This window comes from Mus caroli, unplaced genomic scaffold (assembly GCF_978045245.1).
Source record: "Mus caroli unplaced genomic scaffold, Mus_caroli_1 scaffold_14, whole genome shotgun sequence".
Taxonomy (NCBI): Eukaryota; Metazoa; Chordata; class Mammalia; order Rodentia; family Muridae; genus Mus; species Mus caroli.
The window spans coordinates 109,318,542-109,419,639 of NW_028227269.1; the positions used below are offsets into that span (position 1 = coordinate 109,318,542).

Below are 101,098 nucleotides of genomic sequence, written 5' to 3' on the forward strand. Positions count from 1 at the left end.
AGGGGAGGAGACAGCAGACACCCACTTGGTACACGTGGGCAAGGTGCATGGGAAAGGTGGGGACGCTCAGGGACATCACAGGCCACGCCTCTTCCTCAGCCCACCCTGCTCCTGGGCCTGTGACCTGTGACTAGCTAGGGGCAAGCACCCGGGGGTGGGCTGCCTTGGGGGAGGGGAGATCCACTCAGCTTTCCCTACGGTTTCTTGAGCATGCAGGCAAGATTGGACCTCTTGACGTGTTCCCAAAAGAGAGGAGAAAAAAGTGATCCCTGGTTTGCATTGCGTTTGAGGTGGGGCATGCCCCAAATTCAAGGCTGCTCTGTGTGAGCTGGGAGGAAGGCTCCTTAAAGCAAAGCTTTGCTGGGAACAGGCACGGCTCACAGGCTCTGACTGCTTCTCTGGAACTCATGGCTGCTGGAAACTTGTCCTCTCCCCACCTTGGAGCTCTCCCCAGGTAAGAATGATGTGTGTCCGCTAAGGTAGCGGTCTGGGGTGGCATAGACAGCTAGACTGTCTGGGGTTGACAGCTATGACTTTGCAAATGCTCCATCTATACTGTCCCTTCTCCAGCACACGCTGTGTCTCCATTGTGTGTGTGTGTGTGTGTGTGTGTGTGTGTTCTTCGGGCCTTGCAGAGGACACTGGACTCTGGGGAAGAATATGGCAGAAACGCTTGGCTGTGGGGCTGCATGTGGGGCTGTGCGTGGGCTCGGCAGTAGGTAGTAGGCTTGCCTCAGCACACGAGAAGTTCAGGCTCCATTCTCAGCACTGCAAGTCAGTCCGCAGAGAAAATATCGTTCTAGCCTCCAAAGGGGGTTGAGGGCTTTCCCAGCCTGTTCCTCTAAGATGGACTGGGAGGCTCCTGTGAATTCCCAAGGGCCCAGGGCCAGGAAGCTGCTGTCAGTAACACCGGGAGGCAAAGGAGGCTCTGCCTGCCAGGGTGGGCAGCTAGAGGCCCGGCCCCGCTGGGTCTGGGCAGCAGCTCTTTCTGCCCGCTATCCAAGCTCAGCTTTCTCTAATTGAGGAGGAATCTTCGTTCCCTTCGCGCTGCCTGCTTGGGGTGCTGGCCCATGCCCACTCCTGTTTCTGGTTTCCAGTTGCTGTGGTGTGTCCAGGCTAAGGAAAAAGCACTCAGAATTCTCTCGATTATGGGTCTGTGCACTGAATTATTTACTAAGTGCTTATCGAGCTCACAGATCACACACTTGAAAGGGGTGTGTGAAGGGGTGTGTGAAGGGGTGTGTGAAGGGGGTGTGAAAGGGGGGTGTGAAGGGGGTGTGAAAGGGGGATGTGAAGGGGGTGAAGGGGTGTGTGAAGGGGGTGTGAAAGGGGGGATGTGAAGGGGGGTGAAGGCCATGTTTACTCCAGGGATTCAGGTGAATGGTGGTTAAGTCACTAACTTTATAGTCATACCAGACAAAACTTACAAATTGTCTTCCTCTCCTTTCCTTCTCTTTAACTAAAAAAAATTATTTTTAGAGATAATTGTATTATTTTACCCTTTCCTGTCTTCCCTCAAACCCCCATCCCTCCCCTTTTCAAATTCATAGCCTCTTTTTAATTATTTTTGCACATATATGTGTGGCGTTGTGTGTGTCTATGAGCACATTCCTAAATACATAAATACAGCCTGCTCAGTCTTTATAGTGATATTTGCATATGTGGTATGCTCTTCTCTGTGAGGGCTATGTCTCCCTCCTACAGTCAGCAAACCATAGTTCCCATAGGACTTTGTCTAGGAGTGAGGCTTTTTTTTTTTAATGTCTTTATTTATTTATTATAGGTAAGTACACTGTGGCTGTCTTCAGAGACACCAGAAGAGGGCACGAGATCTCACTGCAGATGGTTGTGAACCACCATGTGGTTGCTGGGATTTGAACTCGGGATCTTCAGAAGAGCAGTCAGTGCTCTTAACCACTGAGCCATCTCTCTTGAGCTCCCAAACACGCCCCCATGCACACACACACACACCCATTAACATGTCTATTGGTGGAGATCATTACAGAAAACCACAGCCAATCAAATTGCAGAATTATGGAACCAAGGCCAACTGACAAGTCTACGACACAACTCCTGTACCCAAGGCTCAGGAATCACTGGGAAAGATGGGAAGGTTCGGGGAGTTGGCTGTGAGATTGTGTTCCCAAGAAATGCCGGAAGCTGCACTGACAGAGTCTCACCAACATGGCTGCCTAACAGGGACCACTCCCGCTCCTTTCATGGTAGATGATGAGAAACAAGGAGACACAGGTCCATGGTGGTAAAGTTTCCAGAAGACCCTCTGGAGAAGGAGACAATATGCTCCTTTTGCGTACAAGTGGATGACCCACTAGCTTTAGAAGGGAACAATTGATATTTTTTTTTTTTTTTTTTTTTTTTTTTTTTTTTTTTTTTTTTTGTGGTTTTTCGAGACAGGGTTTCTCTGTGTAGCTCTGGCTGTCCTGGAACTCACTTTGTAGACCAAGCTGGCCTCGAACTCAGAAATCCGCCTGCCTCTGCCTCCCGAGTGCTGGGATTAAAGGCGTGCGCCACCACGCCCGGCTTGATATTTTTTTGCACATGGGCTTCACATAAATATAAACCGGAGGATAGAAGAAGTGTCCTCTACTGGTGGTGGCGGCCAACGCCTTTAATCCCAGCACGTGGGAGGCAAAGGCAGAGGCTGGATCTCTGAGTCAGCCTGATTTACAGAGTGAGTTCCAGGATAGCCAGGGCTACACAGAGAAACCCTGTTTTGAAAAACAAAAACGCAAAAAAAAAAAAAACCAAAAAAACAAAACAAAAAACCAAAAAAAAAAAAAAAAAAAAACACCCACAACCAAAACAACAAAATAAAACAACAACAACAAAAAACCAAACAAAAAACCCCAAAACAAACCAAAAGTGGGCTGTAATGGGAAATGCAGAGTGTGTAAAGCCATCGGGTTGGAATCCCGCTGCTGCCCCCGTTGCCGACCATGGGCTGAGCACTCAATGAACTGGCTCCTGCCGGATGAAGCTCTAGAGGCTGTTGGCTGTCCTATCAATCTTGACTTCTGCCCAGTGTCAATAAAGGAAAGACCTTCAGGAAAGACCCCAGAGGCAGCAGAGGCAGCAGCAGGTGTAGCCGAGACCACTCACTACTGCAGGAGGTTCTGAGCTCCTGGGCTGACACCCGGGTTCTGGCTCTCCAAGGTGAAGTGTGTGTAGCATCTGGTTTCCCTGTTCCTGGTGCTGCTGATCTACCTCAGCACCTTGACCTGCGCCTGGCCCAGTCACTGTGGAGACTACTGTCATCCTGATGTCCAGCATCCTCCTCAAAGGTGCGCACTGGCTGCGCCATGACCCTCTGCTTTGATGATCCTTGGCAGTATGGCCGCTTCTTAGTCTCAATTAGACCCTCCTGCTGCACTGGGGGTGGCGTTGAGGAGTCACCCTCTTTGACTCCTCTGTATGGGTGCTACTTATTGCAGGCTCAAACTGTGGTTTCGAGGTTGTGTGTGAGGTATGACAGGAAGGTGGATAGGAACAGCCCGGTTCTGGTGAAAACTTTCAAGAGTAGCAACAGCCCAAATTCGGGTCCTGCATGTGTCTAAGGGACCCATGGGCACTGCATGCAACCTGTTTTTGGTGGGTGACACCAGGCTCAGGACCAAGCCACAGGTGTATAGCCTGCACAGTCAGGAGCTGTCTCCCCCAAAGCCTTCATACGGCTAATTCAGGACCAGACAGGAGTGTGATGGGCATAGGAGGGACGCTGTGTTCGAAAGCTAATAGAGCTGGCAGCTGTGACTGGCGATGGGCTGGTGCTCCAGTTCCTATGGGATTTCTGTAAACCATTAACACTTGAACATTTCTTACTTGGCAGGTGGGTGGCTGGATTCCAGAATAAGGCAGATCCCAAATTCTGGACTCATAAGACTCCGGCCCCTTGGCATTTGTCTGGCAGCCGCTGTCCTGAAGCTGTTGGCATCCTGTGTCTAGCTCCTGCTCTGTGAATTCTCATCACTGGAAATGTCTTAGCCTTGCGTTTTGAGATCATCGTGTGGAGGGAGCAGAGCAGGCCTCGTTGTGTGCTGAGGGAACTCGGTGAATGGGGCACTGGTCCCTCTGGGCTCATGTGGCTTTACTGTTTTAAGGAGTGATGGTGAGATCAAATGTCTTGGTAGCCATGAAGACCTGGATTGTAGCCCTTGTAGGGAAGGACAAGAGCGGGATGCAGGCCCAAGAGAGACTCAAGGAGGGGACCATGGACCGGCAGGGACTGAGCCATGGGCAAGCACACACTCCACTGTTCTCCCTGGGACAGACTAGACTGACCCGCCGCTTCTGTTGTTATCAGGCTGCAGCTGCCCAGGGTGGACCAGGGTCTGTGGGTAGGAGGAGCAGCCCTGACCCCGTCCTCCTGGCTTTCTGACTCGACCTCACTGCATATGGTCCCAAGATTCCTCCAAATCAACGCTGAGCGGACTTCCCAAACTCAGGACAGAGTTTCTCTCCCTCTCTCTCCACCCCTACACCTAATTAGATACACATGCGCACACACACCCCTACACCTAATAAGACACCCCACAACACCCCTACACCTTGGCTTTCTTCTGTGGGGAGGCATGTTTCCAAGCCCCCTGGGACATTTCCCTTGCAGATGGAGGACTCTGACCCACCTGCGTTCAGAGCCTTCTCTTTATCAGAGAAGAAACAAAAGTCTGAGAACTGAGATTTCCAGGCTGTCTGCCTCCATTTGCAGATACACAGATTGACTGTGGGTAGAGTCTGCTTCCGAGGGTAGCCAGGGAGTCTCGGGTTAGACACTGGCAAAGGCAGGTGCTTCTGTCAGTTTGTGGGTGTTCCCTGCCACTTGCTTGTGAATAGTGCATTTAAAGACTCTCAAAGAAAACTCTGCTGTCTCTTGTCAATCCCTATTGTCATTGTGGGCCATCCCTGGGCTGGTGGTCCTGGGTTCTATAGGAAAGCTAGCTGAGGAAGCCAACCAGTATGCAGCCCCCCTCCGTGGCCTTTGCATCAGCTTCTGTCTCCGGGTTTCTGCCCTATTTGAGTCCCTGACTTCCTTCAATAATGAACAGTGCTCTGGAAGCGTAAGCCAGAGAAACCCTTTCTTCCCCTGGGAACTTGCTTTTGGTCAGTGTTTATTGCAACAGTAATCTTAACTAAGACAAGCAAGAAGATGGGTACAGGGTCTGCACAGTTACACACGGCTTGTAAAGGATCTAGAAAGTCCAATGCGCTGACGGCAAACCTCTGTTTAATTAATGCAGTTATTGGTCTACTTTTCATAACAGGTATAAAGCCTGGCTTAAAAATAATCCAAGTCTATTGAGGTCTTAGATTTTTGGCTAAGCTTTATCTAAATACTGCTCAGCAGTAAAAAGCACTGGCATAAGTGCCCATCTGGGTGCCCAGTGGCCACACCTGGAGGCCCTGCCACTGTGGTCAGAGGAGTTAAAAGGGAGACTCACCCTTTCCCTTGGAGGTCAGGGTCCTCTAGGGGACTTTGGGGTGTGACTGGGGGATCACCTGTTCTCTTGTTTATGAAGGTTTTGGAGACGCCACCTGGTGAGTGCTTCTTCGTGTCCGATTTACAAACACGAGAGTCAGCAGAGAATTTCCTCCATGCTTCCAAGAGAAGCCACTGCCAAGCAAGGGCTTTGACTTATTTATCCTCATGGAGGTGGAACAACTGTCAAAGCCAAGCCAGAAGAGCCAGAGGTTCCTCTCAAAACTCCTGAGCCCTAAGGACCAGAGCCCCGGAGGCGTGGACAGTAAGGAGTAGGTAATCATCTGGTCACCCACAAGGTCCTGAAGCTCAACAGGAAAGCAGGACTGGAGACGGACACGGTGGTCCTTGTGTCTCCTTTCTGTCCTACTCTTCCTAGACAGGGTCACACCCTGGCTGGTCTGGAACTTGCTAAGTAGAGCAGGCTGGCTTCAAACTCACAGAGCTCCTCGCCTCTCTGCTTCCTGGGTGCTGGCTGGTGTGTTTCTTTAGTCAAAGGTCACACTCCTGAGTACGGACGGTATTCCCTAGACATTAGGCTTAAAGCCACATCAGACAGCTTTTAGGCAACTATTTCTTAACTCATTATCTTGATGAGAAAAATGCTGCCCAGATGTGGGACATCATGAGTTTGGCTTGATTCCACACGGCAATGCCTAACTGTAGCCTAGAGAGGCCCACGGTTTAAACCTAAAGGGGGAAAAAAACCAAATGATGGTCAGATTTTTTTCGAAAAGCCACCTGGAAGGGACCTCACACTGATTCTAGCCACTCCACCAGCGGGCCAAGTTCCTGAAAGCCGATTCTGGGTTCATCATTCTCAAGTGCAGCCTTGGGGACCAAACTTTGCTTTCTCAGGGTCTGAAAGAGGCTCTAGAACTGGTCAGTTGGACTGTCACTAGGACTTACAGTGCCCACTTGTGATTTGAGTAGGTATGGCCCCCATAGACTCGTGTGTGTGTGTGTGTGTGTGTGTATGTGTGTGTGTAAGAGAGTGTGTGTGAGTGGCCAGTAGGGAGTGATACTAGTAGGAGTGGCCTTGTTGGAGGACGTGTGTCACCGTAGAGGCAGGCTCTAAGGTCTCATGCTCAAGCAAGGCCTGGTACAGCAGTCTCCTGCAGATCAAGGTGTAGAACTCTCGGCTCCCTCTCAAACACACCATGCCTGCCTGCACTCTGCCATGCTCCCTGCCATGACAGTAATGGACTGAATTCTGAAACTGGAAGCCAGCCCCAATTAAATGTTGTCCTTTAAAAGCGTTGCCATGGTCATGTTATCTCTTCACAGCAAGAAACCCTAAGATGCCACTTTTATCTGGACTGTCCTTGGCTCAGGATCTAACAGGAGAAAATGGACACCTAGGCCAGTTAGTCTTATACACTTAGGGGTGATGTTGGAGGGCAAGGCTCCACATGAGCTCTGAATGGACCCAATCCATCATCTCAGGATGTACCTCAGGATGTGTGACTACAGCCCACAGAAGTGGCCCCAGGAGCTTGCTTCATAAGAGTCCCCTCTTGCTTGGACTAATATTCCCTAGCACAAAGCAGCCACAGTGGCCATGTCTCCTCCTCTGACAGAAGCAGTCACAGTGGTCATGTCTCCTCCTCTGACAGCAGCAGCCACACTGGCCATGCCTCCTCCTCTGACAGAAGCTGCCACAGTGGCCATGCCTCCTCCTCTGACAGCAGCAGCCACAGTGGCCATGCCTCCTCCTCTGACAGCAGCAGCCACAGTGGCCATGCCTCCTCCTCTGACAGCAGCAGCCACAGTGGCCATGCCTCCTCCTCTGACAGCAGCAGCCACAGTGGCCATGCCTCCTCCTCTGACAGCAGCTGGTGTTGAAGGAGAGTTAGAAGGACACAGACAGATAAGGAAGTGCCATGGGCTCCCTGGGATGACCTGGAACACTGGAAGCCATGGGGTTAAGCACTAAACAGGATCAGCAGGGGAATCTTAGAGAACACCCAAGCCAGAGACGTCTCAGCTCTTAGGGCCAGTCCTAGAAGGGTTATCACGGCTGTGATCAAACACTATGACCAAATAATGGTCATAATGTCCTCAGCCCGGCCTGAAGCTGGGGCCCAGGGCAGACTTGAGTGCCAGCAGCGTCACACAAGGTAGGGAGTAAACGGTGTATCTGGCCTATGTTCCCACAGCCCTGTTCATCATTGAAGGAAGTCAGCCCAGTCAGGAACTCAAGCTGGCCAGGAACCTGGAGGCAGAGGCTGATGCAGAGGCCGCGGAGGACTGAGTGCTGCTTGCTGACTTGTTTCCCAGGACCACGCCCAGCGCTGGCCCCGACCATTCCAAAGCTGCTCTCTTTGATTTTCTCTGTGGTTTGGTCACCTGTTCTCCCAAATGTTTTTGTTTTCTGAATTATGTAGGCCCAGCTGTCCTGGAACTCAAGAGACCCACCTGCCTCTGCCAAGATTAAAGGTGTGCACTGCCATCCAGCTCCCTCCATGTTTTAACTCTTGGTCTAACGTTTTGTCTGTGGCAGAGAAGGAGCTCACTGAACCCCGACCGACGGCCCCAGCGCCCCTCCGGGAGTTGCTCAGTGCCCTGGCCGTCCTCACTGACCTGCCATACTGGAGCCCTCAGTGAGTAGCAGGAACCCAGCTCACCTCAGCCTCAGCTGTCCTCAGGAAAGCTGACTCCCGGGGTATGGGGGGTATGGGGGGCAGGTCCTGCTGGCCAGGCCTTGGTGTGCATGTGGCCCGGTGGCCCCGTGGTTAGCCTTACTGGCTTGTGCACTCTGCTGGGCTCTCAGACATGCCGTCCTTCCCGTACCTGGCCCCACCTTTCCTTTAGTGCTGCTTCTGTTCAGACGGAGACACCAGCTCCTCTTTCTGCAGTGGCTTCTTAGTGGGACCTGCAAGCCTGGCAAAGCACCTGGGCAGACTCGCCTGTCAGGGCAGAGGTGCCATGGCTATGTCCCCTTAGCATCTTAGAGGAAGGCATAATGGACGACATCATTACCAGACAAACCGCTGACAAGTTTAAAACTGCTGCCTTCTGCTTTATTGACAGGTAAATTGTTCAAAAATGTTCTCACAATAATTACAAAGACTCAGACTTACATTAAAAAAGTAAAAACCAGAACCCCCAGCAGGTGCCTGCCCCGGCACAGAGCCGGGGAGGGTGGGTGGGGCAGGCAGCAGGTGCTGGGTGTGACACGCAGGCTTGGCCTGCTGTGCCACCACCCTCAGTGCCAACTCGGCCAAGTGCTCACCCTGAATTGTGTCACCAAGCACGCCAACGGGGAAGGGAGGCCTGTCCAAGATGAGGACAAGACATGTCTGCTGCCACAGTTAATCGCCAGCCTTCACGGGCAGGGCCACTGACCTGGTCACTCAGCCCAGGACACAGGAAGGGATGAGGTTCAACACTCGTGGCACTCCCGGGCCTGGTGCTGCTGATGTGCAGGAGTGTTGGGCGATTCTGTGACACAGAGGCTCCATGCAGGGTAAGGGGATGTCACAGGGCCTGGGGCATGGCTCCCCAGGCTCCGGTTGCCTCTGAACTCAGCAGGCCATGGACCTGTCTTCCCCACCGTGTGCTGGCCTGTGGCAGGCTGCAGACACACAGGGAGCCAGCGCACAGCTGCCTTCACAGCAGGAGGGGCATCTCATGGCTGTGGCCCAGAATGGACGGACACAGGGACACAGGCGGCCGGTCAGCAGCTGCCTGTGTCAGGGTTAAGTGGATGAAAAGGCCACCAACTACCCTCTGCCTTCTGTGGCACTGGGATGGCGCACTTTAGTCTTTGTAGGGTTGAGACATTTTCAGGAGAGAGGGAGGGTCTTGAGGCCATACCCCAGCATCTGCTGAGGAAGCCGGTGGACGTGGGCCTGGGTGGTCCTGGGGGGAGGGGTGAGTGGTGGTCCTTCATGTGCAAACGGAACAGTGTTGCCTCGCGGCTGTGCAGACGAACACATCTGGTCGATTGCCACCAACAATGTGGCACAAAACTGATCATTATAATAAAGATTATTTTATCTATCTACAAACTGATTCTACATTTCCTTGGACAACACTGGAGAGTCAGCTCAGTCTTGGCACTGATGCTGGGGCCATTTGGGCTCCCTGGCCCCACGGTGCTATGCTGGAGGCCTCAGGCGTCACAGGCTGGCTGGTCCAGGCCTTCCATAGGGAGCTGGCTCCGATGGGGCGAGTTGGGGCTTGGGGGCCCGCTAGGGTTGGAGCTATTGGATGGAGTTGAGTGTTTGGTGGAATCAGAGTCAGGCTGCCAATGCAAAGAGAGAGTGTGAGTCCAGGCGATGCTCTTGTCCCTTGCGTGTGCATGCGCTGTATACACAGCCTCTGCAAGGCCCTTTAGGTGGCAGGTGGTCACATCAGGCTGATGTGACCCGGGTCTGTCAGGCACCACCACAGACACAGCAGGGCGTGGAACCCACGCCCACACCACGCCTACGGTAGGGCTTACTCCTGAAGGAAGAGGAACTCAAGGCCATCTTCAACTACATAGTAAGCCGGAGGCCAGCTTGGGCTACATGAAACCCCTTCAGAGAACAGAGAGGTTGAGAAGGAGAGGTGCCTCTGGTAGAACCTGGCTCAACTCTAAAGGAAATCCTTACCCCTTGGTGGGATGTATGCATGGTGACCCCACAACCTCGATCACACTGTTGCGGGAGGGTGGGGGGGGAGAGAGCCCTGGGCTGCCCAGTGCTACTGCAGTCTCTGTGCTGAGGCCATTATATCCCAGGTGTGCAGCGCTACAGAGGGGCTAAGGGCTGCACTCTCATCTATACGGTGCCTTCGCTGTTCCAGTTCTTAACCAGCTGGCCCCGGGGTGACAGGTACGAAGTGCTCTCCCCACATCAGAGGCACTGTCTCCACTTTGCAGGCCCTGTGTGGCCATAGACTTCTGGGGGACATATGGTTGGGTAACACATACCTCTTTGTCAAAATCCTGGTCGGGGTCGGACATGCTCCTCAGAGGCACAGGCACTCCAGGCTCGGACCCACCTACACACAAGGACACCTTTGACCTCAGGGAGAGGCCCAGAGGATCATGGTGAATGCAGTCGCTGCCCCAGCACCTATCCCTCCTTGGTACCTGACGATGGCCATGAGACATAGGGCTTGCTCCTGGACGGCGGCGGCCGAGGGAGGCCTGCTGGGGCAGGGCCCTGCTTCTCCTCCTGGACGGTGGGTGCAGCGCTCTGGGGGAAGAGAGCAGCGTATGAGACTGGCATATGAATGTAGACAGAACCACAGTGGGGCCACCACAGTGGATGGCATTGAACAGGCCAGCTGCAGGCCCTGGATATGGCTGACAATGGAAAGTGGCTATGTTCATACCACCAATACCTCTGAGCTAAGAACCAGCCATGCCAACTGTAGAAAAACCCTACGGAAAATGCACTGTTTAAAATAAGATAAAACTGTTATCTCACACCAAGGAGCTGGAAACCCTTTCTTGACAACTGTTTCCTAAAGGGAACACAGGGTAGGCTATTCATATAGACACCCATCTCAGGATCAGGAATGGCCCAGCAGCAATGCAGAGGTTTCCCAGGTCAGCATGGCACAGTGAGGCAGGGCAGGCAGCCAGACCCCACCTGTGCCTGCCCACGCCCACACCCACTGAGCCCCATGCCCATCACCTGGCTGAGTCCCACACCCACGGCCCGGCTGGGTACGTACCAGAGGCAGGTCCATGAGCACCTGCATGCCATCCCCAGGGCCCATGTGAGCCACGTGGTTGAAGTTGGTTGGGTTGGATATCATTTTGGATCGCAGTTCCGGGTCTCTGAGCATCTCTCTGCAGGAAGGAAACATTTGAGACTCAGGAGACATCCCAAGGCTCTAAGCAGCCCTTCCTTCACGGCATACTCACGCGGGCCCATGCTCACCGCCGCTGCTGTAGCCGCTCTTCCTCGGGAACCTTGAAGACAAAACGCCGTTTGCTCCGTGTCCTCAGCATCTGCTTCTTGCTGTTGTCCGAGGTGTCGGGCACATTGAGGACTGTTCCTGTAGGGGAGCAGTCATTATGGCCACTGCACAGAAGGGCAGCCATGCATGCCGCGACTCACAGATCAGCAGGCCAGTGGTACAGATGGCCTGTGTCCGTCTGAAGGCCACCTCCTCCCACCCCCTACCTGTGGGGAAGCTCACCTGAGAACTTGTTTTTGAAGTAGATGAGGCGTGGGGGCTCACAGCCCAGCAGGTTGAGGCTGCCATCAGAGTTCAGAGGTCTTATCTGTGTAGGAGCAGAGAGGACCCATCATGTGTGGCACCAGGAAATGAGGGACAGCTGTCATTGGCAGGGCCACCATGCTGTCTTACCCTCCGCAGGCCGATGGTCTGAACCCACTCCATGGTGCGCACGTCGAAGACATCCACCCCGTACTCGCTGTACACTGTGACATGGGTGGCGCTGCAACCTGGTGCAGACGAAGCAGACAAGTAAGCATGGAGCCCAGTCCTCGCCCGCCCTTGGGCCACCGCGGCACGGGCGAGCGGGTGGAGGTGCATAGCACTGCCTGTGGGGGCTCCCGTGCCAGAAGTCATCTTTATGTCAAAGTCGCATGTGTCTTAATTGTACAGAGGCACCCACTGCTTCTACAGCCAGGGTGTATTTCCCACACCACAGCAAGAGGAAGTCGATTTAAAAAGCATTTTCTCAGCTCAGCTCTCTCCTAACGCCTGTTCAGTCCAGGCAGGGACCGCCTGTTCTACATGCCCAAGCAAACACCCTAATGTCTTCCTCATTTTTCCTTTCTTTTACGTGCATGAATGTTTGATCTGCATGTCTGACTATGCATCATGTGCGTGCAGTGCCTGAGAAGACTTAGTAAGAGGGTGCTGGACCCCTAGAACTGTAGTTACAGATGCTGAGAGCTGCCACACGGGTGCTGGGAACTAAATCCCAGCTCCTGGCACAGCAGCCTTAACCACTGAGCCACCTCTCTAGTCCCAAAAGCCATCTAAGGTGATAGAGAGAACCCCAGTTTCTGGGTGATTATTTTTCAGACCTATACTAGCCTACTGCTCTGCTCTGCCCATGATCTTGCTACGCACATTTCACACTAGGGACATTGGGATGATCCTGTAGGGCACAGTGGGCCCCATTCTAGTGATCTATTCTGAACACACTATCAAATGAGGAAAGGCATCTTGTGATGGTGCCCTCTCCTCTCCCAGCTCTTAGGAAATGCTGTCTGTCATTGTTATGACAACTGATCTGGCACATTGCAGACACACACCCATGGCCCTCTGCCCCTGAGCACGCGAGGCTGAAGGAGACACCCTCAAGTTTAGGACACAGCAGAGCCCATGTCCACTTTCCCTCAGCTACACTGCTGCAGGTGGCCGGGCCACTACCAGGAGCCGGGGGCGTTCTCATCTATGGAAGGGCAGAGTAAGGAGTAGACAGCTGGAGCCCAGGCGAAGCCGGCTGGGCACCTCAGCACCACAGCACACATGACACCACCAGCACTGACCGAGGGTGTATGACTCCAACCAGCCTGAGTCAGCCCAGGCAGGACAAGATGCTGGAACTGGACACCAAATTATCCAACAGTGGTGTTTCTGACACGGGGTGGGGGTGGGTGTCCTGTTTTTGAATGCCATGTGCCGAGGCTGGCCCTCAGTTACCTCTGAGATGAAAACTCTCCACATGGGGACTCTGGAACAAGTGCTCTTACTTGCTGGATAAATGGGGGCCCCACTTGTGATTTGTCAACAAAGGACAAAGTTCAAACGGAACGTCTGAATAAACACACTACAGATGCACTGGAGGATATGTGCTTTGGAGACGGCTAGACCCGCAGGCTATGGAGCCTCTGAACCTCTGCCTCTCAAGGCAGGACTAGGAGGCACTGCGGACTCTGACGGGGCTGCCCGTGGGAGTGGAGGAGAGGACACTGGGCGTCCACGCCAGCTATTTGTACCAAGGGTTGTTAGCGACGCCGCACTTAGGGACGTGTCCGTTCCAATTCCAAACTGGGAAGGAAAATGAGATTCTGGAAGTTAGGAGTGCACAGCTTAGAGCGCTGCACTGGCTGCCTGCAAGGAGCAGGACAGGTTATCGCCTATCTCCAAGGCTGTCCTTCCTGCTGGCACTGCCCGGGCCTGCTGCCCTAGCTTCCCCGGTGAGGGAGAAGGGTTTGAGGACCACTGCAGCACACAGACTGAGTTGTCGTCAGCCCTGTCACCCCTGGGCATCTCCCTTGGCCAGAGAGAGCATCATGGAGGCAGCCTAAGATGTTGCCAGTTGTCCACCATTATGGGAGCATGAAGCCACCTCCTATCCCAGCAACCCCACAGGCTCCAGGTCAAACCAGTCTGTGCTTTGCTGGCTTGCCCTCCTTGCTGCTTGCTACTGCCCTCCAGTTCCATGAGGGCCGGATGGAACGAACGGCTTAAGGCCTTCAAAAGTAATGGAGTGGCAGGGTGGCCCAGCAGTGCTGCGGAGCCCAGACACCAGAGGCATCTAGTTCTCCCAGCCTCTCAACTGCTCAAGCTAAGAAAGGTGTCCCAGCCCCTGGACAGTACCCGCTCACAAAAGCACCTTATAGACCAACAGGCTCCAGCCTACCAGGGACAGGACCCCGACACTGAAGTTAAGTCTCCTAGTAGCCAAGTCCCCGTGACTTTATTCTGCCCTGCGAATTCTACTAGGGGAATGCTTTTTATTTTTTTTTTATTTTTTATTTTTTTTTTTTTTTTGGTTTTTCGAGACAGGGTTTCTCTGTATAGCCCTGGCTGTCCTGGAACTCACTTTGTAGACCAGGCTGGCCTCGAACTCAGAAATCCGCCTGCCTCTGCCTCCCGAGTGCTGGGATTAAAGGCGTGCGCCACCACGCCCGGCCTTTTTTTTTTTTTTTTTTTTTTTTTTTGGTTTTTTTTTTTTTTGGTTTTTCGAGACAGGGTTTCTCTGTATAGCCCTGGCTGTCCTGGAACTCACTTTGTAGACCAGGCTGGCCTCGAACTCAGAAATCCGCCTGCCTCTGCCTCCCGAGTGCTGGGATTAAAGGCGTGCGCCACCACGCCCGGCCTGGGAATGCTTTTTAAAAGAAGATGCAAGGTCCCTTCCCCATCCACTCTGCTGTTCTGCCCTGGAGGGCACCTGTTGTCAGACATATGAGGAACGAGCAGGGCACTGAGGAGTGAGGCTGGCCCACACCACAGGCCCCAACTCTGCTGCAGCCCAGAGCTAGCCTGCACGCACCCTCTCGCTGAGCAGACACCCTCTCATCCTGCCCCTTAACTCTTGGCTCAGGGACTGAGAGACAAACCAAAGCAAACAGAACATGCCGGCTGTCCGTGTGAGCAGCAGCAACAGTGATATGGCAACAGAAAACATATACATACTACAGGCGACAGGAGCCGCAGGCCACATGAGCTCCTGCATGCGTGACCTCCGACCTTGAGGGTCCACGTACAGTCCCATGTGGCTGAAGCAAAGCAGGTACTCCTCGCTTTTGAGCTCCACAGCACAGAGGGCATCGAAAGACTGCTGTGAGAGGAACGCGAGCGAGGGGTCAGTGGGATTTACCAGGTCGAGAGGCGGCCCGTCCCCCTGGATGCTCAACAGAGAGAACCCAGAGGGGTAGCCAACACAGAGCCTGTCCTTGAACACGGCCATCCACTGCACGTGTCCCGGAGCCGCCAGCTCACTGAACTTCCTGTGGAAAGGCTTAGCTCTCTGGATCTCGTAGCAAAGGATCAGTCGCTTCACAGCGACAAACAGGCAGGTGGACGAGCTCTTCCTTAGCGTCCCTGTCGCTATGAGCTGGCAGCCCTTTGTTTCCGGGAGCTTGATGTCAAAGTTACTCGCTTCTGCCCCGTCGAAGGAGGACCAGGGGTAGAGGTGCACATGGTGGTTCCGGCCACAGAGGAGGATGGCGATCTTCTCCTTGGGCGCCAGCTCGATCTGGTACACCTTCTTGCAGTCAGCAGCGCGGACGATCACTGTGGCCAGAGAATGCAGGCTTTGGCTGACAGGGTCCTCTCGTCCCCCCAACAACCCTCACATCACAGTCAGCCCCAGGGCCAGTGTCGCAAATGCCCCTAACGGACACAGCGGTACGTTTGTCTCAGCTTCCTGACAACCCTGGTCCAGCTGCTGCCTGTCCGATGCTCTGTGCCTGGGTTCGGCTGGACACTCACAACACAGTAAGGCTGGGAGCTGATGCTGGGATTCCCTGATCTCATGGCCACTCAAACTAGGACACTAGCTGGCTTAGGATCTCTGCCGCCCTCCCTGATCTGGAGTCTGAAAGGCTCAGCTGCCCATATGCTCTGGCCACTGCAGGCTGTGACCTACTCTTATTCAACAGGGCGGGCTACGGAGTGAGAAAGACGGGAGAGCCTCTTTTCTGGTTGGCAGAGAGGGACATGAACTCTGCACTGCTGGGTTCCCCTGAGCGGCCGGGTTCCCGGGGACCTGCGCACGTCCTGTCCTCTGCACAAACTCAACAGAGGCTTGGGTGTGGTGCTGTGCATCTTTAACCCCAGCACCCAGGAAGTAGAGGCAGGCAGATCTCTGTGATTTCCAGGATGGCCAGGGCTGTGTTAGGTTCAAAAGCAACTAAGCAAACAAACAAACAAAAATTCAATATCGAAGGCCAGCCAGATGGCTCTGTGGGTAAAGGGGTCTGCTGCCAAGCCGGAAACCCTGAGTTTGAGCTCCAGGATGTAGCCACCAATTGCCTGTCACAGTCTTTTCCTTACCTCTATACTCTACAACCTCTATTAGATAAGCAAATAAATTCATGTTAAAAAAAATAGCTGGGGACTGGAGAGATGGCTCAGCGGTTAAGAGCACTGCCTGCTCTTCCAGAGGTCCTGAGTTCAGTTCCCAGCAACCACATGGTGGCTCACAACCATCTGTAATGGGATCCAATGCCCTCTTCTGGGGTGTCTGAAGAGAGCAACAATGTACTCACGTAAAAAAACAAAAACAAAACAAAACAAAACAAAAAAACCCAAATATACAAAATATATTATATAAAAAAAATTAGCTGGGTAAGGTGGGCCATGCCTTTAATCCCAGCACTCGGAAGGCAGAGGCAGGAGTTTGAGGCCAGCACAGTCTCCAGACTCCTGATGCCCAGGCACTTGAATACGCTGCGTGCCTGCCACGTCAACCGAGAACTTTCTCTACTTCTTGCCTAGGACTTTCATAACGCCCTCTGACTATGTACCAGGATGTTCCTTCTCCACAGCCCTGAAGGAGGACACTCTATGCCACACTCGCATGAACCCACTGAACCCTCTGAGGCAGCCAGGCCGGACTCACCGTCTCGGGTGAGCTCAATGACGTAGAGCCCTTCTTCCAGGCCGACCGCAATCCTGTCTCCATCTGGGGAAACAACATGTGGGTACCGTGAGCCAGGACCTGCTTCTTCATACAGGAGAAGCTGTCTACACGCTCAGGAGGATGGGACCACACGGGCATGCATGGAACCTGAACCCCCACCCAGCTCAGGCCCTGTAGACATACCCACGATAGCAGCAGCCAGGACGGCCTTGATGAGCGGCAGCGAGCTGTCGTAGGCCTCCTGTGCAACGTGCACTACCTGGCTCTTCAGCCGGTTCTTGTGCAAGATAGCCTGCAGCCCTTCGAGGATCCCTACCCACTTCCTCTTTTCATTCTCGTTCTCGGTCAGGATGAGCAGTGAGCTGGTCTTAGAAGGTGAACCTAAGAGAGAGGCCGTCACCTTCATGAGAAAAACAAAACAGACAAAATCATGAGCTGCCAGCCAGGTCAGAGCAGGGACTGTGCTGGAACCGCCTAGAACCGCCTAGCTCCAGAGGTCACAAACAGGGTAAGTTTAGAGACTCTTGTCAATGTCCCTGAGTTGTCCCAGAGACCACCCATCTCTTTAACTGCCAGCCAGGCTGCTGGCAGGGCAGCTGACAGGGAGGGACAGGGCTGCAAACATAGACATCCCGGCCCTTCCTGGCCAGATTTCAATTAATTCTGCTCTTGTCAAAAGTATTGTGTAAATGCTTTAAAAGCTTTTAAAAACTGCTTTCTTGGCTGGGTGTGGTGGCACACAACTTTGATCCCAGCACTCAGGAGGCAGAGGCAGGCAGATCTCTGTGAGTTCAAAGCCAGGCTGGTCTGGGCAAGCTTGTTACACAGAGAAACCCCCATCTTAGAAACTGGTGGCACATGCTTTTGACCCCAGCACCCAGGAGCCAGAGGCGACAGGATCTGTTGAAGTTCCGCAACAGCTCCAATAGAGACCCTGACTCAATTTTTTTTTTTTTGCTTTTGTTAATAGCTTTAATCTGATTATGATGTGGACGACTCTTGGGGTGGAGATGGCTTGGTGGTTAAGAGCACTGACTGCTCTTCCAGAGGTCCTGAGTTCAAATCCCAACAACCACAGGGGGGCTCACAAACATCTGTAACAAGACCTGATTCCCTCTTCTGGTGTCTGAAGACAGCTACAGTGTACTCACATATAATAAATAAAAAAAGATGAGGACTCTCAGGGCATGCTCAAGGAAGAAGGGGTCTCCAGTAAGTGGTCACTAGGACCATTAGGAACCCGGGAGACCCCTCAGCTATAGGAGGAACATCACTGAGCACAGAATGGCGGTGATTTTCTGGATTATATACAAAGGCTGTTTCTGAGTCACACACTGTGATTCAGTGCAAACAACGCTCAGACAGCAGCTCTGTGGCTGGGAAATGTGTCTGCTCTGAAGCAGTGTGTGTCTGTCTGACCACATCTTCCAGAAACTTCGCCCAGAGAGCAGAGGACAGCAACTCAGTCAGAGAAGAGGGACAAAGCAAATGTAATCAATTAGAGTCTGGGTGACAGGGAGGGAACCTAAAGCAACACGCGCCTCACAGGCCCACCACGAAATGTCCCTTCAGTGCGAAGACACAGTGGCTGGGGTGGGAGGGCGACCAGGTGAAGAGAGGGGCACCACGGGAAGCTGGCTGTGTGGGGAGAGTGTGCTGCTCAGTGAGGGGCAGCCAGGCGGGGGGCACCTGGTGCACGGTGGGAACATAAGGCGGGCGAGGGTCCATTGGGAAATTCAGGGCAGCAAAATGCTCAGAAAATTGCTTTTTTTGGGTGGGTGGCCAGGGTTTCCCTATGTAGCTCTGGATGTCCTGGAACTCAGAGAGATCTGCTGCCCCTGGCTCCCACACACTGGGACTGAAGGTGTGGTCCACTCTGCCCATGGTTTTTGTTTTTGTTTTTAAGAATTACTGTCTCTTAAGAGTGTGACTTATTTTTAAAATGATTAACAGACAGAAATAAAATCAGAGAGACTCATACCCTGAATATGCACGGAATGTCTCGGCGTGTAGCATGGATAACATCTGAGGCCAGGACTGAACTCACAGCAAACTCCTCATCTCTGGCAAGAAAGGGACACACCACATGGCTCAGAAAGCACCACAGACTTGCCACCACATTTGCACAACTCCTCTCATGGGGGGAATGCTGAGAACTGAGCCCCCTGCCTGACTCACACGGTCCACTGTCCCCCAGCTTCCTGCCTGACTTGCACAGTCCCACTGTCCCTCAGTTCCACACCAGTTATTTTTGACGTGTCCTGGTACAATTAGGCAGTGGCTCATTAACTACTCATAAACAAGAAGCAGAAGGTGCGGAGTTCAGGATGGGGAGGTGGGACGAGCTGTTCTCTACTCTCAATGGGACCCAGACATTTGGGCTCAGGCGGGGACATAGCTGCTGTGGTGTTGGAATGAGAATGGCCCCATAGGCCATGTATTTGAATGCTTAGTCACTAAGGAGTGAACCTGTTTAAAAGAATTAGAAAGATGTAGCCTTGCTGCAGGAAGTGTGTCACTGGGGGTGGGCTTTGAGGCTTTAAAGCCCAGAGCAGGCTCCGATCAATCTCTGCTTCAGGACCAGGATGTAGGATGTAGCTCTCGGCTTACTGTTCCTGCACCATGCATGTCCTCCTGCTAGTCATGATGACAATGGACTAAACATAAAGACTTGCTCCTGGTCATGGTGTCTCTTCAGAGCAACAGAACAGCGATCAAGACAGCTGTACATAGCAAGGGACCCCAGGTACCATTTGGGATGTGGACATGGAATGTATGGAACGCTGCCACTGCTGGGTGACTCTGACTTCTCTGCTCTTGCAGCTCTCTGAAGGAACCAGCCAAAGACCACCACCAAGACCTAAGCCTGTGTAGTTGGCTAGTCTAGGCCAACTACCGATGGTTACAATGCCAGCCTTTCTGACTTGGCGAAAGGCGAGAACAGCACAGGCCCCTCGCATATGTGTCACTGAGTGTGTCTGTGGTGCCTGGTTAATTTTCATGACAGCTCCTCCTACCCCTGTTAATCCTTCTTCAAAGAAACATGGAGAGAAATGAGCAGGAAGCACAGGCCCTGCCACCGGGGGTGGCGAGCATTTGGTACCGGGCAGTGCTTTGTTATATTAACCACACCTGAGGTCCAAGACTTGACTGGCAACGACACCGGGCTGGGTCGACTTCCCTTCTGGCAGGTCATACAGGAAGAGTTTGCAGTCACAGACCACGGCGTAAGCCCTCTGCCATCCTTTCTTCACGCCTGTGGGCTTTGGAACCTACAGACCAACAGTGAGCACGTTCATCCTGGGCCACAGATCTGGGCAGCGCAGGCGGAGACTGCCAGACCCTTAACATTTCTCTCAGTCTGTGTCCACCTGATTCTATCTGACTGTCCTGGGTCCCCAGGGACTGCGCTCCCGTCAACCCTCTTCCCAGAGTGGTAGAAAAGCCGTTGTCCTGGCCTGGGAGGCTCGGGCCTGAATGGAGGAGCTTGTTAACAGGAAGGTAACCCAAGGCAACAGGGATTGCACTGCATCCAGGAGGCTGCGACTGGATGGGACATGGGTGAGCCTGAGAACCCGTGGTTTGCAAGCAACACTCAGCTTTGGAACCTTGATTTGGCCAGAAGCCCAGTGGGAGCTACAGGTGGACTCTCTACGTCCAAAGGGTCTCTCGGGTTCTTAGCCATTTACAGCAGCAGCTGTGCCTGAGACCCTCGCCCCGTGACAGGCAGCAAAGGGACTGTGACGAGCTGTGACTGCTCCTCACCACACGACAGACGCTCAGAGCTGACCTGATGAAAGGTGAGCCACGGGGGCCATGAGCCAGAAGCGGGCTCCTCCTACCTTGACGTAGCCCTTGTAGGCCGTGCCTATGCCCCTCTGCACGTCTACACCGAGAGGCCTCTTGGACTGCTCAGGAGGTATGGGGCACACCTGGGGAGCGCTGTCTTTGCAGGACACATGGCAGGAAAATGCACAGACTGAAAAAGAAGACAGTCCCACCTTACAGCATGCCACATAGAGCAGAGCACAAGAGGGTGTTTTGTTATTTTAAAATAATGACTGCCAGCAAAAGACGTGGTGGAGTCAATGCTAAGGTTTATTTAGCCTGGGGTCTGTGAGGTTTGGCAGGTAATAGTGACTCTGCCAAGTCTGATGGTCTGAGTTCAACTTCTGGGACCACAGGAGAGACTAAGCGAAGCTCCTCTCTCAAGTTGTCCTCCGACCCTCACGTGTACCATGGCACAGGTGCCCACACACTCACACACACCAATCAATAAATGTAATTAAAAAGTCAAAGGCAAACAAAAGCCCCGCACACCACGAGAGCAGCAAGCTCTGACCCCTGCTCTGTGTCTCCCGACCGGCTGTAGGTGCTCTCCCTACAGGCGCTCTCAGGTGAGGGTAGGGTGCTTCACAGTCATTTCCGGGTGACAGATGACCTGGCCACCCAATCTACACGCTGTGCAGGACTGTGACAGCGTCACAGGTCCGACTTGGGCCTCTCAGAAGAGCAGGGGACCTCCCCCTGCTGGCTGGCTGGCTGGTGTGAACTGCAGCTATAGCAGCGGTGTGTCCCGCTCACGCACTGAGGTCAGTACTCACCCTCGCAGGCATAGCCCTGTCGGATCAGCCCGACCATCAAGGACGTGCAGTGGCTGCACTGGGTGGGGCTGGGGAAGGACTTGATGCTGAACTGGTGTGCTTTGGGCTGCAGGGAGAACCAAGTGAAACCAATCAGGTGACAGGCAGTAAGCTGTGGGCCTGTCTGCTCTGGACTGACTTGTAGACAGCGTGTGTGCCTGCTGCTTCACGTCCTTCCTCTGCCAGCTTTGGGCTCTAAGTCAGCGGCGCTGAGCCCCAAGGTCCCAAGCCAGAACTCAGAGCCACCCCAGCTTCCTCTAGTTTTGTTTGGGGCAGAGCTGGAGAAGGTCACAGTGTTCACAACTGAAAGTCTACTGAGACCAGGAACACCTTCCAGGGAGCAGTACGATTTGGGATTCGGCCTGAGACCCTGTCTAGCTTTGGCTCTTCACAGGGGTGCACTCTTTTAATTTACAAGCAATGTTAACAGCAAAATCTTGGAAAGACCCACTCACTGTCTTCTGCCAGGACAGTAAACTTAGAATGTAACAGACAGGGGAATAAGCTCGAGGCTAGCCGGGAACACAAGGTCAGGCCGTGACAGCTGCCTGGCAAGCCCACAGGGAGTGACAGAGGTGACGGAGGAAGCCACGGACACTGGCAAGACCGGAGGGGGAGTGGTCAGCACAACTCCAGGAGCAACTAGAGGTGGCAGAGAGGAGGCTTGGCCATCACCCAGGTACACAGCACAGCTACGTTTCTGTCTCTGGGTATCAAAAGCTCACTAACGACACAGCCCCTCAACTTGGTCCTGAACTCTACATGAGTCTAAGTCCCAAAGCCAATTACTCTCAGGTGGACAGGGGAAAACATCAACAGACACAAGTCTATGCCAGGCATACAAAATGTGGCGAGGCTACAACCCCAGGGCCCGCACAGCTGGGAAACTGACAATGTACAATGCTGTTTATACAAAGAGGAAGGAGACCCGGTTGGGCTCCAAGGCTTAGTAAGAAAACAAGGGCCCTGAGGTTCAAACTGTACACTGGGGACAGATCCATCTCTGCCAGGGAACATTCTCCTACAAACCCTATGGTGCTCAATGACAGCAGACATAATCAATACAGGGAAGCCACTGGATGTGCGACGCCCCCACCAGGCCTGGGACTAACAAGGAGACAGAGGGAGACCCCCCCAGAACTTCTCTAGCTGAAACCCCACTCAGTACTTAGGTGTGAAGACGCCAACGCAGAGCCTGGCTTACTGTGTGTGCATTTAAGACCAGCACAGATATTTTATACAACGTTCATCTTCTAAACCGAGAAGGTACAGAGCAATGTGCAAGGGCCTACCTTTGGTCCAGCCATGGCGAGGGCCTGCGTGTTGGGCAGCGGCACAGGAGACGGCCTCTGCTGTGGCCGAGCCATATCCTAGGATAAAGTGTGGACAGGTGAGCTTCAGCTGAGACGCCAGCTCCTCCTACCCGGGGTTCCTCTCTATAATGTATAAATTATTAACATTCTGAATTTTTAATTTACTACATTGTTGAGACACCTGTTAAGGTCTCCTTCACTCATTCAGCTGATAGTCTGACAGAGTTCTGAAGGGGAGAGACGGGTCCTAGCTACAAGCTGCACAGCGGACCCCAGGGCCCATAGAGCACCCGCAGGGCATACAGTCTTACCTCCTGCTGCTCTGTGCTCGTGGCTACAGACACTGATGGGGACAAGTCCATCTTTGAAGCCTGTGTTTCCTGGTCACTAGCTGAGCTGGTCTATGAAAAGAAAAGGTGTCATTTTTCCTGGACAATAGTATATTGTCAGGGTCTGGGGTCCCCTGTGCCCTGCCCCCAGGTCTCACCACGAACTGTTTCCTCACAAGTATTCTGCCGTTGACAGGGACTGGCAAGTCACTATTATTGTCAATAGGAAGATGGTGCCTGGCCACCCTGTAACATAGGCTGTCTTGCCTCCAGCCATGATAAACTAGGAACCAGGGCCTAGGCGTGCTAATGTGTGCCTCTAACCAGCACTCCGAGTCTGAGGCCAACCTGGACTAAAGAAGGAGCTCTAGAGGCCAGCAAAGGCCACACAGTAAAAACCCATCTCTTAAAAATAAAGCAACTAGGAAAATCACCTTCAGGCGGCCCTCAGACGGCCCAGAGGCTTAACCTCCCTCCTTCCAGAAATCACGTGAATCTACCGCAGCACCCACAGGGCCCTGACAGCTAGAGCTGGCACTTCAGCAAACACAGGGTCTTCCTCTAACAATCCCTGCACTCGCAGGCACCTCACAATTGGCTCTCTGGAGTGAACCTCTCTGCGGGTGTAGCCCTCATACAACATTGCACGGGTGCAGTGTTTGGCTACTCCCAGTGCACAAAAGTACTCGGGAATTGTGTAGAAGCGCCTACAAGTCCACAGCTGAACTGTGTCCTGCTTCAGATCCAAAGGCACCGTGCACAGCTTCCAACAGCTGCGGATCAGACCCTGAGGAGGACTCCACATTCTGAGGGGAGGAGAGACTAGGGGTCACACACAGCACAGGTACAACTGCATTCTGCAGTGGTGGAGTTGGTAAAGGACCTCTGTGGACAGGGACATTAATTAGATAGTGAGCAGAGCTAGTAATTATGAGTACCACCCACAAGGCAAGTTAAAGAGGTCAGCGATCCAGCTGGTCAGTGAAGAGCAAGCCAACGGAGTCAGTTTTAGCGGCGTGAAAGCCATTTCCTTAGTTGTTAATCAAAGGACGCAGACTCAGAAGTCAGGGCACACGGGGCACTGTCTCCGAGCAGCCCACGGAAGGGGAACTGCAGTCACTTACGTCCTCCCACAAGGCTAGCAGAGAAGATGCAGATGAGGAAGAGAGCGAGTCCTTGGTGTAACAGACAGGAGGAACACAAATGATCATTTCCCACCCAGTAAACCCTGGCAAGAAAGTCCAATGAGGCTCCATGGAGACCCGGCTCTAGCATTCAGCAGCATGTTTAATCTGGCAGGGGCAAGAGCTCCTAGGAGAGCTCGGACCCCGATGCAGCTGAGGGTGTTCTCTCCCAGGAGACACGTTCACACTCAGGTGAACGGTGTTGAACAGGGTCTAGACATGGGCGACATGCTGGACAGCGAACAAGGCGTGCTGCTCCGCCTCCGTGTCTAACTCGGTCCACGCTGTGACGTCACACTGGGAGACATTCCTGTGACAGTCACCCAGCTCTTCCATTTACCCCATGATAAGGTTTGTCCAAGGTGAGAAATTACTTTTATAGTGTATCTGCTTAAGAACTGAGGACTTGCTGGGCGTGGTGGTCACACTTTTAACCCCAGCAGAGGCAGGTGGATCCCTGAGTTTGAGACCAGCCTGGTCTATAGAGTGAGTTCCAGGACAGCCAGGGCTACACAGAGAACCGCTGTTGAGTGAAGGCAAACAGCTGAGTGACTTGAACACCCCCCCCCCCCCCCCGGGCCCTGGAAGTATTACAACATCCCCACGTGGTCACCGTGACTACTACCTACAAACGGGGTGGGGGTGCCACGCCCTTGCCACTTCAACCCAGTGATGCATTTGCAAAGTGAACTCTGAAGAGAAAAGAATTTGTCTCCTGTTCAGACAATGCCAACACTGCCTCCCACCACACACACAGAGAACATGATGTAAACCCGGAATGTGGGCATTCCACTTGTCCTAAGTGGGACAGACAGGCTATTTAGATGGCGCCTGATGATTAAATGCCACCAGTGGCCTCCGGTACATCCTAAACAGGGAGATCAGTTGTCCAGGACACAGGCAGGTCTACTCTAAGCCGAAACTCACTGCTGGTACAGCCTTAGGATGGCACTGAAGTTCACTGAGAAGAACCTGAGTGTCAGGGGAGAGTGAGTGCGAGGTGTCCTGGGTCGCTGCTGTCTATAAACCACTATCAGCTAAGAAGCTGTCAGTGAGGGAGTCAGGCAGAGAAAAAGCAAGTGTGCAAGTGGAGCACACCCAGGTGAGGGCGTGCACGCTCAGTATGCTCGACTCAGACTTGGCTGTTGAGCATCAGGTGCCTTAGCAGGAGCTCTGCTAATGACACGCTCGCGCACACTCACTCATTCTTCCAGCTCCTGTCCCCTTCAGTCCTGGGGATCAAGCCTGAGCTAGCCACGTGCCCTGTCACTAGGCCGTAGTCCAGCCTACTCCACTCCTGTGTGTATGTGCACTGCAGGAACTAGAAGACATTTACTGGGCTGCTCACCTGTGTGAAGGGTGGAATGGGCTCATCCCCACTACAAAGGCAAGCTAAGCAGACAAGCAGGCACACCCTGGTCACCCTGACGAGCAGGACCAGGCAGGGTCTTGGTAAACTGCTTGGTACTGAATCACTTATAACCCACTTTTCCCACTAATCACTGAATCCAAGCTATATACTCACATTAGTCTCAGAAACGGCAACATGACATCATTACTCGTGTTTTATCTCAAACACTCACTACTCAGCCGGAGGCCCCGAAAAGGTTGAGCCTTTTCTCAGTCCCGCTTAGACTCCAGGAACAGTTTGACACCTGCAGAGTTCTCCACCTTCACTCATGTGACTTCCCAGCCCATGATGTCACCTGGGCCAACTCTCAATGAGTGTCGGACCTTCAGCTTTGAAACAAGATTTCTCTATTTAGTCCTGCCTTGCCCTGGAAATTCCTTTATCAACCAGGCTGGCTTGTCTGTGTCTGCCTCTGCCTCTGCCTCCTGAGTGATGGGATGAAAGGCATGTGCCACCACACCCGGCCTACATACTACTATTTCAAAATTACATACTTGTTTTCAAAACGCAATACTCACTCTAAAAGTCAGATCATGTGCAAGAGGAGCAGTGTTGAAATACTCAAAGATAGAATCCTGGAAATCTGGAAGTTTGAGCCCTGCAAGGAAGAAAGGCAAACTGAGGCAAAACCATGAAGACATCAGTCCTCCCTACAGAACACCACCGACCTGCCAGGACTCCAGAGTCACCGAGGCTGTGATAGGACATGACTGAACACAGCAGAGGCCCCAACAGAGCTCCCGGAGACCATGAGGAATCGGGAGAGAGAGGAGAGTTAAGATGAGCATAAGGTGGAATGACACCTTGAGCTGCAGGCCAGAGTTCGCTCCAAATCCACTAATCCCCCCCCCCCCCAAAACCTGAAGCCACACTAGGCTGGGACAATGACCTCAGTACCCGCAAGGCTGGGTATGAAGATCGGGAGTTTGAGGCCAGCCTGCATGTAACACAGTGAGAGTCTGACTTTAGAAGAAAAGGAGGTGGGATGGGGAAGCCTGAGGGCTGATAAGCCGTCCTGAAGCCCATGGGCTGCATTTTCAGAGGATGCTACACCCTCTTCCACCCTGTGCAGGCACCAGGCGTGCAAGTGGGGCACAGACATACATACTGACAAAACAGGAATACACAGAAAATAATAAAATACCCAGGAAAATGTACTCATGTCGCTTAAACAACCTGCAGCTGCAAACATTTTCCTTTTCAGAAAAGAGGAAATTAATAAATTCAATACAAAAATAAGGAAAGCGTTTTTTGGTAGGGTCTCAGGAAGACCAGGATGCAGGTTTGCAGGTTCGTATACCACATCTGGTTTCTGTGGTGTTGGGATCAAACCTAGGGCTTTGTGCTATTAGGCACACTCGCAGCTACAACCTCAGCCCTGGAAAGGGTACTGCTTAGCAAACGTCAAAGTAGGAAAAAATATTGGCAAGTTAACATAAACAGGATTTCATCCTCAATATGTAAAAAGCTTCTGAAATGTAAAGACAACCCAAATTTTAGGGAACAGATGCAAATAGGTATCATCTCCTGTCCTGAGATGATATCTATTTGGAATGGAGAATTGAGTGTGAAGTCCACTTTTGAGTGCGGGCTACAGGACAAGTCCTCGTGTCCCAGACTGACAGACAGGACCTCTATCCCGATGTATGAATGTTGTATGTACATGACTACTCTTGAAGCGCTTAGGAGAGGTTAAAACAGCATTTATGGACTCCAATCTGGCCTCAGGCTTGGCATCCTCCTGCCTTAGCCTCCTGAGTGATGGGGTTACAGCCGTTCAACAACGTACCACAGCACTTTCCAGGTGAGCAAAAGGGATGAGATAGCCCAGCCCAGAGGGGCCCAAAGCAGCTGCAAAGGGCCTCAAATGGTTGCCATGGGCTGTGGTCTCTCTAGCACAGAACACAGCTACCTTTCATGTGACCAGGGTAACTAACGTGTGTGTGTGTGTGTTTTCCTTTTCAAAGGAAGAACTCACTAAAAATTATTACTGATTGGGGGAGGTATTTTTGAACATATTGTTTCAAAATCTTAACTTTGGAAGTATTTTATATAACTAAAAATAGCTTTAAGAAGAAAACCAGTCCTTAGAAAGGGCTGATATTTAATAACCTTTGGATCCATTTTACCTGTGTCCGCTCTAAACTTCTCTTCCATCCTCTTCCTCAGACTTTGCATTTCTTCTAACAACTCCCTGTTTTTCGCTTCTGATTCCTTCAGTTTGCTGAAATAAGAAGTAAGAGTTGTAGGTGCCCTGAACGGAGGCCACAGTCCGCCTCACACCGCGCTGGCGTGAGGGCAGGGCTCCCATGGCCTCCTAAGAATGGCAGAGAATCCCGAGAATGATGTGGCTGACATCTCCACTCGGCATTTACAGAGAGCTCGGAATTAGGACTCCAAACACAGACTTTTAAGTCATGGCTAAGGGGTTATGGAGACCAAGTCTGTATTCCCAGCAACCGGGAAGCAGAGATGGAGGATCAGAAGGCAAGGCCAGTCTGGACTACATCAGCCTTGCCTTAACACCAACAAAACAGAAATTCCTAGTAAGGCCCTGGTCAGGGAGTGTGTAGCTCACTAAACTAGGTAAGCTCTGACTGTCATCTGACCATCAGCACAGTCCAGATCCCTTGGCTGTCTCCCTGGAAAAGGCTTTCCCATGGCTGACACCAGTAGACAAGCATGAGTGCAGAGCCCTAGGAGCCTGGCTCTTAAGCAGGTACCAGGTAAAATCTGGCCAGGAGGGCGGGACCCAGCATAGACTCCCGTCAACAGGATGACACTGAGCATACCGCTTCACCTCCATTTTCCTGCACCTTGGTCTTAACACCTGTAGAATGGGGATAATGTCTACTTCAGTGGGATGTATGAGGGTCACATGACTTAACCCACGTTAACGCAAGGCAGTTCTCTACCACTGACCGCCACAACCAGCCCTTTAAGGCTGTTTTATAGTTTAAGAGTTCATGCTGGCCTCCTGTCTCAGTCTCCTGTGTGCTGGGGTCACACATGTGCCCTCAGGACCCTCACTACTTCCAGAGAACACTAAACTGCGCACTTCCTGCAGGGAAGGCACACCTCCCCTTCTGACTTGTATTTAAGCACTAAGTGCTATAAACCTGACATTGTGGTCACCCTGACTCAGGGACTTCATGTGTCCTTTGGATGGCAAAGGTTTCCCAGCTGGAGGCAGCCTCCAAAGTGACAAAGGACCCCAGTTCCTCGAAAGGGCCAGACCCAGGCCAAACCAACCTTTCGAAGGCCAGGCTGCTGTCTTTGACCTTCCTCAGCTCCTCCTGAACGAGCTGTTTGGCACGGATCTCAGCCTCAAGAGCAGACTGCAATTCCAGCCGTGCAGACATGTCCAGCTTCTGACTCCGACGAACTTTCCAGAGTGGATCCTGTGACATCGGTTAAAATAATAAAATACATGATAAGTTACTTAAAATGAATACAAACAAGTCATCTTTTCAGCCTTACACCTTTACTATCATATTTGCAAACTAGCCTTCATCAGTGTTGTTTTAGTTTTTATATTTGTAATTTTTTTTTTTTCCTTTTTGTGGTGTAAGGGCTCACCAGGTAAATGTCCTACAACTGAGATAAATCTCTAGGCCAGTATTTTGTAACTTATTTTTTCTTAGAAGGCTTTCTTTCATTATGTTTATGTTTGTGTACTGCTTGCATATGTGTGTTTGTATGGCCACATAAGTGCCAGGGCCCATGGAGACCAGAGCCATTGGATGCCCTGGCGCTAGAGTCACAGGTGGCTGTGAGTTGCCAGGCACCGGTGTGAGGAACCAAGCTTGGGTGACGTGGATGGTCAGCACATCTCATAACGACGACCATCTCTCTCCAGCCCTTCCTAAAAGTCCTTTAAAATAGGGCTTTAAGCTGGGTGTGGTGGTGCATCACCTTAATCTGTCGGAAGGCAGAGGCAAGAGAACCTCTGTGAGCTCCAGGCCAGCCAAGGTCACCCAGAAGACCATGCATATCAACGCTTTGTCTGCATGTATATGTGTGCACTACATGTGCTGTTGGTGCTGGCAGAGATCTGAAGAGAGTGTCAGAGTCCCCGGAACTGGAAGTATAGGTGGTTATCAGCCAGCACGGAGTGCTGGGAACTGAACCCAGGTCCTCTGGGAGGCAACTAGTGTACTTCACTGCTGAGCCATTCCTCTAGCTCAGAAAGAAAATGAGAAAAGGAAAAAAAAAAAAAATCAGAGCCAGGCGTGGCGACCCACACCTACGCTCCTCAGCCTAGAGGCTGGGAGCCCAGGGCCACCTGGGAAACCCTAGCACAGAGACCACATGTCAACCCTTGAGTGTTGTTCACCAGGTTCTCACCGTATTTTCTGAGAAACAGTCTCTCGTTGGGCCCTAAGGCTCAGCAGTTAGTGTAAGCTGTCCGACTGGCAGGCTGGGGGCTCCTGTCTACGGTCCTGTGAAGACCACAGTTCCTGCCACTGGCCTGGGTTCTCCTTTGGGTGCCATGGATCAGACTTAAGTTCTCGGATTTGCAGAGCAAGCATGTCACTAACTATGCCATTGCCCTTATCCCAAATTTACTGAATATTCTAATTGGTGCTTCTTAATCAAGAACCTAAAAGCAAGAATGTTTTCCACTATAGAGCAAACCACACAGCTGCTGTCTAACCTACTGCAGAACTAAGAATTATCAGTGTTTCCTGCCACCAGGAAAACATGGAATAAAATGTGAGTTGACCAATTTTAAATTCTAAATAAAATTCTACATTGCTTTTACTACCTTTTATTCACTTATACACATGCACTGTCCTCAGACACACCAGAAGAGGGCATCCGATCCCACTACAGATGGCTGTGAGCCACCCTGTGGTTGCTGGGGATTGAATTCAGGACCTCTGGAAAAGTAGTCAGTGCTTTTTTTTGGGGGGGGGGGGTTAGGGTTAGGGTTAGGGTTGGCTTAAGGTTAGGGTTGGCTTAGGGTTAAGGTTCTAGTCAGTGCTCTTAATTGCAGGGCTGCAGGGCCACCTAAACACATACTCTTTTGTTTTTGTTTTTGTTTTCTGAGACAGGGTTTCTCTGTGTAGCCCTGGTTGTCCTGGAACTCACTCTGTAGACCAGGCTGGCCTTGAACTCAGAAATCTGCCTGCCTCTGCCTCCCCAGTGCTGGGATTAAAGGCATGTGCCACCACGCCCGGCTCTAAACACATACTCTTAAGAGAGGAAGACGGGCTAGAGAGACGGCTCCAGGAGTTAAAAGCATGAACTATTCCGGCAGGGGACCCAAGTTCAGTTCTCAGTAACCCTGTCCAGCTGCTCCCAGCAGCCTATGATTTCAACTCCAGGAGGTTCTGATGCCTCTGGTCTCTAGGAGCATCTATATTCTCATGCACACACACACACACACACACACACACACACACACACACACATGCGCACACACTCAAACACACACATATACACTAACATAACTCACACTGACATAATTCACACACGCACATGCAGGCACACACATGCACAATATACTCAACATATACATATACTTACACATGCACACACTCATATACATGCACATACATACGCACATTCACAGCCATACAAATACACTCACACATATACACATATGCACATATATACAAATGCACATACACGCATGTACACATGTACACTCTACTCACACATGTACATACATACTCACACATGTGCATATACACACACATATACTCACATTTGACACTCACACATGAACACACACATACACAATATACTCACACATTCACACACATAAATGTGGAAATTCATAGACACACACATGCACACACACACATATTCATACATGCATACATCACACACACACACACACCCCTGAGGAGACTGGGAGCTGAGGGCAGCAGTGCACACCTGTAATCCCAGCAGCACTCAAAGGCTGAGAGGCAAAAGGACCCTGAGTTTGAAGGGCGGTTGGCTTGCTCACACAGTGGTTTCTAAGTCAGCCTGGGCTACGTCACGAGATCACATAAGAAAAGGTAGTAACTGCCCCGAAGCTGTGGTGGTGAAACAACTGGGGGTGTGGCTGCTGCCTCACAAGAATAAGGGCAGTGTTAGGTCTCCATAGAGCCCAGAGCCTGCCCACCCTCAAGCTCAAAACAGATCCAAGTGAGCACGTGGAGGATGCTGTCAGTAAAGTGCCCTGTGTTAGCCTGTCCTGCTACCCTGCGGTCATAGCTTAGCTCCTGGTCAGGTTAACAACTAAAGAAATGAACCCATGAGATGCTTGGCGGACAGCTGCTGTGTGTCCTGCAAGCAGCACAAGACCTGTCCACACTTGCTTACAATAAAAGCATCAGTGAGCTTTCTAGGAGAAGAAATCACGGTTTAGACAGCATCTATCTTACCAGTGTCCTGGATCCCAAACTAGAGCTTCGCAAAGTCTCAAGCTCTTCGGTCATCTTAGAAGCAAGGGCTTGAAGGTAGCCTCGGGCATCTTTCTCATCGCTGACCCTACACAGGGAATCAATGTTTATCTTATGAAGAGGAGGAGTGTCTGCCTTCCGCAGGACATCATTGCTGTGGCCAGAACATCAGCTGCCTCGATGGAGTGGACACCGGTTCTGCCCCAGCTTAGGGTCTCCCCAGTCCTGTGTACATTGGCCATGGAAACTCTCCCCTGTTTGTCACCCACCAGTAGGAGCCAAGTCCTACCGGGTCCCCCCACCCTTAGTGCAGTGTGAGGACCACTGCTTCCCAGAGGCTGGGATTCAGGCAGATGCAGCGAGACACATTCCAGCCTTTAGGGAACAGTGCAGCCAAGACAGACGCCTCTTCCACCTTTCCAGGCACGCACCACTGAATGATCTCTGCGATCTGCGCCTCCCAGTGCGCAACTGACTCCTTCTTGGATGCCAGATCCTGCAGCTCATCTTCCAGCTGTCTGTTTTGGGCTGTTAGTTTATCCACAAAGGAACAAAGCTGAAATTAAACAATGTCACCACATCACATGTGTGTCTGGCACCTCCTCACTACAGCAGGGGAACCCCAGCTCTGCAGCTCATCAGCACTGTGGGGCTCTCACTGTTCCTAACCCAAGCCTCAGCTCAGTAAAAGTCTAACCCGAGAAGTGACAGAGACGGTGGGGGGGTGCCAGGGGTGGGGGTGGGGAGCAGCGTTTCAACAAATCACAGCACCCCATTTAAAATATATTCGTTTACCCAAATAACAAAGTATTTAACACAGGCACCCGGTGTCCAAAGTCCTGAGAGTGAACAATAGCAATATCCTCCCAACACAACAATCCTCCAGGAGCGACATCCCCCCAGTAGTATAGACCCGGGGAGTGATGTCCTCCCAGCCTCCACGTCCCTAGTGGTGGTAGAGACATCAAGTCACCTTTTCGTTTTCCGCTGTTAACTTCTTGTTCTCATCGAACAGCATGGCCCTCTCCCGTTCATACTTGTCCTTCACGGTGCCTATGGCCTCCTCCATCTCACTATGCCTGTGGAGGTGAAGGAGAGCGCGCCTCACTCACGTGCCTGCAGCATGGCAGCGGGCTTTCGTTCTCACCTGGAGATCAGACGCTTACCGTTCTCGCTTTGACTTTTCTAACTTGTCTTTCAGCATCAGGACCTCTTTCTGCAGGGCCAACTGGTGGCTTTCGGAGTCGTGGACTTCCTTCTTCACGTTCTTTACTTCTAGCACGTGGGAGGCCTCTCGGCGCACCAACTCCTCCTCGTAGAACAAGACTTTCTTCTCGAGCTCCGACCTGATTTTGGAGATCTCCTGCTGATGTTCCAACGTGGCCCCTGGCCCCCGGCCTCCTTGCTTCACCTTCAGAGAAAGGTTGAAATAAACTAACAGTCTCTGTGTCAAGGCCACGGTGTCTTTTCTTCCTCTACTACTAGCTGGCATCTAGGACTGTACCAGGCAGAGCAGCCAACGTGGGAGATGGGATCCTTCTAACAAGCCTGGGGTGAGCTTGAGGGATGGCAGAGCACAGCATGGACTTTGTGCTGCGGAGCTGTGTTGTCCACCTATTCACCTACCAACACTGAGTGCTGACTGCTTGTCACAAATCTCCCGGTGACTGGGGTGACACTAAGGTCCCTGTTCTCAGAAGCAGGCAGTGGGAGGAGGTGACAGAAACCCACTAAGTGAGGGAAGAGGGAACATGGTGGGATAGAGGATGTGTGGTGCCATCTTGGCCTTGGAGGAGCCTAAGCACTGCGTGCTGTGGGCGGAAGTTTGAGCCGGGTCTACGAGGAAGGCTGACATGGCTGAGGAAGGCTGTGGAGCTGACTCAGCTTGAGCAGGCACTCTGCAGACCAGGTCGAGAGGGCACCGAGGAAGGAGGAGGAGGCCCCTGATACTTCTGTTATACTCCCTGGTGGCTGTATGTGAGGAATGTGCTACAGAGAGGTAAAGAGCAGGCAGAGAATCCCAGGAAGCAGTCTAGGAGATGGGGTTGCCAAGAGCTGGATCCAACTAGATCCGACGGTAGCAAAGAGGACAGAGGAATAAATGCCTTGGGCTTAAAGGAGAGAGTTGCCATGACAACTATGAGGACCCAGCTCACCCATCCCATCCCATACTACACTGAGAGAGGATGAAAGCGGCTGGTGGCCCTCACTCATGACTGTTCCTTCTCTTGGACTTCCTACTGCCCTCGTACCCCATCAGTTGGTCCTAGTGTGGAGCAGCTTGTCTCTGCAGCATCAACAAAGGACATGAACCTGACACGGCTTTTCCAGAGCTGAGCATGCCCAAGTGCCTACACTTGATCAGGACCGGAAGGAGGCAGCATCTGCTAACTTGGCAATACTGACCACAAACACCTGATACTCCCACACAACAGAGAAATGAATGTGGCTTTTATAATGAAGCTGTTAGAAAGGCAGTGGCCACCCCCTCCACTTCCTCCCATCCTGTGACTTCCTGGAAGAAGCTTGGGAGACATGAGTCCAACCATGCTTGATAGCCAGCACCGCGCCCACGTGCATGAGCGCATGGGGAAGCCTTACCTTGAGGGCCTCAAGCTCGCGCTCCATCTGCTTACAGAAGCTCTCGCTGTGTTCTCGGAGCTTCCGCTCCTTAGAGGCCTCGGCAGCTGCGTCCTCAAGCCGAGCTTCCAGCTAGGGAAAGCAGATCTGCTTTTAATAAAACAGAACCTGCCCCAGGGCCACTGCGGAACAGATCCGGGGAGAGTCTCGGTACAGATTTCCCTTTACCAGATTCACCATGAGCTGAAGGCTGAGGGACACTTCAGCTGGAATGGCTGGCTATGACCACTAGCAATCAAACAAGCCTGCGTTCTAGTTAAACAGATAATCTGAGGTTTAAATTCAAGGAAAGGACCCAATCTGTGGAAACAACTATGACATGTGAAGGTGTAATTAAAAAAAATTATTACACTTACAACTTAGTTTTTAAATGAAAAATGCAAACATCAGCTAAAGGAGAGAAAACCCCACACACCCATGACCCAGCTTTGACAAGTGACTATCAGCTAGAGAGCAAGCTTGCTTTGTCCGTGCCCACGTTCTCTGGCTGCTTTAAAACAAAGCTCAGGGTCCCCATCACTTCATCCTCAATTCTCAGGGGTTTCACTGACCTGAGCTGTGACCTCACTGATACCACCACAAGTACATCTGGGTTAGAAAAATCAACCGAGAACACGGTCAGGTGTTTAGGGGCGAACCCAGAGCCTACACACGAAGAGTGCTCAGCACTGCAGGCTCTCGAGGTTCACGACCCACCAAGTGCATTAGCAGGACTTGAAGCCACGTGTTGCTTAGTCCACCGGCTGCTCCTAGGAGGGCTTGGAAGCCGTCCAGGGCAGCGGCGTTCCAGGCAGGACTGACGTCTGCACCCGAGTCCCAGTTAGTCAAGTACTAGAAGGCACTGTCCCCAAGCCTGCTGACTTGATTCTGACCCCGGGGAACCCAGGCAGTGGAGGAGGAGGCTGGCTCCTGCCGTTGTCCCGCATCCTCACGTGAAGGGAAGCTACCTCTTTCCTGGACTTCTCAGACTTGCGGAGATCCTGCCTCATGGAGTCGATCTTCTGCATGGCCACCTCCATCTCCTCCTCCTTGTCCCGGAGCTGACGGGACACCTTCTGCTTCAGCGACCTGAGCTCCGCCATGCGCTCGTTGAGCTCTGAGAACTCCTGCAGGGCCCGTTTTCGCTGCTGGTGCGCGTCTTTAAGTTCTTTGGTCTGGGATTTCAATCGCTCTGAAGCCTCAACCAATTGCTGAAGGAAAAGAGTTCTCTGTTTTACATTTACCTAGCAGAGACTCTGAAACCCAGGAATTGTGTCTTGTCATACTTAAGTTAAAAGTGATTCAAATGCTGGCCAGAAATGACGGCCATGGGTTTGCAGAGTGCTCCTGGGAACAGGGTGCGAATTAGGTGCTCAGCAGCCCGTGAGCCGGTCCTCCTCACGACAGGTCTCGGCAGAGCCCCTCGCACATACACGGTTCCCCTCACTCAGCCAGCCTGCGCTACCTTGTGCAAATCTTCCTTCTCCTGCCGGGCCAGGCGGTACTGCTTCTCGAGGCCCTTCAGCCGGTGCGTGGAGTCCTCATGCTCCTGGCGAAGTGTCACTGTGTCCTCCAGCTGCCGTTCGAGCCTGTTTGAATCTGGACAGAAGGGAGTTGGATTGTGTTCCTGTGCGTGCAGTGACTTGGTGTGAGCTGATTTACTGAGCTGGAGTTACCTCGGGGTTCGTAGGAAGTAGTCTTCATCACTAGCTTTCATGTATTTAGTGTCTGTCTGTCTGTCTGTCTGTCTGTCTGTCCCCATGTGTATGCTACAGTGAGGGTGTGGAAGTCAGAGGCTGACTCGTGGGCAGCAGGGACTGAACGCTGTCAGACTTGGTGGCAAGCACCCACGGCACCATCTTGCCAGCCTCGCGAGGTCTTCCCTCAGAGGCCTTCGCTCCCCTGCACGTGGCGTCCCGAGTTGCTGCTCCCTGCCAGCTCCCCGAGGCCTAGCCTAACTGCTTGTTATACTCTGCTTCTGGTTTATTCTGGAGACTCTGCTCACAGACAGACCTCCCTCTGGTGCCTGTGCTCATTTGCCTCAGGCCCTCTGCCATCCAGCAAAGTGCTGGCCTCTGTCCCGGTGGAAGGCGGTACTTTGTTTAGTGAATAACTGACTCAGCCCTAACCTTTTTAAAAATCAGGATAGTGGGGGTCTAATCAGAAACGGAGCGGACAGACTCCAAATCGAACCTGGAGACAGAGGCTACCCACATGTGGCTACGGTATACGGCTCAGAAGTGATCCGAGTCCTTACAAGTTTCCATGACCATCAACTATAACTATGATTGGAAGGTGCTGGAGAAGCGGCTCAGCAGTTAAGAGTCCTTGTTCCTGCAGAGGACCTGGGTTCAGTTCTGGTTCCGAGCACCCGCATGGTGGCTCACCACGACCTCTAACTCCCGGTGTAGGGAACAGGACTTCCTCTTCTGGCCTCCACAGGTTCCAGCATGCATACAGTGCACAAACATACACACAGACAAAACGCTGCACATACGGAGAAGCAGAGGTGGAGGCTGAACCTTGGGGTTCTGAGGCAACGGCCAGGCAAGTTCAGTACAAGGGAAGAGTTCATAGGAAAAACAATGTTCTCAGAGCCAAGGAAGGTGGGAAAACAATTTTAAATATAGACAACATGCTCCAATTCACATAAGCTTGTAAAAGCTTGGGCGTTTCCCTACTTTTCCACCTTAAGAGAAAGAAACCGAAAATAGCAACCTAGCTTAAGAACCAAGGGCACAAGGCTGCCAGCCAGGGAGCACCCACCTGCCGGAGGGAGGGAGCACCCACCTGCCATTTTACTCTTCATGCGTTCAAGCTCTTCATTCAGCCTCTTGATTTCCTTGTCGCGGTTTGAGTTGCCCAGGGCCCGTGTTGAACCGTGAAGGGACTGCACAGTCTGGGTGGATTCTGAGGGAGACACAGCATTGAGAGCAGCTAGCCCCGTGTGCAAGGCGGGGAGCCCAGTCCGTATCAGGCCTGCCCGACCACTCACCTTGCAGCTTCCGGCTGAGCTCCAGCTTCTCCTGCTCCAGCCTCCGTATCCTTCGCTCGTACGCTTCGATCTGCAAGCTGTTCTCCAAGTCCCGCTGCACATCTTCGTCTTTGGTTAGCGTGTTAGACTGCGTCATGCTCTTCAGAGAGCCCCGGTCAGAAAAGCAGCTGTAAATGGAGCAACAGGCCTTCTTATCATCGACCGGGAGCCGGCAGTGGCTTCATTAGCATTTAGACTTTCTGGGATGAGAGGCTTTTAAAGAAACAAACCAGCACCTGTAAAAAGGCTCTATTGTGTGAGGAGCCAAAGTTAGACAGGAGCCTCCTTACTACCATGGCTAGGTGGGGACTGGGAGCCCAAAGGATGCAACAGGGAATGGATGCTGACTTGAAAATCACTGCTCACGTTCAGATGGAAAAGTAAAAGGAGGCATTTTGCTGGCTTTACAGGCAAGTGTGGCTCACTGGTCCTGCCTTGTAGACCAAACAGCATACTGACTGAAGTGCCCTGGCCAAATGGCTTAGCTGTGGCTGATCAGCTGATTCATGACCAGCCAGGCAGGCCTGGGCCTCACAGGGTGACCTGCACTCTGTGAGTGGGGATGCAGTGTGGACGCTGAATCACTGAAAACCCCTGGCACACGTCTGCAACAGGGTGCCAGTCATCACTGTGGCACCAGAGATAGCAGCCACACACACACACACGTCAACACCACTGGCTGAGGCCACACATGGATGGACGGATGTTCCTGGAACTGTCATATTCATATCATAGGGGGAGCTGAACTCTGGCTCGCTGCCGGGAACTAGGAGTCAGGGTTGCAGAACTGATGAGAGGAGGCAGTGGGCTCTAAAGGCTCCTTGGCTGAGCACGAGTGCAAACAGCTGTGGACACCATGGGCTTTCAGCAGAGTAAATCCTACTACCTGATAGCCTATACGCAGAGCCTGCGGACCCAATCCTATTCCTGAACCTTCCATGAAACCTTTAAGAATGTTCTCTACATGTCCCGTCCCATCTTCCCTCCCCACTCCACCAGCAGGGATGGAAACTAGGACCTCACGCATGTTAGCCAAGTGCTGCCACTGAACCACACTCCCACAAGTCTTCCCATGTTATTCAGTGTGTATGAATGTTTTGCCTGCAAGTATGCCTGGGTACCCAATCCATACAGTGCCCAAGGAGGCCAGAAGAGGGCATCTAAACCTCCGGGACCACTGCTACACAGCTGTGAGCTGTCCTGCGAGTGCTGGAAACAGAATCCCAGTCCTCTAGAAGAGCAGCCTCGCTCTTAACTGCCAAGCTATCTCTCCAGCCTCACTTTTTATACATTTAAAGGACTATAGAAGAAAAAAACGAACGTGTAGCAGAGAACAGAAGATACGTAGTGCAGTTATCCATTGCTTAATGATAGGGACACAGTGCTGACAGGTGACCTTGTGCCAACAGTCTAGAGTGTTCTTACACAATCTGAGATCGAGTCAAGAGCAGGAGAGAGACATGTAATCAGAGATGCAGAGCACACGGCTGCCCTAAGCCACTGTGGGTGTGGTGGGATGCCCGCCGTGTAGTGACCTAAGCCACTGCAGGCATGGTGGGACGCCTGCTGTACAGTGAGCCTTCTCTGCAGGACGACTGCTCTGCACAAACCACCAGAGCGTGCTGCAGCCATGTGAGCCGGCAGGAGTCAGTCAGCTGCTACACGGCAGGCATGTCCACCGAACATATGTAGTTACAGTGGTAACCAGACCTTGGCACCATTAGGCAAGGGGAGTTCCAGGTCACCGCTGTGTGTGGGTCTGTTGTTGACTAAAACACTGTGAAGGAGTGTGTGACTACATTCGCTGTTTTGCTTTTTATAGGCAGTCATCAGTAGCCGACAAGGGATCCCCTGTGTCTCCCTACAGCCTCCCACCCGTGCTCTCAGGCTGTGCCCACCCTGAGGAAAGAGCAATGAGAAGGACACCCCAGGCGTACCTTTCTGTCGTGAATGTGAAACCGATGAAGGGCAAGTGCAGTCCCGAGAAGCCCGTGTGAGAGCCGGGAGGTAAGATTTCCTGTGCACAGGAGAACACACAGCACACGTCACACAAGTCGTCCTCAAATGAGCAGCACAGGGCCACAGAAACAAAACCAAAACCAAGGACCTGTCACCACTGTCCCTACTGTGAGCTCCAGCTGCACAGAGGAGCAGCCATGTGGGCTGGCAAGATGGCTCACCAGGTAGAGGCTGACAGGCCAGGCCCCCCGTGCTCCTGAAGCCTTTACATACATGAAGTAGCTGTGGGAACAATGACGCTGTAGCACAATATCCAATCTAACACTGAATAAAAAGGTGTAAAACATGAAAAAAAAAGAAAAACTGTCTCATGTGTGTTACAATGAGAGCATACTGTCTCACATGTGTGTTACAATGAGAGCATACTGTCTCACATGTGTGTTACAATGAGAGCATTCTGTCTCACATGTGTGTTACAATGAGAGCATACTGTCTCACATGTGTGTTACAATGAGGGCGCTTTTTTTTTTTAATCAAAAAAGAAAATCAAGCTGAAAGCTTTAAAGTAACTGCCAAACTTAAACAATGTAATATTTAGACAGGGTCTAACCATGCACATATGACAGGGCTGGAATTCACTCTGAGATGAGGCTGGTCTTGAACTGTGCAATCTACCTGCCTCTGCCTCCCAAGAGTGCTGGGATTAAAGGTGTGCATCACCACACCCAGCTGCTTTAGGTTTTATATCAGTGTGTGTGTGTGTGTGCCACATGTATGCAGTCACCTGCAAAGACAGAGGAGAGTGTTGGAGCCCCTACAGCTGGAGCAGCAGGCAGCACTGAGCTGCCTCTCATGGGTGCTGGGAACAGAGCTTGGGTCCCTCTGGAAGAATCCAGGTAATCTTGCCTGCTGAGCCGCCTCTCCAGCTCCAGTTCCGCAACTGGCTGACGCAGTCAGTAGACAGCAGCAGGCACTGCTGACTCAGACCCACCGTGAAGCAACCCCAGGAGGCCACGGGCCTGGCACTCACAATGTTTCTTAGCATGTCGTCGTCCACATCGAAGTTGGACGTGTCGGAAGGGCTGCTCACATCGGGAATGTAGGGCGCTTCAAGGTTTCGTATATTCTCCCAATTCAGACCTTCAAAGAATGCGTGTTTCTTAAAGTCTTCTATTCCATTCTGCCCAAGTCGGCGCTCTCTGCTGCATATTAGTCTCTGGATAAGGTCTTTTGCTTCTTCAGAGACGTCGGTGACATGGGATGGGAACTGAAACCGCTCCTGGGGAGGAGGGGGCAGCCAAAGACTGTCAGGAAAACCCGAGCCGTGGACAGCACAAGAATAATCCTGACTTCATCATTAACCAGGTGTAAGCTGAAGCTAGGGAATATCCCCACCCCCAAGCCCTGAGACAGGGTTTCTCTGTGTAGTCCTTGTTAGTACCAGGACACTCCAAGCCCCGGCCTAACTATGTGACCCTTGAACTGCGTTGCCAGGACAACGACCCTCAATCCCACAACCCACTTGGCTCAGTTCCCACCCTCACTGGTGTGACGTCATTTTCCGTATAAATTAGGGGATCACCCCCTCCTCGCTCTCTCTCTCTCTTCTCTTTCTTCTCTCCCCATTCTTTCTCTCTTTTTCCTCCTCTCTGCCCTTCTACCCACTTCGCCGCCCGCCCCTCTATCTCTGTACAGTAAACCTTTCCCACGTGGAACCACCTTGGCCTGGTCTGCTATTTGGTTTATCCGCTCAAAATATATAGATTAATGTTATTTGATATTAATTAACACATCAGTCCTGGCTGTCCTAGAACTCTGTAGACCAGTCTGGCCTCAAACTCAGAGATCCACCTGCCTCTGCCTCTGCTCCTGAGTGCTGGGATCAAAGGTGTGTGCCACCACTGCCCCACTGGCTAAAGAATTTAAATTCCAAAATGGCAAACAAAAAAAGCATTCCCTTTGGGCCTGCAAGACAGCTTGTGGGTAGAATACACCCACCTGCCTTGCAGCCTGGTATTTGGAGTTTGATCCCAGAACCAACACAGAGAGGAGGAAACGCCACAAGTCATGCTCTAGCTTCCAATATGCACTGTGGCACATACACCCACACACGTATCATGCACACATAAGTAAATTAATTAACACAGACTATCATAGCTGAGCAGCTAAGTACTGCCTGCCCACAGTGAGCTTGACAGACTTGATTTCTGGCTCTCAAAATACTAAGGAACACAGACAAGTATGACGTGGGGCCCGCACAGCGCCTGGCTATGAGAAACGCACTGTAGGGCTGGAACACAGGAGACATCTTTGAAGCATGCCTTCCCTTCTGTCCCATGTGTGCAGTGTCCCCATCTCATGTGTGCCCCCGTCTCCCTGTCCCTCCCACCCCATCTGGCCTCTGACGACCCACCCCAGCCCGTGAAGGCGCTGGAACAGCATTTGCATCTCACCTCGTGGTTCATGATCTTCCCGTATGTCTCCACCAGAGACTCTGCGTAAAACGGGGTTTCTCCGTACAGCATCTCATACATGCAGACACCCAGCGACCACCAGTCACACTCGGGCCCGTATTTGCCCATGCCATCCTCCATGGCCTGCAGGATCTCTGGTGAGATGTAGTCAGGTGTGCCCACGGCCACGGAAGACTGAACCTTGGAGGGAGGAGGGGCGATGAGGGGATCAAGAACGCCTTGAGCTAAACGTTTCTACCCACGTTCCTTCAACAGCAGCAGCAGCAACAGAAAACAAACAGCCGTGGACTAACAGTGGTGGCTGACCAGGAATCAAGGCCAGGAGATTCAGCAGGGGCGCGCGCGCGTGCGCGCGCGCACACACACACACACACACACACACACACACACACACACACACACACACAAAAGCAGTCTTGTAGTCTCAAGCTCTGGGATGTTTCCAGGGGGCTTGAGTCTCCACAGGCAGCAGGTCTACCTGGCTGCCCATGCTTGCAGGGTGGTCTAGGGGCCCAGCCCAGGTCAGTCCTTGACTCTCCAGTAGTTCAACACAAGACCTTAAGAAAAAAGCATGTGTTGGCTTCTAACGAGCTCCCAGGGGCCGTAGCCTCCTAACATAACCCACCCTGGGTACCTAGAGGGGAAACAGGCAATTTGGCTCAATATGAACAGGATTCCCTGGACAGTCTTTATTCAGGGGTCTGAAACAGGGCAGTGGCCACAGGCCCGTCTAAGAGACCAGACTCCATGGGGCCCCCTTCAGGAAGAGCATCTCAAGGGGAACGTGTAAGGAGGAGTGCTACTCTGAGCGGACAGCAGGGGCTGTGCCCGGTGACTCTGCTGTCTCATCAGTGTCCACTGTGGTGACCCTGACGTGTGCCCTAGGACGCTGCTCTCATCACCACAAGAACGTTTTGGATTTGACCACAGCTTCAGTCTGACAACCAGTCAGTGTGGGATAGAGATTTACAAACAGTGCAGTGGCGCAGAGCACACGGCCCGTGCAGTGTGGTCAGCTTGCAAACACTCTGGTAGGCAATGTCTAGGCTGCTCACTTTTGGAGTACCTGGCATCAGTCACACTTAAGTGTGGAATCTATGGAAGCAAAGTCTCCTCTAGGGGACAGCAGGGGCTGCTGTGGTCACAGGAGAGGAAGCGATGGCCCAGGGTGCAGTTTAACAGGGTGTGGAGCTGGCCACTGAGATACCATTGAGCAACTACTCACAGGCCACAGGCTCCAGTGTTGTTGGTCTGACCGTGGCACCAGCTGAGCCAGGTTCCCTCCTGTCCTACAGCAGGGACGTCAGCTGGGGCTCACAGCACTCGGCACCAAGGAGCCCAGTCTGAGAAAGCTCACCTGGCAGAAAGCTACCTGAAGCAGAAGGATTCTGAAGAATGGTGCCCAAGGCTGTCCTCTGGCCTCCACACACACACACACATCTGCACACTCCTATATACAAATCTGTACACGGCACACACACACATATATATGGTTTCAAACGTTAAAAATTCCTCAAGTACAAATTTCAGTTGTCTCCTAAACAGATTCATTTTCTTAATTCAATTAACACACCTGGCTTTCTTAATTTTATCTCAAACTGACCACTGGACCCCCTTTTAACTACAAGCCAAACTCAAAGCAATGGCAGTCTTCAGCAGAAAACTCAAAAGCAAAGGGCGGCCTTTAGCAGGGATACCTACAGTGCCATCGTCGTTCATCTTCAAGCAGGAGCCAAAGTCAGCCAGGCGGATGTGACCATTCACATCCAGAAGGACGTTGTCAGGCTTGATGTCTCTGTGGGTGAGGTAAGCAGAGTGAGTTACCTGTGTCAGTGGGCTCACAGAGAGAGCTGTGATCACACTGAGAACAGCCGTGACCAAGCGCGGCAGCTGTCACCACTGGCACCCCTTCCTCCCATCAGCATGTCCGTCGACTCCTGTCACCTCCCCACTGGCTAAGGTTCCCTGAGTATGTCCTGCCTTCTTGAGGAGGCTCATGAGCCACAGGACCAGAAAATGGCGTCTAAGAGCTAGGGAGACGGCTCAGCAGTAAAGGGTGCTTGAGTTCAACCTTTGGACCCCAGCAACCACTTAACAGCCAAGGGGTCCATAAACGCCTATAAACACAGCTCTGGGATCCCATGCCCTCTTCCAGCTCTGTGCTCTCGTTCTCTTGTTCTCGCTCCTTTTGTCCCGTTCCCCGGCCCACTCTCTCTCAGCATTGCTCGTGATGGCACCACACATGGTAGTCTGTGGAAAATGCTATGGAGAGATCTAAAAGGAGCTCAGGGGCCGTACAGCACAGAGGGAGGCACTGGCAGATGTAAGGAAGCCAGGGGGAGATGTGAGGTCGTGCTGCAGGCTAACAGTCTACTCTACACAGAGGCTGAGCAACCATACACAGCCGGCTACCACAGCAAACAGCACAGTCTCGTAGCTGAGGCAAGCCGCCCAGAGCCCATGCGGTCAACTGCCTTTCTACATGCCCAGATGCCGGCCTGAGGCCTAAGAATAAGATCATTACAGACCCTGAAGAAAGGGACCATGTCCACCAAAGCCATGCTCAGGTCTGTTCCCAGCAGCACAGGCCATGTTTGGTGTCCACTGCAGGAGTACATGTGCAGACTCCAGGGCAGCCACTGGGAAGAGCCCTGCCGGGGACACAGGGGTCCCCCCACAAACGCAGCAAAAGAGCAATTCTTAGGGAGAAACGGGAGCACAGGCGGGAGAGAACTAGCACAGCCGTAACCTGAAATGAATCCGCTCACACAGACGGGGCTGAGACAAGAAACAGGTCAGAGGCGGCGAGCTCAGAGGTGAGGCTAGAGGATCACAAGTTCAAGGCCAGCCTGGGCTACACTGTCAGACTAGAAAGAAAGGAGGGAAGGGGAAAGAAAGGTGGCAGAGACGTGACGTAACGAAGGGGCAGCTGGGGAACCAAAATGCCACCGCAGAAAAACTGAATTAAGAAACGGATTTGCTCAGAGGAAGAAACACAAGAAAAAAGTAAACTGTAACCCGAAGGAGTACTAACTTACAAGATGCTTAAGGGAAAGTGAGTTTAAATCCAAGCCTAGGGGAGGCACTGATGAAGGAAGGTGGAGATGACAGAGAGGCTGGCGGAGGAGGGAAGAGCAGGCGAAGGTGCTGAAGAGAGAGGTAAGCCAGGGGAAAAGAGGTGAGCAGACAGGAGAGCAGTCAGTAAAACACGACTGACTCCCCTCTGAAACAGAGCATTCTGGGTAAAGAAGACCTGCATCTGGTGAGACACCAGAGACTCAAAAACAAGCAATGTCCTGTTTCTTCAGACCCAGGGAAGAAGACACTAAAACTCCTGTGGAAAAATGAACTGTCTAGAATAGCAAGAAAAGTCTCAAGAAAAAGTGGTGTGGGGGCTGGCGAGAGATGGCTCAGCAGGTCAGAGCATTGACTGCTCTTCTGAGATCTGACGCCCTTTTCTGGTGTGTCTGAAGTCAGCTACAGTGTACTTATTTATAATAAAAAACAAATCTTTGGGCAGGAGCAAGCGGGGACTGAGCAAGCAGAGCTGACTGGAGCGAGTGGGGCTGGCCGGAGTGAGCAGAGGTCCTAAAAATTTCAATTCCCAACAACCACATGAAGGCTCATAACCATCTGTACAGCTACAGTGTACTCACATACATAAAATCAATAAATCATTATAAAAACAACAAAAAAAGATTGTTTAAAAGGAAAAAGAAAAAGCGGTGTGAACAGATGTGACCCTCCAGAGGCGTCCAATGGCACCAGTGTCGGGCGCACAGGGGAGGAGGGCAGCGCAGTCAGTTGGATGGAACATCCAGAAGCTCAAGGAACAAACCGCCCACGTGCGCATGCCTGTTGATCCCAGCACAGATGGACAACGGACGGCAAGGGAGGACCGTGATCAAGGTCTTCCTGGGCTAAAGAGACAGATCTTGCTTCTTTTAAAAGAGAGCTGGCTCAGTGGCTAACAACATGTAGTCAGGAGGACTGTAACTGCCTGCAAACCCAAGGGAATCCAGTACCTCTGGCCACGGTGGAGCACCTGAATTGACGTGCACAAATCAACATACGTGCACAGAATTAAAAATAATAAAAACAAATGCTAAAAAAGAGATGAAGAAGAGAAAACTCCAGAGTGACAGGTAAAAGACAAATATTTCTTTGTAAGGAATAAGGCAGAAGCCCTAGTGAAGGGAGAACACACAACTCAGAAGCAGGCACACGAAGAAGATAGAAAAAGGTTCAGTCTCACAAGACAAAAGGGAAAGGAAAACCACAACTGTATGCCGTCTCCTCGCCTCGGTGGCAAAGGCTCAGCACACGCAGTTGGCATGGATACAGAGGAAACGGCATCTCACACACTGTGGACTGTAAGGCAAACAGGGAACAGCAACCTGTAAAAAGACGGCTCGTAGCGGGTATGTCTTCTGATCCAGAAACGCTGGTTCTGGAATTATTCTGCAGACACACTGACACTCACATGGAGATACAGCTACTCAGGGCCATACTGTGTGCAGCTGAGACACACCAGATGCACCTAATGCCCATACCTAGGGCATCTGCATACAGCAGAGCAGTAGACAGGTGTAACAGGGGCTGGAGGCACGGCACAGCAGTTGAGAGCACTCGCCAGCCTCCCAGAAGGCTCACAGACCTCAAGGAATGCACACTGGACATAAGCAGACGATCAGAGAGAAGTAGAGAACTTTCTGTGGCAGAAGATGGCTCTGAGGGCCTGGAAGGAGGTCATCCATGGCAGCAGCGAAGCCTGCCAGGGTCCAGCCTGTCAGGGGCCACTCAAGTGGGAAGAGACGCACATGGGTTCAAAGTGCCTTTTCAGGGCACAAGAAGTGCAGGACAAGTCGAACGCAGCGTCGCTGGGCAACCTGGTTCATCGCTGTCACAGAACTGATGGGCGGTATCTGCTGAGTGTGAACTGAACGCTTTACTCCAGAACCAGAGGACCAGCCGTGCCTGTTCTACTGCAAAGCACCACGTTCATAAAAAACAAAGGGAGGATGAGCAAGGGTTCCGGATTTAAAAGGTGGAGAAGGTGGATGGGGCTTGAGCGTGATTGTATCTGCCTCTCACTGGAGGACTGTGGTGGCCTGAAGGATACACTCCTCACAGTCTTAGGCACTGGGACGTGGGCCACAGCTGGTGCTGTGGGGAGGCGAGGGAGTCTGTCACTACAGGTGGCTGTCACAGGCTAAAACCAAGCCACTTCCAGCTCCCGCTTTTTGCTTCATACTCTCAATTCAATGTGTGAGCTTTTGGCTTCAGCGTCCTTGGCCCCAACCCTGCCACCACAGACTCTTCTCCATCTGGGACCGTAAGTCAAAAGGAACTCTCTTTCTTAAGTTGCCTTTGGCCATAGTGTTTTACCACAGTGACAGAAGAGTCACTACGTAAGGACCGAGGGCCAATGTGAGCACAGACAGAAGTAAGACCAAGAATGAGTTTCTCTGGCTGGGCACAGTGGCACACACCCTTAATCCCACATCTCCCGAGGCAGACAGAGCTCTGGGAGTTTGAGGCCAGCCTGGTCTACATAGCAAGCCCAGGGCAGCCAGGGCTACATTATAAAGGCTTTGTCTCAAAAACCAAAATAAAACAAGAGGCCTCCCGAGGCTAAACACACTCTGTGAAGAGAACGCGCCTAATCCTCAGACATCCAACACACACGCCAATGCGGCTCTAGAAAGGTGCTGTGTGCATGTGCGTGCGCACGGGAGAGGGAGACACTGGGCAGGATGTCAGCAGGGCGTGGATCTGGGCAAATGCTTTTCTACTTTCTGGCAATCGTTACACGAGCTGGAAATTAGTTTAGACATTGTTTTGGGAGGAAATGTTAGAGCTGGGATGTAGCCCAGCAGAGCGCTTGCTGGATAAGTAAGACCCTAAACTCAGTCTCTAGGACTCCAACATTAAAAGGGAGAAAGAAAACACACACTATAGACAGGCCAGGAGTGGCAGTGCATGCTTGGACGCTCAGCATTAGCGAGGCTGTAGCAAAAGAACCCCACTGCAGGCCATCCAGCCGTCAAGACCTCACCTCAAGCCCCAACAATGTATGTATAGTACGGCTCAGGATATGTAATAAAAACCAGGCAAACCTAATTTATATCTCCAAGGCTGTAATGTAGCAGTCATGTGCCACATATAGCTACTGAAATTAACTAATTAAGAACCTAGGAGCCAGTGAGATGGTTCCCTGGGTAAAGGTCACAGACATCACCAGAGGACCCAAGTTTGATTTCTGAGACCCTCATGGTTGAGAAATAACTCCCGCAATTTGCTAACTTCCATAGGCACACGTGCCTACAACCATACCAACACACACACACACACACACACACACTTTTTTTTTTCTCTTAAGTAAAAGGTATTCAGAGAGATGGTTTGGTGATTAAGAACACTTGCTGTTCTTCTACAGTTTGGTTCCTAGTGCCTAGTACCTACTACCCAGTACCTAGTACCCATGTTGGGCAGCTCACAAGCACCTGGCCTCTGCAGGCTTCCATGCATACATGGTATACACACATGGCACATAGATATATACATATAAAAACATTTTGAAAACCTGAACTGCAACAGCCAGGCCTGGTAACAACCACCGCTATGATCCCAGGGATCAGGACGCCCAAGCACAAGCCGGCCTGGGCACTGATGGGAGCAGACTCATGATGGAGGGCTGTGTGCTGTGGCTAAGTGGGAGAATGGGGAGGGAACGCTATACTCAATCTCCAGTAGCGAAAATAATTAACAGTATCCCAGAACTGCAGGACCTGCAGAGGCAGGCACCCTCACATTAAGAACAAAAGGGGGTGCACTGTCAAACCTCTCTGACTAAAGGACAGTTCGTTTGGCTACTGTGGTGAGCCAGCACCACCCTGTCCCCTGGAAGTGACACAGTACTCAGTGAAACGGAAAAGTCCATCCTGCCACCATGGGTGCTGTGCTCCTGTGGGGAGTCTCACAGAGGCCTTCCAGGTGGTACAATCCTACAAGAGCGCCAGTGTGTGCTCAGCTCACGCAAGGCCTGGGATCCATCCCAGAATAATAGAAAAAGCAAAGAACAAATCAACCCCAGAGACTTCTCTCTACAAAGAGCTTTGTGGAGAAGGAAGACACAGGAGTGGCAATGTCCCGATCCCAGGAAGTGACATGCGGCTGGCCCCTCTCCGTGGATGAGGCCAAGCCACCAGCATGGATGGTACAGAAACCGAGACCTCACGAGCCTCTTCTCAAGAAACCTGCACAGCAAGGCTGAGCCTCACAAAGGAGGCCGGACATTCAGAGATACACGGATCTGATTCCGAGGAGGAAGGCAGCTGCCCACTCAGAGCAGAGCGCTCTCTAGGGGTAGGCCCAGGACAGCACGACTGAAAAGGCTGAAGCACCAACAGAGGAGACATTCTGAGTGACCAGAGCTTGATGACATGAGTACGACCTGAGGGCGTTAGTGACAGATTCTCAAAAATATATACAGAAAAACCAGGAAAGCTTTTACTCCAGAGAAACGAAAACTAATCTAAGAACTACAGTCTTGGACCAACAAGATGGAGTGGGTAAACTCGCTTGCTGCCAAGCCTGACACCCTGAGTTCAATCCCTCAGTGGTAAATGACAAGACCGTCTCCCGACAGCTGTCTGATTACTGTGTATGCGTCACAACGCGGGCACCCCTCCCAAAAACAAGCAAACAAATCTAGCCACAAAACAAAATTATAGGATGTATTATACTTTGGACCAAGGAGACGGCTCAGCCTTAGGGCATGAGTTCAAATCCCCAGCACTGGGGAAAGAAGATCCCGAGAGCTCATTGATGAGCCAGCAGCTTCCAGCTCAGTGAGAGAGTCTCAAGTCCAGCAATCTGGCCTCCCCTTCTGGGTTTTCCAGGCACCCACACATGTGGTATACAAGCACAGACAGACACACAAACAGATAAAGATAAATTCTCCTTTTATATGTCGCAGGGCTCAGCTGGAACAGTCAAGCAGCACTGCATACTGACTCCACCAGAAGCTGTTTTACCGACCGGGCAATGGGAGAAAGGAAAAGGTGACTCTCCTGGCCTTCCCCACTGCTGTGACAGAGGACACCTAGGCTTCAGCCCTCTCCTCCTCTGTGAGGGCTTCATGGGCCAGAGCGTGGGGTGCAGTGGGTGGAGTCACGGGGCCAGTGAGGCCAGGCAAATAGGGACCCCTAAATTAAGCCATTACGGCTCAGCTGTTGGGAATTCAACCACCGCAACTGGAGCAAGAGGAGCCCAACATTGTGGGTGTCGCGGGGCTCAGGTTGTGATGGGAAACACAACTCTGTGCCCGCGCTTAGTCACTCGGCGAAGACTTGTCATCGGCCGGACTCCTCACGTGGCCTGGGCCTGAGGCCTGAGGCTAGGAACCCCAGAAGGAGGCTTCGTCCTGTTTCCTATCCTAGTCACACATTTCGTGAGGAGGCGGTTGGTTACCTGTGCACATAGTGGAGCTGGTGGATCGAGTCAATGGCCAACACCATCTCGCCAATGTAGAACCTCGCCATGTCTTCCGGAAGCTTGTCTTCAAACTTACTCAGCAGGGTCAGCAAATCACCACCCACATAGTAATCCATGACCAGGTACTACAAATCACAAAGAGGAGAGAGGACAGCTCTTAACGGCGAGCCTCACCGTTAGCTACCGGGGAAGCTGTCTGACTCAAGCCTGCCGGGGTCGGACACACAGGCCAGGCTGGCTTCCTACCCCAGGATCTGCAGTGGTAACCTCCCTCAGAAAACACCCTGCGGAGTTGTGCTGCTGCAAATACACACAAGCAGAGAACACAGCGAGTCCATGAAGAAAGGCCAGGCTGTCCAGCCCTGTAGGGTTTAGTCCCTGGGTCCCTGAGTCACAGGACACCGATCAGAGCAGGAAAGTGCTATCTAACACCACAGACACCAGCGGCTCCTGCTGAAAGGATAACGCCACTAAGGAGTGGGAAGGGAAAGAAAGATGGGTTCGGCCACGAGCTGCTTCGGAGGGAGCAATGTCTTCTCTTCAGCAAGCTGAGTGTACCCCTTCCCTAGTACAGCCACAGGGCCAGTGTGTCAGGGGGGCAGCGTGCCAGCACGGACTGCAGCGCTCAGAGGCTCATGCCACACAATCTCAGAGCTGCAGAGGCCCTAATGGAAGCATCTCATTACATCAGAGGGTATGGGATGGGATGGGAGGACTGTTGCAGGCCACAGGATGGTGGCAGTCAGCAGCAACTCTACTGGGGACTAGTCAGCCTCTGGGACAGAGAAACACGCTGTCTTATCTCCATGACAAACTAAGTCACCACTGTAATAAGGAATTGCCACGGCCTGGTTAGCTGAGGCAAGGAAACCACTCTTTAAAAGAGCACTGAGATCTAATACAGCAACAGCCCTTCCCCGGATGACAACTGCACACTGCCTTCAGCTACCAGAGCTAGGCCTGTCACCTGTCTGTCCTCAACACGGTCCACCTCTCATGCCAAACTTAGGGCCCACAATCTAACAGACAGAGGATGCCTGCCCTATGAAACTCAAGTGATCACCATGCCACCGTCTGGGAGTGGCACGCTGGGCCACTGGAGCATCCTGGTCTTAGAGAGTAACCAACAGCTCTTCACCCCGCTTCCGAACTCCTTCTCAGGTGTCCCCTCCTCTTCTTCCTGTGTCCCTACCCTGTGCAAAGGCATTCTTAAGGGCAGTGTCCTGCATCACCAAGTCTACCTCCTGTACCTTGCACAAAACCCTCTTGGTAGACATATGCCAAATCATGTTTCTATCATGTAGCACCTCCAATCCAGCCTGCCTCAGCACTGAGCCTGTTTGTACTCCGGGGAGGCTGGGCAGGGGCCTGAGGCGTGAAAATGGAAAATGCCCTTGCTCAGCGGGGTCGGTTCATATCACTAAAGGAAGACCACAGGAAACACAGAGAGCAACAGAAGGGCCTAAGAAAACCAAGCCTGCCTGACACAGCCCCATGACCAGAAGCTACTGAGCACAGACCATTGGGCGCTGGAGTCAAGGCCAGAGGGATGGCCAGGGGGTGTGCAAGGAAGCCAAGAGGGAAGAGAGGAGTGTGGCAGCTGGAGCAACAGTGACAACAAGCCTAGGTGCAGGGGGTCGGGGATCAGTGAGACTGCGAGGCCTTTCAGGCAGGCCAGGTGTTGTACACGGAGGAATGGTGGGGCCTGGAGACCGGTGGGCAGACACTCTCCAGCGGCTGCTGACGTATGGTCTCGGGGTGGGGGAGGGGAAGACCTAGAAGAAATGAAACAGCAGCCCTCAAGATAACAGACGGTGAGAGTCAGCACCACAGCCGAGCTCCAGGGTCTCCAAGTCTATCTAGGAATAGACTTGGTAAAGAAACCACCGAAAGGAAATTACCAGCTTATCGGGCAGAGCCAAAGAAACTTAGTCAGGGGTAACCTCTGCTGTCACGCAGGGCTGGGAGTTAAGTCAATAATTCTGTACTCTTTCAGTTGGTGCTCAACAGGCTTGCCTTGGTAAGACTTCAGAGACCTCAGGATCAGAACACACACTGGCGTCTAGGCAGCAGATAAACCCACGCTCCCCGGGAGGCACCCGCCTCCGCCTCTCCCTGACTGTCCAGCTCCTATTCCGACAATCCGGCCCTGCTCCGGCCGGCAGCGGGAAGGAGCTGGAGGCAGCAGGTCTGCCGATGCTCCACATCCTAGAAAGTAACTGAGAATCTCTGCCCTGGAGACTCGGAGCTGAGTGTGAACCTCAAAAGCAGCGGGTGAGGCCTGTCTCCACTCTACACAGCACCACCTGACTGAGCCGAGGGAAGACCTCTGCACAAAACTGTCACCCCTCATGCCTCGCTCCCCCGAAAGCTCCAACAGTTCCTGTCAGAAGAGCATGTGATCTACAGGGTGTCCATTCAAATGCTTGGGCAGAGACGCTCATCAGGAATTGAGAAGCGTAACCACCTGTCCCAGCAGGGCAGGAGAGGGACCCTAACACTGTTTGGAATAACGCCTTCTAACAGGAAGGCTGCTGTCACCTGTGCAAGGACCGTATCTCATAGCTATGCACTCTGTGCCCCAGACACCAGTTATCAAAGGAGGGTGTTCACGAAGGTTTACAACATGGGAGTCACTGGCAAGGCTGGCCAACGTAACCAGAGGCCTAATGTATCTTGGGGTACTGATGGGTGGCAGGTGCCCTCTGCTGCGATATGACAGACACCACCTACCATACCCTGGATGTTCGAATCTCAGAGGTTTTGATGTTTGAAAGAAACTATTTTAAGATGAATAAAAATGTTTTGCAAACAAATGGATACTTGACCACGGAGCTTCACAGGGCAACCAGGCAAGGGAGATGTGTAAACGGAGAGGGGCCTCGGGTCCCCACCTGTAGGCTGTGTTACAACAGCAATTAAATCCTGTTCAGCTGCAGCTGAGGCAAATGCACTGGCTAGAGCGAGTTAAGCCCAGCCCTGCTTCTCTGAGTCCACTCAAACCATCTCAAGCAGTCATCCTGGAATTCCTAAACAAGGAGCCCGAGGTCACTGAGCGCTCAGGACATCAGCTCCACCGGCTGCCCGGAGACCAGTCCACAGCTGCACACACTCAATTCTGCACACGCATGTGTTCTTCGAAGCTGCCTGAAGGAAGGCGTTACTTCCAAAGTGCTCATCGACACCGGGAGTGCATGCTGGCTCGTCGGGAGCACCCAAGAAACACTGACAAGACCTGCCCGGGTCCTCAGCTCCTCTGCCTCGCACACGGGAAAGGGGAGGCAGCTGTGCAATGCAGAGCTAGGACATGTAACATGCCCTGTGCGGCTGCTTTTCTCTCAGCCTTCACTGTGCTGCTGCCAGAGGTGTGTTGCCGCACAGCTGAGATTCTTATTGTTATGCACAACTCAAAACAGAAAAAGAAAAAACAAACTAACAGAAAAAGTAAGACAAAAAAGAAAAGTTTTATACACTTAAAATGTTTTAGGAACCAAGTTATGCAGTAAACTAATGGTTTGAGAAAAATGTTGTACAGATCTTGGAAGCCTCCAGTTAAAAATTGTCCCTGATGGCCATTGAATAGAAACGAACCCCTCAGTTTTATGTGGGCTACGTACTGACAATGGCCACTCCACACTGTCTGACTCGTTTCTGAGTGGCAGCAAAGAGGGGCCAAAACTGGGAGGGGAGTCCCCGTGGGGCTGGGGCCCTGGGCGCGCAGGCCTACCAGGTAGTTCTCATCCTGAAAGGCATAGTGCAGAGCTGTGATCCACTGGCAGTCGCCGTTCACCAGCACGTCACGCTCTTCTCGAAAGCAAGCTGTCTGTGAGGAATGAGAGGACAGTCAGTCTGTGTCCATCTAGGCAGGGTGCCCTAGAATACATCCCTAAATATTAGCAGACTCTGTCGTGAGGCCCCGAATCCTGACTGCCCGGAGCCTAACACCATTACCTCACCTGAAACCAAATGTCCCACCTGCCCCCAACAGCTTCTGCAGAAGACAAGAGACTGAAATCTCTGTGCTCTTCCTCGCCTGAGCCAGTGCAGGCATTCTCCTTCCCTGTCCCCAGTGGTGGTCCCTGTGGCCCACACATTAAGATTACCCTCCATGGACTGATTCAACGGCAGCTCTCAACCCATGACCCCAAGCACACATCGCCACACCTCTTAACAAACCAGCCTCTTTACACACCCTGAGCAGCACACGATGCCCAACTGCACACCTGCTTCCAAGCAGCCCAGCCACGTGGCGGACAAGGGGACAACCTGCTGACTGATTTGAAGCATGGTTTATTCCGTTTGCTGATGAACGGGTCACAGTCAGATGCCAGTCCTATAGCAACTCCTGATGACCATGAACGCATGGGTCAAAGGCTTTTAGCCTATCTGGTTAAAAAAGAAAGAGCTTGCCGTTTCTTTGTCTTTCTAGCTGCCTGCCTGCCTGTCTGTCTGTCTTTGTCTCTCTGTCTCTGAAGCTGGGTGACCGAACTCAAACCGAGTCTGTGCTCTCCCACCCAACACCGGATGAGACCTCACACCTTCCACCCCACAAGCTCTTACGCAGCACAGTCCCTTCTCCACCCCGGGCTGCTTCAGTGAGTCTCACTTGCTAAAGTGTTGGTTAGTGTTTTTGTCACCGTGACACAAGCTAGAGTCAGCTGGGGAGAGGCACCTCGGCTGAGAAAATGCCTCCATGAATCAGGCTGTGGACAAGCCCCTGGGGAATTTTCTTGGTCAATGATTAATGTGAGAGGGTCCACCCCACTGCGGGCAGGGCCAGGCCTCGGAAGATGGTTCTGAGTTGTGTAAGAGAGCAGGCTGAGCAAGCTGTGGGGAGCATGCTGGGAAGCAGCACTCCTCCACGGCCTCTGCTTCAGGCCCTGCCCTCACTTTCTTCAAGGATGGACTGGGACGGGGGAAAGGTGAGTCAAACAAGCCTTCTCCTCCCTAAGCCGATTCTGACCAGTCAGGCTTTTATGAAGCAACAGAAAGCAAACCATGAGAGAACAGGGAGCACACTGAGGATGCAGGTGGGTCCCCAGGGTGGCCATGCAGGTGGGTCCCCAAGGCTGGCCATGCAGGTGGGTCCCCAGGCTGGCCATGCAGGTGGGTCCCCAAGACTGGCCATGCAGGTGGGTCCCCAAGACTGGCCATGCAGGTGGGTCCCCAAGGATGGCCATGCAGGTGGGTCCCCAAGACTGGCCATGCAGGTGGGTCCCCAAGACTGGCCATGCAGGTGGGTCCCCAAGGCTGGCCATGCAGGTGGGTCCCCAGGCTGGCCATGCAGGTGGGTCCCCAAGGCTGGCCATGCAGGTGGGTCCCCAAGGCTGGCCATGCAGGTGGGTCCCCAAGGCTGGCCATGCAGGTGGGTCCCCAGGCTGGCCATGCAGGTGGGTCCCCAAGGCTGGCCATGCAGGTGGGTCCCCAAGGCTGGCCATGCAGGTGGGTCCCCAGGCTGGCCATGCAGGTGGGTCCCCAAGGCTGGTCATGCAGGTGGGTCCCCAAGGCTGGTCATGCAGGTGGGTCCCCAAGGCTGGTCATGCAGGTGGGTCCCCAAGGCTGATGATGCAGGTAGTTAAGGCAGGTGTGGGGCTACCCGGTGACTGAGAGATGGTGACAACTTAAGTCAACCAGTGCTCACTTCTTGAGCAATAGAAGAGGGTGTGGTCTTGTGTGTGGTACTTGTGCGAGTGTGTGCACACACACACACACGCACACACATACACACACACATGCACACACAAGCAGACACAGCACACACACACACACCATCTTTACTTACTGTACACTCCACACATACCTCTGCTCTCTTTAGCATTTCCCATTTGTTGAGAATTTTCATTGCATAAATTCGTTCAGTGTTCTTCATTTTGACAACAGCAACCTAGAATGTAAATTAGAATTTTAAAAAAATTAGTTAATGGTTCAAAAGCCTTGCACATCTAAAAGTTCATCGTAACTGGCTGGGAACTCTGAGAGAAAGGGAGTCGAGAGAGGGGAGAGAGAGAGAGAGAGAGAGAGACGTCTTCTGTATAAAGAGTTGCCCTTTAAACAAGACAACTTGGCTTTAACCACACTGTAGCTTGGATGCATCCACCTGGCTCAGGTAAAGAGACACCTGAGGACTAAGCAATGGGCACTGGGGATCCCTGTCTTCCACTTGAACAACACCTGAGGATTTTCAGTAAAAACAAACACGACCCTTTTATGTGGCTTGTAGCTTCTCCTTGTACTAGGGGCAATCTCCACACGCCTCACCCTCTCCCTCTTGCCTCTGTCCACCTTCCCTGCTGGCGCCTACCAGCTACTCATGTGAATCTTTGCTTCACAGAGGTAGTGGCTGTGCGGGTCTAGAGTATAGCAAAAGAGGCTTAGAAGCACCCTCAGGCCTGACTGTAATACCACCACCTCTTTCAGGGCGTCTCTGTCACCCCAAGTGACCTCCATCATGACCAGTAGCATCGAGATGAGCCACTATGTGTGTCACTTCCCACTCACATACAGCTCCTCCAGGACAATGTGTGCCACCATTTGGAGGGAGGCCAAGTGTCTCTGCACTAAGACGATCCACGGAACACTAAGCTCTGAGACAGAACCACCTGCTCTCCTAAGCAGCACACACCTCACGATGCCACCACCGAGGGACCCTGAGAACTGACGCATCCTAAGCAAGTGCCATGTGTCCTCACAATCCTTACCGGGAAGGATGCTAGACAGCCATTGTCCACAGCTGTTGACTTTTAGTGAGGAAGGGACTAAATGGCAGCCCAGGAGCAATGGAATCACATGCCAGCACAAGCTTTTAAAGCCTACATTAAAATGACAACTAGAGGGGCTGGTGAGATGGCTCAGCGGGTAAGAGCACTGACTGCTCTTCCAAAGGTCCTGAGTTCAAATCCCAGCAAGCACACGGTGACTCACAACTACCCGTAATGAGATCTGGCGCCCTCTTGTGGGGTGTCTGAAGACAACAACTACAGCGTACTTATGTATAATAATAAACAAATCCTTGGGCCGGAGCAAGCGGTTGACTGGAGCAAGCAGAAGTCTAAAAAAAAATTAATTTACAACAACCCCAAGGCTCACAACCATCTATACAGCTACAGTGTACTCATATACATAAAATAAATCTTTAAAAAAAAAGTGACAGGAACAATTTATATTTTTTAAAAAATGACAACCAGAATTCAATGTCTTCCTTGGATGACAGTGGCTCTTCCATGATGCTCGTCCCCTGAGACAGCCACAGGCCTTCTGAATCCAGGATGGATGCCCTGTATAACGTTCCCTACATCCACATCAGCATGGTGGCTGCTCTTAGTGGCCTCCATGCTGTTTATCTGTGGCTTACAAAGCGACAGCCAAGCCTGCTGCGGGCTGAGTAAACAGGAAACAGTCTCCGTGCAGATCAGCAGCTCTGGGTACAAGCCCACTGCTGCACCAGAGAGGCTCTTCCCGGCTGAGAGCCAGCCACGGGCTAGCAAATGAGGCGCTGCCACTTTAAAGGCATTCTGGCTTCACGGCTGCAGAGGACAGCAGAGCTGACTTCAGACAAGCTCAGATGCTCTGAAGGGGAGGGACCCACAAGAACCTGGATGCTGAGAACAAGACCCTCAACACTGGAACTCTCACAAGCCTCACTCCTCACAAGATACACATCTGGAAAACCAACAAAATAGCTGATAAAACGCATGGAAGAATGTGTGTGTCACAGAGAAACATCCGTTAAGAATACGTAGAAATGAAACATTCAAGTAAAATTTAGTGTAAAAAAAAAAAAAAACTTTGTCTGTGGTATAAGCTTTACTATAAAACAACTTACAAATTAAACAAGGAATAATTTACTCATCTGGTGTACCAGAAACTTTCCAGCCCAAACTTCAAGTATTTCAAAGGATCGCTTTTGAGACACAGGTATCTGCTAATAAGCTGACCAAAACCTACCACATTTAACCATCAAGCGGCCTCTAGAGGTCACAAGCTAATAGACTTGAGCTCCAAATAGATTTCGTTAGACGGATTCTGCACAAATAACTTCTAGCAAGGAGAGGAAGCAGATGTCTAGTGGTTCCTGCTCCAACATCTTCCCAGAAACCCCACTTTCCATTCTAAATTCTTAAAACTTCAAAATAACAAAAATTTAAAGAACTCTTTTCTAATGAAGGAAATGGTGGTTAATCATGAGTAAACCGAACTCTCATTAAGAGAGAACTAAAGGCCAAGAATAGTGGTGTATGACTTTAATCCCAGCACTCAGAGGCAAACTGTGAGCTTGAGGCCAGCCTGGTCTCCATAGTGAGTTCCAGGAACAGCCAGAACGATAGAGAGAGCTCATGCTCAAAACCCTAAGAGAGTGAGAATATCATGAAGGAGCTTTGACAAGAGGACGTTTCCCAAGCAATTAAGAAAAAAGTCTGAAGTCAAAAGACTCCAACCCAGAACCAAGACCAACTTGATTCTCAGCGTGGACAAGCACAGAGCCACTGAGAGATGATACCTGTCCTGCCTGTCCCAGGTTTGCCCAGTTGATTAAATAATATACCCAAAAAGGATTTATAAACCGATTCCCAGCATCTTTGGTTCTTAAATCAATACTACTATTAACACTGACTCAAGCTCCACGTAAGTTTATTAAAACCATGGCACAGAACACAAATATCTAAGCTTGAAGTTTTCCCTTCTGGTAAATCCCTTTAGTTTCTGATGCAGTCATTTCTACAGCAATCAGCCTGCCGTGTATATAACAGCAAGCCCCATACCCTAGGTACCAAGTGAAGCCTGGGCGTTGGCTCCGTCTGCAGGACCTGAGCTCGATCCCCAGGACCCAAGAACAAAGCAGAATGCCATGCTGTACCCCCCTGTGATCCCAGCACAGGATGCTGGACCCCTGTAACCCAGCACAGGGAGGCAGGGGCGGATCAAACCAGCCCGGCTCAACTCAGGTTCAGTGAGACTGTCTCTCAAAGCCTGAGCTGGAGAGTGACAGAAGACATCTCATGTCAATCTTTGGCCTCTAACAGGGCCCCCCAGGTACAAATATGTAGCAAACAGACATATTCAGACATATTACGCACTCGGGTACACACGCACACACACACACACACACACAGAGTTATCTTCCTAAAAACGATGGAATTTTATGAAGGAAGGAATTTTATTAGCATAAAATTGACCATAGAACATGATAACAACGTTAATCAATACATCATGCTGGCCCTGTTTACCCGCCCAGAGCTCTTCAGATGATACCAGTATCAGCTCCTAGATGTAAGGAGCCGGTACTGCCTGGGCCATGTGGAGGGGGGTCTCTCTTACCTCACCAAAGGCTCCTCTCCCGATCACTTTGATGATCTCGAAGTCTTCTCGATGAAGCTGCATGTCCTTCACGAGCTGGGTGAAAGGCTTAGCTGTAAGGAGAAACACAGTTTAGTCCAGCACACGACACTCTCCTAACCCTACCTGATGGCGGCGCCACACTAGCAGCTGTCTCTGACTACGGATGGCTGTCAACAGCAATGCTTCAGTAACTACTGTAACAAATGTAGTTGCTGCAAAAATCTGGTAACCCCTCTGCTTTCCTGGTTAGATCCGAGGTTGGTTGCTGAGACGGCAGCAACCAGCACAGTGCTGGGCTTTGGAAGGTGCATCAGGACGGGGATGAAGTGTTTCTTCAAATATGACTTTATTAGGAAACAATGTCTTCACAGATGTAACCAAGTTAACACGAGATCACACGCCACAGCTGAGTGGGCCCTAAAGCCAACAAGATCGTGTTTTTTAAAAATACTTTTACTAGTTACTTACATGTACACAGATGTCTGTCTGTGTGTGTGCATGTGTCTGAGGTTAGGCGCATCCCTTGGAGTCTGAGTTACAAGCAGTTGTAAGCTGCCTGATGTGGGTGCTGGGAGTTGAACCTGGGTCCTCTGCAAGAACACTGCATGTTCTTAACCAGTGAGCCATCTCTCCAGCCCAATACTTGGTGTTCTTATAGTAATAAAATTTGGACAGAGTCAGGAGGGAGAGAAAACCACAGGAAGATAGAGGAGAGAGGGAAGCAGCCTCAAACCAGTTAATACCAAGGAACCTGGCAGCCACTAGGAGCTGGAACAGGCAAACAAGTTCCTCCCTGAGCCTTCAAGGAAATAGACCATACCTTGGTCTTTCAGACTTCGTGCAGCTGAGACAGGCAGAGCTCTGTGACTTTGAGCACCCCCCCCCAATCTTCCAGTATATGACAATAATTCACAGAGAGGTTCTCCTTTCTCCCAGGAGAGCAGGGGACAGGGACAGGGCTAGCACAGTGCGGTCTGGCTCCTGACCACTGCCCCTCCTCTCCTGCCCATGGTCTGGCCTACCTGGCAAGTATGTTGGGTGCATCTTGTATGCCTGCTCTTATCTTCAAGCCCAAACCGATTTTATGCTAATTTCCATTGGTCTTAATTACTAGAGGTTTCCTTTCTTTCTCTGTGTAGTCCTGGCTGTCCTGGAACACCCTCTATAGACCAGGCTGGCCTCAAACTCACAGATCTGCTTGTCTCTGCCTTCAGAGTGCTGGGATTAAAGGTGTGCGCCACCACAGCTGGCTATAAAGGTTTCTAGAATGTTAGGCAGTTGGGCAAAACTGAGCAAATGTGTTACTTCTCTCATCTTATATTAGTATCTAAAACAAGCTCTGTCTAGACGTATAATCTAGCACTTTAAAGACTTTATGCTGACTTCCGTATCGTTGGGCTTACTTTTCTTGTTGCTCGGTATGACTAAGGTTCAGTCACTATTGTTCACTGTTAAGAGCAATACTGGAGCTATAGGAAGCTCCTGGCTTCTACCAGAGGATGAGCTGTGGCCTCTGGCCTACCACCATGAACACCCAGCAGCACAGAGCTCAGAAAACAGAATGCGCAAAGCCTGGAATTTAAGGCCGTCCTAACAAGAAAACCCCTGGGTTAGAACCTAAAGGGTCAGCTACAGTTCATGGTTTGCTCCTTTCAACCATCACCAAAAATAACCACTCTTAAAGCCCCAAGGGAAGCAAGGTTTTTAGACAGCCGCTAGAACCTGGGGGAGCCAAGCAGTGCCTTTTACTGTGAAGAAAACCAAGGCATCTGACTTCTATAGAAACCAGAAGAAAGGTGCTTGGAAAGCGGGGTATGCCTGATAGCTCCAGCGCAGATGCACCCCTCCCCCACCAGCACAGCAGCAGACAGCAGGGCTTTCTGGACCCCACAGAACCAGGCGCACGGGCGCACAGGCTTGAGGGCCACGACAGACACCGTGCAGGCACACTCAAGCATTTGGGAAGCAAAGAAAATTCCACTCATAAAAAAAGCCTCCTGTGTGGCTGAACTTGTCCACGTTCCACCCCAGCTCTTGCTCCTGGCCATCATTAACTGCTTACAAACTTCTGTGCCATTTTTATTTTACTTGTGATTTTTAGCTTTTTGGATCACTCAATGATCAGTTTAATAGATTCATGAGTTGAGTTTCTTGAATATATTAATTTAAAAAAATATTACTTTCACAGAGAATTTATAATGATCATTTTTATATATACTTTTTATTACTTTAATTAATTTTCAGGATGAAATTCCTGGACTTTTCAAAGAATACAGTAATGTTTTATGGTTTGTAAGATGCCTTCCCAAGCCGGGCGGTGGTGGCACACGCCTTTAATCCCAGTACTTGGGAGGCAGAGGCAGGCGGATTTCTGAATTCGAGGCCAGCCTGGGCTACAGAGTGAGTTCCAGGACAGCCAGAGCTACACAGAGAAACCCTGTCTCGAAAAACCAAACCAAACCAAACCAAAATAAAACAAAAAAACCTTCCCAAGCAAACCCAACCCAGACTATATTCTCAGTACCAGAGCTCTGAGATGCTACATGGGAGGCCGAACCAAGCCTGTTGTGAGCTTGATAATGAGCCACTGCCAAGCGCCCACACTGCTCTTCCCACTGCCGTGCTCCCTGCTCTTCCCTCTGCTGTGCTCCCACACTGCCACACACTGCTCTTCCCACTGCCGTGCTCCCACTACTGCCACACACTGCTCTTCCCACTGCCGTGCTCCCTGCTCTTCCCTCTGCTGTGCTCCCACACTGCCGCACACTGCTCTTCCCACTGCTGTGCTCCCACACTGCCACACACTGCTCTTCCCACTGCCGTGCTCCCACTACTGCACGCTGCTCTTCCCACTGCCATGCTCCCACTGCTGCACGCTGCTCTCCCCGCTGGGTATGTAACTGCTGTGCTCTTGCTCTATCAAGACATAAATCTGTAAATGTGATTCTTCTACATTGTTTTTCTTAATGAATTACATTATTTATAGAAATTAGTTTAAAGATAATTATCTTTTATTTATGTATTTATTTGGGTTTTGAGACAGGGTAGGAAATTATCTTAATTAAACGTTAACTGGTTTTTTTTCCTTTCTCCTGTCATTTTATTAAGATTCAGAAAACCAATGAATCCTTTGAAGATCTAGCTTAATCCTATTTTGTGTTAAAGGCTTTCAAAAAAACATTTATCCTTCATGCCACCGCCGTTTATCCCTTAACAGGTGTGAAATGCAGATTTTAATGCTTGGCTGTAACCACACACGTGCTTAAGCAGTCTGAAGAGGATTTACCTAACCCTGTTCAGTTCTCCTGCCCCCTGTGGGGGTCCCAGAGAAAAGTTCAGCTTCTGTCACATTCCAGTGACAGAAGGACACGCAAGCTGCGGCATCCCGACAGCTAGCCCATCTTAGAAGTTATGTCGGTGACTAGGAACCGATCTCCTCTTCCTATGACACAGAGCTCTCCCCAGGGTCCGCTGGAGCCTGCACCCGGGCGGTCTAGCTCCTTATCCCGCCACACTGGCTGTCCTAAGGCTGCTCAGCCTTTCTGCTAAGCTTCTCGCTACTCTCTGTTTGTTGTTATGTATTTCAACAGTCTTGTCCAGGTGTCCCACAAAAGGTTGACATGAAGTTGTCAGGGTCACCTGGAAAACTGGACAACTATAGAAACAAACCTGAGGAGGTGGGGTTTGACCTGGTAAAGAACCTAAAAGACCGGGGACATCGATGGAAACGAAAGCGAGGCACGGAGGGGCCTAGAAAGAAGGCCTGTGGGTGTTTATCTCTTTAGGCCAAAGAACAAGGGGTGAGTGCGCACAATCTGTGAGTGACCTTGGGGCAGAGCTCTGTCCTAGGGAAGAGCTGAGGGTGGGGAGGGAGATTGGCTGCAGACAGCAGGGGACCAGTAAGTACGCAGACCTAGAGCAATGGCGGTGGAAAAGACACGAGGGGAGCGGGGATGTGCAGGGAATCCACAGACGGGGTCGGTATTGGCTCCATTTCACCACACAGAGGACGGCGAGAACCTGTCTCCAAGAGAGAGACCGACAGACAGATACTTAAGTGGGTGTACAAAGACATATATAGCCAAGCTCTGTAAACCGAGAGGCCTTAAAATACGAAACCCTAAAATGAAGACCTAATACCTGGTTTTAGTTTCTAAATATCCTCCACTAAAGGAACCAGGTCTCCTCAGGCAAGTCCAGAGCCTGAGCAGCTTGTGGTGTGAAGAGAAAGAAGCTCCAAGGACACAAAGCACCATGGTCACAGACAGGGAGCTCATACTGACATCAGGAAGTTCTTCAGCCCGGAAACACGGAGCACCAGAGCCCTAACCTGCGCAAAGGAGAGCAGGCAGCGGCATGTTAAGGCTATGCTCCTGATACTTGGGCTGCGCTGTGGTTTCATGGAATACTCATGTTTTAGAGTACATACTACTCAAGAGAACTACTCAGGGAACAGCATGTGAGGACTCTCAAAGACCTGGGGAAGGCAGCTTTTCCTGTTGTTTAACCTCTCTCAATGTAAAACCGTTACAAAGACATCTGAGACACATTTGCTAATGTAGCTAAACAGATAACTGGAAATCGAGGAGAGCCACACTCACCAGATGGACACCAACATTAAATGCCCCAAGAAAAAACCAGGACAGCTCAGTCCTGGGGAGAGGAGGGGCAGGATGTGCCTGGACACCTTGGAACCAGAGAGTACCGCTCAGGGGGAGCATGGGGCTGGCTTTATCCCAGTAACCTGATGGGCAGGGAGATGACCCTGACATGGGAGGCCAAGTGACATCAGGCAGCGATGCCCCCAGAGCCACAAAATGAAACAAACCACAAAACCAGTTAATGCTCGGGGCATGAGAGTATAAAGGACCCGGTGGCTGTTTTTTCTTGCAGTATCCTACTGCTGTCTTGTATGTTTAAAAAAAAGGAGGAGGAGGAGGAGGAGGAGGAGAACAACAACATTGGGGCTAGAATACAGCTCAGCAGGTGAGACCATTTGTTCCTGTAGAGGACCTAAGTTCAATTCCCAGGACCTAGACAGTAGCTTATAACCATCAATAATTCCAGGGGATCTTATACCCTCTTCTGGCGTCTGCAGACACCAGATATTCAAGCAGGACACATATATACACGCAGGCACAACACAAATACTTATATATACACATCATTTTTAGAAAGGCATTTTCCCCTGTCCTGTATTTCACTCAGCTAAAACCATCAGCACTGTCGCATACTCTTAAACATGCCAGCTAAGGGGGCTTGAGAGATGGCTCAGCGGTTAAGAGTGCCGACTGCTCTTCTGAAGGTCGTGAGTTCAAATCCTAGCAACCACATGGTGGCTCACAACCATCTGTAATGAGATCTGATGCCCTCTTCTGGGGTGTCTGAAGACAGCTACAGTGTACTTACATATAATAAATAAATAAATCTTTAAAAAAAAAAAAGCAAAAAACAAAAAAAACCATGCCAGCTAGGAAACAAAACAGAGTGCTCAAAACACCATCTGGACCAGGCGTGGTGAAGTGAGGCCTCAGCCTGGGATACATTAGTGAGACCTTCCTCAACTGATCAATTAATATCAAAAATAAAATAAAGATTGGTGATCTTTCAAGTATTATTTATATTAACATCTCAAAATTTTTTTTAAAATTCTGGCATGATGCACACACCTTTTGTCCTGGCACTCGGGAGGCAGAGGCAGGAGAATCTCTGATTCAAGGCCAGCTTGGTCTACATAGCAAGTTCCAGAAGAGCCAGGGCTAAATAGAGAAACTCTGTCTCCAAAAAAAAGTATTTATATGCGTGGCTGTGTAGCACATATGTGCAGTCAGTCCCAGAGAGTCCAGAAGAGAGTGTTAAGTCCCCAGAAGTGACCTTACAGAGGGACCTTGTCCTCCGAAGAGCAGCCAGGGTTCCTAACCTCCGAGCCATCTTTCCAGCTCCACACAGACGGTATGGTCAGTCAGCTGGAGGAAGGCGTGTCAGCTGTAACTGGGGACATTAACGCTGACTCTCAGTGATACAGATCATAAATGGAGCAGGACGCCACACGAGACAATTCTAAGTTTTAAGAAGAGTAAACTGCAGCCAGGCACGGGGCTATACTATGATCCCAACACTCAGGAGGCAGAGACAAAAGATGAGTTACACAACGAGAGACTGAAAAGCACACGGGATGGAACTCTTCCACACTCCATCAGTATCTAGACACTCCATGCTACTGGGTCAACAAACACCCACCCACAGGAAACCCGGAAGTGCTACGGACCAGGTGGGCACTCACGCCATTAAACTGGAGTAGCACCAATGACGGCTCTGCCAGTTCCTGCACTCTCAGTCTTCAACTCTGGGAGTCCTAGAACACTACCAAACACTAAGTCCTCTCTTCACAAAGTGGACATGAAGCCTAGGTCTACCTCATATGGGTTACCCACTTTCTGCCCAGCACAGCCACAAACCTGTGAGGACTGACTGCCACCATGACATCAAAGAGATTCGCCTTCTCCAGTCACCATGACAAGCCATCAAAAAGGGATTTACCTTCTCCACAAGGAAGGCTCACACCACCATTCCCATTCCTCCAGACCCCACTGTACTTCTTGTTCTGCACAGCTGGAGGTCAGACGCATCCAAGTGCTCCATGCAAGTGCTCCATGCAAGTACTCCACTAAGCTGTAGAGCTTTGTTGCCCTCACCTTCTCCTGTCACCCAAAGGCAATGGACCATCAATCAAGATAACTACTATGGCTAAGAAGATGGCTCAGCAGTAAGACAGGACTGCTTGCTGGGCCCCAGCTGAGGCAACAGAGACAAGCAGATCCCAGGAGCTCAACCGCCAGACTGCCAACCAAGCCGAAGAGGCGGCAAGCTTCCAGTTAAATGAGGGACCCTGTCTCAGGGCAGAAAGACAGAGGCAAAGAGCAGTGACGACACCTGGTGTCCTCCTCCAGCCTTCGCGTGTTCACACGTGTTCACACACGTGTTCACACATGGGTACCCACACCCCCTCAAGAACATGCCACCAACACCCCCCACACACAAACAAACACAGAGAGAAACTATTGAGAGAGATCCAAATTGTAAGAAAAACTGAAGCCTGTTCCTTTAAAGGAAAGCTCTGCCAGGAAGAACTAGCGGCAAAGGGAAGCTCTCTGACTGAGAATCATGAAATGAGAAACTAATGCCTCATATCCCCGCTCCTTTCCCAAGAGGAGAAGTAAGACTAGAACGGTTGACCAGAGGGGCTAGCAGGGAAAGAGTCTGAGGGAGGGCCGTGGCCAAGGCAGCTGCCGGCAGATGGCAAGCGTTTAGGCTTCCCTTTCCCACCCTGCAGCTCACAATGCCAGCCATCAGCTATCAACCCGGCCTCAGCCTCTGGACTCAAGCCTTCCTTTCTCCCCTGAGATGGGGTTTCTCTGTATAGCCCTGGCTGTCCTGGAACTTGCTCTGTAGACCAGGCTGGCCTCCAATTTAGAGATCCAACTGCCTCTGCCTCTAGAGTGCTAGTACTAAAGGCGTGTGTCACCACACCCAGCTTAGGCCTAAGTCTTTTTGCAAGTCTCTCAACTCTTCGGTCTCTGTAGTTCTATGTCAGCAGCATCATGTGTGCAAATGAAATGGTCTTCAGCATCTAGTGTAAATAGAGGGTAATCACAGAGAAACAGGGACCCTGAAGGCCACTGACGTAGCTGGGACATGGAACACACAAGACACAAGTCAACTCCACCTGAAGGAAGGCTCTGTGCTTCTCCTCACCCGTCAGGAGACAGCGTGGCTGCCTGACACACGGTGGCTCCTAGTGAGGGCACAAAGGTTAACACTCACACTAAGGGTTCTGAAATATGTGCTCAAATTACAGAGCCGCACTCACTTGTACGGGTAAGTAGGTATCTGTGAAGTGACAGCAGTCTATGTCACAGGCAGGCAGTTGCAGACCCCCCCGCCCCCCGCCATGAACCAGGACCTGGAGAAAAGGGACTCGACTCTTCCAACAAGTCCCAGTGGTGTTCCTAAGTGAAACTGACGGGGACCTGTGGACCCGAGGCACTCCCGGCGGGTCAGCAAACGATGCGTTTGAACTATGCTCAGCGCACAGCTGCAGAGTGAGGAGGGAGCTTTTTAACAGTGAGTCAGAAGCCAAGCCAGCTACAAGCTTGGGCAGTGAAAGTCCACTGGGGTGGGAAGGCTGTGCTGAGTCAACACCAGCCTTCATTCCAGCAGTGTACCGTCACGGAGGAGCCGCCTATGCCCGGATGAAGCCGGTCACACCTACTTTCCAGGCCCACTCGGGGCTGCCCTGCTGCCCTTCACTCCCGGACACGCCCTCTCTGTCAGGTGCCTTTCTCCATTCTTTTCCATGCGGTGGAAGCTGCTGTTACCATGGAAACAAGCCCGCACCACCTCACTGCTGCACATCACCTCATTGTCTGACCTCCTGCCCGAGGATGGTGCAGGGCACTTGAATACTCCATGGGGCTGTGATCCCAGCCACATGCAGGGCTGTCCTGTGGGAGTCCATCAGTGAAGAGAAGACCCTCTGCTGTCACCAGGAACCCTGCAATAGAGCCAGCTCCCCTGCTGCTGTGAACAAAAAAATTCATTTTAAAAATCCCAGGGCTGGCACAGTCCAGAGCCTTGCCCAGCTGCACGCAGCCCTGGGTTCTGTCCCCAGTAGTGCCTCTCTCCCCAAATCATTAAAATGAAAAGTGAGTGTACAGCAGGTGACTGAGTGAGAAATTATGGCCACTGCACTCACTGCAGCATAGACGACCAGTTTCCAGGCCATCTCTCCCACAAGCTCTTGGATGCATCCTATTTATGGACCTCCTAGATTTAAGAGGCAGGAAATCAGAATTAGAGAGTGAGGGCTGAGACAGGCGTGGAGGTACACACCTGTAAGCTAAAAACCTGGGAGCTGACGCAAGAGGACTGAGGCTTCAAAGCCAGTCTGGGCCACACCATGAGTTCCAGGCCAGCCTGAACTCGGCCAAGGGACTGTCTCAAAAGGCAAACAAGTAGGTAAACAAGTCGCTCAAAGTGCTGCCAAACCTGACTGACCTCAGGTTCAATCCCTGAAACACATGGAAGGGAAAAAAACCAACTCCCACAAGTTGTCCGATGACCTCCACATGTGCCCTTCTTAAACACACACACACACACACACACACACACACACGGACACACACAGACAGACAGACACACACGGACAGACACATACAGAATGAATGCAAAACAAAAAGCAACAAATCAAACCTCACCCCCTCGGCAACCCCAGTCTGGTTTCTATCGCTGTGATAAACATCATGACCAAAACCACCCGAGAAGGTCACAGTCCATCACCCGGGGAAGTCAGAGCAGGAACCCAAGGCAGGAACCCGGAGACAGGGACTGAAGCAGAGGCCTCGGAGGGTGCCTGCTGACTGACTTATCTCCATGCCTCACTCGGCCTGCTTTCCTGTACAACACAAGACCACCCGAGCAGGGTCGGCACTATCCGGAGTGGGCTGACCCATCCCATATCAATCACTAATCAAGAAGTTGCACCCCGCCGGGCGGTGGTGGTGCATGCCTTTAATCCCAGCAGAGGCAGGTGGATTTCTAAGTTCAAGGCCAGCCTGGTCTACAGAGTGAGTTCCAGGACAGTCAGAGATACACAGAGAAACAAACAAACAAACAAAAAAGAAGTTGCACCCCACGGCCTCGCCTACAGGCTAAGCTGATGCTGACATTTTCTCAACTGAAGTTCCTTCTTCCTAGATGACTTCAGATGTGTCAAGCTGACAAAACTCTCACGCCTGCAGCATCTGCTGGAGAAGGTAGGCAGACTTAGTTACAGAGACTGTCTACTGGGAGCAACTCAGCTTAGAAGTTAGGATGCTCTACCCTGAACGATCTCTCTTCTCAGGGGGTCCACACCTGAAGTCATCTTTGCCAGCCAACCAAAAGACATGCTGAAAGGGGCCCAGAGAGAGGCACATGGGTCCCCTGAACACAAACTGATGGCTTTCTCAGTGTTGGCAAGATGGTTCGGTGGGTAAATGTGCCTGCTGCCAAGGCTGACAAATGACCTAAGTCTAATCCTTGGAACACACGTGGTGGAAGGAGAGAATCAAATCACACAAGTGTCCTCTGACCTCCAGAACTCTATGCATCTGCAACACAACCACGCCAAGCCAAACACACACAATAAGTAAATAAACATTTAAAAACAAACAAACAGCTGCCGGTTTTAGAGGTGGAATGCTCAAGTCAGGAGCAGCAGGGGTGGCTTACAATGCATGATATACCCAACCTGAGCACACACGTGTGTGTGCGACACCATCTTTGGTTATATTCCACTGTATTTTTTAAATGGGTCTTTCACTGAGCCTAGACCTCTCCGCTTTGTCTAGAATAGCAGGCCAGAGGGCCTCAGGGATCCACCTGTCTCTCTGCACCAGCAGCTCTGGGCTTATGGGTGTGCGTCACCACACCCTGCTCTTAAACAGGTTCTGAGAACTCAGGTCTTCACACTTGCACATAAACGAAGTACTTTGTGCACTAAGCTGTCCCTTGCTCTGCCCGCAGTGTCATCTGGATGGCCACCATTGTTGAGACTCACTGTGGGGCAGTGGAGCCTCCCAGGAGCCCCAAACCAAGGAAGAGGTACCAGGCACAATAAAGTCTACTGGCCTGCTGCTCTGGGGAAGAATAGGCCAAAGATATTTTTTAAAATGTCCTTTTTACTGTAGCAAGCAGATTCTCATTTTGTTTGATCCTGGTTTAGAAAGACAGGTAAGACGTAAGCTGAGGATGGAGAGGAACCAGCAATGCGCACAGCCTCTGTGCAATGGGAATCCCTGCACAGCACGCTTTGCTGCCCGCCCCCAACCACCAGCTATGTGCATGGCAGCATCCCCACCTGACACCTGACAGGTAAGACAACTCAGGGCTGTGGTCACAGCTCAGACAGGAAACAGCAGATCTTCTTGGCCCCAGGCCAGGGCCAAATCCAAGGCCTAAATGTGTGGATCCCTGGGGGCCACCTGTCCCAGGCACTAGGTGATGATGTCAGAGGACAGGCCAGCGATGCAGTCTGGCCTTTCACAGGACGAACATAGGTGAAAGCTTAGGTGGTGTCACATCCTTGTCACAAGAACATTTTGTTACCTTCTGACTTTCCCCACAGCCGCCTTCCTGCTTGGTTTGACAGCCAAGACATGAGGAGAGAATCTTGTTTCTGTTACACGGTGACAGAAACTCACTCCAAAATTTAATTCAGTTAAGAAGGTCTTGAATTCAGCCACTTGTCTGCTTCTTTTACTTCAGTATTTAAAACAGAAGAATCCAACCATGGAGGAAGGATCGTCAAGCCATTTCTCCCTCAGTGAAGCAGCCATGGCTCCCTTGTCCTTTCTCCACTATCTAACTTTCCAGGACTTTCTGCCATCTGTCTCTAGGACCGTTATCCCTTCTCAGCTACCACTCTTCAAATGTAACAACTCCAAGGGAGCTTCCCTCAATGTCTGGAATCATCACTCACCCTGAGAGCGAAGTTAAAAGGGCGAGAACGAGGGGTCTTGTGTGGCCTCCACCCCGAGACCTTGCTGCCTGCAGGTCACCTTTTACTGAAACAGTGTCTTCTAACAGGGACAGAAGAACAACGGCCCTTGGCTTTGCATCTAATCTGAGAAATAAAGGCTTCCAGTCCAAAATTAACTTACTGAGAAAAGCCCTTGGGATTTCATATGTGATGTTGCCCAGGTTAGCATAGAGATGGGTGTATAACATACACAGTTTTAAAGGCCAGACCCTGACTACACACACACACACACACACACACACACACAGTCACAGATTTCACGGCATGCTGAATGGAGTCATTTTGGATCTTTATGATAGGGTGCAGTTTGTTGATAGCTCAGCAGGGCAGAATGGCTGGAGCAGACACAGCTTTCTAATTCCAATCTTATTTGTGAACTGAGTTTCTGAAATTGTGGTGACCGACCCATTCCCCTCCCCTTCAATTCTATGCAATTATTTTACAGACAAAAAGCATCATTACAGATGGGTTCCCCAGATCAAAGGGACAGGACCCAGCACGCAGACAGAACCTAGGACGACGCCTGTCTCCAGGGCAGCAACATGGGAAATGAGCTTAACTACTGTGCTGGTGCAGGATGAGAAATCCCAAACCAATTCCTCCCTCCTTCCCAGGTCAGGGACGAGTCACTCCAAGTGAGCAGAGAAGCTCCCCGCACCCGCACCGGAATGGATGTAACACTGAGGAGGGAACTGTCTGCGCTTCTTCTCCCAGTGCCTCTGGTCAGGAATTTTCTGCTGAATGGTGGACAAAAAAAAAAAGAAGAAAGAAAAGAAAAAAGATTCAACGCTGGCTCCTGGGGATCCCTGAGAGAATACAAGTGAAGTCCTCTGCCTCCAACCCTTGAGACTCACTAACGGATTTACAGTGATGGCGGTCACAGGCTTAGGACAACGTGCACTTGCTAAAACTGGAACCGGAAGCAGAAACTGAGTGTTTGGCATCAACCAATTAAAAGTCAAATGTGGACGCTAAGTTTCAGTGATCTGGGAAAATCTGAGCAACTTTGGGGCATGCAAGCCCATGTGGAAGCTGGTCCTTCTGTGGCCAAGCTGCCTCTGATCCGGCCAAGCTCGGAGCCCTCCACCCACATGGATGCTCTCTAGAAGTCCACACACCTGCAAACATCCATTCAGAACCACAGTCCTTCCTATCTGAAGACATGAAAGGCAGGACTCAGTAATTTAAAGCTGCTTATTCTTTCCCAGTTGTTAGGCGAGGAGCAAATCTCCTTGGCTGACAGCAGCTTTTGTTTTCTGAAGGAAGCGTCAAGGCGACCACACTGCAAACCTGCAGGATGGACACAATCTAAGCAGACTGAGGCACCTGAGGTTAAGGCAGTGGTAACATTTAGTATCTCTATCTACTACCACTTATCACCAATCCCCACAGCTCGGCTCCTCTTGTGTGTTTCCTGTAACACTAAAGAGCTTCTATTTTAAAAGCTTTGGGAAATCAGCTCCTATGTTTTTGTTACTTTTGAACACAATCATTCAGTAGATGGTAGTTGCGGCACCTGCCCTGTTGCCGGAACAGCAGCTCTGTGCTGAGGAGGAGTCCAGTTCTGAGCACTGGCCCGGAGTGGGGCCTGCCCTTTCGGTCTAAGGGGAAGGAGGCTGAACTTTCATCTTACAACATCTTCCAAGCACATCTGGTTGTCACCATCTTACAGCTGCACAGGAAGCCCTTTGGTTAACACAGGTGCAGCCCCAAAATTGAATTCTGGACTACGTGACTCCAAGAGAAACGAAGGATGTGTCTATCAAAAACGTTCATGGCAACTTTATTTGTAATCATTGAAATCTAAAAATATCCCAAGCATTCACTGTCTGGTGAATAGGCAATCTGTTCTATCCATGTAATAGATACTAGTACCTCTAGGGGCAGGGGCAGGATTATTGCTAGAAACAGACTTGAGTATCTCAGGGCAACTGTGGAAGCTAAAGAAACCAGGCACAGGCTGGGCATGGTAGCTCATGCAGCTGAGGGTGCAGGAGCGATCGAGGCAGGGAGTCACCACGGATTCAATGTCAATGCCAAGGGGAGCTATAAACTGTCGAAGGGAGGGAGGGGAGGAGGGAGCAAAGGCGCTCACTAGCACTGGCTCAATGGTTTGGTAAAGCAGGAGCCACCAAGGCTGATGACCTGAGTCTGACTGTCTTGTCCTCTCTTCCACACGCACACATAAATAAACACTGAATGTATGAGAGAGAGAGAGACAGACAGACAGACACCTAAGCATGTTCTAGACTTGGGGATGGCTTAGTTGGTAAAGCCTTTGCTGCCCAAGCCTTGAACACTTAAGTTTAGATTCCCAGAACTCATGTTCAAAAACAAAACACCACCACCAACCAAAACTGGCATGGTGGTACACACCTCTAACTCCAGAGCTTGGAAACAGAGGCAGGAGGATGCCCGGGACTTGTGAACAGGCAGTTTGGCTGGTCAGTTGGGCAGAGTATCAAGGTCAGCAATAGCCCACGTCTCTAAAGACAAGGTGTGCGGATACAAAGGTGACCTACACACGCACGCATATCCAACATGACGCTAGACACAGACCACAGATTCCATACGAAGCCCCAAGACAGATACTGTGTCACCATGAGCTCAGTAAGTAGGGGAGGTGCAGGCCTCCCCCAAGAGTTAAAATTAAGACACACACAGAACACTGGCACCAATCTTCATAACCTTGTGTTAGGTGACAATTTTAGATATAAAACCAAGAACATAAGCAAAAACAGACAAATTAGATTTCTTCAAAACTAGCAACATGTCAGGCATGGTAACACATGCCCTGACCAGCAGGAGACAGAGGCAGGCAGAGGCTCAAGGCCAGCCTGGTCTACATATCAAGTTCCAGGCCAGCCAGGACTACTTAGGGAAACCCCTACCTGAAAAGGCTAAAAAACAAAACCCAAACAAACAAAATAATTAATACCTGTATGTCTGAACTATAACAATAAAAACATGTTTAAACTGTTCAGCCAGGAGCCAACGATGGTATTTGAGTTTAGTTTTCCCATGATGGAGAATGAATCCAAATGACACACACATATACAATGTGACATATACAACGTGACATATACAATGTGACACACACATATACAATGTGACACACATTTATAATGCCAGAGTTTGAGAAGCTGAGGCAAGGGATCACAGGTCTGAGGCCTGCCAGGGCTACACAGACTGCTTCAAAAAAGGAAGAGGAGGAGGAGGAGGTGGAGAAAGCCGAGGCAGGAGGCGGCGGTGGCCCTGCAGTCCCAGATACTCTGAGGCTGAGGCTGGTGAACCCAGGTTAGGTACTAACATACCAAGACCACACACACCTCACGGTTGGAGGATTGGGACTGGGAAGGTGAGGGGTGACAAACACCAAACTGAAAAGGGAAGGAAGAAAGGAAATAACAAGGAAGTGTAAAAAAAAAAAAAAAAAACCCACACACTTGTAAGTCATATATCTGATAAGGAATTTGTGTCTATTTAGAATGTGGGAAAACTTTCATGGCTGACTGAAAGGCAAGATACCGCAGCACAGTTGAAAACCGTGTGAAGGATCAGAGTAAGTTCTCAGAAGCAATAAGCAAGTAGTCAGCACATACATGGAAAAAGAAAATCCCTATCTGTAAAGGAGCTCGCTCTGGGAACATCTACACACACACACACACACACACACACACACACACACACACACGGCTCCGGGCTCTCGGTGGGCAGTGGCTCCAGGCCCAGCCCTACCATCTGGACTCATCGGCAAGCAAGAGTCTGGAAGATCCAGCAACTGGAAGAGCTATAAACAAGGAAATGCACCTGAGGCCGCTGGACATAGCGCCACTGCTCACAGAGATGGGCAAGTACCAACTTGTGCTCCTAAGTTCAATTAAAACCGCAAAGCTCAAGACCATATTTAAAAGCCAAGTCCTGCTGGGCGTGGTGGCTGAGGCGGGAAGATGAGGAGTCCGTGCCAGCCTGGGATGCATGAATGAGATCCTCTCTCAAGCAAACGGAGCCCTTGCTACCTTCAGTGCTGGAGGGTCTCTGGCCAGCAGTCAGATCCTGAGCAGTGTGTAAAGCATGCCACAAGTCCATCTGTGACACTGACACACCGCACGAGGGGCCTCCAGTGCTTGGGGAAAGAGGAATGCAAGGAGGGCACCACACATTTCTATCCTCTCTGCTCCCTTAGAGCAGGCTGGAGATCCTGGCAGTGGCCCCTGGCAAAGCAGGCAGTCACAGCCTCTTAACACAGTCTACAATCTCTCCCAGTGGAAGGAGGGACCAGACTGGAGACAGGAAGAAGCAAGGCTTGCCACACATCCCCATAGCCTGTGTCTATGTGGTTCCTCAAGACGGGAGTTTCCCAGGAAGCTGCCCTGTAGCTCTTGGGTGAACCCCTGGCTAGCACAGGGAAGGTAAGGGGCTGGAGAGGGCAGAACCCTACCCCTTTCACTTCAAATTTCCCATCACAAGGAGGGAGAGCTCAGAGTAAAGCAGACGAGGTGCCTGGGAAGGTCAGATCAGACTGCGTGTGGTGTACAGGGAAGACAGTGAAGGGAAGCAGCTGCCAAAACCGGGTTCTGGGGATGCAACACACACTGCTGAAGCGCCTGTCCACAGACACAGTCTCCAGGCCAGGACATGGGCTCCATGGCCACCAACCCTATAGTAAGTGGGGCAGCATCTCCAATGGAAGCCTGTCAAGACAACGAGCTCCAAGCCCAGCTGAGTGGCTATGAATTCATTTGTTTATTGCTGGGGTTCCTTCTGGGCCGTAAAAGTTTTACGAGCTGGTAAAACTTCTGTGCAAATCCTGCAATGCTAACTGGACGGATGGTTTCAGTATTCAGCATAAACTATACTTCCCAAACTTGGTCATTGCCGGCCCCGCCGCACTCTGGTCTGCGCAGGCTCTCCTACTGTTCAATGTGAACATTTCCTTTCAAACACAGTGCTGCAGAATTCCTCAGGAAATAAGAAACAACCACGAATATTTCCACACCAACTTTTATTTTAAAAAAACACTCAAAGTCCATTTTATTGAGAATGTTTCTAAGACTGTAAATACAATCCTCTAAGTAAAGTTTCATGCCATCAACAAGAACTACTGCACTAGGAAAAAAATAACTGTCAAGAAAAGAGGAATGCAGGGCCGGAGAGACTGCTCAGCCGTGAAAGGCCAGGCTCACAACTGAAAGTGTAAGGAAAGGGGGTGGAGATGAACCAGACTCTAAGCCACAGCATGTGAGTTCTAACTCACACTACAAGCAGCCGGCCTTGAGACGCTACTGCAGAAGAAACTAACCAGCCGGGTTCCAGTACATAAGAATGGCACCAAGGGGTGCCAGAAATAAGTTTTCTACCCAATCCACTGCAAATTGTGCAGCCAAGGACTGTCAACCTTCACATTCTGGTGTCAGCAAAGAGTCATGTCTAGAGGAAACCAGACATCAGAGAAGACAGCTCTGAAATTCTAATCATTACCCTCAGAAAGAGCGTTTAGGAAACTCTACCACCCACCTCGGCAACCACATGGCCACCAAGCAGGATCTCGTGTTAGTTATAGGTGCACAGTATGAGCAATGTAGGTACACACTGTTTATATAGACACACACATATCACGACTCCAACAAAATATCAAAACCAGAATCCAAGAAAAAGGGACCACACGAGAGCAGCAGTGCCGAGAGTGACTCGGCAGCAGTGAAGAAAGCCAGGTCGCTCACTCGCTCGCTCACACGTTCACACGTACGCACGCACGCACGCACGCACGCACGCACGCACGCACCTGCCCAAGGAAGTCTACCCGCCTGTCCCCTTGCTGCATGTAGCCATGAGACTTGGGCTTTACATGGCTAATGCTTTGGTCATGGCAGCTGTCAGAAAAGTTATTCACTGGTTTTCAATTTTTTAAACCTACATAAAGGTTTCTATTTCCCCAACATCCCCATTCCCGAACCACCAAAGAGAGAAAGAGAGGAAGAAAGACTTCACTATAGTCACACACGTAAAGGTCAGGAACTGATGAAGACCTCCAGCTCAAATTATAGTAAAAGACATAAAGATTAAATAATCTTTAGATAATTCATGATCATAAACCAGAAATTAAGAAAACGATGTTTCTAAGAGAAAATTATTCATCAAAATCAGCTTTAAAAAAGAGAGAGACAGGCTGGTCATGGTGGTGCACGCCTTTAATCCCAGCACTCAGGAGGCAGAGGTAGGCGGATTTCTGAGTTCGAGGCCAGCCTGGTCTACAAAGTGAGTTCCAGGACAGCCAGGGCTATACAGAGAAACCCTGTCTCAAAAAACCAAAAAAACCAAAAAAAAAAAAAAAAACCACAAAACAAAAAAACAAAAAAGAGAGAGACAGCAGGATGTGGGGACTCAGGATCCCAGCACTCGGGTGGCAGAGGCAGATGTCGCTGGGTTCAAGAACAGTCCAAACTATATAGTGAGATCCTGTCTTGTCCCCTACCCCTCCAAAAAAAAAAAAAAAAAAGAAAAGAAAAGAAAAAAAAAACCCTCCAAAACACACACACACACACACACACACACACACACACACGATAAAACAGGTACCAGAAAGATGGCTCAGTGGTCAAGAACACGTGCTGCTCTCACAGGGGACTTGAACTCGAGCATATAAACACACAAAGATTGTTAATTACATTTTTAAAAAGAATACCATTTCTTCCAATTCATGAAAGAAAGAAAGAAAGAAAGAAAGAAAGAAAGAAAGAAAGAAAAGAAAAGAAAAGAAAAAAGTCAGAAAGCAAGCAGGCAAGAAGGAACGCCTCTTACTGCTTGAGACCAAAATAACCCGGTACAAAACCAAGCATGCAGTGTGGAAACTAGACCCATTACCTCTTATGAATGCAAACACAGAAATCCTCAATAAAACAGTACCAACAAACTAACTCCACTGACACAAAAAGTGAGGACCACACCGGGTGAGACTCAACCCACAGCGGTCAGGCTGGCTCTGCTTCTAATGCAGGGCGTACAACGTAAGCTCCCGGGGAGGAAGGCTGCAGGGCGACCTCAATACCAACAGAAAAGGCACGGAGCAGACCCAATGACTCTGATCACACAGACTTGCTCTACAGACTAGAGTCAGAAGAGTTCACAGCCCCACAGGACGTCCAGGGAAAGCCCGTGGCTAACAGCACGCTCTCTGGCGAGGACTGGATGCTCCCAAGGCCACCTCGAACACAAGCAGAGCTACTGTGGCTCCTCTACCTCAGTGTTCTAGGTCCCTAGAACAATTATTCCACAGAGAAAGAAACTGGACCCAAACTGCAGAGGCAAATCTCCTTCTCAGCACTTGGTGGGGGGTGGGGGTGGGGGAGGTGTCTCTCCAAGGGTTGGGGGGGGGGGATTGTTTTGCTTTGCTTTGTTTCTGAACAAAGGTCTCACTACATAGAACAGGCTGGCCCAGAGTTTGCAGGGCTGCTGCCTCAGCTTTGCAGATTAAAAATTCTTAGCACCAGAGGTTGGAGAGATGGCTTGGTGGTTTAAGGCACAAACTACTCTTTAAAGGACCTTCAATTCCCAGCACCCATGCAGCAGCTCACAACTGTCTGCAGCTCCAGACCCAAGGGGATTCAATGCCCTCTTCTGGTCTCGATGGGCACTGCATGTACGTACACAGTACACAGGCAGTCACTCATATATATATATATATATATAATCTATTATATTATAGATATATAATCTATTTCTGTTAATCTTTTAGTTGTTGTTTCAGGGTCTCTTTACATAGCTCTGGCTGTCCTGGAACTCATTCCAAGCTGGCCTCAAACTCACAAAGCTTCCTCTTTGTCTCTGCCTCCCAGGTGCCGCGACTTAAGAAATGTCACAGTCAGCCAGAAGTGGTGGTGTGTGCCTTTAATTCCAGCACTTGACAGGCAGAAGCAGGTGGATTTTTCTCTGAGTTGAGGGCCAGCCTAGTCTACAGAGTGAGTTTCCCACCACCCAGGACTATGTATAGAGATCCTGTCTCAAAAAACAAAACAGGGCTGGCGCGGGAGAATTGTAGGTTCACAGACAGCTGGGACGACATAAGGGGACCATGTCTAAAACCAAACTGAGCAACAAAGAAAAGGAAGGGGAAGAAGGAGAAAGCGGAAGGCGGGAGGCAGGAGACGGCAGAGGAGACACAAAGGAGAAATGGTGTGAAACTCTGTGACCTTGGACTTGGCAATGACTCCTTAGCTGTGAAACTAAAAGCAACGGAAGAAAACTAAGTTGGACTTCATCAAAATTACTCTTGTGCTTCAGAGGACAACATGAAGAAAGGAAGCTGAAGCCCCAGAGACTGGGAGCAAACTGTGTGTTTAATATGAGACTTGTATCCTATAAACAACTCAAAACTCAACATTGAAAACAAAACTGATACAATTTTAAATAGAACTTGAATATTTTTTTTAAAAAGACAAATAGTCAACAGACAGGAAAAGGTGTTCAACAAGAGCCACTAAGAAGCAGCAAGGCCATCAACAGTGAGGACTCTGCCCACAGGGACGAGCAGCAGTCAGAGCAGGCAGGAGACGCCGTGGCCTCTGCCGTGGAGGGCAATCTGTAGTTCCTCAAAACACAGACACAGAGCTGCCACCTCTGCCATCTCTAACCCCGAGAGGAATGAAAACGCGTGTCCATCCACACAAGAATTGTACACAGCTATCTTATCATTCCTAACAGCCAGTGGAAGCCCAAATGTGCACCAACTGATGAATGGATAAACCAAGTATAAACCTGCTGTATGACAGATGGAGCAGTGCTCGGTGACGAACAGGAGTGAACAGAGACGCACACGGCACAGCCTTGGCGGAACCCTGAAGACACGCCAGTGAGAAACAAGCGAGGCAAGCTGAGTCAGGAGGTTCACCACGAGTGCAATATCAGCAGAGACACAGAGGAAGCCCCTTGGTGGAGCAGGAGTACCACAGTGTAGACAAACATGTATGGGAGTGGCTTGGTGGCCGCTCAGAGCTAAGGTAGCAGCCGGGCACCATTGGCCCACGCGGGGTTTCTCTGTGAGGCAGTCAAATGTTCTGCAGGTAGATGGGCAGATGTACAACTAAAACCGGTGAGCTGCTGTACACCTGGAGTTCTTTGGGTTTTCTGGCGTATGCTTGTGGGGTGTGTGTGTGTGTGTGCACAGTGTATACACAAGTGCCTGAAACCAGTGTGTAAGCAAGGGTCCGCCAAGGCTCGAGTGGGTCACACCACACTCAATCCCTCTCCACTCTATTTTCTGAGGCAGGGTCTCTCACAACCTGGAGCTCACCACTGGCTTGGCTAACTAGGCAGCCAGTGCCCCCACACCAGCCTCCTGATCCTCCTGTCACCATCTCCCAGCTCTGAGATTAGAGTGTGCACCATCCTACACAGCTTCATTAAAAACAAAAACAAACAAACAAACAAAAAAACCCTGTTACTAACAATCTAGGCATTACAGGTAGGACAATCCTGTAATCCCAGCACTAAGGTAACTGAAGCAGGATCACTGTAGAGCAGATAGGAGCCCACCAAGACCCTATTTCACACACACACACACACACACACACACACACTCACACTCATTCATGAAGGAAGACACCTTTCCACTAAAACAATCAGCTGTATAATTCAATTTGCATTTCAATTTATGAAAGGCTTCCAGTTTTAATTGAAATCCTCTTAAAATATTTCACAAGGGCTATCTAAACTTCATTAACATAAGTCTTGCTTTCTAAAAAAAAAAAAAAAAAAAAAAAAACCTATTCCTTGTGGGGGACTGCACCTGGGTTCATCATTTGGTCATGGAAAGCCATCCTGGTACTTGACTTGAGGAATAGTTAGACACCATCTATACATCAGTGAAATGTTCTCTGATGCTCTAAGTGGCCAGGCTGGAAAAGAACATCCCCAAAGGCCTCCCTGCCTGCTGCTTCCATGGTACCTCTTCATGTTTCCTCAACACTGCCCAGATTAACTTTTAAAAGGATTTATGTATTCATGTATTTTATGTATGAGTGCTCTGTCTTCAGTGCACACCAGAAGAGGGCATTGGATTCCTTTACAGATGGTCATGAGCCACCATGTGGTAAACTGGAAGAGCAGTCAAAAGAACTGAGCCATCTCTCCAGCCCCAAGATTAATTGTAACTGTACATCAAAAGGCTGTCTTGTTAATATAATATACTTAAACAAATTCAAAGATTTGATTTCAAATATTTTGGGTTAAAAACATCCGTGTGTGAGTGAGCTGCAGAATTGCTTCATGGAGGGTGTGGTGGCGCGTGCCCTGGAAGGCAGAGGCAGGTGGATCTCTGAGTCAGAGCCCAGCCTGGTCTATATGATGACTTCTAACCCTGCAAAGGATGAATAGTGAGACTCTGTCTTAACAGAACAGATACAGCAAAAGGATTGCTATTTATCAATCACTTATAAAATTAGCACCTTTCTCAGTAGCAATCACTATAAAATGGCATTGGGCGGGCTGGCAAGATGGCTCAGCAGGTAAGAGCACTGACTGCTCTTCCAAAGGTCCTGGGTTCAAATCCCAGCAACCACATGGTGGTTCACAACCACCTGTAATGAGGTCTGACGCCCTCTTCTGGTGTGTCTGAAGTCAGCTACAGTGCACTTATGTATAATAATAAATAAATCTTTGGGCTGGAGCAAGCAGGGACTGAGTGAGCAGAATTTACCAGAGCAAGCAGAGATCCTAAAAATTCAATTCCCAACAACCACATGAAGGCTCACAACCATCTGTACACAACCAGGCTGTACTCACATACATAAAATAAATCTTTTTTAAAAATGGCATTGGGAATTAAAAATATGGTATGTGTTAAAAAATATTCAGCGTGCAGACTCCAATTCCTTACACAGAACAGCGGGGCTCGGTTCCTTCAGTTCACATTTGTTCTGTCAAGGGTGATGTGCCACAGAACCACAGCCTTGCAAGCATGGTGGCTGTGGGGAAGGGGGACCCACTGACCTTCTCAGTTCACTTCTGTGAAACCCGAGTGAAAACTCTCAAGGTTTTGTGCAGTGAGAACTTTCCCTCTTGTTTACTTCCAAGTGACTTCTTCCTCCATACCAGAAGTTCAGGAACTAAACAAACTCAGCTCCATGTCATTTCAAGACAGTTCACATGCAACTGCTGTGCCACAAAGAGCAGCCTTGAGCCCCTTCTGGTCATCCTGGCCACGCCCTGGAGGAGGCGGGCACTGTGGGGAACCCCTCTCAGGCTTACCCTCTCCTCCATCCCTCTCAGCCGGTCTCTGTCTGTAGCGTAGGCTGGACTCCCTACCTCTGCCCCCTCCTTAACGCCACCCAGATCCCTTTCAAGAAAACTGAAACATAGAAACTGAAACAGCAAATGTATCCAGATCAAAGGAAAGAGTAAGCCCAGGCCTCGGCAGCCACGTGTGCAGGGCCACAGAACACAGCACGCCCTTCACCTACACACTAAGGTCTCTACCCCAATCAGTCTCAAAGACCAACTGAGCCGCAGGAGTTGTGTTTTGCTCAGCAACTCAGGGCTGGTACATCCCAGGTCCTTCCTAATACTTTGTGGAGTTGCGTATACAGCTCAATGGTGCAGCGTTAGTATAGTCTGCATAAAGCTCCGTGTTCAATCCCGAGCCCTGACAAAATAGATACCTGGAATGAAAGATGAGACACAACAGCGGCCTGCGCAGCTCTGTGGTGGGGAAAGCAACCAGACAAGCGGCCTCTAATGTAGCAGGGCTGCAGACCTGAAACCTGTGTGTGCACTGGAGGGGAGAGGCAGGTGAGAGCGGGTGAAGGAAGGGCAGTACCACGGCAGAGCTGAGGGGCAGAGGCAGGAGACAGGCCCGACAGGAGACTGTGGAAGCCGCTCTTCCTCAGCCGACCCTAGCTCACCTCCACCTCACCACACCTTCCTAGCTACTGCAGCCAAGCCCACTCTGCCACCTTACAGAGACTGGAAATTTCTCCTTGGGGAAACTTTCAAGACCAAGAGAAAAAAACTACGATACCAAACTACCAGTTCTGGACTGTCAATCACACTTATGGGGCCACGTCTTTCTTGTCTTTCTTTCCTTTCCTTCCTTCTTCCCTTCCTTCCTTTCTAAGATTTTTTATTGGGCTAGGCATGGTAGCCCATGCCTTCAATCCCAGCACTTGGGAGGCAGAGGCAAGAGGATCTCTGTAAGTTTGAGGCCAGCTTGGTCTACAAAGTGAGTTCGAGGACAGCCAGGGTCACTATACAGAGAAACCCTGTCTTTGAAAGAAAAAAAAGAAAGAAAGAAAAATTTTATTTATATGTGATTGTATGAGTACAAGCCACAGGTGTCTAAATAGGCCAGAAAAGAACAGGAGATCCTTTGGAGCCGAAGTTACAGGCACTTGCGGGCCATCCTTTAGATGCTGGAAGCCAAACTGGAGCCCCCTGGAAATATAGGAAGTTCTCTCTATATTGGGTGTCTCTGTAGCCCCCACCCTGCCACATCCTATTTCATAAAAGTCAGGTAAACGCTTCCAGTGTGATGGTGATACAGAGTTCCAATCAGAAACACACAGTCAGAAAGACAGTCCAAAGCACCAGATGTGGAAACAGCGCTTCCAAAGACCCCAGTCGGTGGGCAACCCCGCAACACAGAAAGACCTGTCTTAGGATGGGAGGCAGGAAGGAGGAGCGGAGGTGGGGGGAGGGGCTCAGTGCGTAAGGTGCGCCCTGTGCAAGCCAGAGGACCTACTCAGATCGCAGCCTCCACGTAAAAGCTGCCCTGGTGTCTGTAACCCGGTGCTGGGGGAACAGATACAGGTGTGTCCCCAGAGCTCACTGGCCAGCTAGCCTAGCAGTCTGTGAGTTTCAGGTTCGGTCAAGAGGCAGTCTGAAAAGATAAGGTAGAGAAGATAGCCAATGTCTACCTGTGTCCTCTACACAGGCATGCTCACATACGTATACCGCCCACAGACACACAAGTACATATACCACACAGAAAGAAACTAGAATGAAAGAAGAAAATGTCTGAGCATAAATATGTGCATAAGTCAATTAAAACACAGAAACACATTTAAAAGCTTTCGCCATCATAAAACAAAGATGCTATCAAAGAAATGCTAAAGAACATGAACACCTAGCCAGGAGTGGGCACCATGGAAACAGGCTGCAAAGGACTAAGAGACGCAACTGAACGTCTTCGCTCAGATGCACATAATGGAGAACCCAGGAACAGAGAGCCAGAGAGCCACAGTCCCTCAGAGGCGAAGGATCCACGGTACCCACCAGACAACACTTCACAACTCTGCACATCCCTGAGCCTCCAGATCCAAAGGGTCACACCTAGGCCGCAGAGCCTCAGTGGACCAGCAACAGAAGCACTCTGGGAGCAGAGGCAGGAGGGATACTTCACACAGCTCAGGGAAGTCCTTTCCAGCCTCTCAGCCCACGCCCAGCCACACTGTCATCCCAGCTGGGAGGGGGGAAAACATTTTTAAGCAGATCAAATTTCAAACATTTACCTCTGATGAACTCTCACTCTCTCTCAGGAAGCTACTAAAAACAAAACAAAACAAAACAAAAACCCCACTCCTTTAAAGGGAAAAGACACACAAAATCCAGGGAGAATGAATGAAGGAGAGAAACAAAAGCAAGCCCCACTAAAGCCAGGTGTGCAGTGCACTGGGAGCAGGCGAGCACACGAGAATGCAGAAGGATGAGGCCAGCCTTGGGCAGCTGTATCAAGTCCCAGGCCAATCTCAAATCTTCCCCCACCTCCTTCCTAAGAGAGAGAAAGCCCATTAGAAGTTAAAAGAAATCGATGGATAGCAGAAACCCAGAGAAACAACCTCAAATGAAGCAGAAAACATGGAAGGCTCTAGAAGACACAGGAATGGTAGACTCCGTGAGGCATGTGACTATACCGGTGTTCTGTGTTAAAAAAACTCTTACAGAGCCAGGCATGGTGGTGCCAGCCTTTAGTGCCAGCACTCTGGATGCAGAGGCGGGAGGAGTTCTGTGAGTTCAAGGTCAGCCTGGGTTCCACAGCCAGCTCAGAGATAGCCAGGGCCACACAGTGGATGAGATCTTGTTTCAATTAAGTTAAAAAAAAAAAAAATGAAATAAGTAACAACCTAGTGTGAAATTCAGATCTGTTCACTGAGACTTAAGCCAAAGACAAACAATGTACTCTAATCACATAAGCCCGACACACAAGGGGTCCAACTGAACTTTCTAGGTTAGCTGTGATAATCTTCACCTATTGGAAAGAACGGCAACACTGAATTATCAAGGCAAGCCAAATTATGTAGCAGTATTTGGAAAAAGACAGAAGACAAAGGCTGTCTCCAGGGCTGGCGGTGGAGGATGCTGAGGCCACCCGGACAGACAGGTGGTACCAAAGGGAGGAGTCAGAGGAGGCCATGACAAGTGTGTTGTGCAAGAGGGGAGGAGCCAGAAACTGCTAATAACAGAGCAGCCAGCACGCAAGGCTTCTCCACAGTGATATCGCCACCCTACTGCCCAAGACAGGAAGGGCTGCAGCTGAGAGGGGTCGAGATCCGAGAGTTTTAATGTGTATCTGTGCCCTACACATGTGGCAGTACCCTCAGAGGCCAGAAGGGGGCGTCGGGTCTGCTGGGGAGCTGGAATTTACAGGTGGTTATTATAGGCCACCATGTGGATGGCTGGGAATAAAACCCAGGTCTTCTAGAAAACCAGCCAGTGCTCTCAACCACTGAGCCATCTCATCTCTTTAGCCTCCTGGCCACTTCTAAGAACCTGTTGTCCTACTAGCCCTGGACCATGACACGCCAATTTAAGGTGACAGTGAATGCGGCCTTAGCTTTACATCTCGCTGTTCCTCTCCACGCAAGGCAGTGTGGTGTGATCCTGACTTACAGGCAGATAAAAGTCACGGCCTGAGGCAGAGGCAGCAAAGGCCTGCTGTTTTGTTTCAATTCCATGGCTCCACGTAAATGTGCCACAGTGATGAAGGTAAATTTAAATGTACAGAAAAATCACTCCAACATGTTTAACAGAAATGCTGTTAAATTTAACTACCAGAACTAGGATTACTCAGACCCCTTTTAGGTCCACTCTGAACTCTAGCGCTGGGCTGCGGGTTTAGAAAGGCACCATTATAAAGACGGGCAGGAGTTTCTAATGGAAAAAGCAGTGAATGAAAACCAGAGTGAGCCTGGCGGGAGACAGTGGGGCGTGGATCTCTTGTGAGTTCAAGGTCAGCCTGGTCTACAAAGCGAATTTCAGGGCAGCCAGGGATGTTACACAGAAAAGCCCTGAAAGAAAGGCAGGCAGGTAGTCTGAAACTGATCCTGCCAAGGGTATGATTGAACACGGGGAAAGCACCCACTTACATCTGGGGATCAAGAGCTTTAGTTAGGCCGGTGCTAAAGGAGACCCAAAGAAAAAGCCAAAAATCAACCAGCCACAGGCAGCCAGGAAGACCAAAGATGGCTGTGGAAGAGACACACATGGAAAGATGTTGCCTCAGAATTTAAGGAAAAGTTTAGAACCAGTTTACTAAGGGAGAGAGGATCATGGATGATAGGAATCCCGGGTTCAATGGTGTTAGAAATCACCTGAGTGGTGAAGCTTCCTTCACAAGTTTGCCAAAGGGGCTCCAATCCAAGGACAGAATTTGAATGAAATAATTCAAAATTTCTGAATTTTCAACACATTCCTAAGAACAGAAAAAAAATCCAAAGTTCCTTATAACCTTTTCTTGGACAGTGCTCATCTAAAAACAACTGCTGACTACCCACCAACCAATGACACAAACCAAAAACTAGTGGTCAACACAGACTTGTTTAAAACCAAACCCAGAGAATGACCTCTACTTCGTAGGTGCCTGTTCTGTTTATACATACAAGGTTTTCGGGTAGATTTTTAAATTTTAAAAATTGTGAAAAAAATTCCTATGTGGGGGTTGAGAAGATAGCCTCTTCCAAAACAAGAAAGAGAACTGTCTTAAATATAATCACACGGTCAAAACACTCAGGACTTCCTGCTGAGAAGACCGAGTTCCTCAGTTTCCCGGTCTGGACTTCCTCAGTAAGGAGGGCAAGCTCAGGCACTCGCTGAGGAAACCTTAAGGCCCTGTTGCTACACACTATCCTAGGATCTGAGAATAAAACCTCAGGTACAGCTGGCCTGAAGACCTGCGTCTGGGATTCCAGGCCTGGAGACAGAGGCCAGAGATTAAAAGTTCAAGGTCATCTCTGGCTACTTAGAATTCTAGGGCAGTCTAGATTACATACAACTCTGCCTCAAAATAAATAAATAAAAGTTAAAAGTTCGCCAGGGCCAGTGAGATGGCTCAAAGGGTAGTAGGGGCACTTTCTACCAAGTCCGTATTTACTTTCTAGAGCCCAGAGAGATTCATGCACACACAAGCACAGTCCTCTGACACCACACATGCACAGAGGTACACTCACCATCCACACACAAAGTAACATTCTTTTTTTTTTTTTTTTTTTGGTTTTTCGAGACAGGGTTTCTCTTTATAGCTCTGGCTGTCCTGGAGCTCACTTTGTAGACCAGGCTGGCCTCGAACTCAGAAATCCGCCTGCCTCTGCCTCCCGAGTGCTGGGATTAAAGGCGTGCGCCACCACACCACGCCCGGCATACAAAGTAACATTCTTTAAAAATAAGTAAATTAGCTGGGCACCCTGACTGAGAACTCTTCAACTGCAATTCTGTGTTTGGAAATGTAAGGCACACGCTGCTGTCGGCTCGCTTTTCAGTCCTCACAGTGGTACGAGGACACCGAGCAGGACCAGACTGGTCTGTTAATGTTTAATTTGTTTCCACTGTCTATCTCATGTCCTGCGCTCAGTGTCGGTGAGCACGGTTAAGGAGCTACTTATAAAATAGAAATTATGTTAGGCTATGTTTTTATCACACAACCTCCAGCACTTCCTTCTAATTTAGAGCCCATTAAAAGATCTGTTTCCAAAATCTATAAATTTAAAAAGTATCTTCATGCTCCACAGACAACGTATCCGCAGAAAACATAAGCCACTTGGCATTTTGAGATACTTAGTGCCATCCAGTCTTAGAACGTATGGTCACGCTGGTGGTGAGAAAGAGCATTTAGAGCGATGGGTGAAGTGACTTAAAAGTGCTGGCCACCAAGCCTGTCCACCATGCTCAGGACGCTCATGGCAGAGAGCGCCCACTCCCACTAGATGCCACACATGCACTACAGTACACATGCCTGTGCACACACAGATTTTTCTTTTTTTTAAGCAGCTTGAGAGATGACTCAGATATAAAGAGCACTGGCTGCTCTTCTAGAGGACCCAGGTTCAATTCCAGGCACCCAAGGAACAACTCACAACTGTCTGCAAAGCCAGCCCCAGGGCTTCGGATACCCTTTTCTGGCCTCTGAGGGTACTGCAGTGCACAGGGCACGTGTATGTGCACACAGGGGAAACACTCATGCATGAAAAAGTAAGAAGAAAAATGTTATTAAAGAAAGAAAAAACCTGCTTGCTAGGAGTAATGTCACATACCTTCAGTCCCAGCCCTCAGGAGGCAGAGGCAGGCAGACCTCTGAGTTCAACCTTGTCTACACAGAGGAAACCCTGTCTTGAATAAACAAAAGAAAGAAGAGAAGGAAGAGGAGGAGGAAGAAGAAGAGGAGGAGGAGAAGAAAGAGGGGAGAAAGCTACAAGGAATTAACCAAAAGGATAAAAAAAGCTTCCCTCTATTCATTAAAGGGTTAAACACCCCAAGAGAAGATGCCCAGGACAGAGGCCTGCACTGGGGCCAGCTGGGGTTTCAAGCAGAGATGCTTTTAAAGATTACACTGGAGCTATGAAAAAACCTCCGTATGTGAAAACACATTTTCACAGAGAGAAAAAGACAAAGAGAAAAGACAGCACGTTTGGGGTGTCTATATTTATTACCATTTGCCAGTGGAAACTTTAAAGTGTTTCATACGCTGCGCTTCAAACAGCTTCTAATTTACATTTTAAGAAACACACATACAAGGCTCGGTATTTCCAACTTTTAATCACGGTCTGGAATTTCACGGAGGAAACCAATCAGATGATAAACATAACCAAAGGCAAGGTGAGGACCGCCCTGCAGTGCCGCATCCAACACAAACTCGGCGGCCACAGGGAACCGGGAAAGACCTTTCAACTTAGAAACTTTTTATTACTTTTATTTTCCAAGAGACTTGACAAGACCTGTGTGGTGACAAACTGGCTCTCAGAGACTTCCAAACAGGCGGAATGAAGTCAGGTTATTGCTCTAGAATGGTCTTATTGAGAAGAGCGTTCTTTGTCTTGTCACCAAACACCTACACAGTGACTACACATGTGTCTTTACTGGTAGCACACCACTTTAAGGTTAGCACACAGGGACATATGTAAGAGGGTCTGGCAGTCTAAACAGTGGTACTATTTCATTAAAATTTTATCTTGTGTTTAAGACCATTCTGTTCTATAATTTGGTTTTTGTTGTTCAGGGACACTCTCTCTTAGATACCCCATGCTGGGCTTCAAAGTCACAATATAGCTGAGGCTAACCTTCAATACTTAGCCTCCTGTCTCTGCCTCCCAAATGCCGGGATTACAGCTGGGTGCCATCACAGCTGGGCTGCTCATAATTAAAAGCTTAGAGTAGGAACTAAGAGGATAATTTATTTGTAATCACAATTTCCAAGAGACAAAACACAATTTTAAAACTATGTCTACACTACAGCACACAGCTTCTGTTTAGTTTTGGAAAGGTCAAACATTACAAAATCTGCCCTCCCTCTCCTCATGCAGAGCAGAGCAAGCACCCAGCCTTCTGACACATCCAGTCCTGGAGCTTCCCAGGTCGCAGGCCAGAAGACACCCGGACCACACCTCCTGAGAGAAATGGGCCTTCCTCCTCAGCTCTCACTGCGTATCTATCCCTCACGCTGGGCATCCAGCTGAACCTGACTGCAGAACTGCCTCGATCTCAAGATCCAGTGCTAAGAATGGCAAACCCAATGTTGAGAAGTCTCAGATTGCAGCGTGCACTAAAGACCTCACTTTCAAAGCAACTCTGAAGTCAGTTCACTATCCAACTGGAAATCGTGTCACTGCTAAGTCTCCAGAGAGCCAGAGCTCTCAAGGAAGGGCTCAGTCCTCTGTGTGACCAAGGGCAGAGAGAGGCCCCTCACAACAAAGCCCCCACACCTCCCCTAGCTGCTCTCAAGCATCTGCAGAAACATCTCACGGAATAGCAACCAGACAGAAGCCCTCTAAAACTGAGGGATACTCAAGTTCTACACACAGCTCTAGATTTCGGTCCACATCGTTCGAGGAGGAGGCCTGCATGTGGAACACATTTGTTTCCTCGTGTAAATATCAACCTTATCTGTCCCGAAGATTAGAAATGACTGGTTCAAACTGCACAGTCTTAGCCCAATGACGAAAGCAAACAAGGGCAAGATTTACAGAGCTGGACCTGAACCTAAATCACACTTCCTCCTCCTTAGTCCTTGTGAGGGAACTGAGGGTCTTAAGGGGAAATTACTGTCCGGGTTGGTTGAAACCTTACACTGTAGCCTGTCTTGGGAACTGTCAATGAATGGCTTAATCAAGCATTCGTCCTAATAAAGCACAATGGATCATCCAATCTATGATTACTGCATTAGATCCCTAGATGAACCGAATACCCAAGATCAGATGTATAAGTTTTTAAGTGACAGTTCTAGCTGTCACACATACCCCGAAATATCTCCAGTCTGACACAGTTACAATTCGGGAGTCGGGGGTTGGGGGGGGGTTGGGTTCTTGTATTTTATATAAAACCTTTAACATTTAAAAATTGCTCGGACGTGCTAAAAGAAAGGGATATTCAAGCCGTGGACATCAAGGGGAGATGGACAGGCTGTCACCTGGGTGGAGTCCTAGGGGCTGGGCTGTGGGACGATGCCTTCAGAAGGCCCACCGAGCAGGGGCGGGTGGTGAGGAGGTGCAAAAGGCACAGAGGCTGCCCTCCCACCCGGCAGAGTCTAGGGCTGGGAGGGGTAGCTCCAGGCTCGACTCTGGACCCCAAAGGCTAGTCCAGGGCGGGGGCAGGGCGGATATCCCAGGGAGCGCTGCAGGAAATGATATCCAGACTGGGAGGGTGGGTCTAGGAAGCGGCCAGGGCGATGGCCGGGAGTGGGGGGAGTGCGAACGGAGGATGTGGCTCCGGAGCGCAGAACCAGGGAGGCCCGGCGCGGGTGCGAGCAATGAGAGGCGCAGGGGGGCGAGCGGCACCTTACTCACCCCACTCGAGGAACTCCGCCACATACTTGTCGCGGCGCAGCGCCGAGTGGCTGCACTCGGTGTAAAGGCACACCAGCACGTCCAGCAGCGTCTCCACGCTCAGGGAGCTCTCGTTGCGCCACGGCCCGTCCAGGAGCAGCTGCTCCAGCTTCTTGAGCCGCACCTTGGCCGACATGGTGCCGCGCGGCCCGCTCCCCACGCGCCGGCCTCTCTCCGTCCGTGCGCCCCGGCGTCAGAGCCAGCACTCCCCGGCCCGGCGGCCGCGCACCCCGGCGTCCAGTAGCCGCACAGTCCTTGTCGTCGCAGCCCGGCCTAGGCCGACATCTTGGGCTCCGTCCCGGCGGCACCGAGTCTGGGGCACCGGGCCCCGCGGGTCCATGGGCCGGTCTCCTCCCCTAGGCGCCGCCCGCACGCCGTCCCCGCCCTCGGCGCCTGGCCGCGCCCTCGCGCGCGCCGTCACCGACCCGGACCGCGGCGGAGCCCAGCACCGCGTACACCCGGCCGGCGCCCGAGCCCCGACCTCAGCCCGGCCCGCCGCCCAGCCCGCGACCTGCAAGCCAACCAGGGCGCGGCCAGCGCGGCGCAGCCAACCACCGCGGGGCCGACCGCCGCCGCGCTGACCTCAGCGCGACGCCCCGCCCTCGGCCCGCGGCAATCCGCCGCTCTTTGGGCCTCGCGGTTCGCCGTAGGGACGGTGTGGGGCGGGGTACCCAGTGCGAAACCGAGATTGCGGGTGGCGCACGCGCACAGGAGCGCGGGCGGGGCGCCGAGCCGCGCTGTGTGCGCCCTGGGTTCCATAGTTCGGCTCTGCTCCCGGGCCTCGGGACTGACCCTCGTGGCCTAGCGAGGCAGCTGTCCGGCACGGCCCCGGGGTCATTACTGCTGGGTTTCGATTGAGCTCCTCTGAGCTGTGAACCGACAGTGCTCTGGGTCCGAGTGCGCACGGGAGACGCGGGCGGGGCACCTGCCGGGAGGCTCCGGGGTCGGCTGGACGCGCGCTCCCCACTGGGCACGCGCCGCTGGGGATGCGCAGTACCCTGCCTCGTCGGTTCAGCGTCTACCCCGTGACTGATTATTAGGGTGTCGACCTGGTGGGGAGTAGACTGTTGTCTCCAGGCGAGTCGCCGCTTCCACTCAGTTGGACGGCTCAGAAGGTTGATGTAAAACATCCCTTACGACATCCCCAACCTCCGCAGAGGAGGAGCCCTTTGTGGACCCCAAGGTTGCTTCAAAAGAATGGGGGCTTGTGGCGCAGCAGAGGCGGGGCAGGTGGGGTTTGGAAGCCGGAAGCTGAGAGGAGCCTGAGGCAAAGCGCAGGGTGGAAAACCGAATGGCGACTCCAGCGCAGGAAGCGACTGAAGGGTCCCTGCCTGCTGGGAATGATGTATGACTTGGTTGGGGTTACGAAGCACACACATAAGCCTCCAAACTGCCCTCAAAATTCACGCGCGTCAGTATGTGTGTGTATCTAGCTTAATTTTTAAGACGCAGGCAAAATAGCCCGGTATTGTAGGTTGGATAGAGCGAACCCTTGTCAGACCTTTATTATTGTGAAGGAATCTCTACACATATAAAGTATATTCACGAGTTACTGCATGTGTGTGATGCCCAGTTGTTAAAACTTTGAAAGCCCAAGAGAATCGTCCTACCCAAAACTAAAGTGTGAGCAGCCAACTGCATTTTTTTTTTCCTTGACAGCCCTCTTGCTTTTTCTTTGTCCCATAAGCGTGCCCACGAGAGAGTGTCTTCTTTGGCTGGCCCTGTCACACTTCCAGCCACTCCCCACTGACAACTATGAGTCCTTTCTCTGATTGCATGCTGCTGGACTATTTAATCCCTCCAAATTAGGACTTTGCCCTTGCTCCCCTGTACCAGTCTGAGGTGCCCAACCCAACTGCTTTCAGTACGTCTGCTCATCCCTGGTCTGTTTCCGCACTGCCTTTTAGGACGCCGTCCACCCCTGGGACAGATCAGATTCAGGTGTACTCTGTAAGCTTCCTTTGAACTTGAAACAGTGAGTATACAGGCGTGGTGGTGCATACCTTTAATCCCAGCACTTGGGAGGCAGAGGCAGGTGGATTTCTGAGTTTGAGGCCAGCCTGGTCTACAAAGTGAGTTCCAGGACAGCCAAGGCTATACAGAGAAAACCCTGTCTCGAAAAAAAAAAAAAAGAAAGAAAGAAAGAAAGAGTGAGTACACATAGGGCTTGCCCAGTAGATAAATAAATCAATCTATCTTTCTGTAGTCAGTTTCCTCTTGAGCATTTTAGTCAGTTTGGGAAAGGATTTGAGTTGCCACCCAGGGAGCCCTTTGCTCACTTGCCCTGTTCATAACTACTTTTACTTTAGTGGCTGCTGTTGGAGCATGAGGGCTAATATTTTAGAAAACAGAAAGTCTGTGACCAACAAGTTGAAGGGTGAGAGCCTTGGGTGCTGGCTCTTGCCTGAGGAAGCCTAGCTATGTATCTTCTATGTATGGCATCCATGAGAGCCCACCATGTCCTTACAGTAAACAGCTTTTAGATCAACACGCCAACCCTACTCCAAGCTAGCCTATCCCAACACCTCAAAATGCTCACAACACAGTCACTTCAAGCCACAAGCAAAGACTTGGTCCAGAGTTGGGGACAAGTTCTCAAGCATCTCCCTTGATAATCTACATAGGCAGTCTGGAGGGATTAGCCCTCGGAGCCTGAGAATTCCACATCTGCATAGATGATGTCTAAACAAATGAGGGTGGCTCTGTGCCAGTACAACTTTCTTTACAGAAGCCAGGGATTTATAGGGCTGCAGTTTGCTGACTCTTGCTTCACAACAGAAGCTGTGATGGTGGGATTTCAGACTTACAGCCTCAACCCCTGTTGGAGAAAGAGAGATCTGACTGGGGGAAACAAAGTTTCCATTTCTCTTTAAATCAGTGTGAGAACGAGACAAGCAGTCTGAGCCTGAAAGTATCCTTTCAAATCACTAAAAACAACAGGCTATAATCCCAAAGAGAAAGGAACAAATATTCGGGACAATAAACTATGCAGAAAGAAAACACAAAGGATTAATAGACACAAGAGAATTTGCTTGATCTAACTGGTGTTTAAAAAACATCCAAATTTATGCTTCCAGGCAAGATGGAATGGGCCATGATAGTTCACACCTTAATTCCAACACTCAGTAGACTATGGCAAGAAGGTGGCTGGGAGTTCTAGGCCAGCTTGGGCTACAGAGTGAGACCCTGACTCAAAAGGTCTTGGGGAGGGGAGATGTGGTTTAGTTGATAGAGTGTCTAACATGAGTTTCTGTCCGTGGCACTGTATAAAATCGGACATGGTGGCACAGGCCTATAATCCTATAACCCCAGCTCTGGAGCAAAAGCAATAGGATCGGGAGTTCAAGTTCCTCCTTCGCTGTTTGTTCAAAGAAAAACTATGTGAGACCCTGTTTGAAACAAGCAACAACAAAAAAATCAAGGAGTGACAAAAATCAGTCTTCTACCTGAGAAAAATATAGACCGGATACATGAAATAAGTAATTCTGTCACCGTGGAAATAGGCAGAACGTAGCAGTGACTCCCTGACGTACAATTGGCCAGAGATGAATGGTCTGGCCCAGCCAGCCAGAGAATGAGCCCGGGGAGCAGGGATCCCCACCACCACCACCCCCCAGCAGGAAGACAGCCACATCGCACAGAGCAGCACAGCGCGGCAGGGATACTGTGCAGAGTCCCCTCAGGAGGCCAGCAGCCCACTAGCAGTACTCATGCTGGAAGAAAACGTCCAGGACCAGGGAAAGATTAGAGGAATAGTATCTGGGGCGCACGAAGACAAAAAGATAATGTCTCCCAAAAACCAGGCTAGATGACCCCATAGCTGACAGACACTGGGTGGGATCCCCGGAAGGCTGGTGTTTGCTGTATTGTCAGCTTTCTGTCATTGTGCGGAAAATAGCTCTGAGGTGACCACATGACTCTTGTTTCTAGGCCTGTGCTGAAGCAGAATGTTGTGGCAATGTCATAGAGCAGAGAAACAAACAAACAAACAAACAAAAAAACCAAACCTTTACATCCGGAGACCAGAAGGCAGAGAAAGGGAGAGGAGAGAGCCATGTTCCCAGAATCCCCTCCATGGGCACGCACACAGTACTGCCTTCCATCAAGTAGGCCCCATTTCCTAAGGCTCCGGTCATCTCCCACTAGGGCCACCAGCTGGGGGGCAGGCATTCAATTTGAGCCTTTGGGGAAAAAGTTACACCTTAGAGGTGGGATCAGCCTTAGAGGTGGGATCAGCCTTAGAGGTGGGATCAGCCTTAGAGGAGGGATTAACACTTCCAGACATCCAGGCACTTTCCCCCAGACCTCCCCGACAAAGCCCTAGATGGACCCTTTGGAATCCCACTTCACATAGAGCAGTAGCCCAGCAAGGTTGAGGCCCTCAGTTCAGGGCAAAGGAGGCAAAGAGGAGGCACCAGACTGAGCACTCTTCCATGTCTGCCTAGTAAACCATCACACCATGACAAAATGACATCAGACTCTCTCCAAATAATCACCCCAGAACAAAAGCCACAAAATTGTTTATTGGAGGCAAAAATACCCAACATCCCAAATGGCAGAATCACAATGTCTTGTATCCAGCGGAAGATGAGTGCCTTCACGTGAGCCAGCAGGAAGGCATGAGCCATGGTGAGGAATCTAAGATAACCATGCCTTCACGAAAGCCAGCAGGAAGACACAGTAAGGTATCTGAGAAGATAACCAAGGCTTCACACGAGCTAGCAGGAAGACGCAGCCCGTAGTGAGGAGACTAAGCGTCAAAGCCAGCCTACGGGTTATACCATAAGAGAACTTTAGTAGAAGACAAAGTGGTTATTGTAGCAATATTCCGTATGTTCAAAGTTAGTAAAATCATTCAAATTTTTAGCTTAATATCCAATGTTGAAAACCACAGCCCCAGACATGACAAATGTGCTATAGTAACAGATCAGATATTACTTAAAATTCATGAGATTGAAAGCTTAAAAATAGAATTATTCGGGGACCCTGTAGGTAGATCAACTGATAGTGGGGCTTCCCACCCAGGCTGACAACCTCAGTTTGATTCCTGGGACCCACAGGGCGAAAGGAAAACAGTAACCCGCAAAAGCTGGTCCTCTGAACTCTACCCACATGAGTGTGCAGGAGTGCGCGTGCATGCACACAGACACACACGCACACACAAACACACATGCACACACAAATAAGTAAATGTTATAAAAAAAAAAAAAGACAAATGGAATTATTTAAAATAAGAAAGAGGGGGATCCAAAGAAATGAACGGAGCACCGGTGAACCCCAGGACAACCACAAGCGATGAGCCACATGTAAGCAATGGAAAGAGAAGGGTGGGCAAGATGAAAGGCGGGGAAAACATTGAAGAAATACTAACAGGTGCTGGATAGATGGTCCATGGTGAAGAACACCAGGTGCTCTTCTACAGGACTTGGGGTTGACTCTCGACACCTACATGGTGGCTCACAGTTGTCAGTAATTCCAGTCCCAGAGAGCAATGCAATACCCTCTCTGGCCTCCACGGCCACGATGCGATGTGTTACATAGACGTGCACCCAAGCAAAACACCCACACACAAACAAAGAAAAAACTGTAAGGAAATGGCAATATTCAGAATGTCAAATTCAACAAGACAACTGAGAACGGATGCTGGAAGGGATGAGGGAGAAGAGAACTCTCATCACCGTAGGCATGGTTACACACTGGTCCAGCCACTCTGGACACCAGTGTGGAGAATTCTCAAAACTCCTGAAACAAAACCTACCATGTAACTCAGGTGTGCCACTCCTTGGTACGTGCCCAAAGGACTTGTCATCCTGATCAGCAGACACTGGCTCAGCCATGTGCCTTGCTGCTCTAGTCCCGGCAGCCAGGACATGAGGACAGCCTCAATGTCCTTTAACCAATGACGAGAGAATGACAATGTGGTAATAGACACTATAGAATACTGTTCACCTATGAAGAAAAATGACATCGTGAACCTGCAGACAGATGGATGCAACTAGATAAGATCATATCGAGGGAGGTAATCCAGACCCAGTGTGACGGTTTGTATATGCTCATCCCAAGGAGTGGCACTATTAGAAGGTGTGGCCCTGTTGGAATAGCTGTGTCACTGTGGGTGTGGGCTATAAGGCCCTCACCCTAGCTGCCAGGAAGTGAGTCTTCCACTACTGGGCTTCAGATAAAGATGTAGAACTCTCAGCTCCCCCTGCACCATGCCTGCTTGGATGCTGCCATGTTCCTGCCTTGATGATAATGGACTGAACCTCTGAACCTGTAAGCCAGCCCCCATGAAATGTTGTCCTTATGAGAGTTGCCTTGCTCATGGTGTCTGCTCACCAAGGCACCCAGAAAGACAAATGCCACATGTCCCCTCTCGTCTGAAGCTCCTCGCTGTAAACCTTCAGATACCATGAGTGCAGTTCTTGCCCCTCATCAAGGAAACTTCTCTTGGCAATAGACAGACCGAAACCGACAACCAATCACAACGCAGAGTCCTAGAGCCCAGTTCCAGCTGATTCATCTACAACACGACTTCCAAGCCCAAGGCTCCGGAGTCAGAGGGGGGACGATTGTAAGAGTCAGGGGAACAGGCAGATTGCTGTGAGAGTGTGTCTCCTAGGAATGCCACAAGCTACACCCATAACGTCTCACTGACAGGAGCTGAGTAAGGGCAGGAACCGTGGACATGTTAAAGAGGACGGGGCAGACAAGGAGCCCACTAAGCTTCAACTCCGCACAAAGAGCTGCAGGCAACGAAGAAAAGATAAGAGCAGGGGACACAGTCTTCTCCAGGAAAGAGCACACCAAGTAGGTATCCATTACCAAATGGTCAGCCCTGAAAACACACATAGAAGTAACATGCAGAGAGCAGGTTATACTTAGATATTTAGGAATATATCATATATAATATAACATATATTATATGTCATATATTATATGTCATATTATACATTATATATACACATATGTATATATCAACAATTCATAAATAAAGGCCATGAATTTGAAGGACAGTACGTAAGGGAATGTGGACAGGATTTAGAGAGAGAGGGAGGGGGAAAATGTGTCCTGTAATTTGCTCTGTAGACCAGGCTGGCTTTGAACTCAAAGATCTACATGCCCCTGCCTCCCAAGTACTGGGATTAAAGGCATGCGCCACCACTCCTGGCAAAAGGAATAATTTTTAAGAAAGAAATGCACAGTATTTTCCAAACTTGCCAAAAACTATAAATCCATAAATTCAAGACATTCAGTGATAGACAAGCACAAGAAACACAAAACCAGTCACTGTGACTGCTTGCTGCATCAGACGTATCACAAATCGCTCCAAAGCAGTGACAAAGGTAAAAAGGAAAGAAAGAGAAACAGTAGCTAGAGAACAGGGCACTGATCAGCACTGGCTGGAGAGATGGCTCAGGAGTGCAGACGGAGTGTGCTCCTTCTGCAGTGTGGGACCAGGGTACCCTACACATTCTCTCTCTCTGTTTCTCTGTCTCTCTGTCTCTCTGTCTCTCTGTCTCTCTCTGTCTCTCTGTCTCTGTCTCTGTCTCTCTCTCACACACACATAAACACATATACATTAAAAATTATTTTAAGGGCATTAAAATAAAAAAGGATGACAGCAAATATCTCATTTTGAACAACACTTTTTTTTTTTTTTTTTTGGTTTTTCGAGACAGGGTTTCTCTGTGTAGCCCTGGCTGTCCTGGAACTCACTTCGTAGACCAGGCTGGCCTCGAACTCAGAAATCCGCCTGCCTCTGCCTCCCAAGTGCTGGGATTAAAGGCGTGCGCCACCACCGCCCGGCTGAACAACACTTTAAAGTACTAAAATTTTTTTTTTTTTACTCAGCAAAAAATTCAAAAGTAGAGAAGAAAAAGCATCAACATTTCAGCTTCATAAAATCCTGCTATGAAAAAAGAAACACGAAGCACCTTTGGCTTGGGGTTGTGCATCTTGGATTCTAGGTAGCAATCTCTACCTTACGAGGTCTTCTCTGATTTCTTTGCTGGCCATCCACAAACACTGCCAGTTTTGGATGGAAACCACAAATCAGTGACCCGGCACAGACTTTGTGAAGATTGCCTGCTACTTCAGCCTCATGACCCAGTGAGTTTTGAAAATGTGGGACTATGCAGACAGCTCATTTGGTTATGTGCTTGCAAACACAAGGTTGTCCTTTGGTTCCTAGAATTCAGCACCCAGAAAAAGGCAGAGACGGGAGCCTCAGACTCCACAGCCACCAGACTAGCCTACTCCTGTGAGTTCCAGGCCAGTGATCGACCATGCCTGTCTTTAAAAGAGCAAAAGTGGACAGCTGCTGAGAAAAGACACTCCAGGACCCAGGTTCCCTCTGGCCTCCACAAGCAGGTTTACATGTGCATGCACGCACACAAACTGTGGAGGGCAGTCAGAGGACTGCGGAGCCAGTCCTGGTAAGAGAATCATCACACTGTACACGCCAGGCCTCTGGAGTAAATCCATTTCTTCCTCCAATGACAGCTCTCCTTTTCAAAGGCTCCCACAGGCTTGCTACTGGGTTAATAAAGGTGACTGCCTGGCCGTGGATACCAAGAAACTATTCAACCCGACTTATCTATCCATCAAAAAAATAGATGTTAGCCACGATATCACAAAACCAAGTACGCACAGCAACATTCCGTTGTGAAATGACACTGGACCCAGATCTATCCAGAAGGAGCGAGTGACTGTCATGACTAGGTAGCGTGGTGCCCGAGGTATCTGCTCCTACTGTTTTGCAAACTCGTCTTACCTTACAGCTCTGACCTCATGGTCAGTCAACACAGGATGGGCCTGGAATAAGGACTGGTCTCCAGGGGGTGGGGGTGGGGTGGGGTGATGGTTTCAGCCAGCCAGTGATGGCTGGACACAATGAGGTAAGTTCCTAAAAGACAACATTGAGGAGAAATTCTCCCAGAAGGTAAAACTCCATGCTGATTCATAGCTATGTGTTGTCCAGCCAACCTGAGACTTTGAAAGGCGCCCCCCCCCAACTGGGGAGGGGGAGGGGCAGTTTGAATATAGTTATCAGGCTAGGCATAAAATGCCAGCCTGTGAGAATAAAGACTTGCGCTAAGCAAGGTTCAGTGGGCAGGAGTCTCTCAGAATTCACATGGACAGGATGGCCCTTCTGAAGCGCATACCACACGGCCCGCAGCCCAGACTTCATCAACAGGGCCCTGTGCTATGTTCCTCTGAGGTAGTTCT

General features: G+C 50.6%; 1 protein-coding gene across 2 annotated transcripts; it reads right to left on the reverse strand.

Annotated features, from left to right (window-relative positions):
- Positions 1-8,488: 8,488 nt before the first annotated feature.
- Positions 8,489-92,369, reverse strand: Cdc42bpb (CDC42 binding protein kinase beta). Of its 2 annotated transcripts, XM_029484324.2 has the most exons (38): positions 91,832-92,369; positions 59,969-60,060; positions 56,454-56,537; positions 54,381-54,476; positions 50,630-50,778; positions 43,856-43,949; positions 42,134-42,334; positions 40,711-40,959; positions 39,659-39,738; positions 37,683-37,849; positions 37,478-37,597; positions 36,153-36,286; positions 35,656-35,898; positions 34,670-34,780; positions 33,235-33,479; positions 33,042-33,147; positions 32,500-32,624; positions 32,051-32,156; positions 28,923-29,071; positions 27,800-27,894; positions 26,189-26,268; positions 24,200-24,250; positions 23,058-23,147; positions 22,726-22,803; positions 21,395-21,500; positions 20,633-20,769; positions 19,923-20,062; positions 18,772-18,853; positions 16,974-17,190; positions 16,770-16,832; positions 14,840-15,439; positions 11,810-11,907; positions 11,639-11,723; positions 11,377-11,494; positions 11,168-11,285; positions 10,578-10,683; positions 10,416-10,486; positions 8,489-9,743 (listed from the first exon to the last, which is right to left on the reverse strand). In XM_029484324.2, the coding sequence occupies exons 1-38, from the start codon at positions 92,004-92,006 to the stop codon at positions 9,612-9,614; spliced, it is 5,193 nt and encodes a 1,730-aa protein (XP_029340184.1). In that variant the 5' UTR covers positions 92,007-92,369; the 3' UTR covers positions 8,489-9,611. The 2 variants fall into 2 exon arrangements, with proteins under 2 accessions (XP_029340184.1, XP_021035203.1); XM_021179544.2 differs by lacking the exon at positions 24,200-24,250 and having other exon boundaries at positions 91,832-92,368.
- Positions 92,370-101,098: the final 8,729 nt, after the last annotated feature.

Coding starts and splice junctions, on each gene's coding strand:
- Cdc42bpb (XM_029484324.2), bottom strand. CDS start 92,006: ATGTCGGCCAAGGTGCGGCTCAAGAAGCTGGAGCAGCTGCTCCTGGAC. Junction 56,538..59,968: donor GGAGAGGAGCCTTTGGTGAG/GTAAGAGAGACC, acceptor TTTACATTCTAG/GTTGCTGTTGTCAAAATGAA. Junction 18,854..19,922: donor AGTCAAGTCTTGGACCTCAG/GTGTGGTTAATA, acceptor CTTTCTTGCCAG/AGATGAGGAGTTTGCTGTGA.